The following is a 144179-nucleotide window of genomic DNA, read 5'->3' as shown; positions in this document are numbered from 1 at the left end:
TCAATGTGCCCTCCACTGTCACTATTCACCCAGCCCAGGCTTTGTACATGCGTGTCTTTCACAGTGTCACTTGCTAGGTTACAGTTTATATCTCAGACCAAAAGTTGCTTTCCTAATTTTCATGTCCCCTGTCTATAACATTGTGATTGCTATATTCATTTTTCTTGTCTGTTTTATTTTGTTTATATATCTTTAGCGTCCAGTTTTAATTGTCCTCTATTACACTTTAAATATAAGTGCCTTCAGGCAGGCACAATGATTTGATGGTTGCTTTCCAGATCTTTTCCAAAACCAGATTAACTTCAGTATCTGATGACATCTGTGAAAACCTACAAAATTCAGGCTTCCTATTGCAGTGCCGACCACTGGTGACAGAAATCTAAGTAAGCCTATTCAAAGTTTTCAAATAGAGGTTTAAGAAATGGAAAGAAGAATTGTAAATATCTCTGCTAGATAATAAAGTCAGCAAGTGCTGGCAAATTCAAAATGTTAGAAGGATTCAAAATACTCATTTCAAGTGTTAACAGATGACTCACTTAATGTGGAAAAATATTTTGGAATGATCACTTAGAGGAATTGCACAGTTTTATGCCAGGAAATATAAACTTGATATTATGACAAGATGACAACAGGACTGTATGAGAAATCAAGTTCAAGGAATTCAGATTTTGGAGGTGAACTGAGGACACAGGGTTGTTTCATACTGCCCAACTCTGGGTGAAACAGCAGTTTTCTATTAAAACTGAAAATAAAATAAAAACAAGTTCTGCAGAGAGCAGAAGAATGGAAGTGATGCACTCACCTTGCTTTTTTTTTTTTTTTTTTGGACCTGTCTTATAGTTTGGGAATCATCACATTCAAGAATTAAATTCCCATAATATTATCTTGCTGAAAAATGCTTTTTTTCCTCTTATGGAGTCTAATATAATATCTCCATCTGCCTAATGACTGATTGTTTTCCTGATACATTATGAAATAGTTGGTTTTGTTGTTATTGTTGGGGTTTTTGTTTTCATGCAGTGTGTCTGGGTTTTTAGAGTCCTCTTTCTAGTTGAATATACTGCTTATCATATTCATATATACTACCCAATGTACTACTCACTTCCCTGTCATACATTGTGGAGGTCCTAAACGATTAGCTTTTAAACTAGTCCATAAGGTTGCATTGAGGGGTCCCTTTAATTTTGAGGAATTGGCTAAGACCCCCAGATTTTAGATTGGACACAGCCAGAGAAACAAAATTAGTTTTCTAGTTATTTGGAAATCACAGGCAACAAATGTAAGGCTAAGATTAGTCCCAAACATCACCACCACCATTACAGGGTTTAGAGACAGCGAGAGATGGGAAAGTTCATGCATTTTTCTTTGTACCTGGACTTCACATTCACTCTAAGAGGCTTTTCTGCTGTGTTTCCCAGCTAACAAGCTACCAGAAAGATGTATCTCATTCTGCCTGGGGAGTAATTGCTGAAACAAGCCTTCTTTATCCCTGTACTGTCCCAGAAGAGATCTGGGTCTGAATAAAGACTTACACACGCAAATCCCTCTTGGGGCTTTATTCAGACTTTCATTTCCATCCTATCCCTTGCCAAACAGAGGAAGTCACAATGTACCTTTTAACTGTTGCATAACCTCTTCCACCTCAATTTAGACCTAACTACCTCTTTCTAAGTGTTATAGTGAAACAAGATGTCTCAAGCCTAGACAACTATAACAGTTTTTTCTTTTTCTGTCTTTTTTCAGGAAAAGATTTTCTTCTTATGGTGAACAGGATTCAGTCTTCAGTGTATTGATGTTAATTACCTTTCTTTGTGTTCGGGTTTTTTTTAATGTTGACACACTACGGAACAGATTCACTCTACAAGCATCTCCATGAATCTAGAAACATGAGTGGGTTATGGAATATTTTTGGAATGCATTCATCACCACACCTCTGCCCTCCCCTAGGTTTTAGTCAGCAATGATTCAGTTTAAACCTTGACCTATATTCAGACTTGGCCTTAATTTCTCCAAAGTAACTTAAAGTCACTTTTGCAAAATCACACTTGTTTTTCAGTTGATTCCTCATTGATAGAGCTATATTTTAAACTCTGAAACAGAGTGCATTATGAACGGATCATTTAACCATTGTTGCATCATAGAAAAGTATGAGTCAAGTAGGATAGATGTCTTAGATGTCACGCTTTAGTGAGTCTAACTGCAGTAAAATGGTCAGCTTCCGGTCCCTTTCTACACTAAACATTTCAAGTACTTTTCATTAAACACACTGATTTGTATCATCAGTTTGGTTTTTCTGCAGCACTTGCAGCTCTAATCCCCCGTTGACAAAACAAGAATACTGAAACCATATATCTCCCTTTGTTTACCTGCTCTGATGTAAAATACTAAGTGGCGCCATCTGATCTATTGCTTTACTTACAGCGGCTCAAATATTAAGGTTTCCATACAGATTCCGCTTGTTTATACCATGTGTGACCCAAGCCATTCTGGTAGAGTTGAATCTGTGTGGTCTGCAGTCTTTTACTGTTAGAACAGAAAGCAGTAATCTTCTATCCGTTCAATAAAAGGGAATGCAACATTTCACGTAACCATTATGATCTCCATAGGAAGGAAATCTATGTTGTATTACAGTAATAGAAGAGTTAATTTCTTAAAACATCCCTATGTCTTCAAATTTAGCTTTACAATAAAACATATGAAATAGTTTTTTGTCTTTTACATAGCCTCTTGCTACATAAATTTGCCTCATCAGTATAATACAGGATATTTTCAAATACGCTTTAATTCTGCACTACTCTCTATGCACAGAATAATGTTTTTAGAGTAACTCCTGTTCACAAAAATCTTACTTTTTTATACAAGAAGCTTAATGTATACAAATATTGTAATATACTTTCATGGGATAACTTGCATGCATGTAATAATTCTATTGTTCCTTTAAAAAGCCTGGAAATACAACATATTTATTGTATTGCTTTGACTTAATTTAAGAATAAATACATCTGGGGTTATTCATTTTTGTCCAACAGTCAGCATCAGTCTTATAGTCATCTGACAACACCACTTTGATATATGACAGTATGATCAGCCTAACATATTGGTAAATCTTATCTGTAAATGTAAATAAGACTGAAAATAGTGACTGAACAGTATTGCATTTATTTTATCATCTAGGTGGAAAAAGGTCTTCTGTTCTTTATTTCATTTCCATTATAAAGAAATGTGACTTTTTATACTTATTTACTGCTATTATTTGAATAAATCCAAATTTTAGGATCTCTGTTTTTCAATGAGGAGGACTGTTCAACCATAAAAAAGTATAAACACGTATCAAAGCACCTTAAAATCCTGATAAAACAGGTCTCTTTCTTTTTGGACTTTATATCTCAGTTAGTATAAATGTAGGACAGAATCTTAAACATTGTTCCCGAAGGATTAACCTAGTCCTTGAAGAACTGATTCTAGGGCACTTTTTTTTTCTTTTTTTTTTTTTTTTTCTCCAGTTTAAGTATTCTAAACTTGGATTAGATCTGTAATAGCAATGATGGCACCTGGAAGGCATTTTAGTAACAAAAATTCAGCCAAAATATCAGAGGAACGCAACATGTGGATGAAGCATGCTAACTTTCTTTATGCATCTAGGCACTTGGATACTCTATAGCATTAAAACTATTAAAACTTCAAGCTATCCTTTGATGTACAGTGCTAGGATTCTGATACAGAGTGTGTTCCAACTGAATGGATTTCTTTTAGTAATATTAATGTAATCATTAGTGTATATTGTAACCTAATGGTAACACTTTAAGGAAGGCTGATAGCCTTCAAAGTAAAAAAAAAAAAAAATATTGTAAATTTTCATTTTTACTTCTGGATAAAACACAGCAGGTTTTGCTACATCATTTGGAAATCTAAGAAAGTTTTAAAAATTATTTTTAAAGACAAACTATTTTTTTAATAGAAATGAAATCTTGTTATTCCTAAAAAGGTCTATTTTATCAGTTTGCTTATCTTTACTCAGAGTAAATAGGAAATATCAAAAGCAATGAGAAATGCATTCAACAAAGTTATGTGCTCATGAATGTGTGTAGTGCCAGGATAAACTCAGAAGTACTTGACTCAGAAGTCCAGTTTTGTCTGTTTTCCTCATTTTCCTTTCATTCTGAGTACACAACATGTCACAGTTGCTGCAGACCAGTGCATAGGAGGAGACATATGCCTCTCCCCACCTGTATGCCTGTAAAAATCCTGTTGTGACCCACCCCAGAACCATTTGTAGCCATTCATCATTTAGGTTACAGAAAGTGCATAGTAGCAGTTGTGCTGAACTGGATAATTAATTTGAACTCTCAGACACTCTGCCACTGATTCACATAGCTCTGCCTTTACTAAGAAGGTGCAGGAACTTACTATTATTAGGTGTGGAAAATAACTAAATGTTGTCCTGTTGAGCACACCATGGGATTTTTGGATCTCTACAACTTTTAATCTTGATTAATTATTGAACTTTCATGTCTGAGTATGTAGGAAGGAGGAGGGAGGCAGAAGCAGATGAGTACTGAGCCTTTAACAAGCAAGCTTCAAAGGACTCAGGAACCTACTTCATAAATGGGGTAATGGCAGGTGGCAAAGGAAATGTAATACTGACAAATGCAAAGTCATTTCCATTAAAAGGAAGAATAATAAGCATGGGTATCCAACACACTGAACTAAAAGAAGGTTCTGAGTTTCTGTTGCAGAATTAGATTAATTTGCTCAAAAAATAGCCAAATTATAAAAAGGAAAAATTTAAAAAGACATCTTGCTCTACATCATCTGCTTTGCCTGATTTTGTACTGATACAAAATGTCAGTGATCTTGGTTATATAAAAAAACTGAAAGATATATGTCAGAATTTATCATTTTATCATTTCTAAGTGTTCTAATTAGAAAATTAAAATAAAGCAATAGTAAAATTATTGAATCTTGGGTTTAATTTCTTCAAAGAAAACTTGGGCAAAATATTTTAATATTTTACCTAAATTCAGGTAGAGCCAGAATATAGGAACTGAAGTCTCCGAGACCACTGAAAACATCAACTAGCACCTCCCATTGGGCCACACACTAGCCTGAAAGAGTAGGTATCACATTTCTGTCCAGATTCTACATTATTCACGGAAGGGGCACAAGCCTGAGTTCCACAGAGGTTTCATTAGGGACTGATACAATGCCATGAACATAGAGAACACGTGATTAATAACAGTTGAAAATGAACCCCACTGGGGCTCTGATTCACAGAAAAGTGTTATGTCTTTGCAATCAGAACACAGTAGAAGGTTATCGTAGATGATGCTCATCTCTTACATTGAAGGCACGATCAAATAGAGGCTTCCCAGGAGAGGGCAATACAAATAGGAGACGTTTTCAGTTTGTTGGGAGAAGGTGGGGAAAAACGGCCTCAGCTATGGCAGTTTTATTCATTAATCTCTCCAGTCCACGTGAATAGCCTAGATGCATGACTGTAGAGGATGTGGAAAATCTTGGGGCCACCACGTCTGTTATTCAGTTCTTTGTGAAATGGAAGAACTGAAAGGAAAAAAGAGGTGTACATCAGAGAGCGAGCAATTACAATCCTGCAGTGCTAAGACTCTTCTCCCAGTGGTGGAAAGCATGGTTTTTAAGCTCTTAATCTAATGGCTGTGTAAATTTTTAATCCAAAGACTGTTCCCTATACAGAAAGATAAATGTGTACTGAGGTGAAGATGGGAACTGAAATATTCCCCTGTAGCAGAGTGCTTTAACAGCTAGGTTTAAAAATCTGAGTTGCTTTTTCTAGATGTGTTTCAGTGAACCTTGGGCTCCTCCATGTGAAAGAGAACAGAATCAAAAGCATGTGTTGAAATCTAGGCCTAAATATCTTTCTTTGTAGAGAACATCTGCAAGAGGAAGACCAAACATTTAGTTAGTAATGTGTCCAACAAAGTTGTGGACCCTTGTGAGGTTGCAGTGTGAAGAAAGACAAGTATGGGTAAGGCCTCAGTGACCTTCTTGCCCTGGATCCCCTCAGGATCTGAGGAGGTCCCCTGTGGCTAATGGGTCCCTCAGCCAGCTGGGGAGGAGCACACATGGCTGCTGACCTTGAAGAAATCCGTAATGAAAATCTAAACCTCTCCGTGAGGGTCAAACCCCTCTAAGGAGAAACTGCTTGCAGCTGAGGCCCTTGGGCTTCACCTGAGATATAGCCCCAGCCATGTAACCATGGTGGTCCTGCCTGGCCTAGTCTGACCTCACCCCGTTGCTGTCTTTATGGCCCTTCCCGACCATCCCAGGATGGGTCTGATATGGCTTTGCCTCACTGGGCCTGACCAAATCCCCACTTGTGGGCCAGCATCCAGTCCCTTTTCCCCCATGAGATGCAACTGATGCCCAAAACTGAGGCTGCCCCAGATGAATCCCCATCTCCACAGTCCTGTCCTGCTGCCCTGGGAGCCCCTTTGCCCCCTGGACCAGGGAGCTGGCGACCAATGTGGTACCTCACAGTACACCTGAAAAACAGGTCCGGTTGTGGCAGCCCTGAATGCCAATGGCCATTGTGCATTGGGATTCAGAGCTCTAGAGGAAAATGAGGCTGAACTTCATCATATGACCCAAATTTTACATTTCAAATTATGGAGGTTAAACATAGCTGAATAGAAACGTAAATTAACAAAAAACACACACACACGTGCACACACACAAACAAAACCAACAACGGTTGCAGCTGCACATCCCCTGAAATTTGGAACCGTCAATGGGGTGGTTGATGGCTCTTTAGCACCTTTTGTGCCCCACTGTGCCTGTCCCCGCGTACACACCTGCGGTGGTACCAAGGTGCTCTTGTCTAAATTGTACCTTTTCTTTCCTCTCAAACTTCTAACCTTTATAAATATATCTTTTCCTCTCTACTGTCATTAAACATTCAATTCTAAACTACTTTAGTGTTTTCTGGGTATTTAATTAGCAAGCTGCATAGCAGTTTATTATGGATGATCAATAAACCAAGGTTTGCATCCTGCAGGAGTCTGCTGGACACCTCAACTTGTTGCTTCGGCCAATTTTCAGGCCATATTGCATGGCCCAGCTAGCAGGTATTTTAAAAAATTATTTTGGAGAAGATCTTACAAGGATAGCATAACTAAGACAACAGATGAACTGCAGTCTAAATTATATTGCACCATCTGCAGGAGTTTCATATACATGTCAAATAAAAGTGATGAAACAATCTCTATAAGGTTTAATAAAACAAGGTATTCTAAGCAGATGAGTCATTTCCTCCAATGGGAAGGTAAAATCACTCAGAAACAGCTACCAGGACATTGTGAGGTAGGTGAAACAATAGCATATTTAGCAATGAACTTGAAGTTTTGTCAACAGATCGAAGAGCAGTGAGGACCAAAGAAGACAGTAGAGGAAGGAAACTGGTGCTACAACCCCCGCATTTGTCACAAATAGAACTAGAACTATAAAAGCAAGGCAGAACAATATTAATATTGTCAGGGGCAGAAGTCATCTCAATTTCAGTAGAAGTGAGGGAGCCATACCCAGCATTGGAAGCTGTAATGATGGAATATTCAGTTTACTCTGGGTTATGTGATGAGACAACGTGTTCTTCATGAAATAAGGATGCGCTTTTCCTGTGTTGGATAAGCTCCTAGCTCCACCTCAGCTGCTGCAGGCAAGTTAGCAGGGCATCTCAGAATACAGGTAATTTCCAGTGTGGCAGCGTAATACAGCATCAACAGGGAAAAACTGAGGCCTTCTACACATCAACCCTTTTCTTCCTGGTTATTTTAAGCTGGCTGTAGTACATTTTTTTCTGTAAAAGATACTAAATAAACAAAATTATTCTTTTAGATAATACTTCTATCATCCAATGAGCCCAGCAATCTTTTATCTTCCTTCTCAACCATACTGCATTCTAGTACCACTTGTGTTCAGGCTGCTGATACAAGCTTAGCCAATGCAGTCACAGCCTGCTCTTAATCTTAGTTATTTCACTGATATGTCTTTTATGTGGGATCACCAGTGTTAAGAAATACGTACATAAAACATCTTCTTCATACTGGCAAATAGGTCATCTTTAATAAAAATTGCTGGCCGAACTGTTTAGAATTTATCTGGTTTCAGGTTCTTAGTGTCAGCATTCTTGTAGGGGGCGATTTCAAAACAATGGATGCTCAGGCTTATCCCACTATCAAGTTTCTTTTGAGATGTCTTATTACTGGAAACCAGAATGTACTCAAAATTAGTCATATGCTTATTAAAAAAAAAAAAAGTGTTGATTTTGATTTATTCTGAAAACGTAGGCTTTTTTCCACAAAACATTGTAAGATCTATTCCCAGGATGAACACTTATATGACAAAGTTTTGTGCAAACCCCCATAGTTTTGTTAATTTTGTTATATCTCCTTTAAAAACGAGGTTTTTAATGGAAATAGTGATACCACTAAGTACAGCCCTGGAAAATGAATTACAGTCATAAAAATTTCTGAAGCTTTACTGAAATGTCTCCTTTATTCCATAGAATGATTTTTAATGAAGTTGGAAAATGTGGTAGTGTCATTGTCACTTATCTAAGATTACTAGTACCTACTCCTTCTTTCAGTTCTTCTGAACTTGAAATCTGCTCAACTACATTTCAAAAGAGGTTTATTTCTCATAGCTTCTCTGCTGTTGAACTGCTTAAGGATATCAGTGTGCTGTAGCTGCATGTTATAATGTGTTGCATAATAGGAATAGGGAAGCTTCTTGAATAAACTGCTGGAAGTTAGACATATTCAATCTCTGTTAGGCTTTTAGTAAATCCGTATAGCATAAAGATAAGAAGCTTTTCATTAGCTCTCTAACAAACTATTCCCCTGAATTATGAATAGTGATTAATAAGTCTATGCAAACTTAAAGTACTTTATCTGAACCATTTAAGATAATTTACTTTAGTTATTCAATTTACATCATGAACTCAGATATACCCAGGAGGCCTTCATTTTTAAGAGATCAAAATGAATAATATTTAACCACTACAGCTTCTATTACTCTGTTAGAGTGAATCAATATTGCTAAGCACATAGTGATTACTTTACAGTTATAATACTTCCTAGAATTAAATAAGGAAATTGGCCTTGTTAGTCATATGCACAAGAGGAAAAAATATTTCATGGGTATGTGGTGATGGGGAAACCCCCCAGCATTGCTGCAAAGGTAGATGGTGAATACTTTTTGCAATAATATGGGAAGCTCGGACTACTGAGGGAAGTTTGCACATGATGTTGAATGTTCCATTGGACTTCAGATTTTGAAGTAATCAGAATAGCTTTTCAGTTCCTTTCTCTGTTTGTTTGACTTAGTTTTATATTAAGCATGGACAAATAAAGTCTGAGATACTCATCTGAGTTATATTTTCTTTATTGTGCACATACAGAAATTGTGCATCCTCTGTTTACTTTGTTTCAAGCCCTTAAGAACAACCTTGATCTCTGACCTCTGTACTTTTTCCATTCCTGTAAGTATTTTTCTAGAAATCAACATTTATGAAGAAAACAATAATTCTAGTTCCTTCAGAAGAAAAAAAAAAAGTATTCTATATTTTATTTGTCAATATATTCCTCATATTGTGAATATATGCAAATAAGCTAATGTTGTTAAAGAAATATTTTAATTAATCACAGTCTTCTTCTTTAGTTAGCATTATTTGTACAAAAATAGCATAAGCTAGCAAGAACTTGTGGATAAAGTACTTCCTGTTGTAGTTTCTAGATGGCTTTATAGCTAAATTTAAAAAAGGGTTTTGTCATTTTGCCTTTTTAAATAACTATTATTAGAATATATTACCATTTCTCAGCCTTTAGTAATACCATGTTCAAGAACTTCTAACAATACAAGAGGATAGCATTCTTATTTCCAGGATATGAAACAGTTGCATGTCTGTGCACATTGCCTAGTTAGCCCTTCTGATTTGTATATTTCTCTGTGTTGAATAATCCTTCTGAGAATGACAAAGAGCTGTTTTCTTGTCATGCAGTGTCTTTCTCTTTTGTATAATCTAGTACTTGGTTCTGTTACTTGGAGTTTCACTAATAGTGACGATACTCAGCATGACACCTGCTTTCTCCTAGGCAGCTGATAATCTTTTAGACATGCATTTAGACATTGCAGTGTTATGGCTATTACATGTAATCTTGGAAAATAAAATAATTGATTGGCATGTGATGTTGCAGCTTCAACACAGAATTAACAAGTTTACAAACTCGGTGCAGTTACAACTTATCCTCATCTCAGCTGTATTTAGCCTTAAACAGAAAACAGCTAGGAGATATCTTGATAGGTCAGCTAGTCTGATTTTAGTAAAGCTATGGCAGAAGACATTGGTCTAGTCCAGTTTTCAGTCTTCAGTAATAGAAGTTCAACAACTTTCTGAGGTAAATTATTCCAATATTTAACTATTTTTATATTTGAAAATAGTTTACTAATCTTTAATCTCAATCTCCTTACTTATGTCGTTATACCTGACTGCTTTTTGCCCTGTCCTCAGTGAGTATGTAGAACAGTTAATTTCTGTTATTTTGCTGACTAATCTTCATTAATTTCAGCTATTTGTGATGTCTTCTTCAAGCCACCTTTTCATTACACTAAATGGTTCTTTCAAATGTTACTCACAGGAGTTGTCCTTTGAGCAGGTGTGTATCTTTTTTCAACAAAATTGTGGCTGCGAATCAGCTAATGAGCTGTACAACAAAAAAGCTACTTGAACAGGCAAAACTATTACAGAGAGCAAAGGCGAACCAAATATACTGCTTTGGAAACCTACCAAATGATCTCTCCAGACATTTTCTCTGTTATCTTGTAATATCTTAATTTTGAATGCACCAGCTGCTTGCCATGCTTCAGACTGGTATTTTATTGTTTCCTAGCTGTTGTAATGATGGCAGAGACAGTGGCTCTATCGCTGCACTTGCTCTGTTAATATTTCCACCCCAGGAATCTCCCCGACACACAAAACTAGTGTTACACTGCTGCTTGGTATGACTTTTGTCTTCCAAGTCTTCATTGCTCCTCTGAAAACATAAACAGTTGAGGCTTCTTGATTTAGTCGTGTTTAACATAGGCGTTAATGACAATGAATCATCTCAGAGTAGGTACTTCAGTGACGCTCCATCAGCAGCAGAGTTACACAGATATCCCGAATCGTTACTGGTTTGGAATCCTGCTTGAGCTTTTGAAAGCTGTTAAGTCTTGTAGACAAATTCTGCATTACCTTTTCCAGCATGAACAAATTTGCATCCGGAAGTGTTAGTGGCTTACAGGGGAAGCCAACACGGTTTCTTGTACTAGGTGTAGTTGACTTCCTGACTGAAATGCAATGTCTGAAGCACTGAATTTCTCCATATTATTCTTTTGGGCTGTCATGTCCTCTAAGTGAAATCAGTTAACGGGATGCATTTCATAGAAACCCTCCCAAGCATGGGTTTATGCCACTAGGATACTATTAGGATTTTTTTATTTTTTTTTTCCCCAGGCCAGCTTCTTTTAAACAAACAAAAATGGGACTTGATTCATGTTGTATAAATCCCCACTGGGTTATGCTGTTTTCATGACTAATTTCTCTCACTAACCACAGCTTTACAGCCTATGACCTTACAACAGCAAGCAAGCTGTAAGAAAACGTGGGCTTGTTGTGATGGTTATGCCTTTGCTCATGTTCCAGGTCCCCTGTGGCTTGTTGACTCTCCACACAAATACTACTTCAATTGCCTCCAGGCCAGCTGCGGTTCTTGAATTGCCAGGGATCATGAAAATAAAGTCTCCACTGGACACTCTAGATTAAAAATAAAAGAAGGCATTCTAATTTATGTTAAAATCAATATAGATTCTTCTCAGTTTCACTGTATGAAGCAGAATTTTCTAAAGGAAAACAAAATATTATTTTCAGTCTTTCATAATCTCATATATAGTCTTTACTTCAAACTCTGTTCCTTTGATAATATCATACTAATGACAGGCAATGGATTACATGATAAGAGACCTGATTGAAAAGAACGGGCATTTCACAAGCCATTAACAGTTTACCAACTAAAAGTTTCTAAGTATGTATTCACATTCAATTATGACATAAATGCTTTTGTTGATACCTCATGCTGGAAACTGTTAACTATATTGTCAAGACTTGTAGGTCTAACCAATCAGGTGAGTTACCTGTCTTCCTTTAAAAGAAAAATGTCAGGTTTCCATTCAAACACAAACAATATCGTGTTAGATAGTATTCCTCCTAAATGTAATGGCTTCCTGATCCTGTATAATTACCGAAATGCAAGTCATAACTTTCTATCAAGCCAGAAATACTTGATATGAAAGAGAGAAGTATGGGAGAGTAGTTGAAGGATGGAGGGGAGCTCCTGTGGAATATCTTCTGCAGATAACTATGCATACATATATGTATATATATTTGTACCATATGTGAGCTGTGTCTGACTGCACCACTGTACAGAATTGTGAATTCTCAGATGATGAGACATGAGGTTTCTAAACAGATCATTTATCATAATCACACAATTTCAACCTAAATATTTCTTAGATTGCTCTATTTCTGGAAAGAAGTTCTAAACGATGAGGAAGTAGCATGACCAATTTAGTAGTTGAAAGCTTTCTGTGAACTAATGTTGCATCTGTGACCTACAATGGTGTTGGGGCATGACATACAATGAATAAGTCATTAAAACAATGTCAGGCACCTTTGATCATTAAAAAATCTCATTGCACTGCTTGCAAGAGTACATAAGATGTTGAACTTGGCTTCTGGACAAGCTTTGGATTGGGTAATTTGAATCTCTTTGCGTAATTCAGACAGGGTAATATTCCTTGCTATTTTGGTATCTACAGGCTCATTAAAGGAGATCTTTCTTCACTTCTTTCCTGAACTGTAATGTGTAGAACTGCTGGCAAGAACTAGACTTTTCCTCCCATATTCCCACAAACATTAAAAGCATATTTATTTGGACTCAATTTATAAGGAAGGACTTTGATATGAGATTAAACTCCTACTTTTATGTAGTCCACAAACTCATAAATTACATTTGTAAGGGCATTACCAAGACACATTGAAGACAACTGTTTAATTAGGAATAAAACTCAGATTCAGGTAGCCTAATTTAGATATCCAGAATAATTATCTCATCGTAGCTGGATTAATCCGGGCATAAAATTTATTCAGTATGGATCTCTCTTCTGTCTGTTGGTTGTGTAGAGTGATTCAAGATGCATATATCAGTTTTTGACTGCTTTCTGAGTTTAAGGTTCTCAGTAAGATTTCAGCAGAATACTGACTCTGTTATAATCAGACAGAAATAAGAAACAAAAAAACCCAAAAAAACCATCATATCATGTCTGGGTTGTACTCTTTATAACTTTGAGTAACTGAATCAGACCTTCATAGCCTGACTCTTCCTTAATAATCCAGAGTTACTCTGAGATATTTTCTGAAGTGTGAACAGAGGTATCTTTTTCCAGATCAGCTGAAGATGGAAGTTCTAACATTTGAATTCTATAAATGGGAAGATTTCTTACATACTGTTGCCATTTCGAGAGTCTGGAAAGGTACAGCTCCCACCCACATCCCTAAGCAGTTGTTCTGTTTCAAGTGTGAAAATGCCAGTACCTCCTGCTCAAAGCTGTTGATGTTGGGCCATTGTTAGCAAGTCAATATTGTTATGGACAGAGAAAGAGCAAGCAGAGAAAAGACCAGATCTATGACTCAGTGAAAAAGGTTACTTGACTGGGAGAAGGGGTTCCAGGTCTTGTTTCCTGTTCCAAGAACCCAGCTTGTCAAGGACTTAATAACTAGAACCACACCTAAGACTTCTCCCTTGCAGTGGTTGTGACTGTCTGGGGGAAACAGAAACGTGTGTCAGAATGAACACATTAGCCTCAGGTACCACTAGAAGTGCTAAGTGTACCTTATATGTTTTCAACACTTCCATTCTGTGTAAGTCTCAACACAGATGTAATCTAGGAGATCTGAATCTTTCTGTTCCTATTTTTCAGAGAAGTGATAGACTAAAGTGTTTTCCCAGTTGTTTCAGCATATGCTACAAAAGTAACATGTGACGCTTCATCAGTTAATGTAAATTTAAAGAAATAAATGTTCTTAATGAGAATCCTATAGCTTTGCACGCTTATATTCAAAATGAAAGGCATATTTGTGATACACTTGGCTGTGCAATACAACTGACTGATAACTGAAAGGAGAGGTCAAGTTTAAATCAGGAACTATTTCTGTATTCATCAGTCCATGATGAATAAGTGAAGCAATTACTAAGATTTTTAGCTTACCAGCAAAATGTTAATTGTGTCACTCATACACTGAGTGACTTGTTACAAGCATCTGCATTGAATTAGAGAACCACACTGAGTTTGAAAACTATGAATATTATATGTTATTGTCCAGGCCAATGAAATATTACACTTTCCATTTGGAACTCAAGCAATTCTTTGTTAAATTTCACTGCAGGAAGCTATTCTTTAATCACTCATCAAGACGTAACTGTAGTTTTAGGCGTAACTGTAGTTTTTACTTTTGTAATCCACACTTGGCTATATTTCTTAAATGCACTAAGTGTAACTGCTAGACATGAGGAACACTATGTTAAAACTCTACCACAAAAATGAACTTTTCTTGATGAGACAATGTACATAGTATATGGTTAATTGATGGATTGGTGGAACTAGTGAGATTGTAAAATATCCATGCTTCATAGCATTGCAATCATTTAACTTTCTAATTCCAGTGTTCTGAACAACAGAGTAGATTTGCCAGAAGGAATACTAGGACTTCTTTTTTGTTTTCTTTTTTTACTACAGAGACGATGAAGCTTTGATGTAACTGATCCTGATAATAAATTCTGGTTGGCTACAGCTGTAATGATACATAAAATAATATGACAGAGAAGATAGAGACAGAATGTGACTGGAAAGTGGATATGGTAAAAGTGAAGAAATGAAACACTAAGAGTGGTTGCACAGGTGGTGGCTTGGACTAAAACATTAAAAATATGAAATTAAAAAAGTAAAATAAAAGGTGAAATTGGTGGCAGTGCTTTGGGCTCTGTAAAGTGTTTCCTAGGCAAGTAGTAGTACTGCAGGTGTTTTGATCATTTGTGACTAACTGGGAAAAAACATAAGGAAAAATATCATTGGAAATAATACTTCCTGGCAGAGGTGTGTATTGAATCGTCTGATAAGCCTTGTCTGTTTCTTATTTCTGTGGTTTAAATCTCCCTGTGATATAGCTAATGTTCACATTTCAGTGCTTTTGTGAAGTTATTGTGAATTACTCTAGTACTCAGATCTTTCAAAAATAATATCTCTGAACACAATTGCTAGAGCTGAGATACTTTTTGTCAGACATAATCTTCCATTTTAATTTAGCACTACATTTACACTGAAGATATTCAGAATCCATTAATGAAATAAATTTATTCCGCAGCAATTCAAAATTAGCATTCTGTTAAGTGCACTGTTGTTTTTTTTGTTGTTGTTGTTCGATTTTTCGATTTGGTTTGGTTGTGTTTGCTTGTTAGTTTGTTTGGAGCTTTTTGTGTGTATGCTTTTTTCTTGTTTGTTTGTTTGTTTGTGGGTTTTTTTTTTGTTTATTTTGTTTTGTTTTTTCCTGGGAACTGTTTAAAATGTAATGTTTTTAATGACTTAGAGTGTTTTGGATATTTTTAGAAAAAATCTTTGCATAAAAAACTTACCGTATCATTCAACATGTGTTAAAATGATAATGAAAGGCATTCTTGGTAATATTTGAGAACATTATAATCAGCCTGTGAACAATCTTTGAGCAGAAAATAAAACTTACTTTACTGCATATGTTCTTTGTTTGGAAGCATTTATTTTAGTTTATTTGCTAGTTTTGTGTTTCATCTAAAAAGCAGTACATTCAGGCACAGATTGTGTATTTTCACAATACTGGTGCAGTATTGCTATAAAGATTAACATCAAAGAATCTCCCCCATTTTAAAAAAGCAGTAATACTTCCTGCAATCTGGGTTTTACTTTTTGCAGTGTATTCAGATATTGGCAACACTAAAGACATAAGACTTTTAGGGCATTATTTAATACTTACGGTGCTTTGTCTAAAATCTATGGTGTCTAATGCCTTTACGTCACACCTTATCACACTGTCGTTCCAAAGTTAGAAGCATATAATTTTATTTCTATAGTCCTCTGCTTAGGTTGAGCTGTGGTTAAAAAGAAAACAAGGTGTAAAGTTGCTTTAGAAATAGGAAGGTCAGGACTGCAGAGAGAAGTCTGTTGTCTCTACATAAATCGATGAATCTACATCAGCATATGTCATCCAGGGTCACTCACAAGAACGAAAGGCTGGGGGAGGATATTGCTCAACAAGCAATATTGTTCAGAGGATAGTACAAGACTGGTCAAGTATATGGTAAACTGCTCTGAGGAGTGTCATTTAATAGTCTTAATTTTTTTAATCCTTTAAAGCTGAGTTAGAAAAAAGAGAAAACTGAAGGAAATGACTAATTCAGATAAATAGTTATGCCAATCTATAACCACACACATATATAAAACATAATGCCAAATTAAACTAGGTAAGTTCTTTCCCCTTACAGCAATTATTCCAAAATGAAATTAAGGTTTTGGAGTGGATTTATTCTCATTTTTATCTGGACTAGTAATCCCTATATTTCCTTGATGTAAGAAGTAAAAAAGAATCACTCCTCAACTTATTGTCTGAAAGATATAATAACACATCTTGAAAATACAGTAATTATGTGTATTCCATACAAGTTATTTCCATTTAACTTAATTAGAAAAAGCTTTTCCAACTGGTAGCAGTGTGATCTACATTCAAATGTAAAGCTGGTACTAAAAAAACATTGTCTGGAACTTCCAGAAACCTAGAAAAAAATTGTAATATAGTGAGAGGGTTTTCTCTATTTAAATCCACTGGCCTAATAAACAATTTTTAATAGCATAAAAGGAATAAAAGAAAAAAAAAAAGTCCTAGCAAGGCAACAGAGCAGTGTACAATACCTAATTCTCATGCATAACTAATGTCATTTCACAGTCTTCTTTGATGAGGCAACTGCTAAGACAGCTGGATCCTTCCCCATTCCCATCATAATACCTCACTCACACTTCAGGGCTGTCAAATCTTTGCAGATAGGAGACCCAATTTAAGCTTCTGTGCTCCTGTTAACCATCCCTTATCGCTCCTCTCACTGTTCCTAATGCTGGGGGCCTGCCCTGACCAGCTATTTTAGCTTTGTTAACAGGTTTTGTTTCTTCAGTTCTTAGTAAAAATGTGTCTAACACTTTAGGGCTAGTGCAGTAACCTTCCAAGTATGAGAGACTAAAGAACAGCCTTTCCTGTCCTCCATTCATAGAAATATCTAAAACAAAATAATTTGCCTTCTGCTCTGTTCTTTGTTCTTATTTTATTTCATATCACTGCTGACAACTGTTGCTCACTCATGTTGGCCACCACCCAGGCACACTCTGCATGGTTAGTTAGTTAGTTAGTTAGTTAGTTAGTTAGTTAGTTAGTTAGTTTAAACTCCCACACTGTTATTATCATATAAAAATATTCTCAATGCTATGATATGACTATTTTGATAACATAAATGCTTTCCCACAATACAACAATATATGTAAAATAAACATTTGAGGCCTGCCCATTTGTCTCTGCTTTTGCCTTCCTGATTTGGAAGTTGAGGTTTACTTCAGAATTTTAGTTGTCCATATGTGTCATTATCCAGTTTCTGTCACCTTTAGAAATTTGAAGTGGAAGTGAAACTGAATAAGAAAACTAAACCAAGGACATCTAACTCTTTTTAAGTTTAGTTAAAATAAACAAGGTGTGTATATGTTACTAAAATAGCACATCTATGTCTTGACTGAGGAAAAGTTTTGGAATCATCATTTACCATGTTAAACCCCGACATGTTATCAGTTTCACTGCTACCAACAATGTAGCCTGAATGAAAAACGATATTCCATCATGTTTATGGCTTACAGTCCTATGGTCAAAAGTCATAATCAAATGATGCTTATACAAAATTAAATATATATGTTTATGTTCACCAGGTAGAAAATATAGCACTTAGATTTCTTTGAGAGACATATGCTCATTAGATTAGCAGGGTTATTAGATTTCTTTGCTCTGATCCATTTTAGTTTTCAAGTTCAAATTTGGAAATAAAACCTCACAAGGGCTTAGAAACAAACTTCAAAGAAAAAGGAAGACTGCTAATATTGAGTTTTAAAATGTTACGAGCATCTGGATTTTGGTATTATAGAAACAGGCGGGAAATCTATCAGCATTTTTTTCAGAGTGGACAGCACCTGCAGCCTACAGGGGATCATATACTTCAGCTCCTATGGGAAATATGCTATAGACTGCTACCAATCTCAAGATGCTAATTATAGCCCTTTTGTATTAAATAAAAGATTGATATTATACATTTAGTATATTTATAAAATACAACTTGAAAACTAATCCTTCCACAGATGGGCCTGATCCAGCATCAGTAGAAATCAATCAGAAGTCTCTCACTGATTTCAGTAAGCTTTGTACTTGACTGTAATTAGAATATGCAGATGTGCATCTTTTCATGAAGCAAGTCAGTAGTACAATGAAAGGGCAGAAAGTTAATAATACACTTGAAAATGCAGCATGTGGCTGAATATTAAATACTGTTTAGATAGGCTGAGATACTAAGAGTGTTGCACCCTCAGCAAAATCGTGAAATGCTGCACATTAATGAATTATTTTTCCTCTGTGTTGCTTCAAGTTTTTTTTTTTTGCAGAGAGTGTTTTGTATTTTTTATTCAAATACTTTCTGATTTGAGAGAGTGTTATAGGAAACTACCACACATATAGGCATAGTCACTGGTATTTTGAGTCTGCTATAGGCAGTCCTTGCTTGATGTATGAATATGATGTTTTTTATTTGTATAACTGCTTAGCTTATCCAACTATAATTTTGTGAGAAATGTATATGAGACATGTCATGTCAGCAGGTAACCCATGTATAAAAGTCTAACAATATCTTCCTGCTTATCCAGAGTAAATTCAAGGGCAATAACTCTGAGTACTGTGTGTTATCACCCTTGAAATTTGAATCTCTGGCACTGTATTTTATATTCTCTCCAGACCATTCATGGAGGAATGTAAATACAGTCCTCAGTGCATGGTTTATAGATTGCTTTATGCAGGCTATTTCACATGGCAAAAATGGCAAGATATAAAGTGAAGACAACAAAAATGTATTCAATATTGCCACCAACGAACAAATGAAATGGTTTTAAAATTCTGTGTTTGAATAAAAGTGAAAGGAAAAGGTGAATAGTCATGTCTGTGAGAGCATTGACGCTGAAGGCACTTGGTGCTGTAGAGAAGAGGAAGGATTCAAAGCTGATGGGACCTGGTTCAACCCTGAATAAAAGCAACTGCAGACTGACCTACTCATTTACTAGCTATGAATCATGAATTCAGGACATCCTCTGATCATTTTGCCCTGAAAAAGACATGAAGTTGAAATGCAGAAAAAGAGTTCTTACAACATCCCACAAAGGTGAGTAACATCATGTTTCACAGTTTATTTGATATTTCAAATGAAGGTCAGTTAAATTACATGACTGGGCTCATTGTCAAGCTTAAATGAGTGGCAGAGATCAAACCAGGATTTAGGAGTTCTAGTTTCCAAGTAAGACCAGATCATGAAATCGTATCAGCAGATCAGATTTTAGTTACTCGAATTTTTGCTGACATGCACAGTGGGAATAGATTTCATCCCTTACTGAACAGCAACAGTGCTCTAACACAAGTAGTCCCTCCATTTTTTCTTCTGCATAGGAGCAAAAGCCTATCCATCCAGTTCACTTAATGACAAGCTGAGTGCCGAGGTGTGTTTTTGAGGGTAGCATAATGTATATAAGGGGTCACAAGACAGCAGCTATGTGCTTCGGCTTGCTTCTTAGAAGGCTGGCCAGCTGTCTCCCAGCATAATGTATGCATTGAGACAGCTGGACAAAGTATTTCGGAAACATGTGGGAACAACATATGTGGTTGTTACAGGTCACTTGGTTACTCATGCTGTGGAACGCCTTGTAATTCCTGCACGTGGACTCATGCCCTGGAGACAAGTCCATAGTAGCTTGCGCCATGGGAAATTAACTGATAGGCAAGGATTCAGCTATGCCTTAATTCAATATTTAGCAATGTGCTGAGGAAGTGGATATGTCTGGCAGGAAAAGTTATCAAACAAAAGAACGGGGTGCCAGGTGTAACCTGAGATGGATGAATAGCTTTGGTCTCTCAGTTGTACTTCTGGAAAATAAACTTTGGATGTAATGTCTCTTGCTTTCTTTTTTAACCCTGAAGTTTTACTTAGTTTGAAAATTCTTATACACATTTGTTCAAGTGATATTTTAGAAAATACTACAGCCAGCTAAATTGCTGCAATTCTATTTTTCTTAAATATTATTTTTGTGTTCTGTCCATATGTCATGAAAACAGCTTTTGAATGTTCTTTTCTTAAAGTGTACCTCTAATTTTACTTCAGTAATCTCTTACCTTACAAATGTGATTCCTTTTAATGGTGTGGTGTCCATTTCTTAACAAATATTTGCAACAGAAAGACTCATTCACAGAGGACAATGAATACCAGATATTTTAATTGTCTGATTCATGCTATTCATTTTGTCTTATTTCAGGAAGTCTCCAAAGCAGGTTGAGAAACTGTGAAATCAGTATCCACCTCACACAGAAAAGATGCGTGAGACATAACAGCTGCACACTTTATGAACAATCAGATCCACATGAGTTATTTTATCTCATGTAATTGAAAAAATACATATCACTCTGAAAGGAATACACATTTTTATTGTATTTTCCTTTATTGACACCTGTTCAGATTTTTTCCAGGCATTTTTTCCCAGTTTTTGTCTGGTCTACGTCTGTACCAGGAAGGTTGCAAAATCCTTTTCTTCCTAGAGAGTATTTAATTTACAGGATTTGCTGTTGTTTAGTTTCTTGTTTCATCTCTTTTCTTTTTGTTTCTTGCCTCTGTCAGTTCTTTATCCTGCACTCAGCTATTATATGATATTGTGCACTTCTGATCTTACAAGTGCTTTTCAACTTGTTTCCATTAGTGGACTGTGAGACTTTTTAACTAAAATTATCAGCAGCTTTTCTTAATACACAATACAGACTCAAATAAAACTGTTCCCAACTCTGTAACTGCCCATCCATACATTTTCCTTTGTATGTACAAGTAGTTACAATAAGCTCAGTAATATTCTTCATAAACCTAACTAAATACATGAGCACTTGAAAGATTAGAACCTTACCCAGAATTCCTCCTGTCGAACAAAATTGGGTGCAATTGTTTTCTCTGGGAAGAAGGGACTTTCCTTACCATTTCATTTGGCTGAAGAAGACAGAATTCACAGAATAATCGAAGAGGAACGAACATAATAGGGTAATATCTCTGCAGAAAAGGGGTGAATTTCAGGCCTTATGACCATATGTATAAGCTCATAAAATAGATATCTGTAAAAGTCTAACAGGAGATGAGACTTTTTAATGTAGGTGCTTGTATATTGAGGTCATCTCTTCATGCCTGTTCTCCCACAAAGGAACTGTGCTTCCTGCCCTCCTCTGGTCTCCGTTTTCAGGCTATCGATAATAGAAGCTCTATGGGTTGCTAATATCATACCCCAGCACACTGAGAACATTGTGTTATCTAGTGACAACCAATATGAGTGTAATAACTTTTTAATGATGAAACACACATGCAAACAGCAGGTTCCCTGGTCTCGGGTAATTATTTTTCACAGCTAGATCTAGATCCTACCTCCTTTTTTTCTGGGCTACCACCTCACTGAATAAGTGGCTTTCAGTAGTCCATTCAGTCTGAGGAACTTTAGGAAAGAAAAGAGATTTGAAAAAATGTTTACAGAACTTTTTCAATGACTGGCATCAGGCAATCGGTTGTCAGTGATATATGTTTGTTTTACCTTTTCAGAAAAATCCCTTAAAAAAGTGTGACCTCTGACTTACAAATGTGATAAAAAAATAAGAAGATAATTAAGAGAACAGCTAAACCAGTGTTCAAAGGATGAACTATTTAAACTCTTTAGTTAAAAGTAGGACATATAATTGGGAGCATTTTCATTGGTTACAGATCAAGACTGGATCAGATCCTCCCTTTAAAGTCAGAAATTTTGTAGCTTATCCAAGTTTTTCATCTTCAGTTTTAATCCATTATAGAGAACAATGAGGCCATAAACATTCTTGAAATAAGGAGTGTCATAATTGGATTTTTCATCTTTCTTTTCAATTAATTCTGGAACATTGCCTTCACAGTCTATTTGAAAGTTCAACTAACATAACACATACACATTCCTGCTTCTATTTAAACATCTTAGTTTTCTTTTGCCGTTGCTAACTTATTTCTAAGCACATGCATTCAGAATCTGTATTCCTAACGTAAATATATGTGACCTTGATTTCCCAGGATAAATTAAGAAATCTGCAATTAATTGTAAGAACCAGCACTGTTTTCTGAGACTATAGGATGGCTTCCACTCAAACAAATTCCATATCCAGTTGAAGTTACATCTTCTTTTAATATAAATTCAAAGATCCAATCACTTTGCCAAGAAGGGAAAAAAAAAAAATCACCCAAAACAATTGAACAAACAAAAAAACCCAGCAACAACAAAAAGAATTATAATAAAAATAGCATGAAGAAAGGAATAAAAGGATCTTTCTGCTCAAATGGGCTATGGAAATTATCTCCAGTTGTACATTGATATTACAAAGAGAATGCTAAGGAACAATGAGCTCAGTTTTCATCTGACTTTTATTGCTTTACGAGTATCTGCACTTATTTAAACATTTCTCATGACGTCAGGCCAAATCAGCAGTCTGTGAAAACAAGTGGAAATCTTCCTCTATGTTCAGTTTCCTTTGAACCAGCTCCTATGCCAACATAATTAAAGAGATAAAAGGTCTGATACTTGTCAGACAATAATTTCTTTGTTAAACTTCATTGAAGGTACCTTCACTATGTATTTACCTCCTCCCAAAGTTTAGGTGCCTAGTTTGAAGGAACATCATGAAATTCCTTCTAAGATAAATGTTAATTATTAGTGAGCAGAAACCTTACCTGTCTATTTCTGCACAGTATTTGAAATATCTGCAATACATTTCAATTACAAGATAAGGTGGAATTCACATTGCTCACATTCTATTTTTTTTTAGCTTTCCTGAGTCTTACTGAATTATTTGAGCATTTGTGTTGTTACTACTAATTTCTCCCTCCAAGATTTCTGAAAAAAAAGATACAAAGGTATCTGGTGATATCCATAAAATCTGTATTTTTCGAACAAGAAATAAGTGTAAGAAGAGCAGTATAATAAGAAAGAAGGAGTCAGGTTTAAGTGTTAACTTCATGGTCTTATTATCCCTAATTCTGGGAAACATTTATTCTAATAAATGGAATTTTATGTCTCACATCTTTTCAGGAGTGAGCAGTAAGTGTTCCCATAAAACCCGAAGTTATTTGGGTTTTCTGAAACCATTAAAGCATTTGAATTGGAACTTCCATTGGTGTGAACATGATAGATTAGTCATGCGACTCTAAGAAACAATAAGTGTTATGAAGTTATTCCATTGCACGTGGTGTAGGAACACATACCCTTTGAGGATGAAGTACCACATGTTTGGTTTGCTTTTTCTTTAAAAAAAACTTCAATATGTGGAGAGAAATTAAATAATGAAATACTTAAGTGGATTTTGAAATAAGGACAGTAGACTGCAGTGTTCCTTCAACTAACATGCTAGCTGCTAGAAGGCAGCAAAGCCATATACAAGATATAGGCAAAATTACCTCCATAATCCTGTCAGTATTCACCTAACAAATAGTAGTATTGCTACTTTAACTGTTCCAAATATCTAGATGTATTTTTCATGAAGGAAATACCTCTTTTGGATGAATAGAAGTAGACATTTTATGGAACTTCAGGGGAAAAACAGAGAAAAAGAGAACTGAATGATAATCTCAACAATCCTTACATTTGAACTCTCTCCACTCACATTTTGCTAAGGTGCTGATGATAGAGAGCCACAAATTCTTCCTCAAATTTAATAAAGGCTTTTCACTGGTCTATTAATTAATAACTATAATTTAGGATATTATTTTTTTGGCTGAGTGTTTGAGCAGTATCACACAGGGATATATGGAACACATGTACCCATGACTCTTTGTCTACAAGGTTTCTATTAAGTAGACTTTTGCAAAAAATGTGGAATATAAAGGTGGCAGAGCAGGCATAAAATATCTGGTATATTTATATTTCTTTCAGTTGTCACCCTGCAACTGTTGGTACAATGTTTTCTTGCTCTTGTGTCAGAGTGGTAAAACCACAGGCCCCAAAATAAATCCAATTTATTTTTTGTTGTATTTTTTATGCCAGTTGCAAATGGTGCTGTAGTGCAAAGAGATATAATGAGTCTTCTGTCAGAGAGACTGTTCAGATAATAATCCACAATCAACCACAAATTATTCAGTTTTTGTACCAGCTGATTTAGTAAACAGGGAGCCAAGCCTGAAAATCATCAAATTATGGTTTGAACTGTAGACACAACTGGATTTCTCGTTTTTAGATTTTTAAATTCTGATAATTTGTTTTACTTTCAATTTTGTAAAGAAATTGCAAAATATGACATGACATATAATATTACTTTTCAGTCAGCACTTGAGATACTTGAAAAAAAACCAAAAACTACTCTAAATACTATTAGTTCTCAAAGGGTATCACAATTTAAGAGAAAATAGTCCAAATGCAATTTTACTTCAAAGAATAAGCTGTAGGTTTATTTTTTGTTTATGTGGCAGCTTTCTACAACACCTGGGAGTTTTTCTGAGTCATTTCACTGGAATATGTTAGGAACAAAGAACTAACATGCTGGTGTGAAAAAAAAGTCGGTTGTTAGGACTAAAATTTACGAGGAGATAAGCATATGTACAGACCCAGCGTGATGTTCAACTCCTTTAAAAATATTTCTATCATAATATCTTTCTTTGCTAACTAAAGCACTGCATGCACTAGCATACAGCTGAATCATTATTTATGCTTTGTATTTTCTCAAGAATGACAGAAGCCTATTGATGTTTTCCTCAGTAGCTTTTTGTGAATAGATGAGTATGAAGAGCATACACATGCTAGATCTGTCCTACTCTTCACAGGTGAGTAGATACAGAAAAACAACTCTGAAATATTCCCTGCACTTCTAGAGACTTTGTAGCTGTCTGAATAAAAATGTTTCTTGAAGTTCTGTTACAGGCATTCCTAATACATTGCTGAGGTTCTAAGTCACAAATAGCTCCCTCTGTTTGACACTAGAACCTTGAATTTGGTACAAGACTAAGATCCTTAGGTGTCTACATATTACCTAGTTAACTAAATGACTATTACACTGAAGAATGTATGGTTTGATTCAGTTACCTAAGTACAAACCTCTAGAACGATCCAAGGTGCCCAAGTTAATAAAAATATATATGTAAGAAGCTGGCAGATATAACACAGGAGCTCTGGAAGAACGATGGTCTTCTGGATCAATGGCTGGAGGTGTGAAAGGATACTCCTGGGCATCTCAAATGTTTCTCTATTTAAGAAACTGAATTGAAAACCTGATCAATACAATGGATCTTAGGGTTTCTGGTTGACGGCAAGTTGGACATGAGCCAACAGTGTGCCCTGGCAGCCAAGAGGGCCAACCATGTCCTGGAGTGCATCAAGTACAGCATTGCCAGCCACGTGAGGGAGGGAATTGTCCCGCTCTGCTCTGCACTGGTGTGGCCTCACCTGGAGCTCTGTGTGCAGTTCTGGGCACCACAGGGTAAAGAAGATATGAAGCTACTGGAGAGTGTCCAGAAGAGGGCCACGAAGTTGATGAAGGGTTTGGAGGGGAAGACGTATGAGGAGCGGCTAAAGTCACTTGGTTTGTTCAGCCTGGAGAAGAGGAGACTAAGAGGACACCTCATGGCATTCTGCAGCTTCCTCACAAGGGGAGGAGGAGGGGCAGGCACCAAACTCTTCTCTTCGGCGACCAATGACAGAACCCCAGGGAATGACAGGAAGATGTGCCAGGGTAAGTTTAGGTTGGACATTAGGAAAAGGTTCTTCACCCAGAGGGTGCTGGACCACTGGAACAGGCTCCCCAGGGAGGTGTCACAGCCCCAGGCCTCACAGTGTTCAAGAAGAGACTGGACAACATCCTCAGACACATGGTGCGAACTGTGGGGTTGTCATATGCAGGGACAGGAGCTGGACTCGATGATCCTTGTGGGTCCCTTGCAACTCCGGACATTCCATGATTCTACGATTCTATGATCTGTTAAGATAACACCAAATAGATCTTCATGGATTTAATTTGAGGTTAATCAACCTAAAATTTAGATATACGTGTGTTCTTGTTTTCAGATTAATTACATATTGGATTTTGTTTTCTAGACATAAATATCTGTTGATATTCAAGCTGCACTAGGTAATTCTGCTTTGCTACCACTCTAGAAGGTAATTGTTTCTCCTAAAAGTTCTGCACTGCACCTGCAGCAGCTGAAAGCTCAGATTCTACAGTTTCCCACTATAGACCACCAACATCTGCAGTGAAATGTGACTGCATATGTGCCTAGTGCCATTTGGACACCCTAGAGGGCATATTATCCTCTAGCAAGAAGGGCAAGTGTCTTCTGTAGGGTAGATGGTATACATAGAGATATCTTGACTCTCTTCCAGAACCTCACAAAGCACTAAAAGCCTTTACTTTTGGATACAGAACCATGCCACTGTTTCATTTGTTTCCTGACTGCATTTATTAGACATTAGCTTATCCTAATGGGAGTTTGAACACTTAATTTCAACATATGTTCCTAATTTTAAGTCTCTCAATCTAGAACTAAATCTCTCACTACTATAACTAACCCCTCCTATTCTGTCAAGGGCTCACTCTCCATTTCTGTTTCTCTTAAACACGCATAGGGTTTGTATCCTTTCCATTAAACATTCTGTCAGAAATATATTCATTGTAGCCATTAAATAGCTAGGATCTGAATAAAAGAAGAATATATGACAGATCTTTAGGCACTTATATCACATTAAGTGATATTTCTGCTCTACAGCCGCAATGGTGTAATTGCACTCCTACAACTATGAAAGGATAACTCCCCATGCGGACACTCTTCACCCTTTCCAAACAGTGATTTTTTTAATTTTTTTTTTCTTTAATAATTACACTGCATCCAAAGAAATAATTACCCTGGAGGAGAGAAATTACTGCATTAAGGCAACGTTTATGTTGAAACAGAGTTCACACCAGTAGAGCAGCAACAATATGGTTGCACTGCTATAATTCTCCTAGATGATGTCCCTAAGCAGACAACTCAGGGAATCTGTCATTTCTCCCTTCTTTTCGATAAGATAGTGTTGTTGGTAGGGATCCAGCTCACTGAGTTATTGAGCTGGTGATTTCCTTTTTCTCTGTAACATGGTGAGATACATCAGACACCTGGAAATAAAATTTCTTAGCTAGAGAATTGAATTGTTCAAGTGGTTTTATTGGCTTAAGATAAATTATTCCTTTCAAGGAATAATATGTTCATGATTACTGCTTTTCAAGTGTTTTTCCTTTACGTCTACATCCTATGTAGGAGTTGAGTAGGCATCAGTATAATCTGCAGGTTACCTGCAGGTGTTAGAAAAGTCAAGTTTTGTTCTGCCAGCTGGTCCAATAAAAAAACAAGCTATCCTTACAAACCTTGCTATATGCTTAAGTTCAATAAGAACAATGAAATAGATAAAAAAGTAACTAATGTAGCAGAGGTATATATGGATATTGTATATGACTATAAATGAGTATATGAACTAAATAGGAATATTAATATAAATAATATAAACATACAGACTACATTTATCTTCACAAAATTCATTGTGAAGTAATTATAAAATATTGGTTTAGTGAGGGTCATACAGAATCACAAAATAACAGAATGGTTGAGGTTGTAAGGGACCTCTGGAGGTCGTCCGGTTCAGTCTCCCTGCTCAAGCAGGACAACCTAGAGCAGGTTGTGCAGGTCTGTATCTAAGCAGCTTCTGAATATCTCCAAGCATGGAGGCTGAACAAGCTCCCTGGGCAACCTGTGCTAGAGCTCAGTCACCCTCAGAGTAAAAATGTGTTCCCTGATGTTCAGACAGCACCTCCTGTGTTTCAGCTTGTTCCTGTTGACTCTGGTCTTGTCCCTTGGCACCACTGAAAATAGCCTCTTTGCACTCTCCCTCCCCCTGAGCCTTCTCTTCTCCAAGTTAAACAGTCCCAGCTCTCTCAGCCTTTCCTCATAGGAGAGGTGCTCCAGTCCTTTAATCATCTTTGCAGCCTTTGTTGGACTCTTTTCAATAAGTCTCTTGTGATGCAGACCCAGAAGAAGACCCAGTACTCCAGCTGTGTCTGGCTAATGCTGAGCAGAAGGGAAAGATCACCTCCTTGTTGCTTGTCATCCTGTAAGAGACCAAACATTTATTTTAAAGTATATTTATTACATATAAGACCAGACATACACAACAGTCTCAAATCTGCACAGCATTATATGTTATGTGGGCACTTTCACATGCTACAAAGAACTGGTAAAGAAACAGTACCTTATTTAAGATTTTTATTGTAAACACATACGGCTAATTGTAATTCACACACACTATTCTTTTTCTTTTTATTATTGGATTAATGTTAGTCAGTTAACCAATGCATGTTCTGAGTTGTTCTATTTGCAATATTGCAGATTGCATGATAGATACAAAGATTATATTACAAGAAAAGAAGCAAAACGATGTGAAGCACCCCCATTCTAGATTTAACAAGTTAGCATATTTTTCAAACATACCATTTTGAAAAATATATGTTGTTTGATCTCCATGGAGAGTTTAAATGAAATTCAGTAAAATTGAGATTGTATCTTTTTGCATGTGTGAAACATTAACTTAAAAGGCACTGGAATGAGACCCATCAATTGAACTAAAAATCACCTGTGGGATTAGAAAAAAATCAAGTTATGATTGAATTGGAAATTGCGAAAAGATGTCTTTTGATTTATCTTTTTTTTTTTGTCCTTTAACAAGGTGAATAAATAGCACATTGTTAACGCAGTAAGAAAATTTTCAGTGCTACTGAATTCAGATACCTGTAACAATAATTGAAAGACAAGGACATCAGAATCAAGTATTCACCCACAAAAAATGTTTCCATCCTTTGTTTTGACACAGCATGATTTGCACATAGGCCAGTGTCATTTTACCTGATAGGTTTCATCCAGAAGCAAGAACTTACATGGCGAGTTTTAAAACACTGGATGTCTTAACTGTGTTAAATATGAATCCACACCTGCAACTTTATTCAATTAATTAAACTTGCTGTTCATCACCATTGTACTCCAGCATTACTGAATAAGAGGCATATAGATATCAAAAGCTTAAGATAAAAAGCAAAATAAAGCCAAACATAACTTTCAAAAAACTCCATAATTATGTATTTAAATTTGTAGCCAGATGTACCTAAAGATATGCTGATCCTTCATCTGCACATTATTGTTCCTTAAAGCCGTGTAAATGACATCAGTTTTCCATTCTCCATTGGTTGCATTTAACAAAAACAAGTATTAGGTCCACTGAAGTGACAGATAGATGAACAAAATATCCTCTTCCCTCAGTCTTGATTTTTTCTGAAATCAATAATCCAGAGCACCACATCACATTTGCACTGAGTGTCATGACATCCAGTTTAATGAGTATTAAAATCCTTGTGGAGAATGAACTTCATGATTCCATAAATGAACCTACTGAAATTCTGTCAGCTTGGAAACAGACTGTGTAAGTGTAGGGAAGCAGCTGAAATTCCGTCATCTGCCCCTAAGTGTGAACAATACAGTGACATTAACTAAAAGAAGTGAAATTCTATAAACGCCGATATAACAACATCAACTTTCTTAATCAGATTATAAAATATGAGACAAATTGTCTGTCAATAGGTAGTATTCTAAGCCAGTAGTGTAGACAAAATTGAGGCATTAGTGGAGGAGTGAGGTGGCACTAGAGAAAATCATGGGCACCTTCCTAGCTGTCACACTGTGTTACTTTGGAGCAGATTGTAGTTCTCCTGTGTAGGTACAAAGCTTAACTGCAATGCCTTAAAACATAGACTTGAAAGATGAATCAACGTGTGTAGCTTCAAGCTTGACAGTACTTGGAAGACTGTAATATTGAAAAGCTTTTTTTCCTGATAATGTAACTAACTATAGAGTGGCTTTTAGTAGTCCATTCTTAAAACTATATTCCTTAGTTTCAATAGAAAGAACACAAATTAGCCCATAGTTTTCAACATTTAATAATATTACAGATTTCAAGATATTTTTCACTGAAATCCTTCAAAATAGTTTTTTCATGTGGTCACTCCTAAAACAGCAAGATAATAATGAGATTCTCTTACAGAACTCATCATTACCACACACGCCAGCATCTTACACATGTTTCTGGGCAAATCCAGTTCTTATAAAGAAGAAAAAAAATGGCAGAGTTTGGTGATGAAATGACAGGAATAGGGTTATCTCTGTCAACCAAGTAATCCCAGATCTCCTATCATCATGCTCTTCTGCACTGATTTATGAGCTCTGTGTAGAGCCCATGTCAAACAAAGTTACAGTAACACAGTGAACTCCCAAGGGGTAGCTCTGTTGAACCCTGCAGACCTTCACAAGAAGTGTTTGCTAAGGTTCTGTACAGTTGGGGTAAGATTGGATACATCTGGGATAGATTTAGACCAAGTCTATTTCCAGCAGAGATGTCCAACTGTTCAACACTTATTGAAAGTCATTCTTACCCTTTAGATAGCTGTGATCTATTTATCATTTTCTAATATATGGAGATCCATGAAAGGGCTTGTGATTCTGTGACAATTAGGAGAAAAAAACAAATGGAAATCCTCAAATTGAATGTTGAACTGAGAATATAAACTAAAAAAAATGTTTATAAGTATCCTCTAAGAGCTGTTCACTATTTTCCATATGTGTGTAATTTGTTGGAGATGTGATTATCTTCAATAAAATGAAAAAATCAGGAAGACGCTGATGTGTTATATTCATCACAAGTTAAGAAGTATGAAATCTGCTGTCCTCCCTGAGAGCAGATGGCAGCACAGAAAAACATAGAAGTTCAAAGGAGAGAATCAGCTGTACTTGATATAAGGCTGTAGTACTGCCCTTTGAACAGTGAGCAATACCACAAATTCTTCCATCATCAAGACCTTTCTTTATTCCTTCTGAAGTGTTTCTTACTACAATCAGTGAGCAGTCTGTACAATTTAATCCATAGTGTGCAACTTCTTTCTCCTGCTGTATTCCCTCATTTATTAATGTGCAGAGAAGAAAATGGACATGGCAAACACAGTCATTACTGATTAGCGGAGAGTTAAGACAAAAATAGGTAAATCTAGTATGTGGGAAAGAAGTAGAAGGAGCTAGTAGATTTCGTGGTGTCTCAATAATTGCACATTCACTTAGCTACTCATTCAGTCCTAAGTTAGTACTTCAGAGCTATGAAGCAGTTCATGTGCTTGAGTTAATGTTGCATCAGTATTTTGGTCTCAGTTTTGTATTTATTTATTTATTTATTCATTCATTCGTTTATTTATTTATTTATTTAGATTCTGTTCAAAAGTGTTCAACCTTGGAAAGATATGAAAAGGTGATATCTGGGTTAAGCAAAGCATCATATAAAGGGAGATATGTAAGCAGCAGAAGATGTTTGAGTTTTGTTTAAATTCAGCCCTTGAAGTAGAGCTACTCCCTGAGAAGTTGGTATTGAGTGTCTGGAAAAGAAAATAACCTAAACCAGAGTGTGCCTGGCATGTTCTTTTTCTTCTCTTTTTCCATGCAACTGTGAATACAAATACTTGAAATAAAGCCAGACTTCATATCTATGATTTTTCCTTCATTGTAAAAAGGAGCCTATGAGAGCCCCAAGCGCTTACTGCAACTCAGCAGAGAGGAAAATGCTTTAAGACATTTATGCATAAAAAATAATAAAAGAAAAAACTTGTATAATGTAATAGCTTTAAAATGTTGTCTTTCTCCAGTTTGGATATCCATTCTTCCCTGACTTCATGCTTCTTCCTACCCTCCACAAAGAGTTAATTCTCCTGACGCAGGACTCCTCCAGGCTTCACCAGTCTTCTCACCCTGTTTTCTTCCTCTCTCCCCTTTTAACTGCACCAGGGCTGTTTTTCTCACCTTTCACTCAGTTTCTGGGTTTGCTGTCTTTCACACTTATCCACCTTGATACACACAAAACTCACCTCCCAGTGTCTCTTTCAGTTTCTGTTACTCTGCAAGTCCACAATAAAGGGAAATGTTGAATAATGTTCTGGAAAAAGTTTGTTATCAGCAGGATTCCAGTGTGTGAAATACTTGCAACAACCATATAATGGTTTAATGATTTGTGAGTTCTTCACTACAGTGATTTGCATTCTTTTTTTCTTTTTTTTTGTCTTGAATTGTTTCATGGTGAAACAATATGCATGAGTACAGAATAGTTTGGGGAGGAAGAAGTAGGAAGTTTTGAGTGTTAAAACCAATGCGAAGAAGCAACTCAAAACAAAGGAGGTTGGAAGTGTAAAAACCCACAGTGCTGGGATACTTTGATTTACATTTGTCCCCATAAAATTTTTTCCTTCATGTTAGCTAAGTGTCAGTGCTTTACCTTCCATAAAATAGAAATAGGCAGCAAAAGTGTTTTCTGAATATCTCTCACATACTTGAAGGTTGGAGGGCCTTTAGCAGTGAACTTGAGCAACACTGAAAGCCTGGAGTTGAGTGATGTCCAGGGAGTTCAACAGTTTTGATGGGAAGTTCCTGGAAAGATGACAGTTTTTAATTAAAACTGAGATACATATACCAGGGGCATTTTACAGATAGCAATTTTCAGTCAGAGTTTTGTCTATTATTTCTGGTATTAATATATGGTTTCAAAGGCAATTAATTATTGCTGTATCTTTTTAAACAATTTTGTCCATAAAGCTTTCAGAGAATTTTTACATCATTCTAGGACACCATACATCATTTTAATGCCTGCTGAACATGATATTTTAATGTGTTAACATAACTACCTTGACATCCTGAATTTGGCACAAATCCTTAGTTCTTTTGTAGTCTGTAAAGCTCATGCTAATGAATTATTAAAGGCCCTGATTTGGCTTGCAGAAAATAAATGTCTGGAGCCATGTAAGAAGATGCTTTCTAAGGGTGGAGTGGTCAACGTTAGCTCTTGCACCATGTACTGCTCCTTCCTGCTATATTTTATTGAACCAAATCAGTCTGAAATATTCCATTTTCTGTTGCCTCCAACATTATTCAAGCCTTCACATTTTGGCGGTTTACCTGAATGATTTTTTAATGAAAAGAACTGTCTCAAATAGCTGGTAAAGTAAATGCCCTTTAAAAACATTTCTCACTCAAAAAAGTATTTCTAAAATGAAATATTTCATTTAAGAACTGTTGAATTAAATATCCGTTGCCTCTGTACCTCAATTTCATATTAAAGATAAAACTTTTATTTTACTTCAGTGAGATATTTGGAAATAGTATGTCTGGATGGAAAAATTAGAGAAATAAGTATGTTCACTTTATTGAAAAACAGGTACAGCAAGTAAAATTCTGTAAATCTGCCACACAATCTCCCTTCAGATTAATTTCTAATCTGTGCAATTTCAACAGTAACAAACTAATGGAAATTAAATTTTAACATAGTTTCTAGTCAGAAAAATCAAGTCCAATTTACTCAATTATCTTTTGATTACAACAGCCATTTATTTACCTTGAAAACACAAATTTAAATCAGCTGCTTATGGCTGGAGAGAGAAGACATACGAGCAGGAGAGTTTCCTCTATGCAAAATTTGTCCTGTCAGAAAAACTAAACTATACACCCAACCAAGACGCGAAGATCCTCGAACACAGAAAAGGTTTCAGACTGGGCCTCCTAACCCTCTGATATGAACACGACCTGCTAGACTATCAAGTTATGTGAACCTATTACAAATTCTTTGGTGGAAAGGAAAAAACCTCACAACAATTTCAGTCTTATTGTGTTGTTGTAACTACCCAAAAATCAGAAGATCATGTATTAGAGATTATGTTAATATCCTCTGGTAGGGAGTTTCAAGCAGAACAACTTCCTGTCCATACTTTATGTGGCAAATATTATGATTTATGAGCCCTCAGGAGCCCTCAGATTTTAATTTTAATTTTTCTATTTTTAAACTCATATTCCCATGCAGCCTTGAAAATCAGTTTGAATTTTATTAACTACACTACTACAAAGAGATGTCCTTTTAAACACTTGTAGTGAATTAAAACTTAACAACAGAAAGAACAAGTCATTAGAAACAGATTGAGAGTAGAGAGTAAAGATGAGAGAGAGCCAGAAATGAAAGCCCCTGACCTGATACACAGCTGATTGCAGTCAGCAGTTCTGGAGCCAGTCATATAAATATTAATCCAAAAGATTTTTCCAGAGTATTAAATTACATCAGAAATCAGAAGAGTTCGTTTAATGTAGCATGGTTGTTTTTAAATCTAATACAGCTCAGCTACAAAAACATCACCTGTTTCTTTTTAAAACTAGAGATAGAGATGGCCTGAACCTCAGGGTGGGATGCTGAACCATGCAGAAAGTCATGGGCTGGCAGACAGGAGGAGAGAGAGAAGAAATGTTGAATCTAGCATTTTGACTGAGATTATTATATAACCATAAGTACAGAACTAAATTAAAATGTCGCAGACAGCAAGAACAGGAGGATATTTGCATACCAGGGGAATATTGGTGCAGAAAGGTAGGAGAAAAAGGTTGCTTCCCATTATTTTTAATAAAAGCTTTCAAATTTGGAAGCTGTTCTCCTCTGAATGTGAAACGTAAACTTGCTTTTTCTGGTTCAGTCTGCACCATATGGGAGTCCACTTTGCACCATAGACCAGGATCCACAGCCCTACACTTTCTGCATTTTTGGAAACCTGTTTAACAGATATCACAGGAAATCATCTAACCAAAGGTGGGCACCTGAGTCTGGTGTCCCGTAGCACTTCTAGGGTGATAGTCAATTGCTGCTATGGTTAATAGTTAAATTTAAGTAAATTATCTGTCCTTTGACAGTGCTGATTTCTATACAATATCTATAGAATGAGACAATCAAGATCAAAAGTTAATGTGATGTAGGCATCTCAGGTTAAGTCAGACACTGAGTATCACCCCCAAAATTATTTAAAATTATTTTTTTAATGAACATTAACTGTTACTAGTTTGGTAATTTGAAAAATACTATATAAGAAAGTCTTCAGTGTGATATTACTCAAATTCAATTTTACTTACATTTTATTGCTGTATCACTAAGAAAACTAATTCTAACCCTGGAAGTTAATGATCTTTTTCAGTTTGCTGATAATTTTAAAATGAAAATACATTTAATATGATGGAAAGAGATAATTTTGAAAATGCATTAGGAGTATTTTTATCTCTGCTTCAAAGGAGTAATATTAGCTTTATTGGAAATATTTCAATTTAACAGTGAAAGAGCTTCAGCCAAATAATTTTGCTGAGTACCATTTATACTTATAGAAAGGAATTCAATAGCCTAACAAAAATAAGAAAAAAAATATAGTAATACAGGATATATGAGTCAAGGTAATATCAATTTCCAAACTATTGGTTTTTTATGTTATAATTTATTTATCAATTAATATATTAAATTTGATAGGTAAGAAGGAGCTTTGCATTTTCAAAATTATATATATAGGATTTTTATTTTTTTTTACCATAAACTGCATGCAGTAACACTTCTATGCAGATTACTATTTATTTCTGCACTTCAGTGACAATACGTGGAACTAGTGTTATTATCTGTGCTGGCAAAAATTAGCTATATATATATTAGCATGCATTCTTATGGTACAATTATTCTAGATAAGATCTGTATTCATTACAGGAGGCATGGCTGTGGTTTGGGAAGAAAAGATAGGCCACATCTTTAAATCATTATGGAGTTTTACTTTGCAAATGTTCCTTGAACTATCAAAAGATCATCTGGAGGACCACACAAGGTCTGGTGTTTAAAAGATTTAAGAGATCATAATAGAATGAGATCTCTAACTACTCCAAGCTTTGAAGATTTCTAGTGGTCTCTGGCAATTAATCCCATCATACTTATTATCATGAAGCATAGTATTTCACATGACTAGATTTAAATTTAAAGTTTCTTTTTGAGGAAAAAAATAAGGTATAGGTAGCTCAATGTGTTATGTTCCTGTATTAAAACCTAATGTTTCTAGTGAACGTTTTAAAGTGTCAAAAACTATACCTTACTTTAAAATGTTTAAATGCTTTTAAATGCACTTACACATTGTGGGCTCAGATGTTTGACTTCACAGGGAGGGTTTTTTCAGTGCACAGTGGACTTCAGAGTTTCTTAATGTACATTGGGCTGTAGTGTGAATATTTTTAGTATGAGCAAAGGCCAATTATTACTGTCAGTCCAAAGGAGAAAGTTCTTTGCTTAATTTCTAGGGCCAAGAGTTGCTCTTGGTCACACCCAGCCAACCTCAGGAGGCCATTGCACGAGTGCATTTGAGCTGAGGAGCTGGCCCTTTGCTCCCAGATGGATGAGCTCACCCAATGTGAAGTTTGGCTTTCCAGCAGCAGAGCGTAAAATTTGGAACACAGACAGATTGTTCAGCATGAATATTGCAAGACTGAAACACAGCTCTGTACTTAAGGCTTAAGGAAAGGGAGAAGTTTAATGCAACTGACCAGCAAATTATCCCAGCCTAAACATTTAGAACAACATCTAATGCAGCAACGGCTGCAGCTGTTCCTAATTTTTGAGTAATATTTACATGAAAAAAAAAAAAAAGAAAGAAGGCAATAAGCAGGACTTGATTTACATCTGTTTTTTTCGGTTATTTACTCATTAATTACTGTTAGAGGTACACAGCATCCTGCCCACTGGTCCCAGATGAGAAGCTGAGATGTCATGAATGTGGCACTGGGCTGGGACCAAGCAAACTGGGCAGGGCAAAGGCTGTGCTCTCCTTTGGTCTCAAAAAAAGTCCTGTACCTAGGTTCCTTGTGGGCAGGCATTCGTGGTCTCACCTGTGGGACACTCTGGGAGACATGAGATCAAATCCCACTTCTGATACCATTTTCTGCCAGACACAAGACAGAGCAGGAAGGTTGGACAGGACATCATGTCAGCTCCTGCTGTGCCACTTTCTTTCTGCCCCACTCTGTCAAGGAGCAGTGAGAGCTGGGCTGGTCCCTGATGGAAGGCCAGCGGGAAGCCAAGAGGAATGACAGAGCTGGCAGGGCAGGAGCTGGGCCAGGCTGTCACATTGCCCCATGGGCAAGAGTCAGGATCAGGCCCGGTCGGAGGATATGGGGTCTGAGCCATCATGAGCTGGGCACCTCTGTGGGGATGGGCTGAGGACAGGCCAGGCCAGGATGTTGTCCTAAAAGTTGGTCCAGCTTGGCGTGGCCCATGGCTGGGCAGAGCAGGGCTGTGGCAAGCCTGGAGTCATTTTCCTACATCTTCACTGGGGCAGGGACAGAGGGACCTAAGAGCTGGAATGGGGTCCTGGGCTGTGGGCAGGTTGGGGAGATCCCCAGGGGCAGGCAGGGGCGCTGGGGTCCTCATGGCCCTGGTACCCCTTTTCTTTCCAAGGTCACTTCTTTTCAGGAACAATTTTTTTTTTTATTTGGCACAACCACTTCTTCCCAGGTCCACCAGCCCCTAGTATTCCCAGTCTCAATGGTCTATACACATAAACACAGCATGTCTTGCAATCATGGTTGTATCCCTTATCTCACTTGCCACTTATCTTTAGTCCAAGTGCTACCCTAAATTTACACATGTTCTGTACCAGTCACAGCTAACAAATAGCAGAAGAGTGGTAATTGAGAGCATCAAAATTTGAGAGATCAAATATTCAATTCTGCACATTCATTCTCTTCACTATATACATGTATACGAAATCATCTGCCACCTTTTAATGTCTAGTTCAAGATATTTTCTTGCCTGCAACATGTCTGTTTCTCTTCCTCAACAATGATCCCTGTTTTCTTATTTCTTTTTCACAGTAGTCACAAGACTCAAGACACCAACTATCTCCACCTCACCAGGATTTTCAAAGGTAGGACACAGCCACAAAATATGTTGCGAGTAGACACAACTTGTATTAGGCTGAATAAATCCAAGGTATAGCTAATGAAAGAGGGATGAAGCATTACACTAATAATTTAATTACTTTTACCATCCTTAACATTATTAACTTTATATATAATGGATAACACTCTTAAACTTAGAAACTCCTTCAATTCAGAAAGTAGATACTTTCCTGTTAACTATAATAATTTCAGGCATTTTTTTCCTGAAAATCTCTGGCATTACACTTTCTCCATGATAAATATCAGAAGAGATCATTACATAGATCTTTATATAATTTTCTGATCCATGCTTGTTCTTCACAGTTTATCACAATTCCTCTGTGGTTAAGAATAACTTTTGTACACTACTAAATGCAAAACAAAAAAACAAAAAAAATACAAAAAAAGAAAACTGTTATAGTTTAGGAATGTTAATCTGTGCAAAAGTCTTAATACCCATAAATTAAAACTGTGGTTTTAGAGGATGATTTCTTATTGATGTATCTAAATTTGTGTTACTCATAGTATGGTACTTTCTTTATATAATTTAGGATATTTTACTCTGTAGATTTTTTTTTTTCTGTTAATTTAGATATTTTTTCCTTTCTTAATTGTGGCTCTATGAAATTCACAGACCTGTGCACTGTTAGCAATATATATTGTTTTATGCTGCTTTTGTGTGTGGATATAACAATGAAACCTCCTACTTGAGCTTGACAGCTATTCTGAACATTTTCATTGCCATTTCAAACATTTGTAAAGCAAATATGAAAAACAATCTATTTCACTAATGTTTCTTGTCATTGTGAATTAATACATTTTTTTTCCAAGCATTACTGATATAAAGAAAATACCTTGGAAAAATAACAAAGACTTACTAAGAAATGTCCCCCCCCCTTTTTTTTTTTAATTTAAATTACTTCCAATGTATAATCTGATATCTAGAAAAATAAAGTCAATAATAAGTTATTACATAATATTTTTAGCTTTATGCTCATCCCCATCAATAGGACAGATAGAAAGAAAGGGAAGGAAGGAAGGAAGGAAGGAAGGAAGGAAGGAAGGAAGGAAGGAAGGAAGGAAGGAAGGAAGGAAGGAAGGAAGGAAGGAAGGAAGGAAGGAAGGAAGGAAGGAAGGAAGGAAGGAAGGAAGGAAGGAAGGAAGGAAGGGAACTACATTCTTCCAAAACCAGACTGTTAATGTTTGTTGTTGTTGTTGTTGCTTTCTCTTTCCCAAAACATCTTCTTGAAGTCATAATGGTATTTCTTTAGAATTTCCTGAAAAACAACACTATGAGAACTTCTTGAAATTGCAGCCCCTCTGATTGATGAAGAGTGTCCAAACGGTCAAAGAAAAAAATAAAATTCTCTTTTTCTGGTCACTCACCAGACAGCTGTGTTTGGATTCACAAACTGATTGTGCAGGATGAGAAAACATCTTGAGTTTAAGAAACCTCAAAGCGCTGGATGTTTCCTTGGCCGCTGACTTGTTTCCTGGACACAAACCCCTCCAGTTATCTGCCTTAGTTTCCCAGGGAATCCAAGTCTTCCAGACCTCTGCAATGGCTTAAGCACAACCTCTCCAAACTGCCCTGCTACCCATTTTCTATCATATCTTAAGAATTTAGGGACATGTGATAGTGGAAAAGGACTGGAAAACCAGAATGCCTGCATGACACTGAGCACTTTTGTCATGCTGATTATGCTGCAATCAGATAACTGTACAAAAGCAGCATTGACTAGCAACCTTATAGAAGAGAGGTACTAATTTTGCAAGTACTATAAATCATCTGTTCTTTGGACTTACAAGTAGGACTAGACAAATTCCCAGAAGGAGAAGGTAACATATATATGCAACTGCACACCCACATCCACACAATCTTTTCACAATATGGAACACATTTTGTTTACATCTGTCATAGCTACTGTATGATAACTTTTTTCATAGTAAGTAATAAGAACCATTTGCTTTGAGTTGATTATTGGCTGTGGTCAAACTTCCTGCTCCTGTTTGCAGACTGAAATTAAACAAGAAAATCTGAGTCCTCTATAGATGTATATACAAATATATGCATGTACACACTTTCAGGAAGACTAAATTGCAAACGAGTTCTGAATGAAGACCACCTCTAACTCAGTATAAATCCATCTACCTCTGAAATATCATGCCATGAGTACTTTAATGTTAACGCTTTCCTTCCTAAAACAGATTTTTCACACAATTATTTGCAGGGTTCCAACAGGGCAGCAACTGTTTTCTAGGATTTTTTTTTTTTTTCTGGTTACCTTTTCTTACTTTCTGGCTGGTGTAAGTAGTGCTTTTCTTCAGCCCTCTGCAAACCAGCTATATTTATAATCTGACAGGACTGATGTTCAAAAGTCGTTTGGACATAGTCCTGGACAACCTGGTCTGGGTGGCCCTGCTTGAGCAGGGGAGCTGAACATGACACCCAGAGGTCCCTTCCAATCTCAAACATAGTGTGATTCTCTGATTCTGTGTTTGTCTTCATTAGCAGTTTCTCTTCTACAGTTTGCCACCTTGTTGCACGCTTCTCCCAGATTCTACATTTTTCATGTGCTATATGAAAAATCTAAATCCTTAGGTCATGTGAATTTTCCTAGTTACAATGAGGCAAGTAAATTACACCACTGAAAAAATGATTTTAGATGGTGAACTTGACCATTCATTGGTGCTGAGGAAACAAGGGAATTAACCTGTGTCTTTTAGAGAAAAGAAATTAAAGGGTTCACCATTCTGTCAAGAAGAGAACATCCACCAGTAGTAGAAAGGCAAAGAAAAAGATAGGTGGAGGAGTCAGTAAAAGAACGATAATTTGCCTGAAGAAGTGGTGAACGTAGATATACCTGTTGTTAAAGAGAGAAAAACTTAGCCAAAAAAATCCTAGGGAAAACCCCACCTTGTGTATCATACCCCAGTGAGGTTAATATCTAGACCCTGGCTGTGTGAATGGTCACAAGTAAATTAATCCTTTTGTTTCAGCTCCCTTGAAGTACACAAACTCAAACTGGTTTGATACCTGATATTGTGAGGTTTTCTTAATTTATCTTTTCATTATGATGGATTGCAGATGTATTAGTTTGGGCATTGCTTTATTTTTACTCCTTACTGTGTCAATGCTACATAAAGAAAAGAAACTCCATAATAATAACTCTATGCCTCTGAGTATTCCACTTCAATCAAGGACTCTTTATGTGTAGAAATACTTGGCAAAGGAGTCAGCTTTGGGTGACTGACTAGGGAGACTGGAACCCAGCTAACAGCACACCACAGTGGAAGAATGTTGTCAGTTTGATAGGAAATTGAGAAATCGAGGAAATTTTTTTCCGCCATTCTGAGAAAAGACTTTTGGTGTAATCACAACCATGTGTGTTGCATGTCCCACTTTGTCATCACCAAAAATGATTGCAGCACACGACGCGGCAGCAATTAATTGGAAGCATTGCTGCTGATCTTTTCTAAAAGATGCAAAGCCAGGGTAGTAAAGGTGTAGGAGATCGTAGGAGATTGAAAGAAAAAAAAAAAAAAAATCCCAGAAAGCAAAATTACAAGTATACTGGCAATGTCAGTGTGTGACTCTTGTTGCAGGTGTCTGCAGCTGGTGTCCCAAAGTAGCTTTGCCACATGCAGTCGTGCTTCCTGAAAGCTCTGTGATAGTGGTGACCCACATTCAGTAAAAAAATACCTGACAGACAGGTTTTTCTAGTCAAGACAACAAGTTGTAAGTAGAGTTAGGAAAAAAAAAAAAAAAGTCAAAGGGAGGACCCAGGTTTTGACTTCGGATAGAGGCAACGATGCAATGAGATGCCTAACATTTTCAGCTAATTATGAATGGTAGAGGGCTATTCCAGAACATCTCATTTATACCACCGAGGAGCTTTTATTAATCAAACATAACATCAATGTTTTTCCTATATGTTGTTACCTTTTAGCTAGATGATCTTTGCCCCATCCAGCTGTATCATTCCTTCATACATTTGTAAAGCAAATCATACTCTTTCTCAGGCTGTACACTCCTAAGCCAAACAAGCCATACAGTTTTAAGTTGCCCTTGTAAAATCAATTATTTGTTGTCCTAATTCATTTACTGTCATTTCTCATGTCATATTCGAGTCTTATGTTTCTTCACAGTATGTAATATATGACTCCGCTTCCCCGACTGAAGTCCAAAAGAACATATAAAAGAAGGAAAAAAATCCAAGCCCTACTTGTGATCTCTGTCAATATTGACAATATTTCTCAGTTCTTGGCAACTAAAATTCACAAGTAGTCTTGGTCATCGTGCTGAACTCATCACTGAAATTCTTAGTTGACCCCAAGATCACATCTTGAAGAACTCTTTCAGAAACGCTTCCAGTCCAGTTCAACAATTTATTACCTATCTTAGTCGTAGATAAGGTGCTTCCCCATTTCCTTTGTCTATAAAAACTGTCATTTCACTAAATATATCAGACTAATGCCTTTTATAAACATGCACTGCAACTTATTTAATTTCCCACATTTCTAAATTGTTAATTTTCTCTTCTTTAGTAAATGACGTTGGTTTTAATTTCAAAGTTTTTCTATTATGGACTATCTAATTCAAAGTATGCTGATACATTGATAGAACCTTTTCCTGCAAATTTGTTTCACAAGCTACTGATGGGGTATTAAGCAACTTTTTATATCCAGATCCTGTTTTTCTCTTTCTTGTATATACATGGAGCGTTTCCTAATTTTCTGCTGACTTAAGGTCATCTTCTGTTAGCCTACTATTCCACACAACATTATTTTCTCATTCTGTAGTGCAAAGTATCCAATCTCACACCTTTGGAACTATCAGATTTTCTTTTTCTTTCCACCATAGATACGGTAACTGACATTTTCATAAAGTCTTTTCCACACTCTTTTTTCCAGCAGCCATCTTTGCATTCACATTTGGTGTAAACAAATGAAACAAAGGCTTATATTTTCTTTCAATTATAGAAAGAGTTCAATACTTATTTTATTCTTCTATTTAGAAAATTTATCTTAAAGGTATTTCTACAGAATTTCCCATCCCCCTCCTTTTTACATTCTTCCTCCTTATTTTGGAAGCTTTTGTTTTCCATTATGGTCTTTCTCAATTCAAACCTCTTAATTGTCTCTCGAGGACTGACCTCTGAGCACCAAAATACTGCTTTGGAAAGACAGGCCATGATCTTTCAGTCCTTTCCCTTCTTTGACATCCTGGTTTGGCATAACATTTTGCTACGATTAGCAGTCACACGATGATATGAATGCCTGAACTCAAAAGAGCTGTTGTCAGAGTGAGACAGTGAGTGTGTGGTCAATAACACGTTTTAGATCCTTATGTCTCTGAGGTTCTGAAATTACCCTCATGTCCACACACATCATTCAGTCTTTGACATGGGGCAGCTTAATGCATATGCAGACATGCCCAAAAAGATTGGCCTGTGGAAAAGGAGTATTCAAGTTAGAATGTAAGATATTAATTACAGCTGATACTTACAGCACATGTATAAGAGTGTAAGAGGTGAGTTTCTATATAGGTCCACCTTGAGAAAGCACAGCCTCTCTCAGTGATGTTGGATTATAAAATACAAATAGACAACACCGCCCAGAATTTTTAGTGTTTATAAATTGAAGAAGTTTTAAAATAAGCTTAAGTAGGCAGTATTGTGTTTTCAGTGGAGAATTCAAATAATAAAATTCTTATTCAAACAAACAAAACCAACAAAAACCATCACCATCCAACCAACCAAAACCAAACCAAACCAAACCAATCCCACCCCAAAACCCCAAAACTTGTACTCAGTATCCATTTCATGTACATTCACAGGCATATTTTCACCTGACCATTATGATCTTGTTATCCGACCTCACAAGACATAAACCTTCACCTAGTAATTAGCAAAGTCAAGCCCCTTTCAGCCATTGCAATAAATTCACAACTTTACTCTTTGACATTTACTGTCCACTGATATTTATAATTGAGTCTATGAAAAGTATATAAGCAGACAGTATATATATATTTTTGCAGAAGGAACACTTCTGAAGTACCTTCTAACTGCACTGCAACATTTTGTCTATTTTTTTAAGGATTTAGAAGAAACACATTGCATTCTGATAAATTTTGACAAAAATAAAAATGAAAAGAAAATACAAAGTTCAGAGCATAATCTTTAGTTAAGTGAGGTTGAGTGTGACATTTACAGGAAACTATCCAAAAATATTTTTAAGCTTTTAATAATTGGAATAATGACTCCAGTGTTGTTGCAAGTATTCACATGAAGAAAATACCTCATTTGGTGATGATCTTTGAAAGAAAGCACTGGTCTTTGGCAGAAGCGAGAGAATTTATTTGTTTAACATTCTCAATTGAGCACTGAATCACTCCTGCATTTAAAAAAAAAAAAAAAGTATCTGACTTTTTCTTAAAACACACTTCATAAAGTAATATGGAAACCAAAACCCGGAGATAATTGTATGATGAATGTCTCCTGGCTGTACTTTATGCCTTATAATACCTTAGAGAGACATACTTATAATCACCACACCTCTGTTTTTGAATTCTGGCCCACTAAAAATGTATGTGTGGAGGCAAATTGTACTACACAGTTACAGACTGAACTTAGAAGTTTGTTACAAACTAATTGCCTCCTTCCTCTCAGAAAACCTCCCTGAGAGACTTGTCAGGTGAGGGTGCATTAGGACAGATTAAATCTTTGCGTGTTTCAGTGAGTTCTGCAAGCCAGATTTCCTATTGCTATTCTTGATTTGGCAGGACGAATCATAGGAATTACGTCTGCAAAAAATGGGCCTCTATAGCCCTTCTGTCAAACTAAGAGCTGCTCAAGAAACATTTGACATCTAGGTAATTTTGATTAGCAATGTGCTACTTTATAACCCCCCCATTCTTCCAATCAACTATTTTGGGGCAAATTATTGGAGCACACTGATCCCTGTATTTTCAGCATTGCACAACAAGCACAAAGTATGTCTTGAAAATAACCACAGAATCAGAGATTTTGTCCTACTTGAATTTCAAGAAGGACTATCACCAACAATACTAAAGCAGGTCAGCCATGGCTTTGCATAGCCCTATCTTGAAAATCTCCATGAGTTCCCACCTCTGCGGGTGACTTGTTCTCAGTGAAAAATTCTTGATGTCCAGTTTCGTTCTCTCCAGCTGCAGTCTGTGGGCCTTGCTACAGCCTCTGAAACTGGTGAGAAAACTTGGTTCCATCATATTTCTAACAGCCTTCAAATAGTAATACATTTAGATAACCACATGCCTTCCTCTTCACCAGACTAGACAAGCATGTTTCTCTCAGCTTTACCTTTGTAGCTCTTCACTGGACTCTCTCCAGTTTCTTGACATACTTCTGGAAAAAGGGGGCCTAGACCAGTGACCACATTCATCATCACTAAAGGAAATCAACATGCTTGCCATGCTTCTTTTAATGCATTCCAGAATGCAATCCATATAATTTGTGATTTGTTTATTCATTTGTCATCTTTGTATTCACCTGTCATCTTCCATAACACTGAGGTACTTTTCAGCAGGGTTGTTACATTCCCCTGTGTCGATGCATGGCGTTATTCTGCCGCAGGTGAGGAGCTTTGCAATCCTTCATGTTGAACTTCATGAGGTTTACGTTGGTTCAATCATTAAAGTCTCTGTGTATTGAAGCATCTGTTACCATAATTGCACATCACCAAAGCTTTCACTGAGGGTGCAATCTAAGTTATCATCCAGGATGTTGGTGAAGACGTTGAAGAATATGTGCCCCAGTATCAACTCCACCATTGAGTAACAGCCTTTTGAACCAAGAAGTCCACTTAACTGATGTTACTATCAGTGCTGTGTATCAAAACTGAAGTACTAAACACAAAAACATGTTCCAAAGAGCTCAATAAATAGAAGGTAAGCTAAGATAATATTTTTCTGGGGCTCATTTCAAATGTAAAATGACGATTTTAGAAATTGATTGTAATTTTAGAGAATAAATGGATTATTGAACTTTCAGGCAAGTAATATTTTCTTTTTTTTTTTTTCTTTAATGCTGTTTGATCAGCAGCATTTTCTGGAGACCCAGAGAAGTCAGAAAAGTCTGGTCTGTGGAGGAAAACTCTTAATACCGGGTGAAGCAGTCTACTGATGGAAGAAGAAGATCGTGCCATGCTCATATATCCAGAGTGTTGCTGGGAAAGACAAACTACTTGTAGAAGAATATTAATTCAGATCCTCTGTTCTTGGTGTCAACAAGATAGGAGACTCTAAACCAATTTGTCCATCAAATGGCACCTCTCACACCCCAAAACAAAGCAAAATGCACCAAGTCTTCTGTAACAATGAATCGATAGCTAACTAATATTTAAAGAAATTCTCTCTGTGAGGTAACCAACTAATAAACAATCGAGAAAATATCAGGAAAATTAAATGCTTTCAAGCAAATGTATCGTACCGTAGCATGCTGAACAGGTATCTCAGTTTGCGGGACATACACAGCAGTGCCTAAGACAAAGCTGATATATTCCTAAAGATTTTGCTTTCTAATTCTCTGCAACTTCTCTGAAGCAGCATGCCTTTACCACAAAGCTAGCTGCAGAGAAGAAGCTTCATGGAATATTTCTGAATGAAAAGCAGCAAATAATATTCAAGGCCAAATATTTAGGTCCAAACAGAGAAACGGAATTTCTGCCTTTACAGAAACAGGGTTCGGCAACAGTTTTGGTTGACTAAAGGCTAGCAATTATGTGCTTTGATCTGTATGTATGATACCTTTAAGTACATCCTGTGTTTCAACAGAAGTTCAAAAGCACATTTAATCCTTTGTCTCTTCCTGTCAACCCAATAAAAAAAAAAATCTCCCTCCATTTCACATGAGAGAGCAGAGGGTGAACTTGTTTGAGGCTTCACCCTTCCTATTGTTTGCAACTCGAAAAAGCCTTATGATATGGAGAGTATTTCATTGTCCAAACTATTATGATGACCGAAAGATGGAGATCTTCTAAAGCAAAAATAGCCAGAGGAGCAAGAAAAATTATATGCTACATACACATCCCAGCTTTTTTTCCAGAAGAAAAGAACCTCACCCACCCCAGGTATTAGGCTTTGTATAAAAAAATAACAGGCTGACTACATTTCATATGTGTGTGCATACGTGTGTCACTTCTTAGAAAACAGGTCACAAGGAAAGTAAGATATCATATTTAACACATTAACACCACATGCCATTTCAGACAGTGAGATAAGATAGCATGGTGAGTGGGCCTAACTGTTGATATTTAGGCTATTAATCATAACCTTTCCTTTCTAGGAGCAGAGGGGGAAAGGCAACATGGTTAACATATTTCTCATGCATATGCTGGCCTGTACTGCTGTACTGTAAACGAGCTATTTTTCCAATACCTTGATTTGATCCACTTGTGTCTTTTAATTTTGTTGTGGATTACAGTAACCAACAACAGCTGCAAAGTGAAACATTATTTTCATTATTTTGGATCAAACTGAAAACAAACTTTAGGCTGTATGTAATGGAATAAATTAAATCTCTTGTACTTCAGATTATATTCTAAACATGATACATCAATCATACCCTCTGTGTATTATGGGACTCTTTTCCATCATGTTCCTTGGTGACCTTTCAGTGTGTTCAAAGGCTAATATAACGAAGTAGCATTACAGAAATCATTTTGCATACCTCTCTTATTTTATATTCTTACAGTCCACTGCATTAAAAACACATTACAAATCTAAATCAAACAGACCTAGATTATATATGCTCAACAGATCAACCACTGCCTGGATTGGTTAGGAAGCAGAAGTTTAGGAACAGAAGCTGCAACTTGTATAAACCACTAATAGTTACAATAAATTTTCAGTATTCAAAGTTCAGATTTACATGGAGTTACATTGAGTCTAAGGCCTGAATTTAGTGTGAGTGCCTTTTTACAGCACAGCCAGAAAATTCAAGGTAACTGTTGCCCTAGTTTCTGTTTTCCATTTTATCCAACTACCTTATTGGTGGGTGTCATGATCTGACTTCAGCTGGCAACTTAGCACCACACAGCTGCTCACTCACTCCTCCTCCCTCCCAAGTGGGTTGGGGAGGAGACTCGAAAAAAAGTAAAACTCATGGGTTGAGATAAAGATGGTTTGATAGGACAGCAAAAGAAGAGGAAAAAAAAATACAATATACAAAAAAATTATGCATAGTACAACTGCTCACCATCCGTTGATTAATGCCCAGGCCATTCCCAAGCAGTGACCCTCTGGCTAACTCTTCCCTAGTTTATATACTAAGCATGATGTCATATGGTAGGGAATATCCCTTTGGCCAGTTGGGGCTGGCTGTGTCCTCTCCCAGCTTCTTGTACATCTCCAGCCTCCTCACTGAAAATTCCTTGACTTGGTATAAAAATTACTTAGCAACAACTGGTGTTGTATTGTCAACAACGTATATTTGTGGGTGTGTTGTCAACATTCTTTGCATACTAAATCCAAAACACAGCACTATACCAGCTACGATGAAGAAAGTTAACTCTATCCCAGCTGAAAGCAGGACAATGGGAGAGTAGGTTCAATTTGCTTCTAGTGACTTGACATGGATGTTTCACAGAGGTGCCACAAATCTCTTAGTTATGCACAGAGAGCATCAGCAAAAAAAGAAGAAAATACAATTAAGGGACATTCATTGTGGCTTATTTTCAACTTTTTCTATTTCTAAGCGATGCAATATCACTTAGAGTAAATGCTGGTTATACCCAATGCTCTTTTTCTCCTGTCAATTGATCAAAATCTATGGATTCAACAACTTTTTTGGCTCATCTCCAGATTTTAATAGCAAGACTTATGTTTCAGTAACCTGCTTTTTAGGAAAAAAATGGTGGGAAAAGCAGTACCAATTAAAAGTGCACTAAAATAAACAAAAACAAACATACAAACAAACAAAAAAGTACATATTCCAAAGGATAATAGGGATGTGTGAAGAATTTGTCCACTAAAACTGTGAAGTTACCATTTTATATTTTTGTCCTTCTGGGGGATTATGCTCATTCTAGGAAATGTAACTCCTAACACATATGCAGAAATCGAAGCCAGAAAGCATCATGCTTTATACCAAAAAAGTAAAAAATGTCTCCACACCTTACTGAACTTACCAGCAGATCTTTGATGTACACCTGTGATTTCCAGAGGAACCTGTAATTTACTAGTCTGTGTGTTTTTATTGCAGGGAACTCAATCACTGTTTTTTTATAAACAACCAGAAGTCTCTGTTGTGTGAACCTCTACAAAACCAAATCAGTTTCACCTTGACGTTTTCAAAGATGTTGAATTTAATTGTGTTCTTCACACCAAGTAAGTAGTCTCAAAATGGAATTAACACAGACAATGGCTCATAGATTTCATCATATCTATTTAAACTTTCCAAAGTGTATCATTAATACTGAACCAAATCCATATCAAAATAATTAATTTGTATTAATTCCTTGAACCCGCACTATTAATACTCTTTCGGCTTATGCAGAGCACAAAGTCATCTTAACACTACTTACCATAGTCAAGAGGAAGCTATCTTAGAACGGAAATTGAGGGACTACACTTGAAAACACTTAAAACCACATACCATTCTATTTTCTTTACCATAAAGGGACAGTTTATAGACTGGAAACCATTGCTGACTTTTGTTTTTCCCTTGTGCAAGCAGGGTGTGGACCAAGGCAACCGTAATCTGTTCTTTCTTAACTCAAACTAACTTCCTATTGTCAGAGTTTCCCCTAAGAAACTCTAAAAAGCAAATAAAAACCTGACTTAGTGCTACATAGTGCAAACCAAAAGTCTGTAGTTGAGGAATTAGATTTTTGATTTTCAGTCTGGAGTCTTACTTTATTTTTACCTCATTACTTTTTATTATGTCAAATAAAGTCAAATTTCTCCAAGGGCTGCTTTTTTTTCTGGAGGGGACATTACTGAGTGCATTTAGGATCCTAATGGTAAAGGGAGTAATTTATCCACTTTATTTCTTTTTCTTCCATTTTCACAATTAGCTTGCCACTTCTGGTGCTTTGGTTTTGCTCTTCAATTATATTGCTTTCCTTTCTTATTCCTTCAAATTTCAGGGAAAATTTAGATATATTGATTTTAGACTCAGTTGAATAAACCCATACATATCCACCAGGAACGTATTCTTCCTTGTGAACTTCATGACTGATTTGATTCAAATCAATGGACAAATTTCAGCTTTGTGAAGTTAGAGTCACAACTATCACATTTACCAGGTAACATATATAACTCTAAAGAGCATTTACTGTAAAGTTGAAGTATATAAAATGCTGAAGTCAATAATCTCTTAAAATTGCCCACAAAATCAGTGTTTAAGTAAGAGAACACCTTTAGAGCCAACCACACCACTGTAAGATGCTTATTAAATACTATGGGCAATAAGATTTTTAAAGTCCAGTGAAGCCATTATTGCTGCCTTTAAAAACAGTTCCCTAATGGAAAGTTCTTAGAAAAGCCACTCCCCCACAAAAGACCATAAGCTCTAATTTAACTGTTGTTGCTTGAAAAAAAATGCCCTATAGCTTCAATATCTTCTCTTGAAGTCACTGTATTTCAGTTTCATAAGTATTCAGTACAATTTATTATAAAGAAGATACAAAACTGTTCCAGCCACAACATCTTATATTAATTTCAGATGTAAAATATATAGGTATAATTATGCAGTTTATTTTGTAAAGAAAAACTTTTGTGATAATACAAGAAGACAGAAAAAAAAAAAGCTTTTTTCAAAAAGAAATATTATTTGTTTTGTTTCTGTTTGTGTTTTTGTTTTGTTTTCCAGGAGAATCTGAAAGACCTCATAGCAATTTCACAGTATAGGCAACATTTCAAAAGTAATAGAATCCCATGTTACAACAAGTTGTGTCAGAGAGGCAATTAAGTTGCCCTAAAAATAAGCCAGGACTCTGGTATGGTGATTCCAGGATTTGTCAATGACCAGTATTGGTCTGGTCTGATAAACAATTGCCAGCAAATTAAAGATATTCTGAACTGCAACTGTTGCGTGAGTTCCCAACCGGCTTTCCAGAAGCCAGGGACTGTTGGTAGAAAACAAGTTGCCAATATCCTATGTCTCAGCAGTGTTCCAATCAAGATCTTGTTATAGCTGACAGAGGGCCACACCTTCTGTGTGAAGCCAAGAATTTACTGTTAGCCAAATTGAAAGCTTTAACAAAATAATCAAAATGCAACAAAAAAATATTATTAGTCCAGTACAATGATGCTAATAAAATTGAAATAGAAAACGAATCTTGTTAACAATACAACATTTCAAAAGTTGTTATTCAGATAAACCTTCCACTCTCAACTCCTTTTTATCTCTATTGTTAGGCTCACCTTCCCACTGCTCTCTGGAGCCAAAGGTCAATGGTTCAATCGGTGGGAATTACAAGGATTCACGAGCTCCTTGAAATCTTTGCTAGGAGAGCGTGTTGTTAATTATGGGGCTTAATTCCTTCTCTTACAGAAAGAGCACAATGCTGATGACTTCTTCCTGTCCCCTTGCTGACATTTTTATGTTTTCACATTCTGCTCTTTCTTCAATTTGTATATATTGGATACTTGTTTCTTGTCTGTTTTTCCTCCTAAATCCTGTTTTGTCCAGCTACTAAGTTTGCGGTTTTTTTCAGTAGCTTATTACTGTTGAGTTATTGGTAGTCCTGGGACCACTGGTATCATACTTTGCCCAAATGTTCAAGGCCTTTGCTGTCACCTCAGATCTGCCCTCCTTTTAGTTGTGTCATCGTTACACTGCAGAAGTCGTTCACTCTCATATAGCATAACAACTTGTCCCTACCTATATCATCAACAATAGGCATTGCATCACATAACCATGCAATGCTAAACAAACTAAAATTGAATAACAGCCACCTGGTCATTAATCAGTTGCTGTTAAAGCTAAACAAGCTACAGCAAAGCAAGCCAAGTCCAAACAATTGAGGTTTGATGGTCCCAGGTCTGCAGTTTTCCTCAGCTTAATGCAGAGCCGGTGGCCTGCTACAGGGGTAATTCTGTACTTGCTGGCCAACAAGATCACAGGAGACGGAAGAGTGTATACTGACTGTATCACACAGGAATTATTTTCTGGCAGAGGCACCACAAATGACAGCTTAATCTGCCTTTAAATCTCAACAGATAAACTATGTCACTGGTGCAGAGGTCTTGGCCCATAACATTGAGCAAATGTGTAGTGATGTGCATTTTCAAATAATGGCCAAGCATTAATGGATGGAAGACCCTTGCCGTATATCTATCTGCCTAAAAATTGTGGCACTAAGTCATCAAAGATCCCTATTATATTAACATAATGACATTATAAGGTGATTTTAAGGGGGGTGGAAATAACATGTGAATAGGTCACTTCAGCTATTTACATTTTATTTCTATGTGCATGGTGAACATGCTGCTCTGCTCCTAGATCTGTTCACCTCTTGACCATCCAGATATCTCAGAGAAGTCTGCAGAGCACTTGAGTAACAGCCCAGAGACCCCTGGACTGGGAGACCCCTGGACTGGCAGTGCAGTGACTTATTAATGACAAAATATTAAATGCTGGGTGTTCTATGCTCACAAAATTCCATTGAATATGAAATACGACCTGTGGTGATACGTGATTTTGTGCATACAAGAAAGCCAGGCAACCTTGTAGATCTCCTTACTAGACAGTGTTCTATAGTCAACCAGCTTATGTATTGAACTTATGGATATACTTCGCTGAATAAAAAGAGGTAACATTACTGAAAACCTGTGAGATAGCAGAAGAAAGAAAGGACTTTAAGCAGGATTAGTTGTAAACAGAGCTTTATGCCAAGGTGACAGAAGAAATAGCTATTAAAAGGAGTCTATCAATGACAGTTTTTCCTCATATAATATGTATGGAACTTTTCAAATTAGTTTATTTTCATTTTAGTGTAGTTCTGCAATAATTAATTCAACATAAAATGCACATGGTGCAGAAATCACAATGCTCAGTTTCCATGTTATTGCAGCAGAAATATGTTTTTATTTGGTTTCTTTTTTCTTTCCTTTAACAAGTAAAACTTATAAAGTTAAATTAAAATTAAAATTATACTAGAAAACACAAGCAATTTATATACAATTTGTATCCATTTTTTTAAAAAAGGGATCTCTGAGGAAAAAAATTGCAAGTTGCCATGCTCATATCCATCAAAACTGAAATTTCTGGTAACTATAGGGTCTTTATCTACTTATTATACAGAATTATTTGCTAATGTGAACCTTTGCAGTTTGTGCATTTGCAGAGGCACAAACTCTGATGAATTTCAGCACTGAAGAATAGCTAGAACTAAAGAAAATTGTTTCCTTAAGTGGGATTTGACTGTGAACTGTATGGAAGATTTTAGGTAATCTAAAATCTGCATACATCAGTGCGTTGTTACATGTTGAAGATATCTCTTTATGTAAAATAATAATTCATTTCCAAAAGACTATGCAATAACCATCTCACAATACCAGTTCAGAGCTATATTTATGGTGACCTTTTAAAAAGAGGAAATCACAGCTTCCTCTTGGGTAGGATCCTGCTGATGTGAATGTACAGGATTAAAGTTCATTATGCAGTTACTTCTAGCCTAGTTACTTCTTGCCTTCTCTACAAGTATCTGGAGAATAGTATCTCATGTCCCCATTGGACTCTGAAATCAGAGGCAGGAAAACAGACTCAGAGCCTCATTAAATCAGTCTTCCATTATAGCACTGTAAGTTGTTGCTCTAAATTGAAATGGTCAGTTTGTCAGATGCTAAAATTGAAAATAATCTTACTGCAGAGTATATCCACTAACTTGCATGCACTATGGATCTTATCTATGGGCTTTCTTGTCCCAAAGGTGTTTTAACTGGGGGGGGGGGGGTCTGTTTGGTTGGTTGGGTTGGGTTGGGTTTTTTTGTGTTGTTGGTTGGTTGGTTTGGTTTGGTTTGGTTTGGTTTGGTTTGGTTTGGTTTGGTTTGGTTTGGTTTGGTTGTGGGATTTTTGTTAGTTTTGTTTGTGGGATTTTTGTTGTTGGTGGTGGTTTTTTGTTTTGTTTTGTTTTGTTTTTTACAAAGAACAAGATTCAAAGATGTTCAATTTTTGTTTCTTTTGGTACCTGCAGGGATAGTCACAACGGACCGCTAAATTTGTTTACCAAAACACATGCTACAGTATCCAGTCTAAATCTTATTTCTTCCATGAGTGACAAGATACAGCAGAGCTTCTCTTGTTAGGAGTCCTGTTAGTGGAGCTACGTCCCACTTCTTGTTCTGAGATTTGTGAATGCCCTCCTATAATTTGTGAGAATAAAGGTCAAGTAGATGAAGGGTCAGCAATGGCACAAGTTTAGGAGCTAACAGACAACTGACAGATCAAAAATTAAGTCAAAGGCTAAATGCAGCTGAAAGTGAGGACATCTTATAGAAACTGGGCACTTGTACCTGTATGTACATCTCTAAACATGATATCTTGTTTGACTGATGGAAAGAAGTGCTTCTTTTAGTCTTGAAAATATCTCTTTCTTATCATGGGAAGGTTCAGCCACACAATATATCCATACTTAGAATAATAAACTGGTTTTGTGTGTTGTTTTACATTTTTTTTGAGTCAGAGTTAGTTACCTCGAGTCTTTTCAAAAAAGCTTACACATTTTTTGTATGTGCAAACATGTATGTGTCTGTGTGTTTTCTATTTTTTATATATATATATATATACACATACACACACATAAACTCACACCCAAGAACAAGAGCATAACAGGAACAAAAGGAATTTAATATTTGCACTGTTCCTCTGTCCCAATATGCTATTATTTGAAGCAGGTCATAGGCACAGGACACTATAAGAACAGTGGTAGTACACACGACACTTCCGTCCAACAGTGTCTAACAAGTGTTGGGTACTTTCTGTGCCAGAAGTGATGACTCTATGTTCTGGTGTAGCTTTTGAGGGATTTCTCTTCCCTGAACTCATGCAAATTTACCTTGAAACTGTGTAAGTCTTTAACACTTGCAGACTTCTGCAGCAAATTCCAATATTTAAAATTATTTCATATGGATAAATATTGATATAGATAAATATCTCTCTTATTTATTTTAAAACTAGGACGCCCCTGCCCAGATAATTTAATTTGAGAACAAGTGAAGTTTGGGCTGTTTTTTTATACATTTTTATATATTCTTCCTCCAGACGCCTGGGGTTACAACTTTTTTTCGGCAAAACTTGTCAGCTTTCACTTTAAGTGTCCCAAACATCTGCAAATTTTGTCAGCTTGTCATTTTCCTCCATTGCAAAATATTTGTGTTGAACAACACTGTTTTTTTTCACAGATCTCTGAAGGATTATACTAGTTATTTCCTATTACTGTGAAAAGTGACTACTAGTTTTCCATCTTCTAACCAGTTCATTGACCAGAATTAGGGCTGCAAAATAAGAAAATACCAAATGAGGAAATTCCCGTGTTTGGTTTTCCGGTGCAATCTCAGTATGACACAGTCTTATATGTAATCACATATTTAAGTTCTAAAAAGTTGCCATATATTAGTCAGTGCACTGAATCAATTTAATTACAGACTCAGTCAGAGCTCTATACTGATGCTGCAACCTGACTTTGTTTCCCACAGATGTGCAGGATGAATACTAGATGACAAAGATTAAGTGTGGGAAGCAAAGTATAGTTGAGCTTTGTCTTGAGAACCTGTTGGCTGCATTTGCCTCAGAGCTGTCAATGTTAGAATCCTACTTCAGTGAGATTTGTCTGAGATGTCACTAGCTGTGTGTTCCCTGAATTTATTTCTCTGAGTTCATCCCTTATTTTCTGGTATGAAATGTGCTGATCATCATAGTATGTTTTGAACAGTTACAGTGCTGTATCACGGTATATACCATAAAAAAACAGCTAATAGACACCTCAAATGAATAGATTAATTTTATTTACTGTGTGCTTCAAGCTTTCCAACCTTCCTCTGTTTCCCTCAGCCACCTACCTCACCAGGGATGCCATCGCGAGGAATGGCATGACCAAGCACATACCGAATTTAATAATTTACTGCAGCTCCTACACTTTGTGCAGCAAATTTAACCTGGGCTACATAGTAAACACTACACACTGTGTACAAAAGGCTGATTATCTTCTCAGGAAGCACACACTCCCCATTCTATGCACAAAGAGAGGCATGGAATAAATAACGTAAGATTAGATAATTAAAGACTACATGATAATGAATACACATAGGACAACCAGAACAAAATAACAAGTGCAATTGCATTTGTAAACTTTCCTAATCTGAGTGCTTTACAGCAGAGCCTTAATAATTTTTATTGATTATATTCACTTAAATAATTGACTTCATTAATAATAAATGAATATTTTTCAGAAAATTGCCAAACAACCCAGTTTTGCCAATCATAAATCATGTAAGTGAACTTCATTGACAATAGTCTCATTCAGTTATTCAGGATTTTTCTGACGGGGGATTTTACACCAAAACAATTTGACAGAAAATACCAGTTAGTAAAAGCTGATCCTTCCCAAGGAAACATAGTGATGCAAATAGCAGGCTTTTTCAGAAAGTCTACCTTGAAGCCAAAAGGTAATGTCTGTCAGAAGAAGTACTAGAGTAAAATAAGAAAGGAGGGGGTGAAAATGAAAATGAGGGGAAGGGAATTCCAATGACTTATTGGTTAAGTGAGTAAGGACTTAACATGAAAAATTGTCTGGTGTTTTTCAGACCAAGGACTTGAATCACTATGTGAGTACGATTTGGGGCTTTTCTTGGATGAGTTTACTGTAGTTTATGTTGGTGGTGCTGTCCCAATTTTCATAAACAGCTCCATATTCCCAGAGACAGAGGGAGGGAGGAGAGAGAAGTAAATATTTACTCTATGTTTATAGAGATGTAATAAGGACATTCATCTGGATTGGGGAAAACTAGATTTAGGACTGAATGGGGAGTGCTATTTCAACATTAATCAAAAATTTGTTCTCTCTTTATCATTCAATTCAAGAATAAAACTTAGTGCTCCCTAATCTGTTTCCTGGAGGTCAGTTTATTTACCCGATCAATGGGTGCTTCATATTCACATCTCTCACATGCAGAGCAGAGATACAAGCCTTTTACTTCTACTGATATTCCTAATTCCTGTATCTATTCTAGGGTTGTGAGCTAGCTTGTATTTTGAAAAGGTCCGTAGGTTCGCTTGTTAATTATGAAGGATATTTTTTAAAACTTAAAGTTGCTTACAGACACGTTTTCCCACCCAGTTCTTGTGGAGTCATGCTCAAATATTTTATATCATTTGACTTAATGTTGTAATTTGACAAGTGATATTTATGAGCACTTGAAGAAAAAGAAGAAGGAACACGGGTAAGAGAAATTATGTGATGTGTTTCCTGTGTCTGTAACAGATGTAGAAAACAGAAACTTATTTTTGGTCTGGTATTAGTCTAGATAAGTCTACCCATAGAGGCTATAATGTAGCTAGTTCAGACAACTTAAATTCACCAGTGATTTCAGACATGCTGTAAGGCAACTAGTCTGCATCGAAGTTCATGTTATCACAGTTTCACTGTTATTATTATCACCAAAAAAAAAAAAAAAAAAAAAAAAAAAAAGGGGTCTTTCAGCTACAATTAAGACAATGACCTGAAAGAGAAACTCTGGATTTGTAGGGAAAAATGTGTTGGGAGATGAAAAAAAAAAAAAGGTAAAAAAATAAGGAAGGGTTAAAAACAAATTAGTCTGTAAAGAGAGCAAAGATAGGACAATAAAATTAGAAAGGACAGGTCAAATAAAAGGAGGTGAGATGCAGAGAAGGTGCTTGGTAATGTATGTAGAATTGAAGGCAAGAACAATGTATCTAGAGGAGACCAGAAAATACCCTTCCTTTAGGTCAATTGAGATCATAGGGAGACAGGTCAGTGCAACCAGGGAAGAGGAGACAAATATCGAAGACAGGAAACTAGACTGTGAAAAAAAGATTTAAATTGTAATGGATAAAACTTTTCAGACAGGAGTAAATCTGTCAAAACTCAGAAATGATGAAGCAGAAAGAAGATTTGAAGTTGTTACTAAGGCTGAATGTGTGTGTGACAGAGAAGAATAGTAATTACTGGAATTAACAATGAAGAAGAGAACACAAAGTAATATAAAATGTCTCATTATTCATACCTAGCACTAATTAGAGATTAGCTGGTACTTAATTGAATTTCCATATTTCTACAGTAAATTAAAACAACTTCTATTTTTCTCTCATACAAAGACAGAAGAAGCAGAAAGGAGGAAGAGCTGTGAAATACACTGACTTTGAACCTGAGCATAACCCAGTCATGGACCTGAAGAGAAATGAACTTGACATCAAGTTTCAATGAGAATAATTATGTTTGTATACAGAATCAAAGGCAAAAGAAAATGAAAATGTGAAAATTAAAGCAACACTTGAGTAAAAACAGAATCTAAAGAGCTAAAATATTCTCAAAATGGTAAGCCAGAATAAATTCATTCCAGAATCCTAAACCAACTGGCGCATGAAATCACAGATCCAGTACCAAAGAGTATTAAATGAAACAGTCATCTCAGAAATTATAGTGTCTAGTGGAAGTAGTGGAAGAAAAAACTAATCAATTTAGATGTATTTCTCAATTGTATGCAGATATTAGAATGATCTGTGAATGAAGGGAATAATTAAAGGCATAAGACTATAATAAATGAGGTAAACTTCAACATGTGTTTTCTGAAGACAGATCTTCTTAGAGATCTTTGAAAAGATATCTTATTTGATAAAGAAACCCATTTCCAAGCCAAAAGAATTGTTGCAGATGTTGTCTCTCTCTACTTTGGTAAGGGATTTGATACAATAGTACAAAGGAAATTCCTTGTGAAATTAGAGAGGGTAGGGATTAGCAGAGGAACTGAATGCTGAGCAAAGGGATGGCTCAAGGAAGACAGTGATTGAAGAAGATAGTATCTGGCTGAAAAAGGGCTTTTAATGGAATTTCTCACTTTATAGACTTTAGAAGAATCTGATTTAAAGTTCTTATGAGAAACTTCAAATTTGATTAAAAGCACATTAATATAAACCAGTAGGTACCAGGAATCAGCATCATTACAGAGGAAGACTGGAATTAACATCCAATATCTGAAAGACTATGATGACCAAAAAAACCTCTGTGGGGAAATCTCTCTTCAAGATAGTGAATTCAGACCAGAAGAGGTTCAAAGAAGGGCTACGGGCAAATCAGGGAAGAAAGAAAACCCATCATGTATGAGGACATTTAAAAAACTGAGATTTTTAACAGAAAAAAAGAGAATAAAGGAAATAATTTCTACTAATAAATATATAGAAAGAAAAAATGAAGGTAGTAGGCAAGTTATTTAAGATAAAGCCCACACTGGCACAAGTAAAAGGATTTAAGAAGAACAAAGTGTTATAATCATTAAAATAGCCTTTGATTTTTAGTCACAGTTGTGTGGTTTAAAAATCTTAGTTTTAACATGGAGGTAGAAAAGCACAGAAAACCAGAGAGGCTGCTGTTCCTTGCCACAGCAGGGGAACAAATTTGACTGGAGGAAGACCAGGCAGTCTTCCAGGTTATATCCTATATCCTGTCTTATTTGATGTGGGGTCACGATTAGTCTTCCAGATGTGTTTCAAAATAATCTGCTACTAAAGGCTATTAATATAGGAAAGTCTATAACATTTAATATTTAGTGGCATTTAAGGAGGTACTACTTTTGCCATCTTTGTGAGACATTGCATAATTTTGACTTATATCAGATCCCTGAATATACTTTACTGGTGCCAGCACAGGATTATTATTATTAAGATTACTTTTATTTTGAAATGCCAAAATCTGACTGCCACAGCAAAGCTCTGTGCGACCTGCTCTACTCTGACTGAGATCACGGGACAAACTACAAGTTTTATTGGCATACCTTCCATGTGCCATAGCCAGGCACACAAAAGAACTTTGTTCCAAGCTACCTGACCTCCCGGTTTGCACACCCAAAATTTCACTGATGTCATTTATCAAACCAAGAATGTTGACTTCAGCACATGCAGACTACAAATGGCTTTTTATTAGCAAGCCAACAAATACCACAGAAAAGGACATATACATCTACTTTAGTTCTTAGTCACCATTAAAGGAGAATTTTTTTTTCAATTTGATCAGCAAGTAATGTACTGGTCACACAGTATTTTAGAGAGCTGATCTTAAATGCATAAAAATTAATATTATATTTTTTCTGTCTCCTCTTTCTACAAGCTGGTCCTAGCAAGTATGACAGAAGTCAACTCATATGCAGTCTTTAAAACTGTGGTGTCTGGATAAATCTGTGCTAACAAAATGAGAATCACTTACATCATATTCTGAAATACTTCTGATATGACAAGGATATCATTGTTTATTGGACGTTCTCAACCTAATTACATATTTCTGCTCTAAATTGTTGAAAAAATATATCTGGGTTTGAAAGAAAAATATTTATTTCACTGATCATACTGTTTGGTAAAGCACTCATTTTTCCTTGTCCTTACAGTAGAGCATTTTTGATCTAATGGATGTCAGTTCAAGGTGAGTTCATTATATTAATTCCTGGAAGAAATACTGCTCCCATACGATCTTTTTATTTAATATTAGGACAAAAAATCTGTAGTACTCTGCGACTAATATTAAACTTTCAAAATATACATTTTTGACAGGGCTTGAGTAGATTGCCAAAATATTCTGTTCTATTTTTGGTTATAAAAGATAGTTTCCCAGGTATTTGCCTAGACAAATGAATGGAAAAAAGAAATATGCTGCCTTCAGGTTTGAAAACTTGCATGTGAGCAATGTTGATTTTTTGTAGCTCCTTCTTTGTTGTCTTCAAACTGCAGCTTTCACCCACCGAAGAATGGTCACCCACAAAAGTAAAAATCACATCTGGAACCTAACTCCTGAGGGCAGCATGAATTAGTTTCAAGCATTTCAGCACTGAAGTGTCTGCCATTGAATATGTACACATTTAAAATCATTTTTTCAATTTTTTTTTTTTAATTTTCCCAATAACATTTAGAATATAAAACCTGGAAAATGCACATATATATCACTATAACATTTTTCAACACATTTGAAAATGGCGGTTTCCTTTTATATTTAAAAAAAAGAGACTAAAAAAGAAAAGTAGTCTTTGTATCTATACTGATTTTGTGTCAATACCCTTATAATATGTAATTTTAATAATACGTTGACATTTAAAGATTTTAAACATTTAGTAAGAAGACACCTGTAACAGATACGATCTTAGATGGAGAACCAGGATATCTTTGTTCTATTCTCACCTTTTCCTCTGACTTACTGTGGTCATCTTCTCTATATGTTTTTACACAGGCCAAATGTGGCTACTAACCAAATTCCTGTCTACTTACCCAGCTGTCTGCTGTAAAGGATTTCCTGCTTATGAGGATGCTCTGAAGGTAAGCAATGTCATTTGGTAGGTAAAATGTATGCTGACACTCAGAAGCTCAAACTAGTGGTAGTAAAATATGAATTCAGCTACCTTAATTTAATATTAAAATAGAGTTTGCATATAACGTCATTCCTGGATGCTATTTTCCTGCTTGCCTCTCTCACCGATCTTAAATAATAAGGATATCCAAGCTATTTGCTCCCAGGTATGACAAGACCATTATGTGTCAGAGGCAAAAATGCTTCAAATAGTCTTTGTATATCTGTTTCTAGGGTTACAAGATACTGAAGTATTTTTTGATTGAGACTTGAATTGAAAATGTGTTTTGATTCTGACAGTAACCAAATCATTTCTTCTATGCCTGGTTTTGATTTTTTTTTTTTTTTGATATAATGATTTGTTTTACCCCTTCAATGATAAATGAATGAATTAAAGATAGAGCAGGACCATAAATACTAATGTATTTGCACCAGTCTTAGCAATGATTAAAATCAGCATGAGTTTCTTCATACTGTTTTAACCTGACCAGATGGAAAAATAATAATCATCATCATCATGATTTCAAAGTGCTTGAAGCTGACATTCCATCCATAGTGATTAGCATGGGCCTTATGATAACAAGCATTGCATCATCCATCCCTTGAGCCAAGAGGTACATTTTGTACTTTTCAGGATGTCAATGTAATTTATTTCAACCATTCTTAATTCCAGTGAAGCTGTAACCATAAATAATAGGTAAATGTCAGGATGAGACACTAGATTTAATAAACCTAATTAATTTTACAATGTCAACAGAATTAATTTGGTCTTAGAGATTAAGACAATTCTGATGTATTCATAGCAGAATTTTTATTCATTCTCAACCATATAATCAGTTTCTATCAATATACACACCAATGCAGAAGTATCTACTTGAAGTAAGATTTAATGTTTGCAGGAAGAAAGCTACTTTTGGCCTGTTATCTCTTCAACACTATCAGAAACGTTTTGCTATATTTAATTTAAAAAGAGATAAACATGGCAAATGATGCACATAATTTTCCAAATAGAAATGTAAGATTTAACAAAAAAACACTAAGTCAGAAAATGGAGTGTTAATGATACATATATGATGCAAATACCAATTAAGTCAATGTGTGCATATAATATATATATATATATATAAAACCCATTGCTACTGTGTATGTCTGACAAAAAACAAAAGGAATACAGAAGAAATACCTCCCGTAGCTCAGAGTAATACCTTTTGTCTTCAGAGGCATGCATAATAGTACGAATCTATAGAGCAGTACAGAAAATGTGGCTTACTGAAAAGGTATCTAGTAGCATTATGGAACAGCTATATTCTTGCTCATAGAATCACAGGATCACAGAACATTAGGGACTGGAAGGGACCTCAAAAGATCATCTAGTCCCATCACCCTGCCTGAGCAGGAACACTTAGATTAGGTTACACAGGAAGGTGTCCAGGCGGGTTTTGAATGTCTCCCGAGAAGGAGACTCCGCAACCTCCCTGGGCAGCCTGTTCCAGGGTCTGTCACACTCACTGAGAAGAAGTTTCTTCTCAAACTTAAGTGGAACCTCTTGTGTTCCAGTTTGAACCCATTACCCCTTGTCTTAGCATTGATTGTCACCGAGAAGAGCCTGGCTCCATCCTCGTGACACTCACACTTTATATATTTGTAAACATTAATGAGGTCACCCCTCAGTCTCCTCTTCTCCAAACTAGAAAGCCCCAGCTCCCTCAGCCTTTCCTCACACGAAAGATGCTCCACTCCCTTAATCATCTTGGTTGCCCTATGCTGGACTCTCTCCAGCAGTTCCCTGTCCTTCTGGAACTGAGGGGCCCAGAACTGGACACAATATTCCAGGTGTGGTCTCACCAGGGCAGAGTAGAGGGGAAGGAGAACCTCTCTCGACCTACTAACCCTTCTAATACATTATTTGTGAAAAATTGATATTTGGTGAATATTCTCTTTTAAGCTGATGCTAAAGTGAAGGATGGTGTATTTAGTCTGTCATCTATAAAAGACTAAATCATTCTGGGCTTATAGCAGGAAGGACATTTAATTTCACTGATTATATGTATTTCCCCTTTTCAGTAGCGAAGATATGTTTAAACAATATATTAAAGCCTTAGATTTAGCTAAATCTTCCCTCCTATTATTACTTCGATTTACTGTGCCAGATATCCCCTAAATAAGAAAACTCCCTTTGGATCACTTCTAATTTTTACCCAAATTCTGAAGTAAAAATATAGGGAAACTGAATTAACGTACCTTACACTAGCTTTTAAATTCATACCACATCTTAATTTTACTGAAGATTCTCAATCAGTTACCTGCATTGGCATTTTATCAAGTGTAGTAGCTTCTTAATTTAAGGAAAAGGTACATTCACTCTAGTAACAGAAACACAGATTTGTTTGAATATGAGGCATCGAGGAAAATACTTTTACTGCTACCTGAAAGAATATTTAATAAAGCATAAAGAACAAAGTGTTTCCAAATAAAAATATTGAAAAAGAAGCTTCTATACAACCTTATCATAATTCAAATACCCCCAGTAATACAAGATTTGGAGCTAGAGCCCCACAAGAAGGAAGCAGTGTGACTGATTCCAATTAAATTCATGTTCTGACGGATTGAGAAGTTGAAGAGAATTTGACATTATTAGCTTCTACCAGAACATAAAGGTTGTTTACCAAAACAAGAGTTTGCCTTATAAAATTAGGGTATGAAAATATGAGTGGTGAATCTGGCACCACCAGTGTTTCATTTAATTTAAATAGAAAGGAAAAAAACCCCATATCCAAACAGTTTAAAATGACTTGCATGCTCACAGACATTAAAAACTCTATATCCCGCTCTTTTAGGTTTTTTTTTAATTGAATTTTTATATCCACCCCTCCTTTACAAACTTGTGAAAAAAATAAAGCCAGATTGTGTCATGCTTTTTCAATTATGAATCACAGCTTCAGTAAAAGAGTCTTATTTCAAATTACCAACACAAAACTCTATTTTTGATGGACTAGCAAAATTATATTCTGCTGGTAGAGCTAAGATTCAGGATGATAACATGTTTATTTATTATTATTTCTTCCTTTCAAGGAAAAAGAACTTTGTTCTAACTCTCCAGTTTGGCAGAAAGGCTTTAAATGTTTTTAAAGTTCAGTTAGCTGAAACAACTTTTAAAATATTTACAGGATGTATTTAAAGTTCAGTTAGCTGAAACATCTTTTAAAATATTTACAGGATGAGCCTATTATAAATAAGCTCTACATATGCTATACATTTCCTCAGATTAAGCAACTTTCTTGTGAGTCATAAGGAAGATTATGTATATAGTCTCTTTGAAGACTCTTCTCTCTTCAGGAATTGTTATAAACTTCATGACATAATTTCACCTCCAGTTTGGTCTGTGGTTATTAACCACTTCATCTAGATTAGCTTCATGCACAGAAATTAATGAGAAGTGAGAAAATACAGCCAACCTGTACATATACTACTAAATACCTCAGATCAGCTACTCTTCTGTGTACTTTTGTTGAAAAACAAAACCAAAATAATAAGCTTTAAGTATGTGTCAGAGAGGTAGTTTTTAGTATCTGAGGTCAAAACTGTGCATTCCTCCCACTTAAAATGTCTGAGGTGTCTGTCTCCAAGCGAGTCACCCTAGACTGCCACTGCAATCAACACATGGAAAACAGGAACCTCAGAAGGTGAATCATCTGACCTGTAAAGATATTGCTACAGAAGAAATGAGTAGCTCTCTGGAAGGGTGTATTTTTCTCCATTAACTCAAAAAACCACTACAGGAACCAGCTGAAAAACAGAAGTTGAACACTGAAAGGCTTCCTTTGGAGCATAATAATGATCTTCATAGGATTACTGTACCCTGCAGTGGAGCTGAGTCTTCCTTGAGTACAATTCTGCCTTGGACACTTTCCTTCCCCTCTGAACTCTTCATGCCATTGACTGATTTGTACAATTTAAGCTATGAAAAGGAAAGGGCAGAGCTCCTGTGACTGTAAGGAGATTTTCAGAAGCAGAAGTTGCTCTCCAACAATTGGAAAAGGAGAGAGTGATCCTTTGATTTCAGCCCAGCACTGTACTGAGAAAGCAGATTTTCTGCAGGTTTGACCTACAAATTCATTTTAGCTTTGAGAAGCCTTAGAGACCTATATGTGCATGAGTGTGGACTACTTACACTTCCATGTCCTGCATAGGTGATGTAGGTCTTAACTGCTAAGTATCGATTAAGCAGTTTTTAGGTTGAACGACAACTGAAAAAGCCAAGTTTTTTCCCTTGTTATTATTGTGTTTTGCTTTTTCAGTTTATTATTATTGTTGTTATTGTTATTGTTATTGTTATTATTACCTTTTAAAAGGAAGCAGATTTCTGTTCACTCTCAAACCTCATTGCTCTATCTAAATTAAACCCTTTCAGTAAAATGTGTGATTATTTCATATGAAAATATAAGTCTCGATTTTGTATTTTTCTTTCCCTGAATATTAGGGTTATCATAATAAGTTCATCCCTGTGAACCTGCTTAATTATCGAGAGTTTCAGTACCATTCTCAGATGCACTCTTTTCATAACCCACATTAATCTCAGCAGTAGTGCCAAAGTAATGCTTTTATTTGAACATTTTCACTTTCCCACCCTATCCTCACATAGTCTATGTATCTCACAGTCTGCATTTGATCTGAATAAATAAAATGGACTGCTGAGTGTTCTTACTGGGATGGGATGTCTCAGATTCATTCCACATGGCGTTGTTTGCTTTTTAATTTCTTCTCTTTTGTTCCCTTGTTTGCTATTTTGAGCCTTTTGAAGTTTAAAAGCCAAGTTCTTCTCTCATTTATACATGTGCAATTCCATTAACTCAAATAGGTGTAAGCTAGGACAGGACTTGGACCTGTTCCTACCACTTGCTGAAAGTTGTAGCCTCTTTTCTATGCAGGTATCTCAGCTGCTGGCTTTATTGTCCTCTTTCTTTTAATTTCAGCTCCAAGAATGTGCAAAGATAAGCATATATCATAACATGCCATGGATTCTGAAGTTTATTTAATAAAAATAGCCCAGCATGTGCTTGCCACAAATTTCAGGGTCTGCATATCACCTACTCAAAATAAAACAGCTCCTCTCCACACTTCATTTTGAGTAAAGATGGACAAATATGGAATTAAAGGCTAGCCATAGGGGTCCTACAGTGCCTGCAAAATTCAAGTAACAAATATCCAAACATTTTTTCTTCTTCCTAATTTTTATTTTTTTTTTAGGGAATTTTTAATATACATCTTGTTCTGGTAGTTCAAGTGGCTGTCAGAAGTAGAGTTATCTAAACTTTAAAAACTGGCTTAATGAAACATCATGAGTATGTAGGCTAGTGCATCTAGAAAACCACTATATTGATGAAAAAAAGACATCCCTTCAGAAATCACACAATTCTTCTAGCATTTCAACATGCTTGTGAGACCTGCTAAGAGTATTTACAATACTTACAGGGATACATTCACCTCGTTTCAAATGTGTTCCTGGCCAACCATCTCAATAGTTAGGAAAAGTTGATTCAAATAGAAAGAGGGACAGGGAGAAAATGTTAAATCAAAACCAGAATAGGGTGAATAAAATAACAGAAAACCAAACCAAACCAAAACAAAAACAAAAACAGAGAGAAAGGAATATAAAAATTGAGAGATTTGGAGGTACCAGTGAGGTATCTACATCCATGTACAACCTCATCCTTCCCTTTGCTGAGCAAGCAGCCAGCTTACAAAAAGAAAGTAATAGGTAAGAGTACCTGAGCCCTAAATGAAATTTCTAACCAAACTGTAACAATTCATTTATAGTTAACTGGCTTCCTCTTAGACATTGTTTTGGCTTGTTTCTGATCAAGTATGGAGCTTTTAAAACCTAAAAAAAATATTTTATCACCTAGCAAACCCTATACTCCCAAGGCTCTCCATGTAATCAAAAACATGTACCCCTTGAAGATAGGCTGTACTGCAAATTCTGGTCAAAATGTTGTCTAACTTTAACTCAGGCCTGAAGCCCGAGTTAATGAACAGCTAAAACTATTTTTGTTTGTAATCACTTCTTTGAACAGGCAAAATTCCCACTGATTTTAAATTTTTTAATTTCTTAATTTTGTGGTTTAACCTGACATATGAATGCAGCCTGGTTTTAATCAGACCATAAGGCAGTTGAATCTAAGTTATTAGCTTCACCTGGAGGCAAATGTTCCTCATTCAATAAAATCGCTTTTGAAGTATCAGAGTTTGCCTGAGTAAAGACTAAGGAAATAAATAAAAAGAGTATTCAACTAAACGAGCATCACTCAGGTGATCAATAAATTCTGCAGTCAGGAAAGCTCATGGAATAGCTTGTACTGTTAGTGCTGTGGTTAAAATGTACAGGGACTATTTGCTAATGTACTCAGTAAATATATTTCTGAACATATATTGCTGGAGACAGTGACATGACGTTGGAAAAGAGAAATATTTCCTTAAGTAACTACTACAATAGCAAATTACTATCTCACTTTATCATCTCATCAGGGCCATTAAAATTTGTGGTGCCAATGCTGTTTTTAACTGTCACCCTAACAAAATAGCTTGTCTTTTCAGCACAGATATGTCTAAAAAAAGTCATGTGGAGCTCTGAGGAGGCAGGCCATAATAAAATTTAGAGTAAATTTGAGAGTTGGAGACTTTCCTTACTCACCTTAGTTTTTTTTTTTTTTCTTTAATATTTGCTTGGCCCATCATATTCCTTTTTTCATTAGGGAAATCCACTAATTTAGATTCTTACTCTTTTGTAATTTATCTCTCAACAAAGAAAAAAAAAAACAAACATAAGAATAGTTTCTGATCTCCATCATTAACACCTTCTGCTTTTCCTACATTGTGTGATTTTCCAGCTACTTTACTTTGTTTTACAGTTATCCAACCACAGGCTACCTGTCTGGTTAGAGATATTTAGGTTTTGGTATTTATTCGTCAATTATTGCCAGGATCTTCATGAGAACAGATGAGACAAATGAGTTACTGGATGAAACGCTCCCTCTGCTGTCAAAGGAGAGTATCAGTAATGGTAGGTTCGTCCCTAATGCTGCAAACATTATCAGGGATAGACGATATCATGATGCATTAATTTCTAACTGTACTGGTTAGGTATGCAGTCTCCAAGGGCAAACTCTCAGCTCTTGCCTTTAGTCTGGATGAAATTTAATATCTGAATTTGAACATTTCCTCTGGAGCACGCAACTTTATTAAAAGAGATAAAATAAAACTGGCCCAGTTCTTACACCATAAATCGTACTGCTAATCTATTTCAGATACAACGTAGGCTGTCAGCAGCTGGCTGGAAGCCCCTGAATCTGGATGAGTTATTCTCCTGACTTTGGTGCCTTTGCACTGGACTGTTTTTGGGTAAAGTTTATGTCACTTTTAGTTTCTGTTGCTTGTTTTCACAAAACACTCCAAGCAAACAAGAGAATATGTGTCCTGAGAATAAGGTGACAGTAAAGAATAGAATAATACCTGCACATGTAGAATTACTTTTTATGTCTGAAAGTAGAAGAGTTGCCCTTGAATTTAGCAGGGCTAGGATATCATCCAAGGAACTCTGCAAGGGCAATGATGTTCTGCTGCTTGCTGAAGTAATGCAAATCTTTGATTCTGCACAAGTGCTCTTTTGTACATTGTACTGAAACTCTGTTAGCATTGGGTCTGTCCCACAAAAATGTGATCATAAATGTTCATGTACCAGGCGCCACATGTATTTGCTTTGATAATGTTCATAAGATCTTTTATTCACCTTTTGAGAACTGTTGTTCAAGCAAATATTTGTTCACAAGAGTATTTCCAGAATGTGAAAAGGTAGCAAACACTCATGCAAACAGGGTTATGTGTGAATATTTGAACAACAGGGCTTTTTAAAGTCCTTTTGAGTGTAAGGATCCGAATGAGAGAGAACACAGTTTCTTAAATATAAAGGGTGGTAGTAAAAAGCCAAACCAAACCAAACCAATAAAGAAATCCAAAACCAGGCAAAATTTGGAGATTCCTCAAATCACATTATTTTACAACATTGCTACACTGAGCAGAATTCTAATCTCTTTTTGTTCCAATTCCTTCATCAAAAACCTAAGAGAAGTCATTATTCTGTTAACAAAAAAGGCTTTTTAAAATATGATTTACTTTAATTACAACACTCAATCAACAGCAAGTTAGTTTTTGTTTGTTTGTTTTGTTTGTTTGTTTGTTTTTGTTAAAAAAGGGCCATGAAGGTGAGAAAATAACCCCAAAGGAACCCAAGCTCACTAGCACTATGCTTCAGGTACTCAGTTCTCATTACTGAGTCCACAAATGCTGCTTTATATGTCATTTATAGATTTTATTCTAGATAAATCTTGGATCAAGTCCATAATTAATTTTGACAGCAGAACCCTCTGATTCACTTCCAGCAAAGTGCTCTAAGCCCTGTAGTAGATCCAGGTATCTTTTAACCATTCTCTCCTTTCGAGTGTATGACTTGGTGTTGATGTAAGGGTACAGTAGACTCTTAAACACTTATACTTTATAGTCTGGTGGTTATAACATTTTTCTATATGAACAAATAGGATTAAAACCTGCACAGGTTTAGAAAAGTTTTGAATTCAGGAGAGATCTTTGTCACTCCCTACAACTACCTGAAAGGAGGTTGCAGCAAGTTAGATGTTGGTCTCTTCTCCCCAAGTAGCAAGTGGTAGGATGAGAGGAAATGGCTTCAAGTTGCACCAGGGGAGACGTAGGTTGGATATTAGTAAAAGTCTATTCACCAAAAGGGTTGTCAGGCATTGGAACAGGCTGCCCAGGGAAGTCACCATTCCTGGAGTTATGTGAAAGATGTGTAAGTGTGGTGCTTAAGGATGTGGTTTAGTGATGGGCTTGGCAGTGTTAGGTTAATGGTTGGACTTGATGACCTTAAAGGTCCTTTCCAACCTAAATGATTCTATTATTGTATTTTTCTATGATTCCTTTAATTTGGAGGAAGTGTTCTGGGCACAGAAATGACATCACTGCAAACACAGAGCAAAGCCAATGAGTTATGCTCCTAGTATACCTAGAAATATTGTGCTCCCAACAAGGATTCTGTAAGAACTGTGGCAGGAGAAAGACCTGTGTGTACTTTTTTCATTGAAGATATTAGTGAAAACATGAATTAACAAAGCTTTAGGTTGTTGGGGAAGGGGTTTTTTGTCAGTTTTTTGTTTATTTGTTTTTTTTTTTCCTGAAATCTAAGGTGTTATTGATCAATTAAAGATGTCAGACAAGTTTTTAATAAACCACCTTCTCTCTATATTAGTGTCTAAATTCACTCAGTTTCTGTGGCTAAATGAATGCTTCCCTAGAAGTCCGAATACCTCCATAGAATGCATCATATTGCCATATCCTTTTGAATGTAGACAAAGCCTTATTCATCAAGCAAAACTCCCATAAAACCATAGCACTGAAATGCCTAGTCTGTTTGGCAGACATATAGGGAAAATGGGGACAGTCCCCAGCCAAAATAATCAATCTATCTGCCCTGGACTCAGCGGCCAGATATTATGAGATCTATAGCTGCAGAACTCACTGGATTTTCAGCATTATTTCTTGGAACAGGGTGAGCACTGCTCTAGCTGAGGTTTCGCTCCTGATCCTACAGATGGTCTCCCCTACCATAAACAAGCTACTCCTGTCTGACCTCTTCATGTCAGAGCTTTCAAACTCTGGTGAAGCCGGTGTTCCAAGTGCCTGTGGTCATGGGATTGTCCCCTTCCTGGGGAGCCAGATCTTAGGAGTTTCTCTTCCTGCTCTTTGCCGCTGATGTTCTTCTCCCTTCAAGCTCCGCTGACTTGAATACCAGTTTAACAGACCAGGCACTTATCTCATTATTCAACTCCTATTTTCATGAAGTTTTCAAACACATATTTTTCAAATGTCTGGTTCAATGCACATTTTTTAGAAGAGGCTATATGTCAATTCACACTTCTAGACAATATGACAATAACTGGACAGTATATTCAAGTTCTGCAAGGAGTATATTGTAGCAGTTTATCACTGGTACATTAAAATAGTAAATCAAACAGAAGAGACTTGGATAAGTCAACATAAGATTTGTGTCTATTAGAGCAAAGCCACAGGCCAGAACCTTAGCAGAAAGGCAGTGAATTAAATTAGTCAAAGAGTAACCTGCACTTTTCATGGTTATGTGCAATTACGTGGAGATTCAGTTTCTTTGAAAGAATTTGACAGGAGAAAATTTAAACTAAAAGTTTCTGGTAGACCAATAAATCTTGCTTTCCATGACTCATATGTCTGTCTCCTAGCCAAAAAAGAGCCCAGATATTTTATCTGTGTTTGCATATATTGCTAAAATTATAAAGCCCCACTCAAAAAAAAAAAGAAAAAAAGGAAAAAGATGAATTTTCATAATATCCTTTGTATGTAAAATTTCTGTAATATTCTGCTTCCATTGCATAAGACATTCAGTCCCATTAATGAGAAAATGCAGACCCAAACCAATTATATTGTATGTAGTCTAGCTGTGAACTTTTTTTGTCCATCAAAGCTTTTAACCTTGAACCACACAAAGATGTCTTTGTTATTCAGGAATATACGCAGTAGATTATAAGATCCTGATACTACAGACTGTTTGAGAGGGATTCTTTTTGTTTGTTTATCTATATTATTTCTTGAACATTTCACTGCAAATGTGATAATAATGATTCAATAAATTTTATTCATTATCTTTTCAGGTCATTTTTCTCACCTGAAACTGTGCTGCTTTGAATTGTGAAGAACTGTCTATAAAAACAGTGCAATAACTTCACTTCTTAAAAAACAATTCTGTCCATACATAAAGGAAAGCAAAAACTAGATCTGGGGCAGAAGTCAAAATGTAAAGTCAAAATGTTATTTATTAGGTATATTTAATGTGATATACTAAATTACACAATATTTTGAAAAAAGGTTGGCCATTTATAGGTAGACAAAAAATTGGGAATAATTCCTACTTTACAGAGGGTTTTGCAAGGCTCTGCAGAAAGTGATTATTGTATTCCATTTTGGCAATTATCAGACTCCTAATTTATATAGAGATTATACAGAGAGCCTGGGATGCTGACATGGTTATCTTCAAGTATAAATAAGTATTAGGATAGTGAGGTTTAGTGCACAGATAAGTAGAAAACTACTTTAATAATTACTTTAATGAAAACTTCAGGTTTATATTTGATTAACTGTATATGTTACAGGCAACATTTATCTATTAATTTTGTGTGGGTGAAATTTCCCCTGAGGCACCAAATGAGCTGTCAGGACTGGGTTCTGTAATGCATGTCTGTGTTTAAACTACTTTGGGTCCTAGAGCCTGGTATTTACTTATTTATTTTCCCTCTTTTAACATACCTCCTGCATTTACACCATAGACTTTGACTAACTGAGAAGGCTGATGAGAAATCAAGTGAGAAAGCTGAAGAAGAGGTAATGTACTTGTGGCTATATCAACATTAGTAAAAAATGTGAGACATCCATTAGCTGGATGTGGCACAGGTCTGGCTCACATGAAAGAAATACCCTTGCCCCTCGAAAGAGAGACTGCTGGGAATAGTTTCTAGCTGACACTACCCCCTAAATCATACCAAAACTTTGCTTGGGATGGTAGGCTGGAGGCAAAGACTGTGCCTGGGACTTCTCTAGTAATTTATGAAGTTGGATTTTCCCAGGACAGGTCACTTGAATATTCCTTGGTCCTGTTTATTTAGATATATCTGCCATGTCTTTTTACCAACATTACCTACGTCCCTGTGAAAGATGATGTGCAAATCCAAAGAACTCATGAAGTGAAAGCACTGAGAAAGTGTGTGCTCTCTCTGGCTTAGGCAGCTCAGCACTAGTTTCAAGGATCTGGGGGGCTAAGCTAGATATCTTACAGAAATGAGTGTCTAGAAAGGCCTGGAGAGGCTAAAGAAAGATGTGGTTGTTACTTAGCCCCAGAAAGCCAAGACCTGCGTCTGCTCTGCTGCACCCAAATTTTTATGCTGTGGAAAGGTCCAGATGGAGCGCTTAACTAATCCTTTATGAATAACATATCATCAAACATCTGTACATTTCAAAACCAATGAAGTAAGGTAAAATACAAAGCCAATAACGAAAGTAAAATGCTGAGTTAATGAAAACTTTCATTCCCTCCTCAGGGCGTGCAAGTCCAACTTCCCCCAAGCCTTGAGCTTTCTCAGGTCTCACCAATTGTATCAGGCTCAGGACCATCCACAATCAGTTTTATCCTGGGAATCCTTCGTCTGCATGGGATGAGCTCTCCTGCCTGTGCCTCCATGGAGGGCTGTCAGCACATGTCAACGGGAGCTTGTGCATGTGCAAGATGTCAACAGGTCCTGGCGCTGAGCACAGCGTTACCATTCCTCTGCAATCTGGCAATTGCACAGCACAGGGAAACACCTTGGGTGTGCTGCCAGAGCCAGAAGTGAATATTTCCAGAAAGATTTAATTCCTTTTTCTCACTGTTTGCAGAATTGCTTTGTATATATACTCACCCAGGTACCTTTGAAGGTAAATCACACTTTGTCCCCAGGGTGAACAGCTGGTGAAGTCAGTTAAAAGCTCTTACACCTGTAGCAATGGGCATATTATTAAAAAAAAAAAATATATATATATATATCTATATCTTTTGAGGTTAGTACCCAGGATTAAAGAACCACCTATATGGGGAAAGAGGGAAGGAGGGAAACCAGCATCACTGCCACCAAGAGAGCTTAACAGTATAAATGGTACATGAAGCCCTGCTTTACATTTGGATGGAATAGAAAGGCTTTTAAACATTCAAAGGGAATACTCTAAACAATGTGCTCTCTGAATTTTTCTTGTGAAATGTGCATTTTTTCTCTTTCTCTTTTTGGAACTTCTATAGGGATATAATAAATTAGTGTATTTTTTTTGCATTCATTATCATCTTTTTCTTACCAATTAACATCACTTTTAATGTGTTTTAAATGACAGACTCAGAAATTATTATAATAGTACATCACCATAGCCAGTTTGGTATCACTTCATGTCTTCAATCTAATATTAAAGACAAATTTCCATGTCTGTTGTGTTATAACTGTACTTAAGGAGTGACAGCAGGGCACGTCATAAGGTCGCTTCCAACACTTGTGCTGAATCTGTTCTAACTATTCTTGTGTAGTTTAAACTGTTTCTCACAGTCTTAACTCAGATCTCACTGAAGGCAGAAAAAGTTCTTCAGCAATCTCTAGTGAAGACCCCTGAAAACAAGATAAACTCTTTTCCCTTCTGGAAGAACTAACTAAAGGCCTGTTTTGAGAGTTTTTATATACATTTTAAACAATTATATTTAATGATATCTAAAGCTATGGAAGTGTCTGATGCTTCCTGGCATCTCTCATTTTATATGAAACCTAGAAAGACCTGTCAGTTAAGGACTTTGCAATACACACATTCCTGCTTATACAAGTCTATGTGGTGAAACAAATGTGAATCTAAGATTATGCTGTGCTTCAATAAATGTTTTCTATGAGTTTTTTCATTTTGTTTTGTTTCTCTTCTTCTGAACTCTGCTTTGATGCCAGACAATAACATCATCTAACCGAGGGCTAAAGACCAAGCAATACAAGCACACTGTGCATGAAGGTAACTGTCTTTGCTTCCCAGTCATAAACCGTGTGAAAGAAATTATGGCTTTCCCCTATTATTTATGGGACTGATCCAAAGCCCATTAAAATCAACAGGGAACTCTCATGTTAGTAAGTGTTTCAAAACAGGTTTTAGAGAATTTGTGATGCAAGGCCAGCATTTTCAAAGGTGTCAAGAAAGAGATTTAGGATGCTAGCAGATGATAAAAAAACCTAAATAAATAACTACTCAGTGAGTGAGTTACCACTCATCAGCAGAATCATGGTAACTGACAGAGTGTACAATTTTAATTTGCTATTAATTCACAATAAAATGTTAATGTAACCCTTTTTTAGCCATCATGACTCAATGGTTTGTGGAAAATCAGTTTTACACAACACCTCATATAGGGATTTACCTCACCTATTGTAACTTCGTTAAATATTCTCATCCAAGCTGAAGGGTATTCTGTGTTGCCAGGGTAGGCTTTTTCACAGCCTCTCCCATCACAGATGCTTCACTTTCTTTGAAATGCTACAACAGTCACTGGAAAAAGAAACAGAACAGGACTTGTGGTAAATGGCCTGAAGTTTTTCTCTAGCCTATGAAGCTGGTGATTATTTTACACACTACACAACTGACACAACTTCAACAGAAAAGACTGAGTCATTCAAACACAGAAACAACTTCCTAGCTATATTCTAGATATCTCTGAGCAGAAATTTCTGCACCTGGTATGTTTTGCTAGTGGAAATCTCTCTGTAGCTGCCTGACTTTTATAAATGCTTAGCAGACTGACGTTCTAAGTATTAGTGCTACCATCTTGTGAACTTAATTTGGAATGCTGCAGGTTTAAAGCAATGTGATCTGCAGGAACATAGCACAATAATGACCAAGCAGTGTTGATTTGTGTATCTCAACATAGAATTAGGTTTAAGCAAATCACCTTCCAATTGATGCTCTAAATCCGGTTCTTCTAGACCAGCAAGATTCAATGGAACAGTGAGTCGGTGAGTTTGATGGACCCCCTGTCACTGATAGGATTTGGCGACTTGGGAGAGGATGCTCAGCTCAAGCTTACAATAACAAGGCATTCACTATTTTTCCTATTTGTATTAGCTTTATGTATATAAAGAGAAGCAACACAGTGCTGCAATTATTGGATGTTACTATTCAGAAAATAGCAGGGTCTGGAACACCAGGGGTACTGCTATTCAGAAATTGAATGCATTGACCAGACTGAGTGTTTTGAAAATTATGCAGCACTTTGTCTTGACAATATGCTTTGGCTTAGCCAGAAGCTACATTTTGTGATTAGGATATTCAGACACTTTCTTTTCTTTATGTTCAGAATCCAACTGTTCTGCAGATCTGAAAAAGAGAACAAAAAGAAAAATATGCTTTTAAAACCAGTCTGACAACTGCAATTAAATCCGTCACCCACTCAATTTCAGATATTTGTAACATCAAGTAACTTAACAAACACCTTTCATCCATAATAGCTCAAGGCATATTTGCTTTAGAAGTACTTCAGTAGAAAATTCCAGCATTCCTCCCCTACTAAGATCCTTTTACAATGAATTCGCTTCAAATTAGAGAGAATAAAAAGGGTTGAATATTCACCAGTTTATAATATTCAACATGGATCATAAACTTCTGAGTGAACTATGCCTAGCTGAGGGCAAATCTACTACTTATCGAGGGAAAATACTTAAGAATGGCAAAAAAAAAGTTATAGCATATTAAACTACAAATAAATTTCATGTAAGTACTTGCTTCCATTTCTGTTGTGTTCTTGTGCATTCCCATTAGGCTGTGAAATGAAAACAGGTCCTTGTGTTCCCTACTTGGCAAAGTATCTAACCAGAAAAACTGTTTTTTTTTAAAGTTTGCAGCCCTGTTCTGCCATGGAAGTCATGAAGAGTTAGAAACCTAGAAGACTATGTCCAACTGAGCAAAATGTTCACAGAATACTGCTTGGAAATATTTTAAATTAAACAGATTCAAGTTTCCTGATATATTCTCCATCTTTGTGCCAAGAGAGAATCTACCCCAGGACATGGTTGAAGATTGCCAGAGGTTTTGCTAACATGGTTAACCATGACCTCATTATCTAGAGTCTCTGTACAATTATGATGAATGTTTATCAGTTTAGTAGGCCTAGCAATTTATTTGATCTTCATTTTCTAAATAATGTCCTAAATTTTCTGCCCTATCTAGAATATAATCTAATACACCCAGCACTATGGTCAAGGGTAGGATTCAAAACTTAGGGAGGGTGCATAAGCTACATATTTAGTCAATAAGATTAAATAGTTTCAGCCTGATGGAACATCTGTTTGAGTCAAAAGCACTGTATTGGCTGCATTGCTGCCAACTCTGCAACCTCTGGCAGGCACTGTTTGCCCTTTGTTGCAGGAGTTGATCTAAGGGCTGTGCAAAGGAAGAACAGCTGTGGGGCATATGTGCATTAGATCTGATGTGGGATGCACTGAGTCCATTCCATTCAGATCTCATGATGGTGGTAGACTGTAGATTGCACAAACTGATGACACGGTCTAACCTTTTAAAATATCTGACTGATAATTTTGCTCTTTTTTTTTTTTTTTTTTTTTTTAATTTAGACTTCATGTTAAAGTAGGAATTTAAGGGGGACTGAATAGATGGCAGTGGTTTTATGCAGAACAAAAAATTTATTTTGAATGAAAATAAAGGTCTGGGAAAATGAGTTAGAAAATACCGGTGAACACAAATGGCAGAGAGTATTAAGTGAGGCATAACTCTTACCTGGCTATTATTAGTACCAAGGCCTCAGTGGAGTGAAAAAAATTATAGAAAATGTTTTTCCTTTTGGTTCATAAGACTGTTTAAAGGAATATTGGGTGCAGATCAGAACTCTTTAATTTTGTGAATAAACTGGAATGGTACATTTCAATATTCCTTTTCATTTCCTAAACAAAATAATTTAATTGGAAGAAATGTTTGGATCATAGACAGAACTCCAGAACAATGTAAATTAGGAAACAATGATTAAATTTTTCAACATATTAAGGTTTTTACAATTTAATTTCTACTTTTCTCTTGCCATATTTAAACCTAATTTTTCTAATACATAGGTTCAAAGAGAACATAGCAGGTAAGAAACATAGTTCACATGGTAACACTGTGCAGCTTCCCTGAGCTGAGCTTAAGGGCTGAAGAATATCCAAAGTAGCAAATTGTAATACATGGTACTGCAAAATTTTCAGTTCAAAAAGATGAAGATGGTGTCTTAGACAACAGCATGACAGAAAATCAGAATACAGAAACATCCTACTTTAATTTTCTTCAGAAGTTATGGTTAAATAGGAGTTCTGACAATGTGAAATTACATCTCAAAATGCCCAAGTCAAAATTAATTTCTCCTAAAGCTGAAAAAAACTCAAAAGTGAAAAAAAACCTCAAAAGTTATTTTTTTCCCCAATATCAATTCTCTAAGAGAGAAATAATCACATGTCCTTTTAGCCATCTAAAAGGTTTCTAAGTGACCAGTTAGAGTAAAATAACTACTTTTCACAATCCATTTCTTGCTGTCCTGGCTTAAATAGCAGAGAGGTGAGGATATCACTGAGTGGCTATAACCAACTTTTGTGTTACTACCTCGAAGTCTGTAACATTATGGTCATTTTCAAGTTACAGAGTTATCAGCTCTGCTAAATTTAACCATTGTTTTCAAAATTCAGATTCACTTATTCCAACCAGGTCAGAGTACAAAAGAACAACCGTTATTGATATCAGCAAATTCCTCCAAGGACCAACCACACTCTTTAAGAATCACATAGCTAAGTTAACATAGTAAGCAGGTATAAATGATATGACTGTGTTACAATCCTAATAATCTTAGAACATCATAAATCCAACTGTTCTTAAAATCAAAGCTCTTCTAACACAGTGGGAGGAAATACAATTTCCCTGAGCTCAATCTGAATGGCACTACTAAAGAAAATCTACAACGTATTAAATGATGTTGCTTTCCACTTCATATAGATGAAGCTGGAGTGATGGACCACATCAGGTAAAACAACCAGAAATTAATCTCTTTTCCAAATTTCTGCAGCAGTTAGAATCAAATAAAAGTGGTGACTATGTAGTTTCCTGTCCATGTAAGACAGGTATGAGGGAAGAGTATACAGTGGCTACAGGTGTGAAAAGACACACAAATATTCATGGTATCTGATTCCAAGCTGCTGGTTAAGTAAGCAAATTTTCAGAAGTTTTCATTAAAGCTTTTTTTAAAGACCAAAATGAAATAAAAATCAACTTAGGTGTAATGTGACAATTCTAGCTATAAAGTTAAAACACACTCTAAGAAGACAGATATCCATAAAAATCTTAGAAGCAGCTGATCACTCATTACAACTTTTTTACTGATCTCAATTAAGCATCCACAGCATTGTTTCAGGATCCTCAACACAGTCTTGATGACATCTTTCTATAAATCAGAAAGATGTACAGAAAAAAGGCAGTTTTTCTATAAGTCCCTTTTGAGGGTAATGAGAGTTAGAATTACAAAGCATAGGTAGATCACCCAAAGCATAAAGCTATGTTTGCCTAAAAACCAGTTCTTTAAGTAATATGATACATAGAGGATGAATCACCCCCAATAGGACCATCTTTTGCTCTACTGACTCTTCAGGAAACCTAAACAACTAGCTTAGAATTTAGAGGTGAAACTATATAACATGAAACTAACCCCAGCTATAAAGCACTTTTTCTTTCCCTCCACAGCACAAACTCATACATACTTCCATTCTTTATAGCTTTGAAAATCTTCATGTCATGTTGTACCTTGAAAACAATAATCTTTGAGTGAGGAGGCAAATAGGAAAATTAAGATTCAGAGATAAAACATTTCCCAAGCTGGTTTGGGGAAGCTCAGTATTTTTTCAAGCAATGAAGGTTCAGAGTTATCAAAACTAAATCAGTTAAACAAAGTTCTTCAAGCAGAAAAGTTGTGCCTCATTCAGCAAAGAAAATGCCAATATATAATACAGCACTCTGATGAAATTCCATAGAGGGAAAAGAATAGCTGGAGAATTGGGAGTTCAGTCAAAGTGTTATGGTACTATGGAGAAGGAAAATCAGTAAAGCTCATAGAAAGATTTCTCTAAAAATGTTGTACTCTTTTTTTTTTTTTTTTTCCCTTTTGCAGTTAAGTCATGGCCTTAGCAGAAAGTTGTACATTTGCTGCCAATCTTAGTGTGGTCAGCTTGAAAGCTTTGCTGCTTTGAACAGGGCCACGTAGCTTCACTGGGACTCAGGCTGCTGGGACAGAGTCACTGTAACATATGGGCTCAGCATTGACTGCCTTCTGGGACAATTTTGTGGTTAATTAAGGGATATCAACATACTAATCAGGGAATAATTAAAAATGAGCATGCTAAATGTATTTTTTTTTCCTTCATCCTCTAATTTGGGTGCTTCAACACAAATACATATATTTCTTTTATTCAGTTTGTTTTATTCTTATAAAATAAGAGATCTTACATGGACAATCCAATTTGATTACACAGTTTTAGAAAAAGCATATTATTTATCTCTGCTGGACTTCATGGGTTTGATTTACACCATAAAAATTCACTGATGAGGAGAAGTAGAATTTCTGGGATCTTCAAGCCCCAACTGATGGGATGATTTCGAGAGATAATTCTGGGATGTTTGATAGTTGCCATAAAATATTCACTGATTTTTTAAATTTTGCAAAAAGCTTTTCCTGGCCCTCTGGGAGCACAGGCATGATGATCATTGATCCTTTAGGGGTAGCAGTCTGGATCTGAAAGCTGGCCAGCACGGTTTGGTAATTACTTTCATTGCTGGAAAAAACATGGGACAGCCAGTTATTGTCTAGCATGCAAGATCTTGAAGAGTTTCCAGCTGCACAAGACTTTGATTTAATGTAGGAAATATGTGGGATATAACGGAGGGTTTTTAAGTAGTGTGGTGGAGCAGGAATGGTATTGATATTCTAATTCTGGGTTTAGCTCTGTGTATCAATACTGTAAAAATCAGTTTTTCCAAATTAGGGAAGTGCTAGCAGATCACTAAGTATATTTATCCAATAAAGCCTATGATGATGATGAAGTGCTCAGACTCCTTTAAATTGTTTATTTTAAAGGGCTCTTTTAATCAAGCTATTCCCTTTTGTATAACAATGAGAAATGCAGAATTACAGCAAAGAGTTGAACCTGAATCTCTCTGACACAGGCAAGTTCTGTGACTTACTGAGCCATTTCCCTCTGTGTGAAGGATGGTTGTTACGTAGAGTATGTAGTCAGATATGTAAAGATAGCAAGATACCCCTGAATGCTCCGAAGTTAACTTATACACTCTCTCCCAAAGACAGGAAATTTATTAAGAGACAAGTTGTTCAGTATTTAGGGAACTCAACAGATGTAGGAACCCAGTGTTCATATCCTACCTCAGTCCGAACTTAGAATATGTGATAAAATTCTGGTCTTCTGCTTTCTTTAGGAAGTGTTTGAGGAATAAGGGAGGAAAGCAGTGAAACTCTGTAGCCATTTCATGTTATATAAAACTGTTTGTTAAGCTGGGTTTCACCAGTCATAGAAAATTACTTGGATTCCCCTGGGGGAGCCAGGACATGTGAGTCCTTCTCCCCACTCTGTCTGCAAGAGTTGAACAGGGAATAGAACCCTATGATGTCTGAATAAAACACCTTCTTTGCTTTCATTTGCTTTTGTTCAAAAAGGCTTATAAATTCAACAATTTATTCTTCAACAATTTGAAGAAAACACTTCAGTAAAAAAAAAAAAAAGATCTGAAAATGCCACAAAAATCAGTTTCATTTGCCACATATCTGAACAAAAAAACCCTAAAAGATGTTACACATATAAGCCTGGTCTTAGTCTTGCTCTAACATGGAATGGGACATTTCTAAATGCTTTAACATTTTTGTGGGACAGAAAAGCCATCTCTATCCAGCTAAAAAGGAACCATGGGAACATAATATAACAATTACATGTGACAACATGATTATCCAGATTGTCTACAGATGTGAATCAGAAGAGCTCTGATGAATTCAGTAGGGTTCTGCTGATTTACATTAGCTGATGATCTCAATTTGCTGTGTTTTGGATGAAAGGTAGAAACAATTTGTCCTGATTTTTTTTTTTTTTTTCAGAGATCCCAGAATACTTTCTGAAATCTCCAGTTCACATGTTCTGATTAAATTCTGGTTTAAAATGTCAAAATACTTACCCCTGCAATGCTATCCAACGTCACTGCAGAGCAGTGTTTAAATAGCAAGACCAAGCCTTTGATAAAACAGAAATGTAGGACAACACTAACTTTTTAGGTGATAGCAGTAGAAACACTGAGAAAAATAATAGGTTGAACGAAATCCAGATGGCTTCACATGTGCAAGTTTTCAAATCACCGTAAGCTGTTGTATTCTATCCTTTAGTGATTCACTGATAATTAATCTGCTGAAATTGTACTTCATGAACAACCACATGTTAGTTACAAGGAGCCCAGGGACCTTTAAAATAAAGACTGCCATTACTGTAGGTTTCGTGTCTTGCAAAAACTTGTCAAAAGTGGGGGTGTTGAAGGAATGGAATTCAGACTGAGGAATCTGACCTACCCAAGATAGTTTTTATTGTGGAATTAGACTTTCCATTACAATTCTTTCTAGTGAGCAAACGTGTTCTGCAAAGTCTGAAAAGTTCTGGTTGTGAGGAATCTTAACATCAGAAAACTCAGCAAATGTTTCACATTTTCCAGATTTCATCATATGTGACACTATGAATTCCACAACAGGTCTTCAGCTTTCATGATTGCCCATTGCATTATGTAAATGGAATCATTAGAAGCCAATTTAAATTTTGCTTCAATGGGAGGGAATTTGATATTAGTCTGTACCTAAAGTTAGAAGAAAAAGAAGGTGATGGTAAAACTCCAGGAGACTGTGCCTCAAAAGTAGTAATAGTTCTACAGAAATTGTTATTTTTATTTCTTTAATCCTCTGATGTCCTTTTTGAGAAAGAGCAAAATGGGATCATGTGTGCTGGGAAGAAACATTTACCCCACTTTCTTGTCTCTTGTACCTTCACCTGTCATGCAAACTGATGCTTGTGAAATTGGTGTCGATTAGGATGTCTTCATGTTATCAGGCAATCTCTAAAGGAGAAAGTTCTGGAGGCACCAGCATAGCAGAAACATTTTCAGCCATATGAATGTTGCAAAAACATGATCAGTAAAGAATGTATAGATAGAAGGCCTCTGTTCTGATTTTTCTGCCTTTTACAGCAATGGAAAACTTTAGATGGAGGAAAGCAAATCTTTTTCTTCACAAGTAGGAAAACTTCAAGGGAATACATCTAGAGAGAAACTCCATGGACTATCTGTCATTTCCATAAGAATTCTACAAAAGGGTTACTTCAGCTTTGTAACTCTGCCTGATCTAATTAAGACGTCTGTGTTAAGTTCACCAACAAAGATCTGTTATTTGTAAAACCCACATGCTTTTATTTTATGCACTTATGCAGTTCTCTGTTGCTCTGCTTTTAACTTCTCTTAGGAACAATGAGATCCAAATTCTATATGGATGAAGTATTAAATCTTAATAGAAGCAGATGTTGCATGTGTGTTGACTGCATGAATTATCAGGTACAAGGCTCTTAAAGAGACTGGCTTGCTTGCCTACAAACATTATGTGGCTTAATAAAACGTCTTTTATATACTATCAGACGTGTCTGTTTGTAGTTGGGCTGTGCTGCATTGCACTTTAAAGACCTGAATAAATCAGAGAGAAAACTGGAACTAGTATTAAATTCTAGGAGTTAAGATTACATCTTACAACTACACTAAAGACAATCTAACTACTAAGAGGGCACTGCACTATCATGTCAAACAGTATGATTCTACTAACTGTGATTTACAGACCTTTTGTTAGGACTATGAGGCCAGATTCTATGTAGAGATGGATTGATACTGCTGACTTCAGAGGAGTTCTCTCTGCTGTTATCACCTAACAATGTGTTTCTTAATTAGAAAATATAATACCTTATAAAAGAATAGAAATAACGGTAGAGATTTTCATGCATTCTATTACAAAAGTATTTTGTAAAGCTATCAGAAAAAGTTTTCCATTAAGCAAACCATGTATCAGGAAGGAGAAGGTAATGGAATATTTTGAAATGCTGAGTCCACTCAGGCTGGAATTACTTCATCATAAGAAAGGATTTTTTTATATCGTTAATCCAAATAGTATAGAACACATTTGGAAAACTTTCAAGGTTACTGAAGTTTAGCTCTTCATGCAAAAAAGGAAGGGTGAGCCAATATCTTCCTACCAGAGTACCATACACAGACCTCACAACAGAAATCCTCTTGTGTTTACAGTACCTTATATCTGAGGACTACAGGAAAAGTGTTTCTTGAGGTCTGTTTACAAACTGCTTCAGATGTTAATCATTCTTGCATGGCTCTATTGCTGATTTAAAACATATTTATTATTAGCAGTTGCTGGGTGACTGTCTGAGACAGAACAATTCACTTCAGGAAACAGAGAGGTTATGAAAAAGAATCCATGAAGATTTTGAGTAGTGTTTCACCTGCCCAGGACCCAACTGGAGCACCAAGAAGTTAGGTGCTTGTCTGATTTGGCCAATGGAGAGAAAAAAGACAGCTCCAAAAAGAGAATTCTTCTGACCTGAAATGTTTGAATTGGACTGGAAGATGCTCATTTCCCTCTACAGACTATAAAATGAGACTACTGTAATTTGCACTTCATGTTTTCAGCTATAGGTGTTCACAGCTAGGTGAGATTATTATTAGACTGGAAGAATTACTTACTTGGGAACGATGGAACTTTTAGTTTTTCCTTTTTTTTTTTTTTTTTTTTTTATTTCCCATCATCCACACACCCACAAGTCTCTCCCAGATTTGAATTAAGATATGAGCAGAGCTCTTGAGACCTGTGTAACTGTTTCCACAGTCTTAGCCTAAGAAAAAGCTTCGTTAGAACATATTCCTAAATATTTTAAAATGTTCTTAAAGATTTGGAATATCCCCCTCATTTGAGACATAGCACTGAAATCCTGCAATTAAACTTAGATGGAGGTACTATTTATTTATTTATTTATTTATTTATTTATTTATCTATCTATCTATTTATTTTCTTGGCTCTTGATTAGTAGTGATTCCTGCACACATTAAACAAGCATCTCTGACCGCACTGTTCTTTGATCAGGTGGGAAAATCACAAAACTGCTTTTGATATTGCTGCAGTTTGCTTCTAGTCACTCTAGAAAAGATGTGCAGGCACTCCAAAAGTGGCAATATGTCTTGTGGATCCTATCCTATAGGAGACACATACTAGTCCAATATGCTCTGAAGTGTTAGGATGTTCAGCATGTTGATAGAGTGCAGAATTATATTCCATGCTTCTAAATACAGCTTTGCTGTTGCCCCTTGTGTGGGACTGAATAAATCATCTCCATTATCCCATCACCACAATGGGGAAATGAAAATATGACTATTGATTTTTTTCCTTACAAGGCTGTTTTGGCAATTTGCTAATTCTTATGGTACACTTGAACATGAATTATTACATTAAAATGTTGAATAGCACTTAGACATAAATTCAGTTATGGCTCATAATAGCTTTGCTGAGAAAAGGATTTCTTAGTTTTTCTTCTTTTTATGCAATTGCTGCAGTTTTTTGTTCTTGTACTTGGAATTAAGTTTTCAAAGGACATGATTGCAGAGGATTTATTAAGATGTTTAATGATGGGCATTTGATAGCATTTTTTTTGTTGTTATTAACAGGCCAGCTAAAATGTTTAAATTTAGGAATATCCAAAGCCTCTGCCTAGGGGAAAAGAGTAATTATGTGAAAAGAGGTTTTAGAGAAAGGTTCAGCATGCAAAAAAAATATTTTCATACTACTAAACTTTCCCAAGTAGAGGAGACTGATATTTATGTTACCTCATTTCAAAGGTACTACAAGTTTTCCTGAGCAGTTGAGCATATGCCTAATAATTATTATAAAACTACAAGGAAATCACCCATTCCAGTTTGCTTAGATAAAGTTTCTTTGAACTGCCTTCCAACACTGGACTCCATTCATAGCACATTTCATTCTAACAGAGTTTCCACTGTCTGCTATAGAAGGGTAGTTTGCGTAAGTTTTATGAAGCACAGCATATGGAATTACACATGCTATTTGTAACAATCAGTGCATAAATTACGTACTTTTTAACAAAGACCTTTATCCTCAGTCATACAATGAGATGTATGTTTTCAACAAGACAATATTTTCAACTGATTTCCCCCTGTTTTTTATCAATATCTATGACGTTTTAGAATATTTTCTGTAGCTTCTTGTATACCTATGCTTTGCAGTCCAATAGCTTATCAGTTCTTATAATATTCATGTTCAAAATTTGAAAACAAAAACAACAAATAGATTACTGCAGGTGTCTAGCAAGCACCAAGCTTGTCATTCCTGGAAGAAAAAAGGCTTAGTTTTCAAAACTAATAGAAACTAAACAACTCTCAAAGTTTCGAATCACAGCTGAATCAATTAATTAATTAGATTAAAATATTATGTCTCCTCTCCATCATAAGAAACTAACTCTATATTTGCTTTTAATACAAGGCACCATTCATAGTGTACAAACTAAACCACGTGTACTTCCAGTCAGGAGTGAATAGCATTGTGTTTTATAGAGAACAATAATGCAGAGCTGTTTATGTGTTAGCTCCAAACAATAAAATATATAGCATTTCTGGTTATTCTATTTTTTTTTTTTTTAAGTTATAATCAGTGCATATAAATATGTTTCTTTTTATTTTTCATACTGTGTTTTTAATTTCTAATTTTGAAGAAGTGGCAAAATTACAGGGACCAAATTGTGAAATCCCCCTTTCCTGATTAGTCTGTTGAAGAGATTCCTGTGATAACGAGAGATTTGCAAGGTACGAGATGAGCTAACTTAGAAGTCTGTTCTATCAGCCATGGATAGAGGCAAAGCTACTCCTGTTTTGATGGAGAAATCTAAATTAACCGATGACATTCAAAAGAATCTGCAAAAACAAGGAGACTGTGCAATGGACTTTGTCTTCTTCATAAGACAATATTTGCATTTAGCAAGTACTGGAAGCTCCATGTAAATTTACTTTAATACTGTGAAATGAGATGAAAAAATAACCCATTGAGAAGAACCTTCTTCTCAGTAAGGGTATCAGAACACTGGGACAGGCTGCCCAGGGGGGTTGTGGAGTCTCCTACTCTGGAGACATTCAAAACCCGCCTGGACACCTTCCTGTGTAACCTCATCTGGCTGTTCCTGCTCCGGCAGGGTGGTGGGACTAGAATCCCTAACATTCTGTGATTCTGTGATCACCTGGCTTCTTCTTCAAATGTGTGAATCACCTAATGCAAAAGAATTTCAATAGGAAACACCAAGCTTCAATCCATTCGGTACCTGTTGAAACTACATTTACTTTTAGATATTGTTTGGATTACAAAAATTAGACTGACTCCAGTTTTTTGCTCTGCCAAGGCCAGCCATTTGGAACCAGCTAAGACAACCCAGTGCCTTAGCAGCTCTGTGTCAGTAATGGAATTGCTGTTCTTTATAGAGCTTTCAGTTTTCCCAATAGGACCCTAAGAGTATTTTGAGAGAGATGATGCAGATGCTGAATACCTGGGTCCAGCATATTAAAAGTAACTTTTTCTCCTTTATAGTCAACAAAGAAAAAGAAAAGGCATCTCTCAGTTGCCATAAAAAGAGGCTTATCCTTGGAGGTACAGTGAAATGGAGTGAGTCAGGTGCCTCAGTTGCTCCTCATAAGACTTGTTCTGTAGATCTTTTGGCAGCTTCCTTGCCCTTCTCTGAACTCACTCCAGTACCTTGATGTCTTTCTTATATTGAAGGGCCCAAAACTGAACACATTATTCCAAGTGTGGCCTCACCAGTGCCAAGTACAGGGGGATGATGATTTCCCTGGTCTTGCTGGCCACACTAGTGCTGATACAAGCCAGGATGTTGTTGGTTTTCTTGGTTACCTAGGCACACTTCTGGATCATGTTCAGCCATCATGTTCATGATGGTTCATGTTCAGACATCAATCCCAGGTCCTTTTCCCCCAGGCAGCTTTCCAGCTGCTCTTCCCCAAGCCTGTAGTGTTGCATGGGGTTGTTGTGATCCAACCTTCAGGTAAAAATATTAAGCTACTGGAGAATGTCAAGAGGAGGGCCATAAATTTGGTGAAGGATTTGGAGGGAAAACCATATGAGGAATGGCTGAAGTCACTTGGTTTGTTCAGCCTGGAGAATAGGAGCCTGAGGGGAGACCTCATCATGGTCTGAAGCTTCCTCTCAAGGGGAGGAGGAAGAGCAGGCACTGATCTCTTCTCTTTGGTGACCAATGACAGAACTTGAGGGAATGGCAGGAAGATGCACCAGGTGGAGTTTAGATTGGACATTAGGAAAAGGTTCTTCACCCAGAGGGTCGTGGAGCACTGGAACAGGCTCCCCAGGGAGGTGTTATAGCCCCAAGCCAGTCAGTATTCAGAATGAGACTAGACAACACCCTCAGACATATGGTGTGAACTGTGGAGTTGTCATATGCAAGGACAGAAGTTGGACTCGATGATCTTTGTGGATCCCTTCTAACTGAGGACATTCTATGATTCTATGTGCAGGACCTGGCACTTGGCCTTGTTGAACCTCGTACAACTGGTCTTAACCCATGGATCCAGCCAGTCCAGATGTCCCTGTAGAGCCTTCCTACCCTCAACCAGATCAACACTACAACCCCTCAACCAGATCAGCACTCCAACCCAACGTGGTTTCATCTGCAAACTTACTGAAGGTGCCCTCAATTCCTTTGTTCAGATCACTGGTAAAGATAAAGCAGAACTGGACCAGACACTGAGCCTGGGAAACACCATTTGTGACCAGCCACCAACTGGATTTGATTCCATTCACTAAAACTCTTTGGACCCAGCCATCCAGCCAGTTCTTCAGCCAGCTAAGAGTACCACCATCGAAGCCATGAGCAACCAGTTTCTCCAGGAGAATGTTGTGGGAAACAGTGTCAAAGGCTTTATTAAAGTCCAGGTAGACAATATCCACAGCCTTTTCCTCATCCACCAGGTGAGTCACATTGTCATAGAAGGAGATCAGGTTAGTCAAGCAGGGCCTGCCTTTCCTAAACCCATGCTGGCTGGTCCTCATCACCAGGTTGTTCTATATATGCTGTGTGATGATACTCAACATAATCTGCTCCACCACCTTCCCCAGCACTGAGGTCAGACTGACAGGCCTGTAGCTCCCCAGATTCTCCTTCCAGTTCCTTTTTTAGATGTGTGTCACGTTTGTTAACCTTCAGTCAACTTGGACCTCCCTGTTAACCAGGACTGCTGAAAAATTGTTGAAAGTGGCTTGGTGGGCACCTCTGCCAGCTCCCTCACTATCCAATATCTCAGTCACCCTGTTACTGCTATGAAAACTATTACTTATGCACTTTGAGGAAAATGCAGCAAACATTACCGTGATGTGCAGGGCTAGTAAGTAAATGGCAGTAAACCAGTAAGCAACAATAACTTATCACAGGGGTAACCAGACGTTTAGTAAAAACAGAGAAAAACATAAGAAAGAAGATGATTTATTTAATGGTAGGTGAGCATAATAGCTAAACAAAACAGGGTGAGAATTTAAAAAACAACAGAATACCCTATGGTTCCAATATATAGTGTTTTGATATATGTTACTTAATTTTGTTTAATTTCACTTAGATTTTCTGGGTATTTCAAACCAGACCAACCTTGCATATTTTAAAGAGTATGTGTGCATTGCTAAGGACACTATGGCACTCCATGCCACTCTAAACACTATGAGAAGAGCAGTTTCTCCTGGAGTTGGAAGATTATGGTTGATAGCAAATTTCCCTTTTTGACTTTGAAATTATTCAATCTTTTCACAAAGCTTTATGAGTTTCAGAAAACCAATATGAAAAGTAAGAATCAACTACAATTACTAAGTTTTGTTTGTCTGATTTCATTGATGTGAATTTCTGTGTTTCTTTGGCAAGCATTAAATCCAGAAGTGGAAGAAGATAAGCCAAATCTGAAAAACTTTGAAAATTCCAGGTTTAATAATTTTAATTAAAAAAAAAATAAAATCCATGAATGTAATGGACTTGATATATGCAGAAACATCCCATAGTTTTCTCAGACTTAGAACTGAAGCTATTACTGAAATAGTCACCATCACCCTTGTTAGTATGTGGATACTCAATTTTTCGCTTTTCTTACACATTTAAGTCAAAGTTGAGCTCAAGCAGTCACTGTTATTGTAAACTGGGGATAGCTTGAACTTTAGGACATTGAAAATAGAGGCATATGGCTTTTAGAAACACTAGATGCTTTATTATTCATTCTCTTCTTTAATATTTTAGTAAAGATTTTAAGCTGACTCTTAGATTTAAGATTTCTTACAGATATCGGATTGCAGGCACAGCGGAAAGCAAAACAATTATTGGGTGTTATCCATTAAGAAGATTTCAAATGGCAACTGTTAACAATCGGTAACACCAGGGTAGTTGTGAGCTTTTCTCCATGTCATAAAAGGCCCTCAAAGTTACCATAAAGCTTCGTTCACTTTCAGTGTGATAGGTTACACATGTGATGGTTTATTTTACAAGCAAAATCTGCATGTAAGCTGTAAAGTGCCTGAATGCTTGGATTACAAAATGGAAAAATAAACAACTACAATTAAGGGATCAAGCATTCCAATATTGCTCCTATTATATCATGTGACTTTATTTTCCTAAAAGCACTTCAGAGAAATAGCCTGTCAAATCAGGAATTTAAACCTCTTCTGCGATGATCGATGATATGTGAATATTCTAGTCAGAAAAAGCAGCATTAACATGTTGACTATAAAAATGTTTTCTGAGAAATCTTTCCTGAATTATTGGTAAGCTTTAAATAGAAATGTAACTATTGAAATCACCTGTCTGGTCTAATTATTCATTATTCATTTTCTAAAGGAAACTGGAAATCTTGCATAGTTCTCTTAATCTAAAGGTATATTCTATGCACTGAATTATAGCCTAGTGATATTACTGCAAATTAAAATAGGTGTATTTTTTAAGCTTTTCTATGAAATTAGGCAGTATAGAGAGAACATTTTTCTTAAGTTTATACTACACTGTACACTGACCGTGAAGCTCATGCAGATCTTGTCAGAGATGCTATTTTCAACATTAAAACGTTTAATTGATAATAAAATGAAACAGTATTTTACAGTGATATTGCAAAGACGTCTACAAAAACTGTTTCTGGCTGGTTTATAAATCAAACTCTAATTCTGAATGCAGATACCTGGTGAAAGTTTAACTAAGCAAAGTCTGCAGTACTGAAGTAACTGGAATCTCTCAGTAATGTATTCAAGCACACATATTTTCACCAATTATTAACACTTACACTGATTTTTAGAGATTTTATTGTTTGAAGTGCTTTGTCAATGTTAAGTTTTCAAATATCACATTTCAGAAATGTAACAGGTTGTTCTACATTATATAGATTCTACTGCATAAATTACTTTTTTATAAAACCCTACTAGGCTGTGTAAGTTTTTTCTAAATTTTATATATGTATATATATTTGTCTGACCTCAAAAAGGCCTTTATTTTATATATTTTATTATTATTAACCAAAGAATGAAACTTCAAGCTTTCACACACACACACAGACACAAAACAAAACAAAACCAAAAAAAAGAAAAAAAGATATTTTGCACTAAATTCAACTGTTTAATCAAAGCAACACACTGAGATGCAGGAATGCCTAAAATTTAAGGACAATAAACAAGGATTACCATATGTACAAACAGAACAAAATTAGGTACTAATGTTTCCCCCGCTTTGCTATCTACTTGGCAAGGCAAAAACATGTTTTTTTTTTTTCCTAAAAGCACAGTGTCTTTTATCATTACAGTGACTGGATGCAGAATTTTGCAGACCATCAACAGAAAACTTACCTCCTCAGTGCCCAAAATACCTGTCCAAGGAAAAGCTTCATATTGATTTTGAGGGAATAGTGCCACCTACTGAGCCAGTATCTTCCAATCTGTAGCACTTAAAGACATTTCCCATAAATACAGATTTAATCAGGCATTGTGTACTTGAAAAAGTTTCCACTGCTTAATCTTTGAACATTATTCTTATGTCCTTTTTTAATTAAATTTATTCTACCAGCTCTTACATTAAAGGCTAAACTACTGGAATGCAACCCATATCTACTAAAGGGTATGTGCACTCTAGCACCTGAGTCTCAGAGCCTGTATGGTATAACAAGTGTTGCTGGAATACAAATAATGAAGAACATGGCTCCAGGCCCTTAGATTAGGAAGAGAGTCCACCCTTTCTGGTTGAATTTTACTGGCAAACTTCAAGATTTTCACAAGTAAGTAAACTAGGGGATTTGTTATAGCTTAAGTTAAAATGTATCCTATGTGTAGCAATGATATTTAGGTCAGTGCAATGTGTAAGTTATATTCTTACTAGGCTCCCAAGAGACAACAGATGATCCAAGTAAAACTGAAATACAGAATGTTTGTCTCGTTTTAGAATATTTTCTTTCACAGCCTTAATTACGTGCTTTGAGGTTGTAAAACGAACTGTGTCTTTGCTACAAGTTAGAAAGCCTATAAATCAATAAAAAGGAATCCAAAGTAAATTGACTAGAAAACAAACATCATTCTTAAGATGGACATTTTTATCAAAACAATCCACAGCCAATTAATGGCAAGATATGTTATGGTAAAGAGAATCAGTCTATTCTTCAGTTATCTCATTACTGTAGGAGAAAGACAAAGACCCAGTGTGAATGCAGCTGTGGAGGTTGGCATCCTTAAAAAATTATGGAGGCATCAGTAAAGGTTATATTCTGATATACACAGAAAAGAGGGCTGAAATAATCCCTTTACATTTTACTGATGGAATTTTGTCTCCAAAATCATCATAACAACTATAAATAAAATAATTCTTTAAAAACTCATTTAGTTAAATCTTTAGTAACAAAACTTGTAGATGAACACAACTGAATGTTCACTTTTAATTCTTGTCACACCTCTTTAAGGTTTTGTTAAGTGTACAATCATTTTCTATTAGTCTTTCTGTTCCATTTGCAGAAGAAAAATTGAGAATTCTAATGAAGTTAAGACATTTCCGTGCATGAACTCCTGAGAGTACTGGGCTGAAGTGCTCTCAGTCTTTTGCTTTCAATCATAGTTCCAATATTTCATTAATCCATCTATTTATTAAGGTGTCAAAATATGTGTCAAATTAAAACATAGCCTGTGATTAATGACTGTGGTATTTGAGTTATAATTTGCTTACACATTTTCTACAGTTAATGATGGATGAGGAAGGCCAGTGAAGGAAAACTCCTGCATAAGTTCTGCCTTTATAAGTAAAGAATGAAAATCAGAGCTCCAAATGAAGTGTAATGCTCACTTAGTTTTCAAAATTCATTTCCTGAAGGGTAGAAGGAAAAAAAAATCAAAATAAAAATGTTTCTGTGGAATTTAAAGTTAAAAAAAAAAAAAGCATTTTGAGATATTACTTCATTTTGGACCAATTAACCATTAATTTACATCTGTTCACTTTATTGCAGTGCTGAATGGAAACCAATTCTGTCATTTGCTTTCATAGGGGAGTCTGGGTTTTATGTAGAATATTGGTCTCTGGAGAAGAGTTTTGCATTTGACTGACTGAAACTAGATTAAACAAAACCAGCATCATATTCTAAATTACAGTTTGTCACTTTGGAATTCTTGGTTGAAAACTTGTATGGAGCACAATATTATAGGCTGGGCTTTAGTTCAGAATGAGCAGGCAATGTACTATTGGCAAGTAAGCTCCCACATGTGTAAGATACATCCATTTTGCATCCATAGGATTTTATATTTAAAGGAAAATGTACCATTAAATTTTTATATAACATTGTTATCTCTAGTCTTTCATCAAGACTTGTCATGGGGCAAATCCAGAAATAATTTAAAACCAAACACATCAGGAAACCTGGTTCAGCTGAAAATTTTCACTTAGATTTAAGAAGGTGAAACAGAGCAGAATTCAGCTCCCTACTCCAGGATGAGAAGACAGCTTATCCTCAACATTCAGTGTTCATTTGAAGCCAAAGTTTAAAGATAAATAGAAATAATATAGCCAAAGCCTCTACTTTAAATTGAGTGTACACTTACATGCCTTGTTAAGTCTAGAATTCTCCAGAAGTTTAAACTGGCTTTGTAGACGGATCAGAGGAAAAGTGGACATGTAATCATTATGGTGAAGCTATAGAAAAAGCAACTCTGCACATTGCACATGAAAAGGTCGGTCAATTGCCCTGGAAAATTCATGCCTGACAGGCAAAGCCATCATGATCAATGAAAAAATATGTTGAATTTAAAGGTAGTCTGCCAGAAAAACATTTAAGTAGTTTCAGGCACGTAAAAACACTAATCCAAATAACAAAATCTCCTATATTCTCCATGCACAGAAAATAATCTGCAAAGAGTTTAGGCATTAAAATGACAGATGAGTGTGTGTTGAGACTCAACAAAAAAGGATATCTAGTAAGAGAAAGAATCGTGTTTTGTATAAGAGTATGCCTATGAGTGTTTTCGTTCCAGTGAAATGTAATAACTTTCTGTCTAAGCCATCTTGTGTTTTGCCTTTTAGGGAAGAGGGCTTGAAGAGAATAGATCTTTCCCTTCTCTAACTGCTGTGATAATGTCATTTTAATTTATCACAGTAAATAAAACGCGTGCACATATACAAGCACACTTACTCATAACCATTAGAAACTGAAAAAAAAATACATATTTCTCCCTAGAGCCTAAGCTGTAGAATTATTTCAAAATGCTGATTATGTGATGTAAGTATAAACCTTGGAGACTATAAAAAGATTAATACTAGTAAAAGATGTTTTTGAAAAGGAATGAAGTAACTTGAAGGTGTTGTGTAATTGAAATCAGACATCAAGTACAGGTACAGAAAAATTTCAGACTTTCTAAGTCTGAATCTAAGAATAATGATTACCTGTTCATTGCACAAAGATTTATGTCTCAAAACTCTCTCAAGACCATGAGAAATGTCATCACCAATTTAAGAAGATGTATTTTACTTCTCTAGAACACTCACATTCCTGAATGTGTTACAAAAAATATTCATCAAAACTTCTTCCTGTACATACTTTTCTTCCTGTCATTTTGCATCTTTCCATGAGTTCTTTTGTCTGTCATTATAGACAGAGCATCACCAAGATACTTCTTTTTACTACTAAGGTAATATTCCTCCTGGATTTAGCAGTAGTGTTTAGAAGATGTACTAGGAAAAAGATTATTTTTTTTTTTCATAAAATGGAATAGACTAGACTAGACTAGACTAGAATACTGATCCTATTTTTCTTAATATGTAAGATAAACCCCAATATCACTATGCGACCAAGTGAGGACTAAAACTTTCCCACCAGAGTCAGAATTTTTAAAAAGGACAATTTACAAGGTCTTGTCTAATGGGGGGAAAAACAATAAATATAAGTGTTAAGTATGTTAATATGAGCACTGTCTAGCTTATGTTCCTCTCAGACCCTCACTTGATGTCAGAGATAGTAGTCTATTACATGCCAAAATAAAGCAGATTTTATTACAGACTTCACAAAAAGCATCAAGAAGTGTTTAAAGAGTGGGGATTTTAGTAGCCACAAGTAAAATAAAAAATCATCATGAGACAGTAATTCTCATTAGAAATGGATGGCCCTGGTGTCATTTTTCAAATACCACTGGCCTGGCAAGGGAACAGTACCCTGCAGACTCCAACAGCTTATTCCCAGAAGTGTATTCTTGTGAAGTTCTCATTCTTTTGGGATAATTTATTATGGCTAAAGTTTATGAAATTTCTCATACTTATCAAATCCTCATAAAACTATAATGGTAGAGTTTGCAGTTTGAATCTAAAAGAAGAAAAACTCCACAAATTTTATAATGCTACTCGTTTTCATCACAGTATATTTACATTGGTTTAAGTCAGTCTTGTGACCAACAATGTGGGCAGTCTATTCAAAGAAGGTAGTTTATTTTTACTTGATCAGAGGGAAGATGAAAATGAACTACACTAGAGTTTCTAAAGTTATGTTGATAGTATTTGGTAAACCACATTATACAAGTCCTGTATTTCCATTGTGAATGCAGTAGTAGAAATCTGGGTTCTAATTGACTCATTTGCATGGTTTTTTTTTCAATATATTTCTACAATTATTGTCTAATATCTTATGTTTCTAATTTTTTTTTTTTTCTAGATTTTCACCTCCCCCTAAAAAAGACAAAAGGAACATCAAAACAAGATTGACTGGAAATCCATAGAAAAACCATAGGTACCAAGAAACTCAGTGCAGGAGAAGTGAAATGCTGCGATTACATGATGATCTTTATCCCTTCTACACACTGTACATCTATAACTCTACTTAATATAAAGGATAGTGGTACAAATAAATCAGGATCCACTGTAGTTCTACAGAAGTCACAATTGTGGTAATATCTAACAGCTAAGAATGAATCTAAAATGGACATTTTTCAAGGCATGCAATGAGTTGAGTTTTTCAAAACAATAGCAAAGAGGAAATTTAATAGGACAGAAAATTCTTTCCTTCTGCCATGCACTCTTAACTTCCACTCACAAGTAGTGCTGCTTCATGCCAGAGTCCTTTTCAGACATTTGGCGTGTTCCAGTTCCTACTGAAGCCTGTTGGATTTGATTGGAGTTAGGTCATGTTCTTCAAATGGGTTCTGAACAGCCAGCAAAAAGCATAGATGAGCACTTAATGAACAAGTCTCACTGTAATCTGGCACTTGTGAGCTTCTCTCCCTACCTTCTCTCTGAGCATCCAATAGTTGACCATCTGTCTATAAAGGAGAAAGCTTTCATATGCATGAACAGCTCAGCTTTTCCAAAGCTTGGAAGCATTCTGCACATTAGTGTGAAATGCACTTAAAAAACTTACCATGACAGTTTTATGAATGGAGTCCATTGCTGATTTAAACTTTGAAATAGAATTTATGGACTATGCTTAATGTTTAAAAAGTGAGCCAGCTGGGGTAGGTATCTTGGAAGGTCTCTATAGTTCATGAATAGTGAGCTCCAAAGTGAGCCAACTTTTGCTTTGCACTTCAGAGACAGATTTCTTCATCTGAAGGGGTTTGTTCTCTTCCATGATGCTGATGAAATACAGCAAGGAGGATTTCAAAAAAAAAGAAAGGAAGAAAAGAAACCAAACCAGTATAAATAATAATATACTTTCATGCATCAAAATGTGCACAAGGAATTAAGGTAGCAATGAAAATCAGAAAATGACATTGCTTTCTTATTCTAGAGCAACTTTTAGCGTTCGTTTTAGGGTTCATTTTCTGAAGCTTAAAGAATTAGAAGTTTATTTTCAGCTCTACATGATACTACCATGCAACAGGAATTACCTTTTCCTGACAGTGATAAAAAATGTCAGGATGAGGATTTCCTGTCTTCATGCTTCAGCTGGAAATTTGCAAACTCTCTGACAACATTTGTGGTTAAGTTTTCCTTTGGACTTTTAGGCTCATTAACCTCATCCACCAGAAATTTAAATCTAGACACATCTGTTGTCCAATCCAAGAGCTTTCCTTTTTTCAGCTGAGCTTCAATCCACACTTTTCTCTCTTAACTCTTCTCTCCTTCATCCCTGAACCCTTTCACACTTTTCAATTTCCTTTCCATTTCTTCCCAGCTGGCAAAATAATCCCCTTCCTTCTCTCAGCCACTATACCAACAAACCACCAAACAATTTTGTAATTGGTTATCTGCAGTATATCCTTTCTGTGTGTAAAATACCTATTTTTGCTCTCATATGACTTGTGGTTTTGATTATGAACAATTACTGACACAGACCAACTAAGAAAGGTGGTTTGGCAGAGTCTAAACCACTTAGGACTTTTTTATACAGTCTTTGATCTAAGTCTTTGATATGATTTATTCTGTGTTTATAGTAAAATGCTGGCATATCTACAGAGCCCAATGTATACCAGCAAGAAGGCGCTAAAGTATCTCTGAGTTCAGTAGCTTCATTTTATCTCATTTTCTGGGAATACTGTTTTTCCCAAACTATTTCACTTTGCTGTTTCTTGTGCTAACACATCTATTCTGTGACCTTGAGCAGGTCAGTTTCTACCACAAAAAAACAAAGGGAGCACAGAGCTATCCTCCCAGGGACATTTCTGGCATGTGAGGAAGAAAATTTTGTATTTGTCTTCCATTTTACTCTAAAACTTCTCTGTTGTTACAGTAACTCCAGAACACATTTTTATGTTCCAGATTGTTTTAGTATAGAGGAGACATCACTGTTTAAGTAAATATTTCCTGTATTCTCTCTAGTTAAGTATTTTTACAATACAAGGGGCTTTCTTAATACTTTCTACATTAAAAACTTTCATATTCCTCAAGCCATCATTTTGCTTTCACCTTAGTTTTTCCCTCAGTTGCATATATTATATTACCTTAATAAATTGTCATAATTCATTATATATGTAGAATTAGATGGTCTTTCTGAAGATGTTTTCTCAGTTATCTTCAACTTTTATAGTGAATTTCTCTGATCTCAAACTCTTTTATCACTCTTGGAAGCAGTAGTTTGAAAAAAGTGGGTGAAAGTGTTAATTAAAGGTGTAAATTATTTCCCATATAAAGGCGAACTGTTGAAAGGAAATTCTGCCAACTGTCTTTAATGTTCAGCAAATAGTATATTAAAATAAACAGAACACTTAAGTGTAACAAAGATAATTTCTTTTCATTTCATGTGTAGGTGAATGTCTTGTCTATTCTCCTTGTGGTGAGGTGGAGGGAATGCATAACACTGAGGCCTAACAGAGAATGGAAACCTGAATTTTGTATGTGTTCAGATAATGGATTTCTATCATGAACAGTCAGGGATTGGAGCCAGGCCATGAATGATCAGCATCAGTCACAAAATGAATGTGCATTTTAGTCCCCTCTGGTATGGATTCTCAAATGTTTCCAGGATCTGGTAGTATGGTAACTACACGTGCCACTTAGGAAATGAGATTAGTAACTTAATTCAGCCATACTACCAAAGAAATCAGTGAAGTTAAATCAATGCTGAATTTGAACCATTTCCTTAAAACATAAATATGATTTGATTGAAACATTAGTATTAAGCAGATATTTTTGTGAGTGACTCTGGTGTAGGATTTCTTTCACTAATAACCCTTCATCATACTGAAAATAGACTAAGAAATTCAGAACAATTTTACAGATTGTACAAGTAACATAGTTATGATCACCGATATATTTTTCTAAATACAGGTACTTTGTTTTATTCCTTTTTTATTTTCTGATATTCCTAAATATGGGAAGTAGTAAAATATTTGCATAAGATCCTTAAAGATACCAACCATTGTCATTTGTTGAAAATGAGACTGAATGAATGTGAGTAGCACTCTGGCCTTCAAAGTACTGATCCACAAAAAGCATCCTATATTTTAAAATCCATTAAGAAACATTATTGGCAGTTGTAGAATTGCCCTTCAATTGCAAAGATCCAAGTCTTAATTTCAGTCTCGGGACAAGTTTTATTAGTGATAGCTGCTCCTTTCTTCTGTATATTTCTTGTCCTAGAAAAGAGGCTTTCAGACCCGTGACATGCTGCTTGCTTCCTGTGTGAAATTTTCTCTAATAAACTCATGTACATGTTTTTCTCAGATTCATCTTGTGGTCTAGATAAATTTATGTCTTTCTCTGAAGCCACCACTGTATAGATAAGGATCACTTTCAACTCAGTAAGGGAATAAGAAATAGTGGGTTTGTTTGCTTGTTTGTGGGGGTTTTGTTTTGTTCCATTTTGGTTTGTGTTGATTGTGTGGGTTTTGTTGTTGCTGCTGTTGGTTTTGTTTGTATTTTGCTTTTGTGGTTTGTTTTTCAGTTTTAGAAACTGTCATCAAAGCTTGAAAGAAACCATGAAAACAGGTTTTGAATGTAAAGTATGTTAAGGTAAACTTCTTGCATGTGGTCAGTTAATTTATCAGTCTCTTTGGATTTAGCTGGCCACCGGACAAGCTAGGAAGCACTCAAAAGAAAAGAAGAAAAAATTTAGTTTCATTAATTCATTCAGCTTGAGGTCTAAAAATATTCTCATGAGTTTTGTAGTAAGGACAACACTGGATACAAATGAAACTTTAAAAGGTCTTGTTCAATGGAACACACAGTACAGCTTCTGGAGATACCATTAGGTGTAGTTTTTTTGGCTCCTGAGCTGGTCATTTCTTGAACCTGAACTGGACTCAAAAGCAGAACCATGCTTGATAAGATAACCTATGATTCATAAAACATTCAACTGTAGGAAAATATTATTAAATTCCTGTGTGCCACCTCCCCATCACACTGCCTTCTTAGGTGCAGCAAGTGAACAAGGTCAATTAAACTAGAACAGTCTTTACTGCAACTTTTCCAAAAGTTTATTTGAAGAGGAAAATAACTTTATTCAAAGATTTTTCAAGTCATTCATGCCAGGAAATCATTACCAAAAATGTGCTGATTATGCTTTTATTTTGATTTTATATAATGAAATTCTGTTAGCTCTTCATCTTCTTTGCAGTAGAGTAGCATTTTTCAACCCTACTCAGATATTGACATTACTTGGAATTTCAATTACTCCTTTTGATCATCAGGAATATAATCTGCTGTTGCAATCACCAAATGCCTTATTCTGCTGGAAATGTTTGTGTATTTCTTGATTGTTGTAAGTGATGAGACCACATACAAAGTGAAAGCAGACTAAGGACAAATTACAAAAAACAAAACAAAACAAAACAAAATATATATATATATAGATATAGATATATATATAACCCTATCCCATATGCTTATAATGTGGCTTGGCCTGGACAGCATACAATGTGACCCTATCTCATAAATTAAACCTATCTTAAGCTGGAAAATTCTATAACCCTGAGCATGAAAAGACTGGTGGCAGTAATTCAGCCTCAAATATTTCCATTCAGATCTTTAGGCAAATGTATGTGCTTTGGATTTTGAACTGGGAATCTCAAACCTTCTTAACAGATTCCCAACACTTTCTGGTTTCAGCCAGCCTGAAAACAGTCTCTGTGAATTTCACTTACAGATGTGTTCATCAATCAGCTCAACCACGATTATTTAAAGATCTGTAAACTCTGCAGAAGTATGGCATTCCTAGATTTTTCTTTCCCAGCCCCTGCAGAAGTAATATTTAAACAAGCAGCAACTATTATTTGCAATGTAAACCAATAGCTAACCAACAGGAAGGCTAAGCTCTAGTCTTATTAAATGTTGATTAGACACGCCTTAAAAAAATTTTGGATATTTTTCAGATCTTCCTGATTTTCCAGAAAATAAAGATTGTTCAGTCACTTATGACATATATTGCATCACTACTTTAAAAAATACAATGGTTCACTTGGAAGTTCCTTATCTCTGTTAAAGTCACTCAGAAATTAAATCACATAACTGATCAATCCCTAAGGTGCCTTCAAGACATTTGCTTGTGCCCAAATAAGTTATGTTCAGATAATGACAAAAAAATCTGTTCTTTCAAACTGCCTGTTGTTTGCAGTTACCTGGGCCACGTGTGTTTGTCTTCACTCTTCTTCACCTTGTCTACCTGCTGTGATTCATCTGCATAAGAAATTTATATTATTGTCAACTGGTAAATACAGTTGGCTCTGTGGAAGGTCTGAACTCACTTGGTGAATTTCATCTATGAAAGTTTGTTAAATATAGAAAGTTTTGCTTCTGAAAATACCCTATAATATTTTTCAGGTCACATAAGGAGTGTGGGAAGGTTGGTATATTGCCAGACAAAAGAAGAAAAGTTTTGGAGATCAACAACAGACACACTTGAGCTGATACCACAAAATACAGTTTTTTAAATGCTATAGTATTCTACACTGCAGGTCAAAAATATATATAAAAATATACCAGAAATGTTTCCAAGGAATAGTGATAAATTTATTTTTACAAGTGTCTCAGAAATCTAAGTAGCTTGTACTTGTGCCTCAAGATAATGTTTAAAAACCCTTTTTAAAAATTTCATTTATATGTGTATACCTAATACATATATTGGGTCTGAGTCCCTACTAACATTGCTTGACATGGTTAAATACAGCAAGAGAACCTCTGAATCTACTCGTCATTTAATAATTTTAGAGATTCTGGTCTTCATTTTGCTAACTTCTGTTCTGCTGCATGACCTGACATTTTATTAATACTTCAAACTATTGGGAAGGTGTCATCCATGTATATGCTTAATTTCATTAGATCGTAACAGTCTTGAATTTCTGGGCAGTTCTCTCACCTTGGATCAAAAAGACTCACATAAATGGGTTATTCAAGTCAAGCAAGAAACTACCAGCCAGGTAACAGCTTAGTGCATGTGGAATTCCCTAAATCATCCTGTTAAAGTGAAAGCCCTGAAAACTGAAGAGTTAGTAATGCCTAAATTTTAAACAGATGCATAGACATGAATGAGTGATGGTTCTTCTGAGGTTGAAGAGAGACTAGAGTAAGCTTCTTTCCCCTTCTAAGCATTATTTAACCCAAAATGGCATTTTCATGAATCCCAAATATTTATATTGACAGTTACTAAAAACTTGGTACTGGATTTTTCTGATTTTTTTTTTTTTTTTTTTTTTAATGATAGCTTATATGTTACCCACACGAATCTGAATTCTGTTCAGAATTGCACTCTACTGCTGAGAAGGAGAGTGGAATTTGGTCCATTACATTAATCAAGTAGTACAAAAATACCTTTGTTTCTTTTTTCAGATTCTGACTTTCATTTTAACATGTCCACAGTGATATGTATTTTACTTAAAAGAATGGAAGAAAAAAGCTTTTTGTGATGTAGTAGACTCAACTATAGTGAAGATAAAACTCAATATGAAGATGTTGAAAGGAACTTACATGAACTAACCATGAGGGCAGGAGTGGGAAAAGAATTTTTATCACTGCCGATAGTCTTGGGTAAGAACCAGACCAAAGATATAGAAAGTTTCTGAGAAAATAGAATACTCAGTTCACTCATTTTTTGGCTCTTTGAAAAACCAAAACTGCTTCCTAATTTAAGGAAAGACATTTAACACTACATCAATGACTTTCTGTATAAAGCTTTTAATTTGTTGAGTTTTCCATTCTTCTTCATAATTTACTTTCATAATATACTTGGAAGAGAGAAGATAAACAAAAAAAAAAAAAAAATCAAAACCTTAAGTTTCTAAAAAAAAAAAAAACAAAAAAGAGAAAACAAACAAACAAACAAACAATAAAAAAAACCCAATGTTTCAGTTGATGCAAAGAATGTGAAATTCTTGTGGATTTTGTACTTACTATGTAATCGATGATAATCCTTTTATATTTGTGACACTTGGATCCTCTACAGCATCAGTCCAGCCCAACCAAATACCTATACACTTTGGAAACCATTCTGACAATTTTTGTTTAAACTCTCATTCTCAAGCCAGAAGTTAGATTTACACAATTGTGTGAAATAACCCATTTGGGGAATTGCATGGATTTGCCACAGCTTTATATTTACCTTGTGTAAAGAAACCTCACTTCCCCTTTCTACATCATGGTTATATCACCTTACACAGCTGTTCATCAAAACAAATCCTTTCTTTTTATCTGAACAAACCTATAATAATGACAGCCAGATAAAAAATTGGAATTTAATCTTCTGCCTGTCTGACTGGCTACTGGTTACCCCACCAAGCTCTTGGCTTCTGACTGCTCTCCCTCTTTTTCTAAATGTCCCAGTTAAAGCAATTTCACTCTGATTTTCTTCTAACCATTCCAGTGTTACTCTCTACCCCCTCTGCACTGAAGTCTCCACATAGAGGTCACATATAGCCAATACAGGAGAAAGGAAAACACATAGTGTGTAGGAAGCCCAGACATGGCTTTTGAATGTCCTCCATGCACAGGGTCCAGTAAGCAGAATCTTGTTTCTACATTGAAAAATAGCCTTATTCTTCCTGCCTTTACAGCTTCTGCAGCAGCATCTTTTCTTTTTTTCTTCTTTTTTCTTGCTTTTCATGGGTTATTTTGCTGATCCAACCTGTCTCTAGCCAGGCCTGCCTGGCTCACCACCCAGCCACACAAGTCCTAGTGCTAGCACAGGGAAGGCAAATGGAGTAACTTCACTTTGTTTGGCTTTGATTAGCCTAAGCCAGCTGTGACGCTGAAATTCTGGGATCAGTACTGGTATGATAAATTCCTCCTGGTTTGCACACTAGTACAGAGTCCTGATTTTTGGGGTATTCCTCCAGGACATTGGGTATCCTTGAGCTCCTGTCTACTACTGCCAATGCTGTCAACACACAGCCAACATGGCAATGCAGCTGCTTTTGCCTTATCCGTCTCGGTCTGGTACCAGTCTGCACTTTATTTGTGCTAATAATAACATACACATTGTGCTTGCAGAAAAAGAAAAAAAAAAAAAACAAAACAAAACCACAAACCTGCTCTGATATGCATAGTACACACAGAATAGTATAATCAAGTTCAGTATTCCTTATTCCCAGTCACCAGTCAGCTTGAGACAATAAGATCATAAGATCTAGGATTGTAAAATTCTTCAGAATAAAAACATTGGAAGCTCTGACTGGAAAGCTACAGATATAAATGACAGAAAACAGGTTACAAGGGAGGTTTTACAGTTATTTTAGGCCCCTAGACAATTCATTTGTCCAGAGAATGAGGGAGAAAGAGAATGATTCTTTATTAACCTATCACAATAAACTATTTTAGAAACTCGCTTTGATCTTATGCTAGCTTGCAAGAAAATATAAATAAAATTTTAAAACCTTATGTCTCAATCAGAAGACACAGATTGTTCAAATAGAAATTATTCAAAATTCCTACATTAGGAAAAGGTTTCAACTTAGCTTATTGAGGAATGGCTTAGAAACGGCTTATTCATTCATTAAAAAATGTTAGAGAAAATAACATCTGGAGGAAGTAATGATTGAAGAGAAATTTGAATGCACTTCTAAGCCAATATATGAGCATAAAATTTTAGTTCAGTATATTCCATAATAAACTTACTTGGCTATACACACTCGTACTCCTATTAAAAGATATATATTTAGCCACTTATGCCATAAAACACATTTTAAAAATATATACAAGTCTCTAAAGACTTTGACAGTTAACTATAAGCTGTATTACGTCAGCATAGAGTTTGAGGTCGAATGGAAATCTCCAGTATCTGCTTAGCTGGAAAAATCAGTCTCTTTCTGAGTTTCCTGCAGTTTTTAACAGCAGGCAGAAAAAAAATGGCATATTATCTGCAAGACTCCAGATGCAATCTAGGTGAAGATAAGACCCTATTATTAAAGAAATTCCTACAACTTTTGCCCCTTTCAGTAGTATTTGATAATCCTTAGTACTAGCTCTCTGATTGCCAGAATATTTTAGCATCAATACTGGCAAGTATTTTGAAGCTCTCAGATATGGATGTGGCCATTTATCCAGAGCTTTGTAAATCTACAGTAGATTTTCTTGATTGCTGGACCAATTTTCACCTGAAAACTCAACTTTATTCATAGGTCTCATCATTTTTACCTTAGCTGTTTGATTTGAAATAACTGAAGTGTAGTTCAAAGCCACCTAATGAAGAAATATATACAGGAACTTGCTTGCATTTGGTATAAAAATAAGCATTTGTGCAATTACAGATGACTTCACAAACATGATGAGAACTACTTGTCCCTCCCTCTGAAAGTACCACAGCAGTAGACTTGCAGTATTACAGGATTCCCTGAATATGGAAAGAAGGACCATGGTCAAGTCATAAACATGTTAGTTTGTGCCTAGGGACAAGACATCTCCTCTCTAGGAGGAGAATGAAGGAAATTCTAGGATGCGTAGTTTCCTTGCAGCTCTTTATTCAGTGCTGTCCTAGAATAATGGTAGTTTAACAGTAACTTTGAAACTATCTTTAGCCACTATTTGCATCACCTCTGCAGTGATCTTAATAAACTAATGTAATGAGATTCTAACGGTTAGGCTAGCACTGCCAACTCTAGCTCTAAAACGTGTCCCTAAGAACCTCATCTACATCTTTTAAATACCTTCAGGGATGGTGACTCAAGCATTTCTCTGGGCAGTCTGTTCCAATGCTTGATAACCCTTGTTGTGAAGAATTTTTTGATGTCACTTAACCATCCACAGAAGTTGAGGATGAGGTTTTTCTCTCATGCTGTCATTTTTGGCACTCCCTCAGCAGAACTCCTCTCTGACTCACCCCAACCTGCCCATGCACCCCACAGCCTGGCAGGGCTCCCCCAGCCAGCTGTGCCAGCTGGAGCAAAGGACATGCTGCCCTTCAGTCGTTTGTTCAGAAAGCACTTCAAACCTTTCAATGTAAACAAAACCTTTTAATGTAAACTGAATTTCTGTAAGGACTGTAAAGCCTTAAAGATACATATATGTCTAACAGGACAAGATTCAAACGGAAAAATACTTCTTTAAAAAATAAGTTATATACAGACTGCCATTCCTGATCAGAATGACAACATAAAAACCAAGTACAATTCAATCATTCTGACAGTCTGCATTTCATGTCCATGCTAAGTAACTATAAATAATCATTTTTCATTTCAGTTGCTTCACATCCTCATTTTTGCCTTATTTCTCCTGGAATTACAGTATCAGCTGGGCACTGGTAGTTCTGATAGACCTTACAGCAGAAAAGCCTTTTAGCTTTTCAGACTTGAAAGTTGAGTTGGGGAAGATGTTCGACACTATTTTCATGGTTAACACCACATGGAGCTGGTTGCTACACAGTACATAAAACTTGGGCTAGCACAATATTTGGTCTTTTTCTTTTACACTAGAACTGAACACACCAATCACAGTTAACAGTGAAATGAATCCATAAAACCAAACTAGGTGATTGCTTCTCTCCTATGTATGTGCTGCTGCATCTGTGGTGTGTGGAAATCTCTCACTGCTCTGCAGGGTATCTTTGAATTGGACATGTTTGTTTGTGCATTGCCAGATTTACTTTTCCCAGTCGAAAAAATGGTTTGTGATTACAGCACAACTTTTGCAGTATGGCATGCAAACTAACTTGTACAGCATTGCAAATTCTCAGAAGATCAGGCAAAAACATGACAGATTTGAAGCAACTTATTAAATTTCTGGAAGTGAGCTAAAATTTAGGACAAATACCTGAAGAATATTACCATGGAGGTATAACAACTCTTCTGTGGGCTTCTGAGATGAAAGCTGGCCTATTTGACTTTTCTGACTGTTCTTCTCCTAATATTTTCTTTAGCTTCCAGTACTATGTGGTTGTTTGCAGAACTATGCTTTGCACGGCTGGTTTTATTGCTTCATTTCTTCTGCACTTGCCTATCTATGTAATTGCCTTTGCTGTCCTCTGACTGCCTTTAATCTGTCTGATCAGCTTTGCCTCACTGTCAGGTGAGACATATTATTTATGATGTGTCAAATTCTGGAACTTCTATAAAAGAATGACTAACAACACTGTAAGTTTGGGCACAAATTTTGCAGGATACTCTATTTTAGCAAATCATAGTCCTTGGCCTGAAAAGAAGATTTGTGACAGGAGTTGGTGGTCGCATGACAACGTGGGCAAGCATCTGGCAGCACAGCTAAAAGTAGTTCATTTCTAGTTTAATGTGTCCCCAGCCCAGCTACTCTTGCAGGGATTGCAGCCTTGGTTACAGATTAACACCAAATTCCACCTTCACCTTATTGATTAGGGTGTGGTCAATAGATGCAGCAGTTCACACAGCAGTGTCTGGGGTCTGCCTTGTAATCCTACATTGATACAGACCTACATTTATGTAGGATTATATTTGTGTAGGATTACATTTATGTAGGATAACGTAGAATTATACATTTATAAATATAGAATTACATTTGTACAGTCCTAAAATTACATTCAGCCCTTTGAAGGCAAACACAAGGCTGATGTGGCCCCCTGTGAAAATGAGTTTGATAGCCCTGATCTAGATCTTCTTGAGACGTCTTCTGGAGCATCAAAACCTCTTCAGGGCATGCCAGAGTGTCTTAGCACGGCTGTGAAAGAACAGCAGGAGGCTGTAACTTTCTGCAACCTCTGGCAGCTTCTAACAACCTCCTTAAAAAAAAATGTTGGCCAGATAGCTGTAAACTGTTTTCATTCAAAACTGTTCTTATCTGTATCTGATGTCAAGATGTGGATACTTATGGAGATAAAGGATTACTCTGGTATTTGAGCCTTCCAAGATGATAGAGTGAAGCACACTGTTGCAAGGGGGAGAAGTCAAATTTCACAGATGTCACTGGTCACCCAAACCCTGCAGCAAAATTTATAGAATACATGTTACTGATGCACCAAAAAATCTGTAACGTATTAACTTCTGCAGGACCAGGTAGGAAGCACGGTTAGGGTACCGAGCTTGGAATATTCTCTGGATATTTTGAATATATAGTCTCTTTTTCAGGGAGAAACGAACTAACTTTTCTGTTCTAAAACACTTGATATTTATGTTCAGCTACACTAGAGGGTTTTTTTTTTCTCTTCATGGAGGACAAAAGGAAGTTTGTAAGACAGGTTTATTGACTGTCTAGAGTACTTTATATTCCAGTTTCTTTTGTCACCTACACCAGCTATCACATGTGTTTTCAGCTTAGTTCAAATGCTTTCAGCCAGACTGATGTCTGGGTTTTTATTTCACAGAGTGTCTGGGTTCTGGCTGAGGGGATTCAGAGCTCCACTGAGCATTCTGTGCTTCCACACAGAGCACATACAGAACACATGCTTCACACATCTGCCAAGAAACAGAACTGTTCTCTGCTCTACCATGCTGCACTTTTCCTGCTCCTCTAAAGCATAAAAGTGTGTCCTACTAGCTTTTCTTATCTGTCTGTCAAACTAACTTTCTTCATGCCACACCACTGATTTGTAGTTCTGAGGACTGCTGTGCAAGTACCTATCGTATGGTATCATAAGAGTTATTTTTTATGCATTATGTCTCTTAGTTTTGATTACCAGTTTCTACAAATTATGCTGCTTCTGTATCAGGCTAGGTATAGAGACATGGTTGACATGAGTACATTTTCATAAACTGGACACGTAGCATCTGTTTGCTCTTTTTTTTTGCATGAGCTTTTTTGGGGGAAGTGTTTTTTTGTTTTGTTTTAGATTTGCTTTTAAGTTATCTTCCTTTTCTGATTTCTCATGAAGTATGCTGCTGACTATCTTGTTTAAACAGTGTTCAAATGAAGCCTGAAGCAAGAAAATTAATCTGTAATTCTTTTGGACAGCTACACAGTAAAAAAGTAAGGCAGAAATCTTTTTAGGCAAGCACAGGGTGAACATGTACCAAAGGTAGGGCTCTTTTTGAAACATTTTCGGTATAAGCTTTAGACATGTGGCCCTCAGTGCCATTGCAATAGTTCTGCTTAGTTCTTTCCCTGCCACCTGTAGTGCTGATACTAACAGCTTGGTGATGGAGATACATCAATCACAACAGACTTTACAAGTGTTCTTAAATTAACTATTTATGAATTCGAAGTACCATAAATATACCTGGGAGTATACACAGTATAAACAGAAAGAAATCTGATTACATGAAGTAAAAATAAGCACATCTTCAACTGCATCTGCTTAAGGGTAACAGAAGAAGGAAGAATAGGCAGACTTTGTAAGGGTTTGATAAGATATCACACAATAACCAAAGAATTGTAGCCAAAGAAGATATGGACTACATAGGTGGACTGTAGAGTGGGTGAAAAACTATGTGAGTAGCCAGACTTGGGATCATGTTCAACTGTTGGAAATCTCTCACTTAAACTGTGCATAATTTCAAGAGGTTAGGTGTTTTAATAAGTAACAACAAGGTACTGTTGGAAATCTAACATGTGCCAGGCTACAAATGATGTTCCTGAGCTGCTGGTATTGTGCTTCTACTGTTTAATGTATCCACTGAAAATCTGGAGAATGAGGCAGGAGGGCACCCTACAGGGACAAACCACAGAAGGTCAGGACTGCCTGTCAGAGGAAAGAGACCTTGGCAAGCAAGGATGGACAAGGAGAAATACTATGAGTTTCCAAAGAGACTCATGTGAAGTCCTACACCCAGGACAGACTAGCCCTGTGCACTAACACAGATAGGGAAGTGACTCATACTCAACAAGCTAAAAATGTCAGCAGCGTGTTCTTGCAGTATGCAGACTGGCTGCATACCGGGCTACTTCATGAAGAATATAACCAGTAGGTCATGGCAAGTGATTATTTCATTCTACTTAGTTCTTCTGTGACCTGATCCGAAATAATGTCCAATTTCACATAGACTCACCCCTTCTTCGGAAAATCTCTACTCCTCCAATTTACATACATACTGAAGACAGTAGTATGGGTCAGCCAAATCCTTCTCAGAAGGCCACAGCAAGAAAATAAGAGGCAAAAGTCACAATTAACAATTGCAGAAATTCTGCCTGTGATAACTTTTCTTGTGTATTCACTAAGAAGGCTCAACCACTTAACCACTGTCTAGATACCCTGTAGAAGCTCTGTTTTCAGAAACTTTCAAAGCACCTGGGAGGGCCCTGAGTTATTTGTTCTAACCTTGAAGTTAGACATTCTCTGAGCAAGGACTGGATTAGAGACCGCCATGATCCTTTCCAGATCAGTTTTTCTGTTTCTATGAGTCTAATATTTACTAAGGCAAAGAAAAGAAAAAAAAAAAAGAAAAAAAAAAGAAAAAAAAAAAGATTAAAAGATGAGGAAGTATGGTGGAAAGTAATTATAATAATAACATCAGTAATAGATAAAACATGGATATAAAGTACTTTTTGTTCTTCTGGTAAATCAAACTGTTACTGGTGCATATTAATATGTTCTGTTGATGCACTCTGGATTAAGTAACTGCAAGCATTAAGTTTCAGAGGAAGTTTTTATCCCTGTGATTACAACAGCATGAACTGTTGGATGATCTGAGTTGCATCTGGCTCCGTTCTGATAAAAGGAGATGCCTTGGATTTTTGTGATCTCCTCTGACACAGTTGCAGCTTTTTGTATTTTACTGTTGGTCTTGAGTTTGATAGCATGGCTCACTCTGGCAATTCCCCACCTCCATGGCTGTTATAAAGATATTTATCTGCCATAATTTTTTTTTTTTTTTTCATGTTACTGCTTTCTGACTAAGTAATCCTGTGGAATCTAGCCACTAAGGGTAGACCTATGGTCTCTTTGAGGTTTTGTGTAGCCTGTATTTCTAGAATTTCTAATTTTCTTTGCTTTGAAAGATGTAAGAAAATTCTTTACAGACCTGTGTGATCAGATTGGAGTACATTTTACAGACTCTAGAACTTCTTATATTTTGTGTAAAATATATGCTTTTCCCTTTTCATGCTTTGTTGCTTTTGGAAGTAAGGAGCATTCCTGTGCAGTATGCCAGTGTACTGGCAGATATTGAGCTAATGATGTGAAGTGCCTCTACACAGTGTCAGGGTGAAGAATGCCAGTCTAAACTTTCAACTCTCTACCTCACCCCCAAATAAAAAACAACAGTGCTTTGTAAACACTGAAAGCTGAGGGTTATACTGTTCCTTTGGTGAAGGAAAACTGGTGGAAATGGCCAGACGACAGCTCGCCTAGCAGCAGAGCCAATGCAAATATCTTGAGACCATATTTCGGACGGAGCAGAAACAATGACGCCTGGCAGTAGCCTGCTAGTCTGGTGATCCAAAGCTGCTGCAATGGTGTCAATTTTCTCCCAGGTCACCACCTAAAAGATTCTTAGAGCCACTGCAGCCTGAATAAAGGGAAATAAATTGGACACGTAATGTTGTTCCTATGCAAACAGCCATACTGAGTCATCCTTCCCAGTATATATAATAAGTGGTGCAGTGCAAACACAAATTGACTGTGAACATCGATATCTGTACTTTCCTAAACTTCCTTTTTTAAAACTCAGTTTGAATTCATACAGGGAGATAATGTCAAATACACACCCAAGAGGAAGGGTGGATTATATTGCTATTTTTATAACTACCATAATTCATGTTTATTTGAAATCATCCCCAGCCATGCTCTTCTGCATGAAAATACCTTTTTCTGTACTCTCTGGGATGACTAAGTAGTTAGAGAGGTGAATAAGTTCAAAGAACTTTGTCACAGATGTGCGTGTGTACATGAAAAGGCAAGCAGATGTTAGAGGGATTATAATGGAGGGAGGTTTTGGTTCTTCTATCACTACCAGAATAGAGAAGCAGCCTTAATATAAATAATATAAGTTTATAAACATATATGCATTTTCATGCATTGTAAATAAGTTTATACATACATATAAAAGGGAACAGAATTAGAACCGTGACCCTCAGTAGCAGAAATAAATATATGAGCAAAAATAAAGTAAATAACCTGCTGTCTTCTACCATAAGATTTCTGTTTACTGTCATCTGGCATGGTGACAAACATCTCCCAAATTCCCTGTGATTCCAAAACATAGTATCTGGGCATGATCAAATGCAAAGGGGGCCATCAGAGCTAAAATGAGTCTCTGGACATAAATCAGTGTTTCTGTAAATGTCTGCAGAAACTGCAGAATTTTAGCAGTGAATTCTTATTATTTCAGGCTAAATGACTTACTGAGACATTTCAGAACAACTTTCAAACTATTTTGGAGTATTTTGGATCAAGGAGGTGTTCATTTTTTTGTGTGTTTAAAATATCAATTCAAAGGTGGGATTCTGCTGGCGAAAAGCAGATCACATAGATAGATACATAATATCTATAGATATATAAAAATATAGATACATGGATGGATACATAGATACATAGTATATACAAGTTGGAACTAATTACCCAAGGTTCCCTTTGTAGTCAGTGGAAAGAAACAGAAATAATACACCAACTCAATTCACCCAAATGTGGGAGTCAAAGTTAAGACAGCCTAAGCTGTTACGTAGAGGTAACTATTTCTCTTCACTGCCTGCGAAGGGAGCTGAGGGTGATCAGCTCAAATGTGGACATACACCTTGCAAGTCAAACGGTAAGAATGACACCTGAACACAAGTAGCTTCAGTTATTTTGGATTGGAATTTGAGTACTTTAACTCCAAAATCAAGTATAGGACATCATAAATGTACTTCAGTTTTAGATATGTCTCCTCCAGCTTCTCACTTCTGTCATTGATTGTGTCCATCAGAGAACAGAAAAGATGTAGCAAGACTTTCACAGAGGTATATATCTAGCTCTTGCCTTCTCTTTCTCCCTCTCTATACATGTAGGTATTTCTCATTCATTCTCTCAAGTTAAGCATGTTTTTCACTCCCCAAGGACCACTTCCACAATTTTTTCTCAGGTATTCTCAAGCAAACTTTCACAGAATTACAAATGGTTAAGGTTGGAAGGGACCTCCAGAGCTTATCTAGTTCACCTCCCCTACTCAAGAAGGACCACCTAGAGCCAGTTGCCCAGAGTGATCTCCAGGCAGCTTTTAAATATCCCCAAATTGGGAGACTCCACTGCCTCTCTGGAGTCTAATGACAGTCTCCACAACCTCTGTGGAGTCTTTCAATTTATATTATGTCCTCCTCTTTGATGTCCCCCCAATGCCTTCAGTATTGTTATATCTGCTTTTCTTGAAAACTTGTTCTTTGGGTTTTGGAATGTAACCTTTCCTGTCTTTTTTTCTATTTGATTCCTCCTGTATACTTCAGCGAATCTGTCTCCTTTTACCTTTCCATTCTCTGTGAACAATCTTCCATATTCTTTTGTTCCATTTTCTACTCACTGTATTTTCTGTATTTCAGTAATTCTTTCTGCAAATACAAATTGATCTGCATACTCTGAATGGATATCTTGTAGTTGTTGCTTTTCCTTTTGCTTTATCCTGTCTTATCCAATTTCCTGTGTTCCCTGCTGCCTTTCCTCAGTTATGTTGACAGTCAGGATGGTGATCCTGACTGGTCATAGGCATAGCCACTTATACAGTAGATAACCACATCCGAACAACATCAAATTTAGTATTATATACCAAATCTGCTGTGACAGTTGTTGCAATGTCTCATTCATTTTGCCTTACTTGTGATCTTGATTGCCATATAAACTATCATACCAGCTTGCCTTAATTTTAATCATCTCTGATTCAATATTGTAACACTAGCTTCACCTCTAACCTTATTAATACTTTTTGCCATTGATTTTTCAAACTTTATGAATTGCAAGGAAGTGATTTTGATTTTCCCTCATTGTGCCCCTTATATTTAATTTAACAGGCAGATAGCTGTTTTGTTGTTTCCCTCAAAATCCCTCCTTAAACTTTCTTTCCATGACAGAGAAGGACACTAGCAGTTGCTAAACTGGTGATGTGCTGTGATCAGTTTTGCCTCATGACTTTTTCACAGTCCCTGATTTGTCTGACTGCATTTAGTGATTCTAAGTGATACTAGATTCAAGTGTGAACTCTCCTGATAAAGAACAACAATGTTGTTGTTGTTTCTCAATGCCACATCATCTAAAAGGACTTGGTCCATAAGTCTGTCTTCAGTAGTTGATTAATAAAGACAGTTCAAAATTAAAAAATGTTTACAATACAATTGTGTTGTTCATATGCTGTAGCATCATCCTTATTCATTTATTAGGGTAATATTTGTGCCTGTGAGCTGCAAGTAAAATTTCAATCCTTTCTGTGCATGAGGGGAATGTAATTAGATTATGTGCCTCTAGATCCATGCCATCTTGAGTAAAATTTTTAGTAGCACCAATGACTAGATGGTACAGGAGATAATAAAACACTAGAAAAACTGATTGTTAAAACATATTATTGACTGTAATAAGCTCTTTAAGATTTATCACTGTGAACCAATGCAGTAGAAGCATTTTGTTTTCACTATCATCTTCAAATATTTTTCTGATGTGTCTATAAAATACATGTTCTGTGACACTGATACTTACATGCTACTGCTATTTAGACACCTAATAAGTCAACAGGAGTTGCGATAAGCACCAAGGGACTATCAGTGGCTGCACTTGGCTGGAATCGTGTTGAAGTCTATGAAACTTCTTTAGTTTACACTCACTAAAGAGCTAGCAGACAGTCTGCAAAAAAAGCGAGAGTTCCATGCTGGCTCCTTTACAAGTGTAGCAGTTCAAACAGAGTCTGGCAGTGGATTAATAATGTGACTCAGGGATGTGACAGTTGCTGGGACCTTGTTACAGTCAGAACTAGACTGGAATGTGAGAACGGTAAATCATAAAATTGTCTGAAAACACATGAAATCTTATTGACCTGATGACAGAAAAACAGTTCAGACTTGTGACATCTCCCAAGCTTCTTTTATCAGGTTTATAAGATTTAAAGGGAAAGTTCAGGGCAAGAAGAAACTAGTGATGAGATGAGGAGGTTTTCTTTGCTATGTGTAGACAATACTGTAAACTGTACATTGTTCATAAATCTTATTAAAATCTGTACAGTTTCATATAGTCATATTAAAATTCACAAGGTTTAAGAACTGTGGTACCCAGAGGGATCATAAAGTACATTCACTTTTTTTTTTTTCCACATAAAAACCAGAATAAATCTCCAAGTTGGATTTTGTCCAATGCTGCTTTTTTTTTTTTTTTTCATTCTATTTTATTTTTAAGAGCTCTGCATGCTGTTTATGAGAACTTATAGTCCATTCATACAAAAAGACACACTGAGTTGACTGCATGATAATCATTGGTACAATCTAGCATGCAGTGAGGTGATGTGTTCCAAGTGAGAACATGAAAATAATGCTTTAGATGGCATAGTAACCTGCTTATCAGTGCTTGCTACTGGTTACATATCTCTTAATTCTGTGGTTTCCTACATCTCTTTACTTTTCACAGTATTTGCATCTTTCCAACACCAATGTTTTCCAGTGTATGACTATCTCATAGAAATCATCCTCATTGTCTTTGCTTCAATCTAGAGCAATTAAACCCTGAGCAATGTCTGTAGCAGTCCAAGACCTGTCTGAGAGTGGATCTACCCAGAGAAACTTTCTTAAGCACAGATATTGCTCCTGTTCTTTCAGGTACAGGGGAAAGGGACCATCAACTTATGGCAATACTTGAAACATTCTGTTCTTTCTTTCCATCAGCCAGAGCAATTAACCCACTGACAAGCAAAGCTTTACGTAAATGTTGTTTCAACAACCAGTGAGAGGCTTGGGGAGGTGGAGAAGGAGTAAAATCTTCCTGGATTTGAGGGCCGAAGATAAAAGAGGCTGTCTGATATCTTTTGAAGATAAGCGTGGAAGCAATTAGTCATCAGATTTGATCATAAAAGAGCTTCAAGGGGAAAGAGAGTTCAAGATGCATACCTGCTTAGAACAAAAGATTTTGTGATTTCTAAAATTCAATGGCTTGAAAATCCAAGAGTATTTCAGCTAGGAAAAAACAAGGCTCATCTTAATCTCTTTATTGGAGGTAAAAATTTTAAAAAGCAGAAATAATTTTCTATATGCTTTGATCATTCAAATGAGTTCATTCACGTATCTTTGTATCCCAGTCATAATTTCTTCATGATTAGTGGAGAAACAATAATTAGAGGATACATACTGAGTTCTTAAAATATAATTTTAATTTTAAACTGTATCTTTTTTTTTTTTTTTTTTTTTTTTATTATTATTATTATCCTGCCACTTGGGAGCAGTAGGTTTAATATGTCTTTGGGTTAAATATAGGCTTGGCTGATGAAGTCTATACTTGTCTAGGCAATTAATTAAAATGTTAAAGTTATTTTCAATACCAAAGTAAAAGATGAGGGAGCCTGAAGGCGAAGAGCTGTGTATATTTGCCAGGCAATATGTTAGAAAATTTACAGAGCACCTGTTCACAGCAAGTTTGAATGCAACTAGTGCCATAAAGCTTCTCCAAATGAGTAAATAATATTCATCCTGAAGTTTTGTTGTGGGGGGACACCAGAAGGAGATCGAATTTATGTTTGACTTTCTAACATAGAAGAAATGAATGTTTCCAAAATAGTCTGGCCTCAGAAATTGCAGAACTACTAATGGGATTCTTTCACAATGAGTTGTGGCTAAATATCGTCTATCCTGCGAGTTTCCTTGTACACAGCCAGGAAGTAAGAAAAGTATAATAGTTACAGGAGAAGCAGAATTTATGAAGCCTGGTTTCCTGGAAATTTCATACAGTTTTCTCTTGTGTGGTTGCTGCAGTATCTAACACTGCTTGACCTCTCTGGGCAGATTTTTATTCATCACTGCAGGTCATTATCTGGGTATTTTTCCTTTAATCAAGTACCAATGTTTTAATAATATTTTTATATCCCTCTGTCAGGTATGAGTAAAACTGGGTAATAAGTTGCAAAAATGTTTGGAAGCAATGGAGAGCTGGAGATGGGTAAAGAATAAAAAATATGGTATGCTTTTGGGACAAAAGCTTGTTCAGCAATCCTAACTATCCTGCACCAAGGTGTGCTTATAGTGGATGGGTACACCCCTAAAGCATTATTTTAAAACAGTGTTTGTTCTCTGGGACATTACAGTTTTGATCTGCCTGTACTACATGAGAACTAGTTACTGGGCATAATAATAATAGAAAAAAATCCGTAGCTGGACTTGGTTTTTATTAAAGATATTAATTTTTAACACTGATTTCATCCCAATCCAGAGTGAAGAGGTTTTGATACTGACTTTGCCATCATTTTAAATAAACTTTATGTTGTTAAATATCTCTCCAAAGGACAAAAACAAATATATCTATAGGAAAACTAGAGCTCTATATGTATTTGTCTGTACATTGGCATTGGAATTATGAAATAGATTCACACAAAATCTAATGAACTTAAGTAAACCTGAAAACATAGCAATAGAACTGGCTTCTTTGTGATTCTAGATATTCTAGGAATATAAAGACTTTGACATTTGATATTCAAGTCTCTGTAGACAATAACTTCTATGAGAGGCTTTTTGTTTATTTCAGTAAGGTGTAAGAAATTATCTTAATGAACTTTGAAATAGAACTTGATTACCTTTTTCTCTGAGAAAAAAAAAAAAATCTAACCTACAGCTCATTGCTACCAAGAGAGGCTACAGGAGTTTATAAAGTTTTAATTCATGTGTGTGTTTGGAGAGTTGTGATTCCCTCATCACAACAATCTGTCTTGGCTTAGTGTTGAAAAGTAGCATCATCTTGATTGTCACCAAAGCTGTTGCACAGTTCTCAAGCCTGGGAAGAGGAAGGACTAATATTTTAAAACATATACAGCAATCAGTTCTGTTAGAAGGTTAATGGCCTCTTCATTTGTTTTCACAAAATAAATACCAAGTTTCTTCCATTTCCAGTCTGCTCACTCAATCACATTCTAGTTAAAACACTGCAAAATTAGTTGCATGTGAGTGGAGTTACCTCTAGGGGATTAATTGCTCAAAACAGATGTAGAGTATCTCCCCAGTCTGACTAGCTGTTGCTGTTCTGCATCAAAATCCTGTCAATAGAAGCTGGCTGAGGTTGCCCTTTGCAAGAGATGCTCAACTTTTAGCCTCCAGGCCCTGTGGATGTTAGAAGAATGACAGGAGACAAAGTCTTGCTGAGGAGAAACCCAATTGTTTTTTCATACTGCAGCAAATACCCAGCTGATCCCAGATACATCTTTCACCATTCAGCTCCCTTAAGGCTCCAGTTTATCCTCTGGCCTTGTTGCCTTCAGTGGGATTTGAGGACATGGTCAAAATTTGAATTTTTTTTCTAGACATAGAGGAAGGGAATGTCAGAGACTACATGTGAATATTTGTGACACTTGAGAGTCAGGTAAAATATTTAATAACTTGCTTCCTCTCACCTTTTTTTCCCCAGCCCTTGTCCTTCCCTGAGCCCTTTATTATCAAACCAGTACACACTATAAAACTCTGTGCTACAGTCAAGTCTCTGCTGAGAGTTGGAAGGTGAAAGAGAGAACAGGAAAAACAGTTCTTCTTACTTAATGAAATATTTCATTTAAGACAGAGCTGGACAGTTTTACAGCTTTTACCTCTGTTTGATAAAAAGGAAATAAGAAAAAAAAAGCCCACACATTTTTTCTTTTTTCTTTTTTTTTTTTTAATAAGAAAAAAATCAAATATTCTCGAAGCCTTCTTCCTTACCTTAATTTAATGGTTATATTCATAGTTTTTTCATTACCTGTAGTAATATGCCAACTATAGCTATATTACATGACTAAAATGATTTGGGAAGCAAGAATACTTTTGTATAAGAAGAGTCAACTAAGAAGGTTAACGAAAAAATGACTTAAAAGCTTTCATTCATTCATTCATTCATTCATTCATTCATTCATTCATTCATTCATTCATATGTTTTTGGTTTAGGATTTTTTTAACTGTAGTTTTTGAGTTATATCTTTCACAGTGCTTTTCAATACATGTACAGGGTAATTTTGAAAACACCTGAAATAGGAATGATTTTTTTTTTCTCATTATAATTTTTATAGGTACTAGTGGTTACGAGTGCACTAAATATTTAAGACCAGCCCTTAAGAAACTATTCAGCTATTAGCTTGGCAATTTGAAACTCATCTTCTTCAAAATAAAGGCTAGTTTATCCCATTAGTTGCACCTGAATATCTCAGTGATGCAAATCATTAAATGTAATTATGATTCATATTGTTATGTGCAATCTCCATTCTTGCTGTTTAATAGCCCAGTCCTTATAAATTAGGCTGAACAGACTTTGATAAATTAAATTAATCTTTTTCCTTAATATGAAACATCTTTCATTTATTTTCCATACAAGAAGCCAACCATTGATTTACCAACAGCATGTAACAGGATGTATCTTACATTATCTCCCTACCAAATTTCAAAGAGTGTGTAATTTTTACATATCAGAAAAAGATCTAGAGCTGTTATAGTTAATGCTAAAAAAGTATATTGGAAAGGCTTTGAAAAGTCCCTGTTTCAGGTTTAAATCAATCTCTTACATGTGAAAGATTGAAATAAAACCTTTCTGGAAGGGATTATTCCTATTGTGAGTTCTTTGCCTCTTTTCTCAAGCAAATTATTTTTGTCACTAAGGCTACAATATTAGAATGGAGTACAGATTTGCTTTAAAGTGTCATTACTTATCTCTTGGTGGGCAGAAGATCTTACCGCTGTCACTTACACACAGAAGGCTTTTTATTTGCTTGTGTGTTTGTGTTATCTTCTCTTTAGTATCCTTAGAAGCTTTAGCACCTGGGGAAAAAAAAAAATAAAAAATACAGGCTTCCTTTTCTGAAAATTTGTGGCATCCCACTCTGGTATATAGGGTCTCAAAATATACATTTTTTTTCAGAGATATGAGACTGATCAGCCAGGCCTAGTGCTACTCCAGCTCTTTTCTGCAAGGCACAGACACTGTTTAACTTCTATGCAGTCTGAGTGAAGCTCCAAACGATGGCAGCCTGATTTCTACAGCAGCATTTGAATAGGTAGGAAATCAGCTCCTAGGCATGAGAACAGGTCTTGTACCTCCTTGAAAAGTTCTGTCCAACAGATGTGAGTGAAGGTTCTGCTAGAAGATATGCCATCTGAAAACTTCCCACCACTTGATATGATTTTTCTTTTTCTTTTTTTTTTTTTTTTATACTGCTCGGCAGCATGACTTTTCTTCTGCTTGCTTCACCCATCTGTTTTCTGTAGAAAAGAAAACCACCATCATGCACTGAGTTGTTTTAAAGAGAGTTGGAGAGGTTTTTAACTATGCTAATCCTTTTCTTCTATTTCATTTTTATTCTATGTTTGTCCAGCATAAACTTCAGTTTTTGTTCAGATTTAATTTTCTTCCTATTTATTTATTTACTTATTAAGGGAAAATGCATATGAAAATGACAGGTTTTGACTAGTATCATATTTTCATCTTTTCTTTTTTTGTACAGTTCCAGCTATGTGGTGATTATTATGGAGCGGAGTAGTCAACCAGCTAGCTGCAGAACTATCTTGAAATGACGATGTAGCAGTGGGAGTGCATTGTGACACCCACACCAATGAGTGTGACATCTTAGCTACAGTGCCATAAGGCACGTAAGGCCTGGATGGCAGTGACTCCAGGGCCCATTGTACAGAGCAGGCATTCTCTGAGAGGCACCAATGTCCCTTCAACCACCCCCTTATTTTTCTGTAGGTTACGATCAGTAGTACAAACACAGCATGGATGTCAATCTTGACACTCTACTTGTGAAAAGTGCCTGGAGGAATATCATAATGCATGTCCAAACCCTAAATTAAAATATTAAGTGATGTTTTTAAGAAACATTCTTCACCTGAGTTATCCTGGCCTAGAGGTGGTGTCATGACAGTGGTTGGAATTACATAATAGATAAGTAAAAGAAAACACCTACCTGCAGTGTGTCTTCTGCAGAGGATCTGAGTGAATCAAACTGTTCTTATTTGAATAAAGTTTATGAACAATGTAAATCTTAAATACTCTATATATACCCATAACAAAATATGCCATATCCTCAGCCTAAACTTTTCCTTTAACTCTTATAGATATGATAAAAGAAGTGACACAAGTTAAACTGCAGAGCTAACTTGCCCAGAAGAGGAAACTCAGGACAGCTGGTCTCACTGCAGTGCCTTGTATCTTCTACAGGCTGCACTGAAACCAAGAGCCCAGAGGAGGACTTTCTGTATGGGAAAGCATTGACGGAAAGTAACTGATAGCTGTGGTGAAATAGAGGATGTACTCATTGTGTCATGTGAAATTAGAGACAGCAAATGGTACTTTCTGATGTGTTAAATAAGGAAGTACTAAGTACAATAAAATCATGTTACTTTTGCAATATATGTAACTAAATAGACCATTATTGTAATACTGTGTCACATTCAAATATTAAGGTATTATAAGAGATATTAATAAAGTAAAAAGGGTTCAGTCAAATGTTATGTATGTAATTCATTACACAGCTAATTTCCTGGACCAACATTAAATCAAATTATCTTTTTTTTCCTCTTTCGGAATTTTCAGGCTGTTAAATATTTTTCTTCTTTTTCTTCAAAGCAAAACTGACCTCTTTCTTTTGTTCTCTCTTGTTTCTCTCCCCTCCGCCTCCCCATATAGGATCAGAAGTGCCTGTTGTCTAGGGCACTAGCTCAGAATGGAGAAAGCTCACAGTCAGGTCCCTGCAGAGGGAGTGTTGATACATCATTAATCTACCACTTTTGCTGATGAAAATGAACCAGAGGAACTGACAAAGAGCAAATGCTCATTGTATGAGACAGATTGTTCAACAAGCATTCTTGAACAGACTGAACAAATATTAAAGCTGCCCCAGACTAAGTTAACAGTATATATCAAAATTGTTTACTGGAGATGATCACATGTGAGAATAATTACTTTTTCATTGGTCTAGAGGAAGAACAAGAGAAGGGTTCAATAGATCTACGAGTGTGCGCTGTGCAAGACTCGGGTTCAAATCACCCTGCATGCCAGAGGCCATACTCAGCTCAGTTGGATCCACTTTCTTTCATTTCCTTGCTTATTTATACCTGAAAGATATTTTTAGGAAATTATTTTGAAAAAAAAAAAAAATCTAAATTCTAACTTCATAAATTTCTACAAGCTTACATTTTCTTGTAAAAAACCTTCTGTTGAAAACTTCCCAGACTCCTGTACCTCAGCCTGTGAAGCATGGAAGCTCACACTTTCTAATCTAATTTTCTGAAGTCATCAAGAAAAGTATGAGACAAACTATGCAATCTGGGTGTCAATCACAGACATCTTTTGTTGTCTTTTGAACAAGAGTGAATTTTTGTTCTTAAGAGGTAAGTATTTATGTATGCCTGCTGTAAAACCAGTGGTTTATCTGTTTTGACAACATTCAATCTCAGTATACATTTTATACCCAGTATGAGAGAAGCACCATGATAAAAGATTACAATCTATCTGCCTGAATAATCTACTGGAGATTGATTGGTATAAAAATCTAATTTTATCTATACACTCAGGAATCACATGATTTTAGGGCAGTCATAGAAGGAATCACTATATAATTGTATTAGTTTATTGCTACTGGCTTAATATAAGATTCTAAGTAGTCTCATTTGATTTTCTTGTCAACTGTAATGTCTTGGACAACTTTGAAAAGTGTCCATTTTATTAGCTGTTCACAGGAGACATTTTCAGAGCCGCTTTCTTGCTCACAGTTTGTATTGAACTGGAATTGTTCAGAGTCTCTGGGAAAAGAAAACAAAAACAAAAGCAAAAAACAAAAAGCATTGTAAACCAAAGACTAATTTCTGAATTGTCTCCGTTATTGAAAATTACTGTACTCTTCTGCTGAAGGGTAGTAAAATCAGATTTCTGTTAAAACAGCTGCATCTCTTATCTGAAAATTGATAACTTGCCTGTAGTATTTCTAAGTTGTCAGAAATGACTCACAATTCACATCAGTAATTGTTGGATCATATAGAACATGTGCTATTGAATCAAGTTTTTGGTAAGCTGAATTCCTCTGTATGGATTTGGTGGTTCTTTTTAAATAAAGAAAAAGTGCATATACTTGAAATATAATTTTTATAGACAGGAAGGATTATTATTGAACCTACATCTCATGATTTTGTCTACTGTATGTTGAGCTAAATCACATTTTGAGATTTTATTTCAATAGAAATTTCTCTTGAAAGTAGTGTAACTTTCTAAATAGCTGTCTAGGTATTGAAAAAGCTCAATGTAGGACAGAAAGTGGCTTTTATTTAACACTTACTTAAAATAAATGATGAATTAAGATCTACCTTACACTCCTGATTGATCTTCCAACACTTTGAATACATGTGCAAGGGAATGACAGCTGCATGAGCAGTACTAATTTAAGTAATTTTCTTATCATGCTACTTTTGACAAAAATAACGAATATTGCTTTCATTCCTTTCTATATCTCAATTACTGTCAGATTATAGCTTATTTAATAATGAAAACCCACACTTCTGCAAGGCAAAAGCTCTGCATTTAAAAGATCGTCAAGTAAACTTAGGTTTAAAAGATGCTCATGTTCCTGGGTTACAAGACCAAGCACATTATGCTCTTGATTTAGGAGGATGGTACAAATTAGATAGAATTAGAATTATTAATTTTCTCTTGTAGTTCCAGATGGTAATCCTCTAGTGGAAAATGGCAAAGCAGATTTCAATTTCAAGCTAAAATTTGCATAACGTTGTCCTGGACACTTTTCTTAAGCTCTATATCCACCTAATTTTTCATATTCTTTTTCCTTTTTACCTGACATCAGATACTTTTTCCAGCTTTTAAATCTTGGCTCTGTTCCTCTCCTGTCTGTTCTCTCCTTCCAGTCCTCTTAGTTCTGCTCAGGTTGTCTTTGTTTTCTTAAGCAGACAGATGTGGCTGTAGCACTCAGCCCTCTGCACACCTGGATTCATGGCCTCAGGCTTGAGAATGTGCAAAAAGAGTCGAAGTTTACCCTTTCCTCAACAGGATTTTTACTTTTTTCCTATAAAGCTGTTTCTTCTTATCGATATGCTCCAAGTCCCTGCATTTATCTGAAGCTTTCCTTCTCCATGAAGGTATATCCATAATTCAAAATAATCTGATGATTTGCTTTCTAGTGATCAAATAACAAACAGTTAAACACCAGTAATAGAATTGTACTTCCTGAACATGCTGGACTTTGGTACCCTTGTGCAGATATATCTGCAAGGTGGTTTTATTTCAATCATTTGTCTTGTGTTTCTCAGAACTTCCGACAAGCAAGGAGAATCTTCAGCATAGTCAGAGGTTTCCTTAACAAGTTATGCATTAGCTAATGGCTTGTTAGTAGAAGATGTTCATATAGAAGCACAAGGAGAAGAACTTAATATTTGAAAATAACTAAAATAACATGAAACAAATATAATCAGACTCTTCTGCTTATAGCATAGTTTGCACTGCAGTTAGAACTTGGAAGCTCTTCTGTATTTGTGGAAGGCGAAGTTACTTGCAAGATGAAGAGTTATGATGTTGCTGTTTACAGTGGTTAGAAACATGATGTTTGGCAAGTCTCATTTTCAGGAGTTGGCTTGACTGTGAAATGTTGTAAAGCCACAAACAAGTCTCCTTAGATGAGTCAGCAGAAAGAATCTTTCCAGGGTCCTTCCAAAAAAATACTTCCTCTCAGAAATTTATACCCACTTTAGCTACAAGAAAATGAGAGCTGCAGTCCTTAGAAAAGCATGTGACTTCATGGCAGGTGTTTTCACTTCTAGAAATATGCTGAACCAATTGCAAAAACTGGAGGCACTGTGTGGGCAATGGACGGGCCACGAAGACTCAGGTCCCAGGGGACTGTGGTGCCCAAAGGTGACACAGAACCAGAGCTCAGCTGAGAGCACAGGGAAGCATCCACAGAAGCACCTTAAAAACAAGGGGCGGCTATTATAAGTATACAAAGTCAGTAACAGCTTAAGACAAACTCAGCTGGACAGAAGGAGTCATACCAAAACAGTACTGTGTGCAGAATTATATTTGCAATATTTATCACACCATCAATCCTTTCAAGCACAAATACTAACACAACCCTGTCTTCTTTTTGAATAGGAGCAGGACTCAACTCTGAGTTTCTTATCAAAGTCTGTAAAAGTATTTGATAATATTTTTAATAGAAAACACTCTGTAAAATAAAATTAACTTTTTTTATTTAGCTGCTCTATTTAGAAATACTTTACATTTTTTTAGTATTCGGAAATGAAACAAAAGATGGATTTAATTTTAAACATGACTTAAATCTTTTGGGACTGACAGCTATACTGTAATGAAAAAGGTTTCATAAAGGTATACATACGCAGTTTATGGGGACTTTGTATCCACTCCTAATGTGAAAATTGTATTGTTAAAATTGTAAATTATTTTAAAGAATTTATGGTTTCAATATTTGGTCCAATTTGTGCTGATTTTTATGTGGTTCGTAATACAAGTCAGAAAATATATATAAAAATTTCATTAAGGATTAGTTTCTCTATTCTCAGAATTTTCTAAGTTCAATATCTAACAAAAACATGATGCTGATTTGCAACCATTCTATTTGGGTTATATAAAATGTGAGAATTCAGATTTCTTCTCTTTTTAATAATGTTTTTATAAAAAGAGACATTGAGAACCACATATATCAGCACATCCCACATTTCTAAAGGCCCAAATCCAATTTTAGATACCAGTTTGAAGATCACCACAGAAAATAGTAGGAGTTGCACACAGAACATATCTTGATTATATCCCTATAAATTCTACAACACAGAGAACATATGGAATTTGTGCACAAAAATCTAAACAGAGATTCTTAACCACATGCACTGAGGTCACTCTCCAGCTTTTAAGGGAAACTTTGTTATTATAGATGTACTTGAAGATGAGAGACAATAAAACATGATCTTACATGGCCATTTTATGGCACATTCAATTCCTATTAAAAATTCTAGCCAAATCAGATTGATGAATGAACAAGACATACAAGAACCCTTGCAACTGCCACTACAGACCTGGGACTTCTGGCAAAGGAACAGAGCTATAAGCTCATCTCAGCAGCAGCCCTAGAAAAATCGAAAAGAGAGACTCTTAAAAGCTATAGACAAGGCACAACAAGGGAGCAGCCTCTGGCAGAAGCAGAAATTAAGAATCAATAAGGCAGTTTCTGAATGGTTTAAAAGCACCATTAATAAGAAGCTCCAGAAATGCCTTATGCCACCATAGGGAGTGAAGAATTGATCTTCTTTTTTTCCACACTAGAGACAAGGGAACATCACGGACTTTAAAAAGTCTTTCTTACTTTATGGTTCATCCCCTTCAACAAGCGTCTGTTTTGATTTTAAGTAGCTGACGTTCTTCAGGACTTTGTGAACTGATACCCACTGGATGTCATGACCAAAACCTGGAGACGAAGTAAAGCCAGGACATCAGGATGAGGGCATATGCAGGGGCAAAGCAAATCACATACAACTAGAGGACAGTTACATGAAAAAATATGGGAGAAGATGAGATCTCACCATGAATAAGATGGAACAATGGGGTCCATCAATAAGAATTTGCAGTGTTTCATGTTGTCTCATTTAGGCATCATGCACACTGTTTGTAGACTGTGTTGTGGCAAGTTTTGCTCTCATATACCAAACAGGAAGAGCTAGAGAACTGTACAAAACAGATGAGTGAGGCCTTACAGTGGATTCTTCTCCCAGGCACAATAACAAACTTTTAGCCTTGGGGCCATCAACACGGGTCCCATCTCGCCAAGCTCAGGGTATCAAACAGAGATCTACAGCTGATCTAGTCAACCCAGGCTCAGTCATGGGGAGGTACGTGAGCTCTGTTAGAGCATGTTTCATCAGGCCTGTCTCAATTGCCTGCTTCAGGTTGAATGCTTCATGCCCATGAGCTTCTGGTTTGGGTTATTTATGCTCATGGAAGCTCAGGATGACTGAGTGAAATGCAAATCTCTACACTTCAGGCATCCATACCTTCAGATGGGTCCTATACACTGTGCCTCAAATCTACATTTCTTTTTGAACCTGGCTGTAAGTCTGATCTTAAGCACATTGAGGGCTTGTCCCAATATTACCCAAAAATCAGCAGCAAAAGTCAAATTAGGACAAATCAAGAAGGATAGATGTTCCTTCATTTATAGAAACATTTCATCTCCCACTCCGCTCATGTGAACAGTTGCCTTTAATAAAAAAAAAATACCTAAAATGTCTCTGGATCATGTAATCAGCCCTCCATGCCAGACCCTCAGATAGCAGAAACCACTGTACCTTCTGTAGATCTATAATGTTTTATAGGGGTTAAGGATATGGCTTGCTGTTTTTACCTCCAAATAAATATAGTTTTATATAAATAAATCTATACTATTCAAAACATAGCAGACTGTGATTTTGTTTATTTAATACAAATCAATTTAACAAACTGACCCAAAGGAAAGTATTTCAAATACCATGACTTGTAAATGTCAGTTTTAGGGTTTTTTTTAAAGAAACAATAAGATAGATTATGTGTTAGATTAACCTGAGCTAAGAAAATAGAGACATAGCCAAAATTATAGACAAAGACTAATATCTGTGCAAGGAAACATGCTGAAAACAAACTAAGTTTGACCTCTGATGGTGCTAGCAGCTGGGCTATACATGACTGCAACTTCAGACCTGTTCATTTTAGGAATTTTTTTTTCAAAAGTCCATTTTGTTGAACTGTTCCAAATAAATTAAGACTTGGGTGAGTTTTCTGCTAGTTTCTTTTCTTTTTCTAAGGAAACCCTTCAGACCAACCTATTGAGAAACAAAATAAAAGTTCATCCTATAGCCTGTTGCTGGATAAAATTTCATAAGAAAGAAAGTTATGTTATGGCCCAAAATGCTAAAGTAAAGAATTAGCACATTTCCAGTGGATTCCTGTCATGTGGAAATTTTCTCAGTCAGCTACTTGAACTTGATTTTTCCTTTCAAAGGTACAATTTTACATATATTTTTGTCTCCATGTTGCAGTTGTTTTTCGAAGTTGCAGCCCATTCTCACCAGCTTGCTGCCACATTGGGCTGCACTTCACTGCCCTGTTCGGGTCAATGTTTATTTCAGTGTATCAGCATGATCGAGGGGTGCAACAAATAACAACTAGAGATGAGTAGACAGGAACAGAAGTCTCTTAAAACAGTTATTTCTCCAGAGAAAATGTATGTGGAATTTCACCTTAGTAGATTTTGGAGATCTTGGAGAAACATGACTATCAAAAGGTCAGTTGCGGGAGAAACATTTTTGATAAGATTAATAAGAAATAAGGATCAGGATTTTATCTGGCAGTGGAGATGCTGATGAGGATGGAGCTGTAGTGGTATGGCAGGAGCACTCAGCTGAGATGCTCTCTTAGTTTCTCTCTTTAAAAACCCTTATGTGAGACATATGTATTGGCATGCATACTGAAAAAATACCTCAAAATAATACTTGGAATCTGAATGAGAACTACCCATCTGAGAGTTTATCTCCTGAAATGAACTTAGATCTCAATGAAATCTAATATAATGTACCTCTTGCAAAAAAAAATATTATTAAAAAAAAACACACTCTTTTTTTTGGGGATGTGTCTTTACAAGAGTACTTGAGCTTTACGCCATATTTAAGTGAATATGCCAGTACTCATACATAGTATATTTTTGAACTTTCATACAACTCTCATGTCTCATGATTCCTCTGGAGACTGCAGTACTTACAGTTTTGAATTCCAAGAGTTTAAGGACATGACAATTTAACAGATGCTCTTAATGTGATGCAACATTGGCATACTACAAATATGAATGACTTATTAAAAAAAAAATAAGAATGATTGCTACATAAGTGGGACAAAGAAACCTGCTAATCTGTTTCTCTTGGAAAATAATCAACCCAGAATTCATTGGAGTATGTGCAAGGCAGGAACTTCTATCCTTGAATATTGTGTATGATTTAGAAAAAAGCTGTTTTTAATTGCATAGTTTAATATTTGTATAGAACCTCTCATCTTCTGCCAGAAGACTTTACAACTGGTATCAAAGACGTGAGATTGGAAGCTGCTGGCATAAGGATTTAGGACTCCTGGACTGTGTTTCTGGTGCTGCGCAGCAGGAGACAAATAATTTCTCTGATCAGAGCTTTTATGACCTCAGTAAAATTGATTAATAGTGGCACTCCAGTTCTTTGCAAAATGATAAATATACATTGGCAAAACATGAAGTCTAATATCTAATTTAATTCATTTTTTTTCCTCCATGTGCCCTTGGTATCTAAGCACCCTCAAATTCCTCTAAAGAACAGAGCTGGGAAAGGAGGTGAAAGGTGTCATTTGAAACTTCAAGGAGTCCTCAGAGAGACAAGACATTTTTGTCTTGAACATGATTTTTTTATGTTGTCTAAATTACTTCAGTGAGCAAGAACTTAGGTTTATGCCCAAAGATAGAATCTCTAACACTGCTGGTTTCTCCATCCCTGTGGGTTTTATACTGAAAGGTTCTCTTTAAAAAACACTTTATTCGCTTTACTCACAGGTACGATGTTTCATGGTCACATACTCTGCTTTCTGGAGGACTTCTGCCTTTATTCAGTAACTTGGTAGCTTAACTGTGTGGATTCAAGTCTTGTTTAGTACCCATCTTGCAAATTTTGATCAAGATGTACTTTGTTGATTTGTCACAGCTATATTTTTCAATCTATTTGTTAAAGTTTCACTCACAAGCATACACATAACTGTTCTGTAACAGCAAGAGAGTACAGTCAATATCTTTTTAAGATATTAAAAAAAAATCCAAAATATAGTAGCTTAATGAAAGAAAATGCTCATTCGTTATGTGGCTAAAGCACCTCATTTGACTGCTGAAAATGTGAAGAAAGCAGTTCTGATGCTCATCTGATGGTCACAAGAGTGGTTTGGAGACTATTCCACTTCAGTAATTTACAGTTTACACAGAACTACAACACAGCAGCCAGAAAGCATCCTGGATTGTCAGACTTTACAAGCTTTAGATGCAACAAGACTGAACCAACACCATATACTCTGCACTTAGCCAGAGTACAAGGAACTGCTGCATATCTGTGTAACCAACCATGCTCTAGTGCGCCCAAAATATTAATTGCAAATAGGAAAAATCTGTACTAATTACCGTTTTCACAAATTATGCTTAGCCACTTGGTGCCCTCAAAAGCTAGCATATGGTTGTATTTTCAAACGGTTGACTCTTCTTTCAGTGTGTTGATAAACCTTGCTCCTTTTGGATTGCAGATATAGAGCTGTTACAGCTATTGCTATTAAAAAACAAAAACAAAAACACCCATGAAAAACAAACAACAACAAAACTTCATAGCTCAGTTGTGAAAGAATTTTAGAGAAGGTTGAGTTCTGCATCATCCTGTTCATGCTGAGCAAGTGTATTGGCTTGGCATCAACAGTTTAACAACTTGATTAAAAAATAGTTCTGTTAAAATGTTTTAAATGTCGTTGCGACTTCTGTCTCTCCTTTATTTTTTTAACTTCAAAGCTTCTAAAGCATCTGTTATCTGAGTTCGTGGGCTTTAATTACTTATCTTAAATGTCTATTTGGGCTTTAAGATACTGACTCCTTAATTACCTGTTCCACATTACTTTTTAACACTTTTTTTTTCTTAATTGCCTGTGATGGACAGGCTTTCTTTTTATTACATTTCCCTATTCTATATCTGTATCTGTATCTGTATCTGTATCTGTATCTGTATCTGTATCTGTATCTGTATCTGTATCTGTATCTGTATCTGTATCTGAATCCGTTAAAGAGTGCTATGAACAAGTATCTTGCGCTAACCGTAGACTTGAATACAAAATACTCTGCTTTACATTCTTTCTATTTTTACAGGAAATTTGGGAACTTGCAGCTGAAATACATTTATCCAATCATGAGCTTGCAGAAGTATGAATGGTACCTGCTACTTTTTAAATGTGGCCTGTCTCCATTCAGAGATTTTTCAATTATGTTTTTATGTCGAAATTGTAGCAGAACAGAAGTGGAAACATGTCTTTTAAAATATTGTTCATCTCCTACCTATAGAATCACTGCTGTTGATATCTGCTCTGAGATATGAGTCAGATAAAATTTAATTTAATAGGAAATATCATTTAAGGCTCTCATTCCTAGAAGCTTCCACTTCATTCCAATATTCATACTGAAATCACAGAAATATTGCAAATCACTGTAGTGATTTTGTAGTCATTTCCAGACCTTTTATAAACTTCATATTCAAAAGGTGTGTCTTATACATAATGCTGAGAATCACATTATTTTCATTCTTTGCACCAGATGCAGTGACTCATCGTGTCTGATTTCATTATTTGCTATACAGTATGACAGTATATATACTTCAACAAAATCAGCAGATGTGGCTAGACTTTTAACTCACCATTTGTCTTTCAAGAATTAAATTCTGAAAACTGATTAATTTTTCAGGATTCCTGAATCCCCTCATTTGATTTATGGTGCATATATCTATCTGAAGATATGGAAAATCAGTTACCATAAACGTAACCTACTTACCTGATATATTTTTCCCCTTGCTGTTTTTTTGTGGTTTTTTTTTTCTGTTTGTTTGTTTGTTTGTTTTTATTTCATTGATGTTTTTATTTCAACTCTACTAATTCAATCACACTGAAGATGGGAATAAGTAGGGAATATTTACTGCGAAAGGAATTTTCTAGGCTTATGCAGGCCAAATGGAAATGAAGCTCATTAGTGACCCTGATTCTGCTATAAAAATCACGACAACTTTGTAAAATATACATTTAAGTTATGTTATGACATTCATGTCTAGAAAAGAGGATTTGATCAGTTAATATGAAAACTACCAGAGTAGCTCCATTAATCAGATTTTGTTTCTTCTACAGATCTGAATGTAAACAGTTGAGCAAGTGTGAGTTTGCAAAATGTGTTTATTATGTTATCCTTTTAACCTCATGAACTGTTTACTATATCTAATGTAGAATTGCATCAATCACTCTTTCCTAGGCAACACTCAGTGTAGATACTTTGCATTCCTGAGAAATCTCATGAATAGTAGTAAAATGAGAAAAAATAATCAATATGTAAAAAAAAATACAGACAAAATGTTTTTTGGTAATTTTTGGTTTACCTGGGGATGCTGTCCTAGAGCAGGGTCAAGTAGACTGCCCCAAAATAGTCCCTGACTTTTCCTTTGCTGCCCTAAATGGTCAGGGCAGTGCAGCTGTGAACCATTGCTTCCCAGTTCAGCCTGGCTCAACAGTACTGGGAAAGCGCGATGGGTCTTAGAAGGCAATTACAGCTATGGGTGGGGAAACACTGAACTAGATGACCCAGCAATAGATAGAGGTGCCAAGGTGTTTAAGAAGCTCTGTCACGAGGGACAGAAAGACAAGAAACCTGAAATACCCTAGCAAGTTCCCTACAAAGTTGGCAGAAGTGCCTTTTTTCTACCGATGTGTTACTTTTTTCTGTCAATGTATCTGCCCAGTGGTGCAGCCCTAAAAGAAGGAATAGTGTGAGCACCTCTCATCATCACAGTCATGAACTTTGCGAAGAGACGGGAGACTGATGTTTCCCCAGGCTTTAAACCATCACCTTCTTCTTCTGGTTATAGTCCTTGTCTTGCTAAGTAGCAGTGGATGCGACTGACACCTCAAACACAAATCTGTTTCCCTACACCAAACCTCTATCACTTCAGCACTCACCAAAATCATCTGTCCAGCAGGGAAGCATATACTGCATTAAACTTGTCTAAGAAGAGGCAGAATAAATGGCATGGGTTGCTGGATTTTGGGGTTTGGCAGAATTTGGCAGCCCTGATCTGTCTCTTGCTTCATATGTATTCTCTCAGAAGGGACAGAGCATGCAGGCAGAGGAAGGTAACTGAACAAACAGCTCTCTTGCTCCACTCTGTGATACAAAAGAGATCACATCTGGCCTTGCACATCTAAGCTGGCATGCTCTCACCTACGGCTTCTGTGCTTACATCAAGACTTTTTGGAAGCTATTATAGGTTGTTGTTTCATGGTATACAGTTAAACAGCAAGCACAACGTTTATACAATCAAAAGTTCAGCTGCCTGTAATTTCCCAAAGCAAAGAAGAGCTGTCAGATCGCTGATCTCATCAGTGACACTACCCCTGCACTCCACTCCCCCACCTCCATTTATGATGGCTTACTAGAAACTAAACCAACCTGAAGACATTACTTACTTCCCAATATGTGGCCAAGAGCATCACCCACACAGAACCAGAATGACAGCTGAACTCATCATCAAGATTTTTGTGACCCAGTACTCTGAGACCTGCTACCTGTTCAGGACTTTTGCAAGTCTATGACAATGCATAACCTGTTGGTGAGTGATTTTGCATCCTCACTGAAATCACTGGTGACATGGTTGCACTATTATTCCCTATTCAGCAATTTGGTTTTGTTTTTAAATTAACTTCATTACACAGGAATGCAAGATATTTTAGGATAAATTGAGACTAAGAGACCCCTCAAAGTCTGTTTCTCTTTAGAGTTAACATACCATGAACTGCAATGAAACAGCTCATGAGCTTCATCCTTCACTCCCATTCACCTGGCAGATGCTCTTCATGGTATGTGAAAAGTGATTCATTAAACTGGCAGCAAAGGGCACACCTCAGAGTAATTTTACTCAATATCTTTGTTCTCTTTATTATAAAGCAAGTAGCAGCAGGAAAACTTGTTTTATTTTGTCACCTTACTCATACACCAAAGCTGTGCAAATGAGATATTTATCGCAGTATGAAAAGCACTTCGTTCTGTTCAGTCAAGCTGGAGAGTAAATTGATGAAAACATTAAAAAGGAAAAAGAAATAAAAATCAGAAGGGGAAGTGTGAAAGAGGGCAGAGTTTTAAAGAATCAGTGGATATATAGTGTATATATTGCATAAAAACTGTATTTGATACCTTCTGGTAAATGATTATGTGCACTTAATTTAGGAAACCTATTAAATCAGCCAACCTTTAAAATGCTTCTGAGACAGATATGACCATCAGAATTGACTTGCAGGGCTGAACCAAAGTCCCAGATTCTTTTACCAGATGATCATGAGTAACTTGTCCCTCATGTAAAAAATATATAAAGTGAGGCAAACAGGGGCTAATTTTTCATAATGTCAACCTTGCCCACTTTCAGCACTCTGGGAAATCCTGAACTCAGCAGTGAATTTAGGCATGATACTTGTATATACATATACATCATAGAATGGATCTGCGTCAGGTGAATTTATCTAAGCTAAGAAAATGTACTTATTTTAAGCTTTCTACATCATAATTTGTGTGCCCTGAGAAACAATAACTTCCCCCTCTAACTTCTTCCTAGTACTGTTCATGACCTTATAAACATCTGTAGTCTCCTCTACAGACCACGGTTTTCATAGGTGTTGCATCTATAGACTCCAACACATATAAAAGCTGCTCACAGGTCATGCAAATCTCTGCTTTTGAAAATTGTTTTAATTTCATAAATTTGCACTAACTGAATGTTGGATTTACTATTGGTTTTATTACAGGGAAACACCTTGTATGAATGACAGTATTTGTTTGCAGGAGTTAAAAAAATAGTCTGATATGTGTACAGAAATTTCACCTTGGACATACATCTTTTACTCAGAAAATGGAATATGCTTTCACTAACTTGATTTGTACTGATGATTATGTGACTAGTAAGGGTGGTAAGAAGATTTGACTCACCAACACAACCAGATCAATGTGCATTTACATCTCAGTCCACAAATGGAGTGAGATAACAAGAGTAGGTCCTAAGTATGTAGTCCTCTTTTCTGTATTAACTGTTTATGATTTTTATAATTGTCATTTAACACTGAGCTGCTATATTTTACCAGATGCTAAATTAAGCTAAAAACAACCACTAGATGGCATTTGTTAGCTGTAAATGAGTTAAATTGGACTAGGTGTAAGGTGGGGCTGAAGGGAAAGGATTTACATGCTAGTAACTGTCGTGTAGGTGTGTTTAAGTGAACAACACTGTGATTTATGGAGGGAAAAAGTTTAGAACCAAGGCTAAAAGTAAATCCACAACATCAGAGACACAAAAGAGCAGAGAGTATTGTAGAAGAGATAAGCATAGCTAGTCTAAAGGAAAAAAGCCCTGGCAAAGAAAAAAACCACATGTAAGGCTGATTGACAGGCAAAAAGCTCTCCAAAGCTTCTCACAGGCAAAGGGCTGCTTCACTTTCCTGTCGCAAAAAATACATTCCTGTATGTCTAAGCAGCTTAAGGCCCTGCTCTCTTCTCCTGTGGCCCCCCATTCCACTGGGATCCCAACCCACGCTCTGGGGTCTCAGTTTTAATTTCCCCATTAAGCAGCATCTTTGCATCTGTGACCCAAAGCTCCCACCCTGAGCTCTGAGGGCTCCACCAGCCATTGCCTATGAACCTGCAGTGCAGGAAGCAGAGTTGTGAACAGTTTCTTATACATGCAGATGTGTGCATATCAGGGTACACTGGCTTCCCTCTGTGACTCTACAGTTCCTACTGCTTGTGTGTTTTGTACATGTTTCTGTGTATATTACTGATTTTTTCTTTTGTCATGGTTTTGCACAAACAAACAAGCAAACAAACTGCTCTGGTACTGGTCTATTAGATGAACTTCAACCTACTTGTAGAACTGCTGTTGATGCTTTTAGCCTTGTCAGACACAGAGACCGTTTCAAGATCCTTTCCAGGATCTCTGTGGCCCACATCAGCACATTTCTCTGCCTTTAAGACACATGACCATAACAAGTGTAGGGGAAATGATAACTCAGGACCCATCACCTGTATTTAATGTTTCACATTTCAAAGAAAAGTGGTTACACTTCTGCTGAACAATTGCTATGCAGGATGCAGATGCTCAGCAAAGTCTAGAATTTGCTTATCGGTTGCTCTTGAGTATTATTTTTTTTTTCCTTTTGGAGCTGATTTGATGCTGAAGTGCTCATGCTTGGCCGCAGCCCCAGAAACCCTGGAGGTGTATTGCAGCCGTGTCCATGTCTGGACACTCACCCTGCTCACCTGGACCCGGCTCACTGATCTGCCATCCCAGCTGGGCCTTGTCTTGTCCTCATCTTCACAGCCCTGCTCGGCCATCCTGGGCTCAATCTGATCCCATTTCCCCTCACCCAACCCTCTCCTGCCCCACCTGCAATGTGACATCCCAGCCTGGCTTCACTTCATTTGTTCTGTGCAAGTAGGGCAATAAAAACTAAATCATGGGAAACGTCACAAAATACATCATTTTTCTATTAAAAAATGTAGAAGAAAACATCTACGGCTATTCATAATGAAACTCAGTTGAAAAATTTGCCAGAAAGCATTTGGGGGGAGGGGGTTTATAAAAGTTGGAGTTTGCCCCTCTTCCTGCTGCTGCAATCTCCACCTGGGGAGGTGTCTCCCCACACTGAGCAGCTCTGTCCTCCTGACTGATGGGGTGCACCAAGGGATGGTGTGGGGTGGGATGATGGGATGCTTTGACTGGGATGGGTGATGTAAGAGACTGGAGGGCATGTCCAAATTGTTTTGTTTTGTTTTCAGCCAAAGGCTTTTCAGCTGTCAGGTGTTCTCTCTTTCCAACAAAAATAAAAGATTAAATTGTCTGCAGAATGCAGGCACATTCCAAAAAATGTCCTTCTAAAGAAAACTCAATATCCTGTTGGAAAACAGCTTCAGTGGAAAACAACCAGCAAGAACTTTGTGCAGCTTTATCCCAAGGCCAATTGTTTCTTTTAAAACCTAACCCACTTTTAGAGACACACAACCTGCATTTGTTCAGTGTAAGAGAACGAAAAAAATGGAAATCATGTTGCAGTGGTCACTGAAGGGAGTGTGTCAAATGTGAACGTAGAATAATAGATCAAGCATCTGTTTGTTTAATTAAGGAGACTGACACAATTACATGTGGCTGTTGATGTGCTATGGGCATTTTGCCAAGCAGTTTGGGGAATGAAAATAATATTTGTGTATCAGGAGCTTATGATATTAGCAGTAATGTATTATTTAAGCTGGAAATAACATTCAAAGCCTGTTACAAAGCATTCAAATGTGTTTAAATTATGCTGTGTTATGATCTGTAGCTGCTTATATGTGATTTTTATTGATACAATTTATTTTCAAGCTGAAAACAAGTGAAGAGCTGAACATTTTTGATGCAGGATTTATTCAATATTGAATATTCTTTGGTGATCAACATGTTGGATAGTCCAATATCTGCATTACAATAGTCTCACTGTTAAATTTATACTGCATACCTGTTATTAAAATGAAAAATAAAAGAGTAATACAATGGCTGAAATATTCATAGCCTTGGAAATTAAATATTAATTTCAATTGCTAATGATTTTGTTACTATTGTACTTTTTAATGCTAATTAGAACTGAAGCAAACAAAACCTGTAATTTCAAATGTAAATCCTGTTAACATTTCCTAATGGATTTTGTGTAATTCTTGCTGCAAATGCAAAATAAATTTACCAAATCAAAGTTCACAATTAATTAAAATTTCCCATAAAGAGAAGCTATTGAAAGATTTGAGTAACAGTTAAGTCATCAATACTCAACTGAAATTTAATTGTGATACTGTACACACACATAGGAATTAAAATAGAAGGAATGACACTTTGCCTCATATTTGCAAATAGCAAAAACAAAATGGGGAAGAGATAATTGAATCAAACACTGGTCAGAATCTAGATGAATGTTAATGAATGTGTATTCATCATTCAGTATTGCTTAGCCAGTTGTCACCAAGAGAAAAAAAGGTAGCTGAAGCATTAAAATAAGGATATTTTGAAAATATTTTAGATAATAAAAGGCATAGATGAGGCACGTTTGCCCATAATTTTTGCATGTAGCAGTAGTACTGATATTTTTACACTTATGTCTTTGAATTTCAGTGTCTGAACTTGAATCCCGTTACTCCCTTCACAGAAGAAACCTACAGACTATGCAAAAAACTGCATTAAATCTGCCCAGAGCAGGCAGTTCATTCTTGCAACAGGTCTAATAATAATAATAATAATAATAATAATAATAATAATAATAATAATAATTCATTCCTAGTTTGCTAGTGTCATCTGGTGGTCACATGGAAAACAAACTTTATTTTTCAAAAGATTTTTGCATGCCTTGTTAACAGCTGGCTTACAAGAGCCACCACAAGACAGAAATCCTTCTCTCACTGTGTTTTACTTCCCTTCTTGTTTCACCCTTCTCTTTTTCTTGTTCTCTCCTGTTCTTCATGCCAATTGCCCACCTCTTCAGTTCCCTCTGATAGACCATAGATGCTAAGTGAAACCATAGAAGAAAACACTGATCCCTGGAGGTCACTCACTGAAACCTGTGAGCTCCCACCAGTAAGGGAAGAGGGTGTTGAGATGCATGGGGCACATCCCACAACTGAGCAACCCTTCTGCTTGTCTCTGAGCTGCACTGAAGGCTGATGTAAGAAAACTAAAACCACTGGACTGAGACTGTGAAGAGAGCAATTGAGATTTGAGCTCCATGAGGGACAATAAGGATTTTAAATATGATCTAGATTTAATTCCTGACATCTGCACTATTTATTCTTATTTCCCATAACTACTTCTACTGCTTGACTACTCTTTTTGACTCCTGGGAATGAATAAGTTCAGAGATGAACATGATCAAGATAAAAAGGGGATGGTTGAAAACTAGCACATGCCTGTGACATCTGCTCTTACTGGAGGAGGTGGAGACACTGAAGGTCAAAAGCCAAGTTTCTCCTTCACTCCATTCTTGGAAGAGCCAAGATTAAATAATGGCTCATTCTTATTCATGGGAATGCAAACTAAAAAGAAAGGTAGAGTGAGCCAGAGGCTAGAGAGGCCAGCTATGCTCATAAACTCTATGTGTGGAACATTTCCATAGAAAAAGATTTCTCCCTGTACTGTTAGTGATGTTCAATGATTTACTTAAATATGTTTCATATAAACAGATCATATCTCAAGTTTCTGAATTTCAGCGACTATCTGATGAAGATGGTAAGAAAAAAGATCATCTTTATAAAAAGTTCATGTATAAATGTATTTTACATGGAACTACAACATATTCATCATAAATTACTGAAGGCTATAAAAAAAATAAATGACACCAAATTACATGACAGCTATTTCTATTTTTTTTTTTTTTTTCCCCCCAAGAACAGTAACTCCCATAGTGGACACTCCCCTCTATTTTCCCCACACAAATGGCTTTCAGTAGACAATAACAAGCCATGCTTTTATAACCATTTAAGGTTTGTATTCCATCCTTCAGGGAACACTGGTATTATCAATATGTACCAGTAAATCTTTTCCCTTTAGTGAATCAAACAATGTATTGAAAAAAATCTGTCCAGTAAACGTTCAAAATGCATCCAGAGTTCAGTTTTGTCCCACACAAGATTTTAGGATTTTTTATAAAATAGTATTTCAAAGCTATTAATTTTCAATTGTAATAATTGTAAGAATGAAGTAATTATCTAAGTTGTCATTACAATACTTAGATAAATCCACAAGGAACATTGTTACAAATTTTACTGGCCAGCATTTCCAGTGCTGTTTCTCATTAATGATTAGAAGATACTAAACTACTCTACCAAATTTTTAACAATTAATATTATTTAACTCCTCTGTTCCAGACATTACTACTTTAGTACTAGATATGCAATACCAATAAAAAAGCAACCAAAATCTGACTTGCTAATGTCACAATATAGTGTAAACATTTGAAAACAAATGAAAAGTAGTCTTTGTGTTTGTCTTTTCTTCGTCTTTTCTCTCTGCACATGACCACGTGTCACTTACATCAAGTAGGAAGAGCCTTGTTTAACTCCTTTCAGAGACTCGTCTCACTGAAATGCTCAGATAGCCTTACGAAGCAAACCCAAATTAATCCAGCCTTGCAAAGAGGAATTGTGTTATTGTTTCTGTTTTATACACAGGCAACTGAAGCAGAGATGATCTGGTGTGCTCAAGCAGGGACTAAACCCAAGTCTTTCCAACCACTCATGTATACAGAAACTGAAGTAAATACATCCTCTACTGGTACAAAAACAATCCAGGCTGAACTTCATGCTTTTGTAAGCCAAGGAGAATGTCAACACAGATCATGCACTTATGTGGGTGGATGATGTCTGGGACTACTATGTCACTGGAACTTTGACATCGTAATGTGCATGTTTAGTCTTTCTAGCTGGCAGTGTTATGAGGGAAGACTGTGCTATATACCTGGCATAACAGTATTGTTTATCAAAGAATCATAGAATAGTTTGGGTTGGAAGAGATTTTAAGGTCACCTAGTTACCTAGCAAGGACATCTTCAACTAGATCAGGTTGCTCAGAGCCCCATCCAGCCTGTCCTTGAATGTTTTCAGGAATGGAGCATCTACCACCTCTGTAGGCAACCTTCTCCAACATCTTACCACTGCCATTTTAAAAAATTTCTTCTTTATATCCACCCTAAATCTATTCCCTTTTAAGTTAAAACCGTTACCTCTTGTCCTATTGTAACATGCCCTGTTAAAAGAAGTTTGTCCCCATCTTTCTTATAACCCTCCTCTATGTATTAAAAGGCTGCAATAAGGTCTCACCCACCAGTACCTCTAACTCCTTCTCCACAGGGCTTCTCTCAATCCCTTTATCCCCCAGCCCGTATTGATACCAGGGGTGGTCCTGAATCAGGTACAGGATCTTACACTTGGCCTTGTTGAACCTCATGAAGTTCACATGGACCCACTTCTCCATCTTGTCCAGGTCCTTCTGACTGGCATCCCATTTATACTACATGATATAATTTTCAATTACAAATCAAAGCAGGTTTTTCATTTTTACTTCAGACCTCTTTCTCATCTCATGGACTTCTAGCTATTTGCTGTCCTGGTGTCATGACTTGAAAATAATTACTTCCCACCTCTGCTGGTCTCAGTCATTCATTTTTTCTGCTCTTTTAAGTACTTTTGCCTTTCAAATGACCAATGGCTTACTCCTTTTCTTTAATCCTCTAAAAATACGTAGTTTCATCTAAATACTAATTTATACACGACTATGTATTTTACACTTCTGGATAGCATAATAATTCAGTTGAATATAGAACATTCGTAGGAGAAAAATTATGGCCTCCATGCTAGCCTTTTTGAAAATAAGGTAATTTTTTTATCTTATAATAAGATCGGTTTAATATCTCTTTGTATACCTACAATAAGCTTGCTAGCTTGGTACATAACCTTAACTAACTTAAATTTTCATAAATTATTCTAAGGGACAGAACATGATATTTTGGACTATTAAACCAACAAGTGAGATGTGATTTTCCATGCAGATTCAAGCTACTCCTGAATAATAGGTGAGAATCACAGACAGACCACTACATATATGAGTTAATCATCTAGTCAGATCTTATTTCTTGGTTTTTAAATGTCAACCAGCTACCCCAAACCCTTTATTCTCCTCTCTTTTAGGGGGAACCAAGAAAAACTAACTTGAATATAAAGTTTTCAAAGAACAATATGAGAAGATATGCATGTTCCTAGTTCATTAACACCTGGAAAGTATAAACAGGTCCAGCAAATGTTTATCATTAAAAATATTAATTATCTTAACATTCTTAGAAGTCTTAACACATAATTAGTTTTAGTGATGTCAGTGTGCCTTTCTGTGGATGTAGAGATTAATAGGAATTTTTTTTAATCTTCCAGAAGTAGGATCTCAATTTTTACACTCCCTGATTTCTGCTTCTTCCCAATGTAACTATAATTGTAGGAACTGAAATTCATCATAAAGAAAAGCAAGGCAAAAGTGTTATTCCCTGGCACAACAAACAAAAAAACCAAACAAACAAATTACAAACAAACACCAGGCCCCTCCCCCCCTCCCCCCATCAGTATCTACAGATATATCAAAACCAGGACTACTGTTACATTTAATAGTGCAATAAACCAATGACGGATGGTTCGATAAAGTGACATTTAAACAAAGAAAGTATCATTTACCTGGCAATCTAAAAAATATGTGGTAATGCAAAAAATATACCAGGAAAGGTTTTCTTTTCATTACTGGTGTATCACTCATAAAAATGAAGGAATATTTATATAAGCATGTACTAGGAGCAACCATCTTACCTTAGGTCATGCAGCAGTTCTCAAGATGTAGCATGAAAGTCCCTTGATGTTTTTGTGACACAAGGTTTGTTAAGTCAAGCCTTCTGGACAATTGCCACTACATCTGGATCTATAATGAGAATAATTTTTCTGTTGATGCTCAAGTGATTCAAAGAATGAATTTTCATTTGATTATGTTCATGATCATTGCATGTACAATTAATCCAAACATCAAGCAATAGAGCTTCAGTTCGAATAGATTCAGCATCTTAGAAATCAACTTAAAGGCATAGTGACCAAAATTTACTCATTTTCTGTTCTAGAACATGTGTTCTTCTTCAGTGTTTCAGCACAAATTCTGCCCTGCTGAACAGAAAGAATGTCACATGATTTAGAGAGTTAAAGTACACAGAATAACAGTAGTAGAAAACATTCATGGGAAAATAAATAAATAAACAAATCACAGTGAAATTACCAAGTACACAGGGCATTAAAACCTTTGAACACAGAAGGAAAAGAGCTGGATAGATTTACTTAGATGTGCAGCTCATCTAATGGAAATATTTCACCTGCTTAAAATTCTCCAAATAAATAATGTTCTTCCACTTACTCCAAATTTTCTTGTAGTTTATGTGCCAGTCCATAAAAAATTTGTAATTATCCTTACTGAATATTTCTTATTTATTAAATAAATTTGTTTCTGGTGCTATGGGAAAATAAACTTTAGGTAAAACCCCTCATTATCAAAGGAAAGGATTGAAATTTTGATTAGTAAAGTCCAAAGCATTTACATAATTTGGACAGCTCTTCAGCCATTTAATTTTCACAGAGTTGATATTATCACTGCAATATTCTGTTCTTCTGCGTTCTTGTGAAAGGCACCTAACTGTGTAGCCAGGGTATCATGCTGACTCTTTAATTTT

The sequence above is a fragment of the Streptopelia decaocto genome (assembly GCF_964273445.1).
Source record: "Streptopelia decaocto genome assembly, chromosome: 1".
Classification (NCBI taxonomy): Eukaryota; Metazoa; Chordata; class Aves; order Columbiformes; family Columbidae; genus Streptopelia; species Streptopelia decaocto.
Note: the sequence above shows the minus strand (reverse complement) of the source record.